The following is a 115,788-nucleotide window of genomic DNA, read 5'->3' on the forward strand; positions in this document are numbered from 1 at the left end:
GGGGAGCCCCCTGAGGTGGGGGAGGGGAGAGAGGGAGCCCCCTGAGGTGGGGGAGGGGAGAGAGGGGACCCCCCTGGGGTGGGGGAGGGGAGAGTGGGGAGCCCCCTGAGGTGGAGGAGGTGAACAGAGGAGACACAGAAGTCAGGAAAGTAGAAAGCCTGGGTGGTGAGAGGAAGGGCTCCACACACAAGCTGTCTCCGCTGCTCAGGAAGCCTTCTCGCCAGGGAGAAGCACGGAGCAGGGCTGAGACTCACTATGAGGGCGGAGGAGCCCCGAGGGCCCTGGTACTGGGCCACCTTGGGCAGGACCATTTGCTGGGAGAGCGCAGGGCATGCGCCGCGTGCTTCCAGGGACCAGGAGGCCCACCTGGCATCTGGATCACAGCTCGGCCGAAGGGGGGGTCCCGGAGCCTTCGCCCGGCAAGGAGGATGCACGTCGCTGCCCCGCCCGCCCCGCCGGCCCCGCCGGACACTGTAACCTGATTTCTGAGGCACAGGCGGAGGAAGTGAGGGCGCTCCCCGAGAGGGGAAATCCTGCCGCACCCTGAGACCCCCTGGATGGCTCTGTTGTTTCCACAGGGGAAAAGAGGGGGCTAGTGGGAAACGGGGTTTTCCCAGGCCCTTCCGGGCTTCCTCGTCAAAAACAAGCCACCAGACCGGCCCAGCTGTGGCCAGACCCCAAATAACCTCACCACAAGGGCTGCCAGGCCTCACAGCTAAAAATAACCTGCAGCCACTTCATCAGGACAGAGCCGGGGCCCCCACCCAGGGAAGGCCTCCCTGCCCCCTGGTGTCTCTAGGAGTCATTGGAAGTCAGTGAGCCAAACAGCTGACACATACAGGGTTCACCGTGCGAGGGGCCACTCTCAGTTACACCCTGCAACAGCCCTGAGGTGGGGGGCCGTTATTATCCTCACTTAACAAAAGAGGCATACACACAGAGAGGTTAATCAACCAGCCCAAGGTGACACAGCAGGGAATGGCAGAGCAGGGACTCAAACTTGGAAAGCCTGGCCAAGCCTCCAGATGTTGCTTTTTCTTCCTTCAGAGCCAGGAAAACAGTGAGGGTTGAACACGGTTCCCCCATCTACTGGGGAAAGTTGTCTCTCAGTCTGGTTCTCCTTACTGGAAAAATCAGGTAAGAGGCCGAGGAGACAGGAGTCTGGCCCCAGAGCTGGCACAATGCCCCTTCTGTTGTGCCCTCCTGGTTAAAACCATCACAGGCCAGTCCCTACTCAAGGGAAGAGAGACAGGCCACCCCTCTCAAGGTCGATGTAATTGTCTCCAACTTATGGATTAACAGATCGAGGCTCAGAGAGGTGAAGTGTCCAGGGATGTAGAATTTGTGAGACGGAACCAAGGTTCACACCTGGGGTGGTGGCCTGTTCTGTGTGGGTCTAAAGTCTGGGCTCCTCCGCCCCACCACCTTGTCAGAGCAACGGGTCAGGACTGACAGCTAACTCCAGCATCTCACCCAGCGGTTCCCAGGCCGGGCTGCAGCCTCACCCGGGCACTTTAAAATCACAGATTCCGGACCCTGCTCCCTGGAGTTCAGCTTTAAATGGTCTGACGTGGAGCCTGGACACTGGGAATGTTTAAAGCACTCAAGTGATTTTCATTGCAGCCAAGGACAGAGGACACTGTTAAAACCAAACAGGCTCCCTCCCTGCCGGTGGCCCGAATGGAGAGCCTTCCCCTGGTCATTCCTTCCCTGACCCTGAGCATCTGGGTCCAGCCCTGCCCCCATCTCACCCTCCAAGTCCTCGGGGAGGAGAGGAGACTGCCACCCGCCGGGCAGCTTCCCCTGCAGAGGGATGGAGAGAGACGTGTCATCCCTGCGCAGGGAGGCGCTGGGCCAAGTGGCCACGACCAGAGCAAGTCCAGGCCCAGGGCTGCTGGGGGGACGGGGGACACAGGTTCAAATCTCAGCTCTGCCACTAACTGGTTGAGGCTTCTTTCGTCTACAAAATGGAGTTAATCATGACCACCAAGCCTACTTCACAGAGGCCTTGCAAGGCTTCCTAGAGGAAATGAATATAAAAACACCGTGTGAAGAAGTCTGAGGCTTTTATGTGGAAATCTACAAAACATCATTTAATGACATTAAAGACCTAAATAAATGAAAAGACATCCCATGTCCATGGATTGGAAGACTAAATACTGTTACGATTGAAAATTATTACTATTGGGGCGCCTGGGTGACTCAGTCGGTTACGCGTCCGACTTAAGCTCAGGTCATGATCTCACAGTTTGTGGGTTCGAGCCCCGCGTTGGGCTCTGTGCTGACTGCCAGCTCAGAGCCTGGAGCCAGTTTCAGTCTGTGACTCCCTCTCTCTCTGACCCTCCCCTGCTCACGCTGTCTCTCTCTCTCTCTCAGAAATAAATAAAACAGTAAAAATTAAAAAAAAATTGTTACTATTGTTAATACCGCGCAAATTGACCTACAGACTCAAGGCGACATTTGGTTTAAATACATTCTCGTGGGCAGAAGGCAGCTGGGTGTGGAATCTACAATGCATATTTTTTCCACATTTAACGTCCCTGAAATCAGTTGTCTTCTCATTGAGCGTGTGTCACAGTTCAGTTGTCACAGGGCCTCTCCAACTGGGGCCCTCCGCACAGGGCTGCGATGAGTCTTCCCAGACCACCCCACCCCCCATTTCCAGGGACTCCATGGGTCTGTCATCCTGGGGCCCACCCATCCCCTGTGCACATGCCAAGGAGAGCTGAGGGGGCACGTGGTGTGGAGGGGCAGGCTGGGCCCCGGCGTGTGTACCTGCATGCGTGCGTCCTCCGGGGGGGTTGCGGTGTGGTGGGGTCTATCTGACCCCACACCATTGTGGGTTTTTTTTTTAATGTTTTTAATTTATTTTTGAGAGAGAGAGCATGAGTGGAGGAGGGGCAGCGAGTGGGGGACAGAAGATCCTAAGAAGACCCCATACTGAGAGCAGTGAGCCCGACACAGGACTCAAACTCAAAAATCATGAGATCATGACCTGAGCTGAAGTTGGCCGCTCAAGGGACTGAGACCCCCAGGTGCCCTCACACCATCGTGTTTTGGAACATGACTCCAAGGAGGCCAAAAATTCTAAATTTGAACCTGAACTTCTAGGTCCCGGTGAAGCTTATTTATCAAGGCAAGAGGCTAGAACATAGTTTATTTAATAGTTTGTGAGTTTGATTTATAACTTTTGAATGTGCAGACATAGAGCTTGTGGGCCTCCAATTGCCCTGGGCCGGGACAGTGTTTGGGTAAAGTCTGCAAAACCCTGTCCTCTGGAAGCCCCAGCTCGGGAATTGGTACAGGCCGTCCCCTTTGCTGGAACACTCTCTTCCCCCACCCGCTGCTCCCAGGTCTGCCTGGCCAACTCCAGTTTTCCCCTTAAGTATCTGCTCAGATTCCTGACTCCTCCTCCCGCCCCCCCCCCCAGGGGGCAGATTTAGGCTCACAGGGGGTTTGGAGCCTTCTTCCATCAGCACTCACTCGCCAGTGTGGCTGTGACCATGCGCAGGCCTGGCTGACGGGAGGAGCCAACACCCCGGAGAGGTCCCAGAGCCGGTGCAGGTGCTGCCCCGGGGGTGAGGGGGGCGGGGGGCGAGCACGTGCATCACCCTGCAGCTCATTATCCACCTTAGTGCAGTTGCTCAGACACGCTCACTCCGCTCACTCCCGCATCTGTAACGCGCACACGAGTCACCCAGGCTCTTGATCCAGGGCGGATTCTGATCCCGTGGGTCTGGGGCAGGGCCCGAGATTCCGCATTTCCAACCCGCTCCCAGGCGATCTCAATGCCGCTGGTTCAAGAACCACACTGAGAGGTGAGGCTTGAGAGCTCGTCCGCTCCTAGAAACACAAGTTGGTAGACGTGGCGCCCAAAGCCGGTGTAAACTGTGGGCAATGAAGGTTCGAAGCCAGACAGCAGCTGCCCTGGGGGGTCCTGTGGGACGCTGAGCAAAGTCCTCACTGAGGGGAGCTGCTGAGGGACCCTCACGGAAGGACTGTGCCCCACGCCGTGGCTCCAGGCTCCACGCGGCCATGGCTCCCACACTGTCCTCAGGTGAGACACCTTCTCTCCCTGGGCCTCTGCCCTCACGGGCACCATCTGCCGTGACAGTGACAGAGGAAACGCTTGCAAAAGAAAGAAGGGCCGGAGTACATGCACGGCACTCGCCACGTGCCAAATGTAGTGCCGCCTGCCTCTCCAGTGCCCACGTCTTTTATCCTCATGTTATGAGTCCTGTTATGGGGCGCCTGGGTGGCTCAGTCGGTTAAGAGTCCAACTTTGGCTCAGGTCATGGGCTCACAGTTCATGGGTTCGAGCCCCACGTTGGGCTCTGTGCTGACAGCTCAGAGACTGGAGCCTGTTTCAGATTCTGTGTCTCCTTCTCTCTCTGACCCTCCCCTGCTCACGCTGTCTCTCTCTCTCTCAGAAATAAATAAAACATTAAAAAAAAAAAAAAAAAAAGCCCGGGGCGCCTGGGTGGCTTAGTTGGTTAAGCGTCTGACTTTCGCTCAGGTCATGATCTCGCGGTTCGTGGGTTCGCGCCCCGCGTCCGGCTCTGTGCTGACTGCCAGCTCGGAGCCTGGAGCCTGTTTCAGAGTCTGTGACTCCCTCTCTCTCTGACCCTCCCCTGCTCACGCTGTCTCTCTCTCTCTCCTAGAAATAAATAAAACATTTAAAAAATTTTAAAAAAAAGCCCTGTTACACCCCAAGCTCCTTCCAGCCACGCCCCTTCCTCACTGTATGGTCAGGGTCTGTTTCTCCTCTTGTCTCTCCCCTAAACCATGTGCTTGCAGAAACAAGGTCACTTTCCGTTTTCTCCGGCCTCCAGCTCAGTGCACAGAAGGTGCTGTGCCGGAGGCCGAGCCGGCTCCGGCAGGTCCAGGGGTCCCTGAAGGATGGACGGTGTCGGTGAAAGAGAGAGTGAGAGAGTGAGAGAGCCCCGAGATTCTTTCTGATCACCAGGCAGGCATCTCTGTCCTGTCGGTTTTTGTATCTTTATTTAAAGGTTCAGCAACAAGATGAAGTCATAGAAAGGAATTTCTTACAATGGGAGGTCTTTTGTGATATCAGTTACAGAATTATTTCGACCAAGGAAATAACAGAATGTTCTTAGTGAAAAACAGCATAACATACAAGTTAAATTGTATATAGATAAGCTAGGAATTATTCTGTATGGCACTCAAGAAGATAAATGTATCTGAATTGGTTTATTTGTGGAAACTAACATGGGGGCCCTAAATGTGTCAGTCTTTGACCTGGGTTTATGCTTTAGCTACTCTTAACTATCCTCATCCCAGCTGCCAGAGTCAGGGAGGGTGTTTGTGGAATGCAGGCCTTGAGGAAGGGACTGCTATGCTTTACCAATTAGCAAAGATATATGTAGTAGCTGTGTTCTGCCCTTAACCCTAAAATAGGCTCTTTGTCTCGGGGCCAGGCTCAGTTGTAACTCTTGTGTTCTTAACCCCCTTTATTATCTAAGCCTTGGGTCTGCAAGGCCCATAGGAAGAGCCTTTTGACAATTGCCCATAGAGCTTTCATCTAAAGTCTCTTTTGTAAAGGCATGAATATGTTTTTCCTTATGAGGTATCTGTGTTCAGAATTTGGGTCTGATATGGAATATTGGGAGGCCTGGTCAATACCAGCGGGCTTATATCCAACATGAGCCAGTAGTAGCAGGAGATACCAGTTTTCATTTCTCATGGCTGGAGCAGTGCAGACGCTACCATTTCCTTGCTGTGACTGCCATCCAGAGAGGCCGGTGCGGCTCCCGGCAGTGCTGAGCTGACCTGCGTCAGGTTTCCAGGACAGGCCAGGGGTGCAGTGGTGACGTTTCCAGATCTTGCCACCAGAGGGCAGGAGTGCCCAGCAGCTGCAGCTCTGGCTGTGCCCCAGGGACAAGGTGGGGCGGGAGGGGTGCCTGGGAGCCCAGGGTCCAGGCCTCAGGCAAAGGGACAGAGGAAGGCCAGGCGGAGCCAGTCTGGGGCGGGAGCGTCTCTGCGCTTCCCCTGCCCATTCCAGCCTGAGCTCCAGAGACCTCCCTGTCTCTTCCTTCCCTCCCCCCTCCCCCTCCTCCCCTCTCCACTCTCTCCAGGTTCCTGGGTCAACCTGGACTTTGCGTGACTTTAGGCCACACACCTTTCTCTCTCGGTCTTAGTTTTCTCATCTGTAAAATGGGCAAATAATCGTAATCCCCAGCTTTTGTGCATTTCTCCCCCTGGGGATTTGGGACGCTCAGTGCAGGGCTGTCCTTCTGTGCCCATCAGGCCTCCTGCCCCTCATGGATGATGCCTCAAGCCCAGGTCTGTGGTGCCGTCTGGGGCTGGATGAAGTGGGACCATCGCTCTTCCTCCAGCCCAGAAGCTGCTGCGGCCACTCCAGGGCATCAGCTGAGTCTGCTCCGCTCACGAACACAGTGAATGGATGGAGAAACGTACAAAGGAGAGAACAGTTCATGAATCATCAGAGCATCCGCAGCAAAGGGATTTTCATACCCACTGCTTGCAGAACCCTAACCCTTTCCTAAGCTTCTTGGAGCCTGGCTTCAAATGGAGCCAACTGAGGGCCTGTGCCCCTTTAGAAGCAGTGACCCCAGGGGACCCCTGGCCATGGTCTAGGCTGTCCTGGGGCGGCTGGGGATAAGGGTCTTGGTAACTGGGAGGGTTTACTCTTTCATCGCTGTTCCGCCGCAGGACCAGCCAGCCAGCTTCAGAGGAAATCAGGGGCCAGAGGGTCAGCCAGAGGGGACCGACCCTAGGATGCTCCAGGCCAAACCCCAGGGAACAGAGGACTAAGTGACGACACCCAGTCAGACTTCCAAGCCGGGTCCAGAACCTGGGTGACTTCCAAGCTCCCATCCTCTCCTTACGCCACGCTGCCTCCTCAGAAAGGGTTTCTGGGCGGGCACGGAAGTGAGATGTGTCATACCAGTGGGTTCTCGGTCCCCAGCTGAGCTCACAGCTGTCCTAGAGCCAAGCCCATCTCTCCAGGCACTGGGGGCCACCTGCAGGGACTTGCCCATTGCTGACCCAGATTTCCAGGCCACACTGTCAACACCCCCAGGGCAGGGCAAAGCATGGCTTCTCAGGGGCCCAAACAGAATCCATGACTGACATCACAGAGACCCAATGCACCATGGGAGGGCACCTGTGTCCCTGAGGGAGTCTGCACGGGGCACAAAGGGCTGTCATGCACTTCCTGGTATCTGCTTGGGGCAGTCCCTCCCCATGAGGCTGTCCCAGGGCAGCGAATGAAGAACCCCGTGTTAGTGCCTCTCCGTAAGTAGGAAGTAGGTAGTTAACCACAGAGCCACTTGGAGGCATGGACATTTTAAGAGCCCGGGATGGAGGGTGCTGTGTGTGTGTGTCGGGGCCAGTTTCTTCTTTGTGACTCTTACAGTCCCAGCCCCCGGCTCCCCTCCTGCCCTGGAAGGACTCAGAGCCTCCCCATTTCTGCTGCACCCCCCGCCCCCAACCTCAGCAGGCCAATTCTCTCAGGATAGCTGATCCTGTTGCCACACAGCCTAGAAAATTCTGCCTCTGGCTTGGGGCTGGAGTAGCTGAGCCAGGATGGGACGTGAGTCATAGGGTTGTGTCAGAGAAGCTACATGCGCAGGAACCCCCAGAGGCTGTCCGGGACCCACAGACCTGGGAGCCTCCAGAGCATCAGCCCTGCCCCCCTCCAGCAGGGCCCCGCCCCTCTCTCCCCCTCCCCGCTGGCCTCCCTTGGGCCATGATGTCATTGGGTCTCTCAGTTCTTCATCAGCCTGCGGTGGTTAGTGTCCTGGAAGCAGGTGGACCCCGACAGTCCACGCAGTCCCCAGTTATAAGAGCCCTGTCGGGATGTTCGAGAACACACACATAGTAATTCTCAGATGTTTCTTGGATTACGAATGCTCTAATTAAGAGTCTTTGTAAAGAACTTTGGGACACCCAAACGGACCCAGGGGGACCTCGCCTGAGAAACATTCAGAGAGCAGAAGTCAGTGCCCGGGAACCAGCCTGGTGTCTGTCCAAGTGCTGACCCTTCTCTGAGCCTCGTCTCCAGGTCGAAGTCGCCTCGAGCTCAGACGCCTCTGCTTCTGCGATTCCTCCGACAGTCCCAGGCCCTGTGGCCCATCAGACACTGGGCTTCAGGCTGTGGCTGAGCCCAGAGCTGCTACATGGCAAGCTGCCCACAGGCACAGTCCTCTCTGAGCAGAGGCTGGGCTGCAGGGGCGGGGGTGGGGGGAGGTCTCTGCCTTACCTCTCAGCCGCACAGTCCTCTCTGTCTCTGGTGAAGTGTGCGTGGTGGTGGGCCGGGTGCAGAAACGCTCTGCATTTCCCCGTCAAAGACCGGACGGGAGTCTGGGCACACAGGGTGCTGGCCTCACAGGAGGAAGGCCTGTGTACCAGGAAGGGATGCCAGCGGGTTCCTCCCAGGTCCTGGCAGAGAAGTGCTGACAGCCAGGTGCATTCGCTGTGCCAGGCCACCCCGAAATACGGCCTCGGCTCCCTCCCCGACGCCAGCTTTTTAGGAGGAGATGAGGGAAGGGGGACTCAGGAGCTAGAGCAACTGCTCAGAAGGCCAAGCCCAGAGCCTTCTCCACACACACCCTGCAAGCGTAGATATTCAGGCCAGAAGGTATTTAGAGCTCACCTGGCCCAAGTGTTTCCTGGAAGAGAAGGCTGGCCCAGACCCAGGGCCTGACCGGAGGACATCCGGCACACCGGGGCCTCCTGGCCCCCGGCCAGGCCTCTGGTCAGCTCAAACCACAGGCATCTCGAATGCCTCCGAGGCTCAGAGACCACGGCTGTAGAACCTCTCTGAGAATCGGGCCATGAAATCAGTACAGACCTCAGCAGAGGGGTGACCGCCCTTTAAAAGAGATCGGGCCGGACATACTTGCCATCTGCCTCCATTTCTTCTTCCCAGCAGCTCCCCAGCTGCAAGATGGGCGGAACTTCTCCTCCCACCGCGCGTCCTGGTGGGGCCACAGCTGGGCTGCCCCCCCCCCCGCCTGGCTAAGGGACAGACGGGTTCGTGACTCAAGCGGGCCAGCCAGCTGCTCCTCCCTAGAATTTGAATGTTGAATGAGGGACAGACAGAGCAAGTGGACATAGGGGCCAGTCCTCTGGGGAAGCGGAGAGGCACCTGCTGGCCCCGACTGCGCAGGCGCCGGGTCAGATCCTGCGATTCCTGCTCCAGAGCCTCTAGGACCAACTTGGCTGTTGGTTGCACCCAAGCCTGGCTCTCTCCTCTCCGCTAAACTTAGTCTCGTCATGGGCTGAACCGTGTTCCCCCAAATTCACGTATTTAAGTCCTAACCCCCAGTACCTCAGAGTGTGACCTTATTTGGAAATGGGGTCCTGGGATGCGACACGGACCCACATATAGGGAGGACACCACGTGACCATGAAGACAGCATCTATTAGCCAAGGAGAGACACCTGGAACATACTCACCGTCCCAGCCCTCTGAAGGAACCAGCCCTGCTGACACCTTGACCTTGAACTTCTGGCCTCCAGAACTGAAAATGCGAGAAGAACCAGATATATTGGAGGAACCCTCCCCAAGATGGCCACACCGGAACCCTGCTGGAGCTTCTGGGCTGCCAGCCTGCCCTGCAAATGTTGAACTTGCCAACCCCCCACAGTCACTGAGGCAATTGCTCCAAATAAATCTCTCTCAGCCTCAGTCTCTGCGTTTCTGGAGAACCCAAATACAGTCTCTCACATTTCCTTCCAATAAATTAACATTTGCTGAAGGTAACCTAAGCTTCACCTCTTGCAATCAAAAACCCTCTCATATGAGAAAAGGAATGATTTTTCTCTTTCGACGCAATTTTTTTTAATGCTATGTTTTTAAAAAATGCTAATCAGTAGGGCTAAGAGCTTGTTCGAGCATGGAAAGAGGAAAAAGAGAAATACGGGCCAATGCTGGTATCATCCCTCAAATACAGTCCAAGGAGCTTAGTTAATGCAACTCGAGGCTATCTGGCTGGCTGGCCACGCCGTCCCGTCAAGGAGGTGGCCGTACGGGCCCTAACAGTCTCATGTCATTAGATACCTAAGTGGTCCAACTACTACACTCTGATGCCATTTTCGCCGAGTGAACTTCTGTTTCCTAGAAACAAAATGCAGTAATCATGCCTATGCAGAAAGTTCGTCCTTACGACATTCGTTTCTCATTAGGAAAGGATATGTTGACATTTTATACACCAGTCATGTGAACTGGGTCAGTATGACTCCTTCTCTGGAAGACGGGTCCATGCTGGCAGGTTGACAAATCTGGTTCTGAGCCTGCGAGACGGGCATCCTGGCCGCTGCAGCAGCCTTTCCGGGAGGGAGCACACCGGTCTCTTCCGGCTGGGCACTGCCCCTCCCCGGCCTGCCCACATGGGCTCTTAGCTGAAGGTCCCTTCACACCACAGGACGGGTTTAAAGATGAGTCTTGTAGAGGGTCGGGGCGTGTGCCACACAGGCTGCTTCTCCCTGCTAGGGTGCAGTCAGAGAGGACCCTTAGTGGAACTTCGAATAAATCGGCTCTCCTCCAGGAGTCCCCCCCAAGGGACAGAGCCCCCTGGTCTCTAGGCTCCCCTAAGGAAAGTCCACCATGTTTTTTAACTCTTTGCCAATGGGTGGCTCCCTCCAGAGTGACACGCCCTCGAGCCCTTGAACTGTCTCCTTTTCTTCCTGCTACGTGACCCTGGGCCCACTGGCCTCTCCTCCCCAACCCAGGACCTTTGCTTAGCCTCCCCTTGGGTTGTCGGGCCAACAGCCCGCCTTGACCAGGAGCCATCATGGAGGGCTGTGGACAAACAGCTTCTGCTCCAAAGCAGAGCTCACCCTCAGCCCCGAGCACGGGAGGTACTGCTTCTGCTGCCTCAGCGCCAGGAAGCTGCCTGCCATGCCCACTGAGTCCCTCCCACCCCTCCATCTCTCCCGTCTTCTCTCCCTTCCTCTGCCCCTGCAGGGCTGCAAGCTTCACTTCTCACCACCTCCCTCCCACTTCCTCAGACCCGCTCATGGAGGATGCGTCCTGACCGGACGGCCTGGCCTCTGAGGGCAGCCCCACCCGCTTACCCTGCCCTCGTCAAAGCCCCAGCGTGTGTGTGCTGTGTCCTGGGCGGCCTGTCATACCTACTTCTCAGCCTGGCCGGGCAGTCCCCTGGAGCTCCGCCCTGCACCCTGACTTCTCACTCAGGCCCTGTCTCTGCTTCATTCAGAGCCTTGGCTCCCAAGCTCAAGGTCAGTCCTGCCTCTGACCCCGGGGTGGGCGTCGGTCCCAGGCAGGCTGACGGGAGCACTGGCTCCCTGGGCAACGACAGATTGGGTGTCTGTGTCACCCATGGCTTCCCTGCCCCTGGAGGATGACGGGCCACAGTGACAAAGAGACAAGAGCAAGTGAGAGTTCACGGACTGTTTGGAAGCGAATGGAGGTAAGATGACTGATTTAGCAACACCGAAGTGTCACACAAGGGCCTGCAGAGGAAGACGGCAGCCAAAAGGTCAAGGGTGCCCTGCAGAGCAGCCGACGGCTCTCGGAAGCACTTGGAGGGGACGGAACCACAGAAGCCTGGTATTGAAAAGAGGGGAGTGGTGGAAAGTCTGTATTCGGGGGGTTGGACCCCCAGTGAGTATCCCCCACCAGGCAGATGGACCGCATCCCCTCCCGTCCACAGGAGGCCACGGAAAGGGTCTCTGGATTTTGTGACTCCCTCTCTCTCTGACCCTCCCCTGCTCATGCTGTCTCTGTCTCAAAAATAAATAAAACATTTTTAAAAATTTAAAAGCACATTCCTAATCACGTGGCTAACTTCTAGAAAGTCAAGGGATGCTACTGAAAAGCTTTGGGGTCAGGCAGGAAGACTTCAGTTTGGGACCAGCGGGGCACCTGGGTGGCTGTCAGTTAACCATCCAACTTAGGCTCAAGTCATGATCTCGCAGTTCGTGGGTTCAAGCCCCGTGTTGGGCTCTGTGCTGACAGCTCAGAGCCTGGAGCCTGCTTCAGATTCTGTGTCTCCCTCTCTCTGCCCCTCCCCTGCTCATGCTCTGTCTCTCTCTGTCTCTATCAAAAATAAATAAACATTAAAAATTTTTTTTGAATTTAGGATCAGTCCCCCGTTCCCCCCCACACACACATTGTGGGGTCTCAGTCAGGTCAGTAACCTCTCTGCCTCTGTCTCAGCCTCAGCAGGGAAATGAGAACACCTGCCTGCAGGGGTGTCTTGCAGATCAGAGATAATCCAAGGGGCGGGGGGGCTAAGTGCTCAGCATGAACTACGCACTGAGGGGCCGTGAGAGTGGCTGGGATTCTTATTCCTGCTGTATTATCCCTCCTGCAGGTGGCATCTTACGGGATGTGACCCCCAGACAACCAGCCGTGGGGCTGGTATGCAGGCAGCGTCTCAATTTTGGACACTCACCAGTGTCCCTGTCATCGTCCCATGTCCAACTCAAACATGAACTCTTTACTTGTGGGGTGACCTGGGGCAACTCGGGATCCCCTCTGGGCCTCAGTTTCCTTCCTGGGAACCTTAGAGTCACGATAGTGATGAGGTCTCAGAGATCCTGGGTCAGGGAAGCTGTTTCTACACAGGACAGGTCCGGACAGCCATGCCAGTTTTCGTACCAGGCTGGTGGCCCGGCGGGAGGGCCCTCCTAGGACACCAGCCTGCAGAGTCCACACTGAGGGAAAGCGGAGACGCCTCAGAAACGCCGACCAGGCAGCTGGGAGAACTCTGGGGGCCCCTGTGGTCTCCTTGCGGGTCCTCTCGCTGACACGCGACACGGCCGCTCCACGAGACCCTCTGCTCTGCATCCCGAGGTCCTCTCCCAGGACGGGACCACGGAGCTGGCGTCACCGAGAGGCCACAGGCTGTGGCAGGGAGCCCTGCCCCACCACTTCCTAGCTGACAGACACTGAGCAAGTTACTCAGCCTCTCTGCAGAATAAAACAGGTAATTCCTGCCTTGCAATTCTTGCTCCGTGGATTAGCAACGCGGTCTGCAGTGGGTGAGCAGGCGCCTTGCCCAAGGACACTCAGAAATAGTAGGTGATGTTTCCTTACCCAACCACACAGGTAACTAAGAAACAAAACCGCCCACGCAGGCCACAGACTCACCCTGATCCACCTAGAATGGGTGTCGCCTTAACTGTCTCCTTCCTCTAGTGAATCCCGCCAGGAGAACCCTTGGGTGAAAACCAGGGGCTTACACAACCCTCCCCCTCCGCCACCCCCCCGGCAAAGATTGCTGGCTTCTAGGAGCCAAGAAAAATGGGCAGAGGCTCCTTGGGCCCAGCTTGGCGACGCTGAGGAAGACAGGACTAGGCTGCCCAACCCCGGGCGAGGGGACACGGTGTCCAGGCGTCCCAGCCTGGATCCCCCGGGGGCTGGCTTGGGAAAGACACAGGCCAACCCAGCAGGTGCTCACGTTGGCAGCAGGTGTCCTGGACGCACCCACCCCAAGGAAGTGGAATATGGGAGTGGCCGGGCATGACCGTGACACTGAGCGGAGGGGCGGGTCTGCGGCTCCTGGGCTTGGGGCGCGGGTGGGGCGCACGCCCACTCCCACGCGCATGCGCTCTCATGCATGCTCGGCCTTCCCCGCACGCTGACTTTGCAGTTGACCGAGTGGCTCGGGGTTCACTGGTGCCCCTTTTCGGGGTTGGAGGACACCTGTTTCTCTGTGTCCGAGCTTCCCGCCGGCAGGGCTGGGTGTCGTTCAGGGGCGCCCCTCCTGGTGAGCCAGGTGCCCAGAGGAGGCTTGCTGCGTGGATGGAGGGGTGGGTGACTGGGTGACCCCGTGGGCCTGGGCTAAGGTGGGGGGGCGCCGCTCTAATGAGAACTTGACTTAGAGACGCTCATGGTAGTGACCGGAAACAAGTCTCCCGAGAGCCCCACTTAATGACCTTTAAAGCAACCTCCAAATGACAAGCAGATCTAGTAACAAGGCTTCCCCATGAAGCCTTGAAGGGCCTCTGCAACATGAATATTTAGGAATACATTTGAATGTGGTGTGAGTGGGTGTTCTTTTCTATCTTAATGAAAGCGTTATGGTTCGTGCACAGTTTGTGCAGAAAACTGTCTTTATGTCTCAGAAATCATGTCATTGATTTTCACAATAGGTGCCAAAATCCCTCTCCCCAAATGGCCGAGGTGCACTCTCTCTCCTTCCCTCGTCTCCCCCTGGTCACGTGGTTATAGTACGAAAGCTAAACCGCAGCCAAAGAATTGAATTCTGGTCCTGGCCCCTGATCTATCAGGATGTGACTTTGGCAGCTCATTAACTACTATGAACCACAGTCCCCTCTTCAGTTAAATATACCTGCCTCCCTGGGTGTTTATGGGAGCTAAGTGATTTTAGGTTGGTTTATACTTTTCCAAGTGGGCTACAAATTCACTTGAGAAAGTCCAGAAATGTGTTGAAGGCTCATGAAGCCATAGGACAGATGTGTCCCCCTTCCAAAGTGTCAAAAGTTCTGAAGACATATTATTTCATATTAAAACAAACATGACTTTATAATAGAGAATAATGTTAAACGTATAATAATTAAAAAAATTTTAATGTTTTATTTATTTCTGAGAGATAGGGAGAGACAGTGTAAGCAGGGGAGGGTCAGAGAGAGGGAGACACAGAATCTGAAGCAGCTCCAGGCTCTGAGCTGTCAGCACAGAGTTCGACGCGGGGCTAAAACCCACAAACTGTGAGATCGTGACCTGAGCGGAAGTCGGACGCTTAACCCACTGAGCCACCCAGGCGCCCCAAATGTATGATAATTTTTAAGATAGAAGCTGAGGCTCCAGAGACTCCACACCTGGATCTCACAGCCCGATCTCACCACGGCTGAGTTTCTTCCCCGTTACGGGTTGAGTTGCGCCCCAGTAGCTCCAGGAAACTAACACCCCCCCTGACCTCAAATAGTATGAGAAGCCCCCAAGTTGGCAAGAGGGAGCAGGCAGACCTATTAGGAAACCAGACATCTGTCCCCACCAGCTGTGTGACCGCGGGCACCACTCCGAGCTGTTTTCTGTCTTGTGTGTCCGGCCTGCTGCGGGCAGGTGCCCTGCCTGTGTCATTATTAACATTTGCTGTTCCTGTCCCGTTGTTAGTGTTTGTAACTGTAACAGCAGCATCCAGATCCAGGCCACCGGGGAGGGGAGGGGGGCCGGGCCTCAGTGTGGCAAGCCCACGTCCCCTTCCCGGTTGTCCTGGGGGCAGGTGGCAGGTCACGCCTCACCCTCAGGTGCCTGGTAGCGCAGCCACAGGGGCTGGTGGCCCAGGAGCTCAGAGGAGAGACTGAGCACACGCACGGGGCCTTTGGCCTCAGCCTCCAGGACTGAAACTAGCGGAAGGGGCTTCAGGCCAGACCCCAGCGAAGTTTCTCGTGCGCCCTGCCCTTGAGGCGGCAGCCAGATGTCCAGCCCGCCTATAGGTGCGACCAGCTGCTGGCTGCCTCCCTGCCCTCAAACCAGCCAACCGCACAGGAGTGGGCGGGGAAGGTGTTCTGTCGTGGTTCGGGCCAAGCTGAGGGGGGTGGCTTCGCGGATAGTCTCCGTTTACTTGTGTGTGTTCTCTGTCGCTACCTCAGCACAGGCCCAGCTGGAGCCGGTGATGGTAAATATTTGTGGAGGTGAAGGAAGCTAGGTGGAAGGGAAGGGAAAGGGAATTCCTCCTGCAGGGATGGCTCCAGGGAGGTCCGAGGGGGAACAATCCAGGCATCAGCAGGAGCGGTGCCTGGGAATGGGGGGCTGAGCAGCTGGGGGGTCGAGGGGCTTGGGGGCCAAAGGACTGGGGGGCAGAGGGGCTGGGGGCCCAAGGGCCTTCCCCGCCCCACCCTGATGGAGGCCCAGAGGCCTCTCAGACCGTGCCCCCTCACTGCCAGACGAGGCCTCGCTCTTGCCCTGTGGAAGGTTCTGGGAATGGTCCCGCAAAAAAGGGTATCTGGGCGGCCTGGGGCTTGGCAAGGCAGCTGGCACACACTGTGGCCGCCCTAGTCCCTTAGCCTGAGGGCGGCGTCCAGGGGGAGGCCGCCATGTGTGGTCCTCCTGGCAGGAAAGACTCCCCCTGCAGACTGCTCTCCCTGCCCTAAGGAAGCGTCTGACGCCACAGCCCAGCAGCCTGTCGAGGCTCCCTGGGAATGTCTGCGCGCCGTGGCAAAGGTCCGGTCCTCACACGCCCGGGCACCCCTTCCTCCCGAGGCCTGGCTCGGCCCAGCCGTCCCAGGGTGCCCTGCGGTAAAACTGCAGGGGGCTTCGGGGCCGGAGGGGTCTGTGGTGCGGCAGGTCCCTGCCCCCCGCCCTGCACTGTCTCCTCTTCCACCTGGACGTAGACGGCTCTTCGGAGAGATGAGGAGACGAGACCAGGAGTGGGTGACTTTTTTTTTTTCCAGATCATTCTGGAACTAATTCCCAGTCCCTTCTTCCCGGAGCTCACACAGACCCGTGAGCCCTTCTGGCCAATCTCCATGGCCTCTAGCTGGAGAACTCCGTGGATGTGGGGGTGTTTCCTGAGTTGTCTTCCAGTGGGGGGGGCACCTCACTGCTGGGACCAGTGGTGCACTTGGCTGCCATCTCAACAGGCAAGTCCTCCTGGGAAACTTGGGGAGTGTGGGGCACCCGCTTCCTCACTCACTGACCATCGCTTAGGAGGCCTTCAGGCCAACTTCTCATCCATTTTGTGCTGGTCTGACAGCTCCCATGGCGGCCGTGCCTCTGACCCGAGACTGGCGCCTGGCGCTGGGGAAGACGACCTCGTACCTGCCGCTGACTACCTCCCGAGCTGGGAGGGGCGGCCCCACGTTAGCGGGGGCACCACCCCTGTGAGGAGGGCGCCCAGGGCCCCCTGAGGGGAGAGGCCCCAGATGGGGCAGGAGAAGCTGCAAGGCTGCCATTCGAGTTCATAACGTTAACAGCTGCCATTTTTAGCACCTATTAGGCGCCCAGAGTTTACGCCCGTATCTCCAGTTCTTAGAGCGTAAATAGTTACCTTCTTTTCTAAAAAAGATGAAAACCTGAGGCCCCAAGAGGTCAAGCGGTGTGCTCGTGATGGCAGAGCTGGTCGCCTCGGGCCTCCGTGCCCCCCAGGCTCACCCTCGTCCCCCACACCACACTCCCCCCAGCAGGCCGGCGTTCTGCCAGCCCCCTTGGTGGCCTCAGAGTTAGTGAGACCCTGTGGGAAGGAGGGGAAAAGACATGACAGTGTGTAAGAACAGGACAAAAGGGACCTTCCCCTTCCAAGGGCTAAAACCACCTTTGCCTGAAAGGAGGCCCTGAGCACCACCCCTCAATGGGCTGTCCTGGCAGGGGTGGGGCATCGGGACAGGCGGGCTGGCAGAGGGGGTCTTCCTACCCACGATCCTGGACCCTTGCCCGCCAAGCCTTGGGATCAGCCTGTTGGTGGGGCAAGGGTCTGCATTTGGTGCAATGAAGGCGTATGGCCACCAGGTGGCGTCCGCGCTCCCCCAGGGCCAATTGAGACCACCCGAATTCTGCGGGGAGCCTGGGGTCCCCTGGAGCCTCCAGAACGCGCAGGGCTCAGTGAACCCTGGGATGGGGAAGGAGCCCTTAAAGCGGAGGGAACCCCGTGAGAACCTGGAGGTGAGAAAATGTGTCAGGCAGACAGTCCCCAGCTCTGCTGGGGCTGAGTCCGGATTTGTGAGATGGTTTTAGTTTTAGATCACGGTTCCCCAGTTGCCACGATCCCTTGCTCTTGTCATTTCGCGCGCCCCAATATTGTTGTTCAGAGACTACAGGCAGGTCTGTGGGCAAAACAGGAAGGACAGGTTTCTGGAGAGTCAAGCCTTAAAAGCCAGGGTGAGGAGTTAGTTCAGGACTCAGAAGACACAGGGAGCCTCGGAGAGGCTACGTGTGAGGGAAGGGTAGATAAAAAGGCAGGCGACTAGTGGAGAGGCCGTGTCCTGAACCGGGGCCCCGGGCAGAGAGGACGTTAGTAGAAACTGTATGTACCACCACTTCTTTTTCCGGAAGCCTCCGGCTGCTTCTGCCGCCCAGTGCCTTCACCGTCTAGTGCCATAGCCTCCCCTGGATGGCCACATCCTCCCAGGCCAATGCCCTGTACCAGCCCTCAGCCCAGCCTCAGTCTTCCCATCAACGTGTGCCCCCCTATATCCCATTCTTTCAAAGCTCTGCCAGGAGAGAGCCGACAAGCCCGCCAGTCAGTCTGTCGACCGCATTAGCAGGTTGTGTGCACGCAGCACTATCTGGTGACGGTACAAGTTTTAACAGGAACCCCCTGGCTTCAGTGTCCTAGGCCCAAGCAGTGACCCATAGTGAAATTTCAGGCAGAATGGCAGGCCCAGGTTTGGGGATGACTCAGTGTGGGAGGTAGAAGCCTTCTGAAGCGCCTCAAATCATATCAGAGAAATGGGCCCATTGTAATGACCAGTAAAATCAGCTTCCTTCAACACTAGGACTAGTCTCTAGTTCTCAAAGCCATTTCCTGCTCAATTCACAGGGACAGCATGTGACCAGCTGGTCTAGTATCAGCATTCAGCTCTGCCCTGTCCCAGATCCCTTTACTGACACTGGAAGGTGGTTACAGTTTGAATCCAGAGCAAGGGGCCGTTTTGTGGCTCAGTGAGGTGAAATCAGTTACTCAAGGTTCTGTGATAAATCTTCATCACAGCCAGCTCAGAGCTGTGTCACTCGAGCTTTAAGACTGATCAGTCTTAGATAAAAAGATATGTATATATATGTATGTATATATCTACCTTTATAAGAGGAAGTCTTACTGTTATTTGCCATAGTAGCTTCAGAAAGAGGAGCAGATTAGCTCAGCCCAGAATTACTGGCATTTGACAAAATCTCATGAAGCCAGTGTTCTATTTGTGAAGGATTTAACTGGGATGCTATTGATGCCTAGCCAGCTAACACTTCAAACATAATCCAGATGTAGTTTTAAAACCTGCTCAATCTGGGGCGCCTGGGTGGCTCAGTTGGTTTGAGCATCTGACTCTCGGTTTTAGCTCAGGTCATGATCCCAGGGTTGTGGGATCCAAACCCCAATTGGTTCAGGGCCGAGCATGGAGCCTGCTTAAGATTCTTTTTCTCCCTCTCTCTCCCTGCCTCCCTCTGCCCCTCTCCCTGGCTCATGCACTCTCTCTTTAAAATAATAAAATAATAAATAAATAAATAACACTAAAAACTGATAAATCCAGCAACATAAAAGTTAAAAAAGAAAGAAAAGAAACTTTTTAATGTCAAAATGACATGCCGAGGGAAAATATTTGTGATATATGTCAAAGATAAGAGACTAATATGATTGATATTTGAAGAACTCTTTAAGATTGGAAAGAAAGACCAAAATTCCAATAGTAACCTGGGCAAAAAGACCACAAACATATAATTCACAAAAAGTGAAATAAAATGGTCCTTCAACATATGAAAAAAATGTTCAATTTCACCCACAGGGAGAGAAGGACACGCTGTAACTGCACTAAAATGCCATCTTCACCCATCAGATTGGCAAAAATTCAAAAGCGTGACAACACACCATATTGGAGAAGCCGTGGAGAAACTGGCATTCTCATATCTTGTGAGTGGAAATCAAAATGGTAAAGCCCTATGGGGATTTGATAGTACCAAACTAAATTAGACATGTATTTAGCCCTTGCTCTGATAATCCCTTTACTAGGAATTTATCCTGAAGATATGGTTCCAACAAAATGCAAATATATATGTACATGGGTATTCATTGCAACATTATATGTAATAGCAAATTATTGGAAACTGCCCCAATGCCTGAGACTCTATGAATTAAATGTGGTTCACCCATGAAATGGAGTGCTAGGCAGCTGTAAAAAATTGAGAAAGAGCTCTAAAAAATGTTAGGGAATGATTTCCAAAATATATTAAGTAATGTGGTATATCCATAAAATGGAGTGCTAGGCAGCTGTAAAAAAAATTGAGAAAGAGCTCTAAAAATTGGTATGAAACGATTTCCAAAATACATTAGGTAGAAAAAAATAAAGTGCATATACAACATGCTATCTTTTGTGTAAGAAAGAGAAGAAGACATACGTAAATCTACTTATTTTTGCAAAAAAGAAACACAGGAAAGGTAAACTAGAAACTTAAAGAAAACAAATAACTTAAAGGAGTCAGTGAGGATGGAGTGAAAGGGAAAGGAGAGAGAATGATATTTCTCTGATTGCATATTTTTTTGCACAGTTTTGACAAACTTTGGAACCTTGTTCATGTGTAACATATTCAGTAAATAAAGCTCAATCAGTATGAATGCAGAGGTCACCCCTAAAATTGAATAAAGCCAAATCGATGAAACTAATCTATGTATCAAATGGATAACTTAGCCACATACGAAAAAGAACTAATTCAAATAACTTTGAACACAGTACTTTATATCTTTAGTCTAAACACAAAAAGAACTGGAAAAAAGAAAATCTTGAACTTTGCTTAATAATTTTGTGGTTGGTAGAGACAGGAGTGTAAATCACGCTGAAACAATTTCTGTGTCTCTTAAGATGGAGAAAATGGGTACAGGCGTTGGTTTTAGGAGCCAGTTTTCACTGTGGGAGAAAAGAGACACAAGGTCAGAAAGGTCAGTGGGTTGTTTCCCAGGCTTGAATGAAGTGACTTAGAAGCTGAGTGACTTAGAATCTTCTACCCACGGAGGGGCTCAAACAACAGACATCTACTCTCTCACGGTTCTGGAGGCTGGAAGTCCAAGATCAAGCTTGGGTTGGTTCCTTCCGAGGGCTGAGAGCAGGAATCTATTCCAGGTCTCTAGCCCCGCTGCCGGTGGTATATTGGCAATTGTGGCATCCGCTGGGTTGTAGAAGCATTTCTGTCTTCACGTGGTGTTCTCTCTGTGTCTGTGTCTAAACCCCCGCCTTTTATAAGGGCATCAGCCATACTGGATTAGGGCCCACCCTAATGCCTTCATACTAACTTGATCATCTGGAAAGATGCTCTTTCTAAATAATGTCACATTCACTACTGGGGTTCAGGACCCCACACATCTTTTGGGGAGAAATAGTTAAACCCATAACTGTGATGAAAAACTTCATGCCATTACATGGGGAGGAGAGGTATTGGAATGAGCTTACACTTAAAAAAATCCATTCAGCACTCAGCTTCTAAGTCACCTCAACGGCACCAAGCACAACAATGTCCAGATTTTGGTTCCTAAATACCATTCTCCACTAAAAGGGGCCAGGATTTCTTGGAGAAGTAGGTAAATTCAGGGCTGAGAAAGGAAAAGGACAAAATGAGATGAGACCTATTGGCTATGCCTGAGAGCAAAGGAAGTGATGTACGAATGGTGGGGACATGTCAAAATCTCAGTGAGCAAGTCCCCTTGGAGAGGATGGCCCTGGCCAAACCTGGGACAATTTGAGCATCAAGAAGGATGACGACAGCAACGGGTTATGACACATCAAATCAACAAGAATGCACGAGTCTAGGCCATTTCTAAAAATGAAACATACAAGTATGTTTTTGGGGGGAGATGGGAGAGCTTTTGACTCTGCAGCAGAAAGACAACAAGCGTAGAAACAGGAGAGCTCGAAAACAAACACTTCACAACCATCACTGAATTACTGATTCGAACAAGAATTCTACAACAGTTGAGTGAAAGAGTGTTGGATAACGAGGTATTTACAGCCCCAAAGTATCACCCCAGAGATTGCTTAGTAATTACAAAGAGAACAAAAACACTGTCTTTGCCATGGAAAAGTCTGGAGGGCACCACCTTTACCAACACTCGAAGTAGCATGAATGTAGCAAGACAGTCTGATGCCACGTGCCTCCTGGTCTACCGCACAGAGAAGGACACAATGTCAGTTCAGTAGCATTCCTGCCAAAGTAACGTGATCTGAATCAGATCTTGAGGAAACAGTCCGACAAATGCAAATTGAGAGACATTCTCAAAATAACAGGTTTGTACCCTTCACTATGCTGGTGTCATGAAACGCAAAGAAAGGCTGAGAAACATTTCCAGGTTAAAAGAACAAGACTTTTTTTTACAGCAGCTTATAAATTTACTTTAAACTTTATATAGAAGTATAAAAGTCCCTTGTATAGGTAAGTCAACTTTTAAAAATGGAAGGAACGAAGATTCACCCTACCAGAAATTAAGGTATACTACAAAGCCATTTTATTTTATTTATTTATTTTTTAATGAAATTTTATTTTATTTTATTTTTAATATTTTATTTATTTCTAGGAGAGAGAGAGAGAGAGAGAGAGACAGCGTGAGCAGGGGAGGGTCAGAGAGAGAGGGAGTCACAGACTGAAACAGGCTCCAGGCTCTGAGCTGGCAGTCAGCACAGAACCCGAAGCGGGGCTCGAACCCACGAACCGCGAGATCATGACCTAAGCGAAAGTCGGACGCTTAACCGACTAAGCCACCCAGGCGCCCCGCTACAAAGCCATTTTAATAAAAACAGTGCTAAAACAGACCAACAGACCAAAGCAAAAGAATGGAGCACTCAGACAGACCCCTGAATATTTAGCAACTTAACAGAAGAATTTGGCATCACTAGCAATTGGGGAAAGATTATCTACCTAGGAAAATGGATTGGGAAAATTGGTTCCTTATACAGAGGGGAAAACACTCGGTTCCTTACCTAATGCCATATAATCTTTTCTAAAGACAGCCTGGCATTTTACAAGAAAGAGCCCTGAAAGGCAAGCAAGCATTCTCTGTTAAATTCATCAGTAATCGGAGAAAAGGAAACCAGAACAACAAAATGTTAGTTTCTCACATCAAAGGGCTGAATAAACCAAGTGCTGGGGAGGAGCGAGAAGTGGGGAAAGGCCACTTATTCTGCGTGGTGGGCGTGTGAATTTGTGCAGCCGTTCTCTGGAGTGATCTGGAAAATTTTAATCGAATTCCTTAACCTAATTCTACAATTTTTTTTAATGTTTATTTATTTTTGAAAGAGTGAGCAGGGGAGGGGCAGAGAGAGAGGGGGACACGGAATCCGAAGCAGGCTCCAGGCTCCGAGCTGTCAGCACAGAGCCTGAAGTAGGGTTCGAACCCACAAACTGTGAGATCATGACCTGAGCTAAAGTTGGACGCTTTACCGACTGAGCCCCCCAGGCGCCCTTCCTTGACCTAATTCTAAATGAGATCAACCCGATATATGACCCAGCGATTCCACCCCTCCATGTGGACAAGGATGTTCTTTGTGGATTTATATGTGGTGCCATCCATGGGGAAGGTCATGATTGATTCCAGGCCTCGGTAGTAGGTCAGACCAGATTCACAAGGAAGCAATTCAAGAAATCAGTCACGTTAAAGGACCGCATCCAACTTGAAGAAGCCTCTATGGACCAAAGATAAGACAATCTGAGCATTAATAAGTTTAATACCTGCGACTAATGGAAACAATCAAATGTGTTTACGTTCATGAGTTTGTACTGATACTGAAAGAACAAAGAAGCAACAACAGTATTTGTTACCCCTTAGACAATGCTAGGAGACTGCTTCCGTATTTTGGAAGTGGATAAATATGGGGAATTAATATTATTCCTGCTTTTCTGATATGAATCATACCTCAGAGTTAAATGAAATAGGCGATGAAGAAATGTTTCTTTTCACATACGTATTCCAACGAATGAACAAACGAGGAGTGATAGAAATTAGAATACCACTGTTGTGGCCTGAATATATTTTAATTTTTTAATTTTTTTTTTTTGTTTATTTATTTTTGAAACAGAGAGACAGAGCATGAACGGGGGAGGGGCAGAGAGAGAGGGAAACACAGAATCTGAAACAGGCTCCAGGCTCTGAGCTGTCAGCACAGAGCCCGATGTGGGGCTTGAACCCCGACAGTGAGATCATGACCTGAGCCAAAGTCGGACACTTAGCTGACTGAGCCCCCCAGGCGCCCCTGTTGTGGCCTGAATTTTGTGCACCCCAAGATTCACATGTTGGAGCGCTATCCCCCTGTGTGGAGATAGGGCCCTTACAGAGGTGATTAAGGTTAGATGAAAATGTCAAGGTGGGACCCGAATCTAATGAGGAGAGAAAGAGACACTGGAGAGGTTTCTCTTTTATCATGCTCCGAGAGGGAAAGCCGCTTGAGGATGCAGTGGGAAAGCCACCATCTATAAGCCAAGGAGAGAAGTCTCACCGGAAACCAGCCTTGCCAGGACCTTGATCTTAGACTTCCAGCCTCCAGAACCATTGCCAAATACATTTTGGTTGTGTAAGCGACCCAGTTTGTGGTATTCTCTCATGGCAGGCCAAGAAGACTAATTAATACTCCCGGCATTTTTGCAAACTCTTATAAACTAACGGATCTAGGCAACAATGATCATGGCTGATAACACCACAAAGAGAAACAGATACGTGTACCTCCAAATAGTCTTCCCCAAACTAACAAAAACAACAAAACAAAGCAAAACAACCCTGAGTCTGCAAAAACTTTTAGATCTAATTGGCAATTTACAGGAAATCCAACAGGAAATCCAGGGGACAGAGGGACACGTTAACCAATACCACAGGAGGCAATTAGCAGAATCCAGGGTGTGGGAAATTGACAAGATCTGATTTCTTCAACAAAACATTAAGAGGAAAATAAAACAGAGGAGACACCAACGGATTAGACGAGACTAAAACAATATAGCAAATAATCACAATGTAGGACTCTTTAACAGCAATTTCACAATGAAAAAACTTTTAAGGCGATCAGGGAATATGTACACTGACTAGGAATTTAATAATATTAAGGGATTGTTTTTTATTTTGTCTCTGTGTCACAATAGTATCGAGTTTATTTGTTTTTTCTAAAATGCAGTTATGTTTTAAAGACACGCACTGAAATATTACGTCCGGGTTGAAGTAGTATGTCTGTGATTTGGTTCAAAATAATCTAGAGGGTTAAGAAGTGGAAAGAAAAAATTTTTTTAAAAATTAAAAAAAAAAAGAAGTGGGAAGAGGTACAGATAGACAGGATTGGTCACGTGCCGGCAATCGCTGAAGCTGGGTGATGGACACGTATGGGGCTATATTATTTTACTTGTAAAAGTCTGAACATTTCTGTAATAAAACAATTTTGTATGCAGAGTATTTTTAAACATAATCAGCAAAACGACATTTTTTTTTTTTTTTTGCTGATCTCATTTAGGTAAATTAAATATCTATACACAAAACAACACATTTAGAAATTTTTTAGATTTTCATTTCTAATCATTTAATGTTTATTTCTTTTTGAGAGAGAGACAGAGACAGAGACAGAACATGAACAGGGGAGGGGCAGAGAAAGAGGGAGACACATAATCCAAAGCAGGCTCCAGGCTCTGAGCTCTCAGGGGATGTGGGGCTCAAGCCCACGAACCGTGAGATCATGACCTGAACCAAAGCCGGATGCTTAACTGACTGAGCCACCCAGGCGCCCCAATGTTTATTTATTTTTGAGAGAGGGAGAGACTGTGAGTGAGGGAGGGGCAGAGAGAGGATCCGAAGCAGGCTCTGTGCTGATAAGCTGAGAGCCCCATGCGGGGTTCGAATCCACAAACTTCGAGACCATGACCTGAGCCAATGTTGGCCGCATCACCGACTGAGTCACCCAGACGCCCCCAAGCTGCTTCCTCTGGTCCAGTGTTAATGTTCTCTTCTGGAAAGCAGGAATCATCAGAACCGGCCTCTTAAGGTTGCGTGATGATGATGTAATTGATAGGAAAAGTGTCTAATATCACTGGGAAGCCAGCACGTACTCAGTAATTGCAGCTGCTTTGCCTCTTAGAGGTGCACTGCCGTGGCTCCCCAGGGCCTCTGCGCCCAGTCGTGCGGACAGAGGCAGGTGGTAAGTGTTGGTCACACTGAAAGGAACAGGATTGTGAGAGAGCCAGACCTCCGTGTTTCATCTCCCAGCATCTCCCTCTTCGGCCAGGACGTCCACACCAATAAAAGGCAGGCTGTCACATGCCCTGCGTCTTTTCCCGTGTTCCATTCTTTCAGTTCCACGTGCAAGGAAAAGAAGCTCACTTATATTGATCCCCCGATCCGTTCACGCGGTGCTGGGGAGGCACCCCAAAAATGTTTTTTTGTCATCTGCAGTGTTTTCCAGGGAAGAGTTCAAAGACGTGGAAAGTAATGGAAATACTGTGGAAAATGTTGGAAAAGACTTCCTGGCTATGGGGAGTGTGGATGGTCATGCTTCAGAACCCAAAGGCTCCCCTCCGGTGTCCTGCCTTCAGAGTCTCTGTTTCCCACAAGCTATCCTGGAAGCCACCACACACGGTACTGGGTCATTTTCCTGACACACTTTGGGTGGCTGAGCACAGAGCTGGGGACAGGCGCCCAAACCAGTCATGACCCTGGTCCTAAGCTGTGCTCACTAAGGGCCAACGGGGGCCTGTGAATGTTCTCAGTTCTAGTGTTTGGCATCTGTCGTTAGGAGAAGTTGTATGCTCTGTTGGCGTTTGTGGATTTGAGACTTTTAGAAGTTTCTAGAACATAGGCCTTGTGGGTCTCAAGGGCTCGCTTGACATCTGGCTCGCATATGACAGCATCGGGTCACAGAGGCAGGGGCGGCACAGGCAGGGCCCCCACAGCAGGGTACAGGTTGGGACCCCAGAAAGCTGAGCTGGTCAGGACTGCTCTTTCCTTCCCTCCCAGCAATCCAGAAATACCACAATGGGCCACGAAAGGAGCTCATTGGCATCTATTGTCTCAGCCCTGTTCAGTTTTTGTTTTTCTTTTAAGTAGGCTCCACACCCGGTGCAGATTCCGACACAGGGCTTGAACTTGTGACCTTGAGATCAAGACCTGAGCTGAGATCGAGTGGGACTCTTAACTGACTGGCACACCCAGGCATCCCAATCCTGTTTCCTTTTTTTTTTTTAATTTTTTTTAAATGTTTTTTATTTATTTCTAGGAGAGAGAGAGAGAGAGACAGCGTGAGCAGGGGAGGGTCAGAGAGAGAGGGAGTCACAGATTGAAACAGGCTCCAGGCTCTGAGCTGGCAGTCAGCACAGAGCCCGACGCGGGGCTCGAACCCACGAACCACGAGATCATGACCTAAGCGAAAGTTGGACGCTTAACCGACTAAGCCACCCAGGCGCCCCCCAATCCTGTTTACTTTTAAATAGGGCTGATGGGGATGTTAAAATCTAAGAACTCTGGACCTGGGAGGAGACTGGTCCAGTATGTCCACACTGTTGATGGAGAAACTGAGGCCCAGAGGGAAGAAGGAACTTACCCAGGGACACGTGGCTCTGGTGGCAACACTGGGGTGGAATTCGGGTTTGCGGTTCTGGATTTTCTCCCACCTCTTGCCGCTGGAATGAATATTCCCAGAGGTGCAGACTGTGATCTAGATGTATCCATTAATGCACTTCAAGGAGTTAATGCCTACGGTTATGTGTCTTCAACTCAGAACCGCGTGATCTCGGTGGCTTAAAGAGATTATATTACATCTTACTATTATTTGTGTATTGACTCTTGGTATGTTGCCTGTTTGCAAAGTACTTTTTCCTGCATGATCTTATTTAATTCTCTCAACAACTCCACGAGGTACATATGCTTTCCATCATCAGGACCTGGAGGCTTAGCCAGATGGACTAGTCACTCAGGCTTGACTTTCTCCCCAACCACGGAGGGCTCGAGAGCCCAGATTCCTTCCCCGTTGGCCAGGCGAACGTCCATCCTGGAAGTGGCGGACATGCTGGCCACCTGTGAGCAAAATTATTTTGTTTGGCCTCAGATTGTCTTAAAACATTTTAAGTCGGCACTGTCAAGTCAGAGATTCTGTAAGAGTTAGAATTTCTGATTTGTTGTTGTTGTTTTTTAATCTGGAAGCTCTGGTAAGATTGGCAACTTCTCTCTGTTTAGCAGGTCTTCGTTCCTTGGTCTGCTTTGCTTGGCTCTCATCATTATGATTTCTTTTTTTTTTTTTTTATATTTTTATTTATTTCTAGGAGAGAGAGAGAGAGAGACAGCACGAGCAGGGGAGGGTCAGAGAGAGAGGGAGACACAGACTCTGAAATAGGCTCCAGGCTCTGAGCCGGCAGTCAGCACAGAGCCTGACGCGGGGCTCGAACCCACGAACCGTGAGATCATGACCTAAGCGAAAGTCGGACGCTTAACCGACTAAGCCACCCAGGTGCCCCACATCATCATTATGATTTCTACGGCGGCTTCTATCTGTAATAGAACCGTGATGGCCAATGTTTGTAAATCGCTCCAGAGCTTAGAGAGCCCTGGTCCTACATGGATGGCTCGGTCTTTCTTAGCCTGGAAAGAATCTCTTCTGAGGGCAGTAGCTGGATCTCAAGGAAAGAGGTGTGCTGACTGGCACGCAGCGTGTTCCCAAACACGCACGGAGGACCAGCTACGGCCGGGCTCTGCTTAGTGCCGAGAGGTATGGAGTAGAGTGGGAATTCCTGCTTCCTTAGAGCAATGTTGGCTGAACCAGATAACACCCATGTAAGCTGTAGTTCCAGAGCTAATTAGCTGTTGCTAACTAGCATGTGCCCCCAGCAAGCCATGCCTCTCTTGGGGCTTCCAGAACCCCAGAGAGGTTCTGGGGAGGTGGTGTTCTAGGTCATCTCACTGAGAGAAGTGGGCAAGGAATGGACTCTGCCCAGAGGTGCAGAGCCATCTTCCGGGTGAGTGTTGCTCAGGCCTGTAATTTCCTGTTTTTAATAACACAGAAGAGCCCCTTGGGCTGTGCCACAGCCCACTGATTGCTAACCCAGTGCTAGATGGCTTATTAAGGCTGCAAGTCCTGGGAACGGCAAAGAAAAATCAAATCTGGATGAAAATCATAGGCTCTCCGGAGCACAGACCTTTATCCAATCCCAGTCTACTGGAAACATTTCAGGATACAAAGAAATTTTTGTTCAAATTTTGGAAGAGGTGGAAGATTGAAATCAATAGCCTTTTGGTGTCACCTCTGGTAGATAGTTTGGGGTGACTGAGCCTCAGCCTCATAGAGGAATCAGATGCAGCATACACTTGAATAGCACTTTACAGTTTACAGAGCATATTCACGTGGTCTCAGTTAATCCTTATGAGAGTCCTGGGAGGAATCAGAAGCTCAGAGAGGTGAGGTGATTCACCACGGACAGGCCAGGAAGGAGAGGCCAATGTCACTGCCGGGTCTTCAACTTCTAGATTCAGGGCTCTTTGGATTGTAACATGCATGTAACACAGATACAGTTAAATTGTTTGGAAACACAGGCTGGAAAGTTTAAGAAATATGCTATTATCTTTTTTTGATTTTTTAAAAAATATTTTATTTATTTTTGAGAGAGACTGAGATAGAGTGCGAGCAGGGGAGGGGCAGAGAGAGAGGGAGACACAGAATCTCAAACAGCCTCCAGGCTCTGAGCTGTCAGCACAGAGCCCAACGCAGGGATCGAACCCATGAACTGTATGATCATGACCTGAGCCGAAGTCGGACGCTTAACCGACTGAGCCACCCAGGCACCCCTGATACAGGTTTTAAAATGGGTATTGGGGCACCTGGTTGGCTCAGTCAGTTAAACGTCCGATCTCATGATTTGTGAGTTCGGGTCCTGCATTGGGCTTTCTGCTGTCAGCACAGAGCCTGCTTCGGATCTCTCTGCTGATGCCTTCTCTCTCGAAAATAAATACCCATTTAAAATGGGTATGAATTTTTTCCCCTGTCTACTATTTGAATAAATCCTTATAGATTTGGAAAGTATAATAAAATGCAAAAAAAAAAAACCCTCAACTATCTAATAAGCAAAAGACCAATAATCCTAAGACATAGGTGCTGTTGCTATAAATCACTTACGTTGCTCCTTCCAATTTTTCCTTTCCATTTTTTCTTTAGTTGAAATCATGCTCTCGATATAGTTTTAAATTGTTTTTCTCTTTACCTTATATGTTATCACATACATTTTGAACTCCAGTAGGAAGTGAGGGTGTGTGACTGTGACTAGGGAATTCTGTGCTAAGAACTTTCCTGAAGAAAAGATGTGGGGCAGGGAAGGCAGGGCATACTGAGGAAACGGGAAGTAATTCTTCGAGGCTAATCTGGTGATTGTACGTCAAGCTGTAGTGTAGCAGGGAGCCTAGAGAGACGTTCAGTGTCAGTTGGTGGAGAGCCTTGAGTGGCACCTTAAAGAATTTGTATTCTCCTTAAAGAATATTATACTATAGGGGCACCTGGGTGGCTCATTTGGTTGAGTGTCTGACTTTGGCTCGGGTCACAATCTCATGGTTTGTGAGTTCGAGCCCCGTGTTGGGCTCTGTGCTGACAGCTCGGAGCCTGGAGCCTGCTTCTGATTCTATGTCTCCCTCTCTCTCTGCTCCTCCCCTGCTCACTCTCTGTCTCTCTCTGTCTCAAAAATAAAAAATTAAAAAAAAATTTTAAAGAAATAATTCGCAATTTGCACAAATAGAATTGCTATTAATTAATGTTTGATACACATGTAACCTTGCTTCGGATTCTCTCTCTCTCCCTCTCTCTCAGCCCCTCCTTGGCTTGTGCCTGAACACACACACACTCTCTCTTTCAAAATACATAAACTTAAAAAAGAAATTAAAAAAAGAAGTTAAAAAAATTCTTTTGCAGGGGCACCTGGGTGGCTCAATTTAGTGTCTGACTCAATTTCAGCTCAGGTCATGATCTCACAGTTTGTGAGATTGAGCCCCAAGTTGGGCTCTGTGCTGAGTGTGGAGCCTTCTTGGGATTCTCTCTCTCTCCCTCTCTCTCTCTCCCTTCTTCTCTTCTGCTTCCCTGGTCACACTTGCTCTCTCTCTCTCAAAATAAATAAACAAACTTGAATTCTTTTTCAATATGGTTTTTAAACATCTTATGTATGGGAAATGTGTTTTTTTAAAAAATCCTCTAAAAAATAAATAAACATTGAAAAATAATAATTAAAAACATTTAAAAAATCTTACCAGGAACCTCAAAATACAAAAGGGATAAAAATACGGCTACTGTGATCAGAACATGAGTGGAGGCTCTGACTCCTAGTTGACCCTATAAGACATCGTGACCCCATTCTGAAAACCACTGTTGCATAATGTCATTTTTATGGTTGCATGGTGAGAATACTGCATCATCTAGTAAATCAGCCTGCTCAGTTGTTTGCAATTTTTCCCTTTGTAAATTGATACTACATTCTTTGAGCACATCCCATAATTATTTCCCAATGAAGGTTTTTGAACATGGGTATGACACAATCAGAGCTATTAGTGTGACTGCAAAATACAGTAAAATCTTACTTAACTGGAATTAAGCTAACCACAATCCTTAATTAACCAATTTTCTTTTGCTCAACTTTGGGAAACATAGAGGAAACTCCTTCCCATTCTCCCTCCCTCCCTCTCTCTCTCTTTCTCTCTCTCAAACACACACATACACATAGAGAGAAAAAAAAATAAAGATAAATTTAACAAATATGTGCAACTACCATACTCTGAAAATTATAAAACATTACTGAGAGAAATTAAAGATGAATATAAATGATGACATATACCATATTCATGGACTGGAAGATCCCATATTGTTAAAATGCCAATTTTCCCCCTCTCCCCACCAATGCCAATTCTCCCACAAATTGGTCTTTAGATTAAACACAGTGACATTCAAAATATTAGCAGGGTTATTTTAAAAGTCAGTGAGAAAAATTTTAAATGTATGTAGAGGGGCACATAGGTGGCTCAGTCGGTTGAGTGTCTGACTTTGGCTCAGGTCAGGATCTCATGATTTGTGAGTCTGAGCCTCAAATGGGGTTCTGCACTGACACTGCAGAGGCTGCTTGGCTCTCTCTCTCTCTGACCTTTCCCCACTTGTGCTTTCCCCACTTGTGCTTTCTCTCTCTCTCTCAAAATAAATAAATAAACTTAAAAAATTTTTAATTGTATGTGAAAATGGGAAGCATATAGAATAGCCAAAACAATACTGAAAAAGAGCAAAGTTAGAGGACTTATACTATCTAGTTTCAGAGCCTGCTGTAAAGCTAACAGTAATCATGATAGTATGGTATTGAAGTAAAGGCTGATGTATAATATAGACTAATGGAACAGAATAGAAAGTCCAGAAATAGGTCCCCACAAAAATATGGTCAACTGATTTTCTAGCAAAAGGACCTAAACTGTCTAAAAAAGACAATTAAATTAGGAGAAAGATCATCTCTACAAGGAAAGGTGCTGGAATAACTGGTTGGCTATATGTACAAAAATGAATTAAAACTAGAGACTTTATTTTGAAAAAATAGCAGAAAGTCTTAATCATCTTAAATTAGGCAAAACATTTTTAAATACGACACATTTAGAAATCAATAACATGGACCATCAAAGTTTAAAATGATTGCTTTTAAAAAAATATTCAGAGAGAGAGTGCATGCATGAGCAGGGGAGAGGGGCAGAGGGAGAGAGAGAGAGAGAGAGAGAGAGAGAGAGAGAGACGGGATCCCAAGCAGGCTCCATACTCAGGGCTTGATTTGACAACCTGAGATCATGACCTGAGCTGAAATCAAGAGTCAGATGTTCTACCGACTGAGCCACCCCGGAGCCCTCAAAATGTGTGTTCTTTGAAGAAAAATGAAAAAGCAAGCCCCAGACTGGGAGACTATGTTTGCAAAACAGACATAAAATAAAGGACTTGTGTTCATAAGATGTAAAGAATTCCCACAACTCAATAATGAGACCGGATCATTAAAAGTAGGCAAAAGATTTGAGTAGACATTTTATTAAAAAAACACAGATGCCAACTAAGCACACGAAAAGATGTTCAACATCATTAATCATTAGGGAAATGTCAATTTAAACCAAAAGGAGATTCCTCTACGTAGCCACTGAAATGGATAAAGCTCAAAAGATTGACAATGAGCTGAGTGTTGGCTGCATTATGAAGCAACAGGTTAGCATTTACTTACAAAGTTAAGCATTCACTTACCATATGACTCAGAAATTCTACTCATGGGTATTTTTCTTTTTTTTTTTTAATTTTTTTTTAATGTTTATTTATCCTTGAGAGAGTGAGAGAGACAGAGAATGAGCAGGGAAGGAGCAGAGCGAGAGAGGGACACAGAATCTGAAACAGGCTCCAGGCTCTGAGCTGTCAGCACAGAGCCCGATGCGGGGCTCGAACCCACGAACCGTGAGATCATGACCTGAGCCGAAGTTGGACGCCCAACCTACTGAGCCACGCAGGCGCCCCCTCATGGGTATTTTTCAAGTGAAATGAAAACATATGTTTGCCACAAAGATTTATACATGAAGACTCATGGCAGCTTCGTTCAGAGTAGCCCCAAACTGGAAACAATCCAAATGTCCATCAATTGAGAAATAAAGAAAAATCTATATGTAAATGGAATACTGCTGAGCAATTAATAGGTATGAACTACTAGTCATGCAACACCATAGGTGAATCACAACAGCCTTACTTAGTGAAAAAAGCCAGAAACAAATGATTACACACTATATGTATTTATATGGAGTTCTAGAAAAGTCCAAGAAAATGCAAGTCTATGGTGATAAGAGCAGATCAATGATTGCTAGAGGTTTGGGACTTGGAGATGGGAAATGACTGCAATGTTCTAAATCATATTTTTTATAGTGGTTGTATATATAATATGTCAAAAGCCATGTATACTTAAAATTGGTGACTTTTATTATAAATAAATTATACCTCTACTGGCATTTGGATTCATCTTTGTTTACTTTTCTTTTTTCATTTGTCATTCTTCTAGCCAACTTAATAGCTTCACATTTAATGGTTCAGAATTGCAGTGTCTTCTCACGTCAAGGCTAGAGTTTGTGTTTCCATTTGTTATTTTCCTTGTTGTTTTGAGGTAATTTTGAGAGAAAAAAAAATGTAGAAAAATCTTTCCCTTGCCATTTTTTTTTTTTTGAGAGAGAGAGCACGTGTGAAGGGGGTAGGATGGGGGAGAGGCAGGAGAGAGACAATCTCAAGCAGGCTCCATGCTCAGTGCAAAGCCCAACTCGGCGCTCCATCCAGCAACCCTGGGATATGACCTGAATTGAAATCAAGAGTCAGATGCTCCATCGACTGAGACACCAAGGTGCCCCTTCACCTCACCATATTAAACTTGGAAGTCCTGGGGCACCTGGGTGGCTCAGTTGGTTAAGCATTCGACTTCAGCCCAGGTCATGATCTCACAGTTCGTGGGTTTGAGCCCTGTGTCGGGCTCTGTGCTGACAGCTAGCTCGGAGCCTGGAGCCTGTTTCAGATTCTGTGTCTCCCTCTCTCTCTGACCCTCCCCTGCTCATGCTGTCTCTCAGAAACAAATAAAACATTAAAAAAAAAAAACTTAGAAGTCTTATAGATGATACTTAAACCCACAGGGTTGGAGCTATCCATATTTCTTAATTTATTACTTAAATTTTGAGACACTATACTGAGTTCCCAAATGATAACTAAGGTCTGAGATCTCCTATACCTCCTTACTTCTTCCCCTACCCTATCCCCCCAACACAACATAGTTATAAAACAGTTTTAGTTATATCAGTAGTCAGTATGTACTTGATTATGACTGCACAAATGGCATTGACTAGAGAACCAAATTCACACTGTATTCATGTCAAATTTCTTATTCAGTCCTTCACTTTTACCGCAGTCACTCATTTCCTCCCTTTCTTCCCGCGTGCCTGATTTTCTACATGTCACTGATTTTTCCTAATGTTCCAGTAAAGTCTACCTCCGTTCTATCAATCATGTTTTCCAGAATCTCCAGTGCATCACATGCATCTGACTCCTTGAGCAAAGCCCCTCCTTCCACATTCTTCAGTTAAGGCTGGACATTGTACAGATGTCATCTGGAAATTTCTATTCACCATCATTGTGGGGATTCATATGGCCTCTTATGCTTTAGATCCTTGCTTCCTATATTCTATGGGTTCCCTTCTCGTTTTTTGGGATCTTACCTCTAGTAGTCTACTAAAGCTACGATGAAAAGGTATGAGGGAATTAAATGATATTAGTTCCTGCATGTCTGAAATATTTTACCCTTAGTTGATGGACAGTTTGGTTGAATAGAGAAATGTAGGGTGTAGATTAGATTACTGAAGGCATGGGTCCATCGTCCATTAGATGTCAGTGTGTTGTTGAGAGGTCCATAGATTCTGATTCTTTTCTTTTTCTCTCTAGAAACCTATAGCATCTTCTCTGTATCCCTGATATTCAGAAAGTTCACAGTGATGTACCTGACTCTGGATCTTTTTCATTCTGTGTTCTAGCCCCTATCAGTTGGAAACTCATGCTTCAGTTCCGAGAAATTTCCTTGTATCATTTCCCTGCAAATTTTATCACCGTGGCTCTCTGGCATTTTTAGCAACTGGTTTTGAATGTTGCAGATGTATCTTCTTGCTTTATCTTTTCTCTGCTATTTTCTTTTTTTGTTTGTTTGGGGTTTTTTTTTTTTTTTTGTCTTTTTGTTTCATCTTCTGGAATGTTCTCTGAATTTGTTTTTAAAATTAAATTTTTACTTTGACTCATATATTTAACTTTACAGAGGTTTTCCTTATTTTCAGCATGTTTTTAAAGCCCTCTGGTGGTTTCATGGATTCAATATCATCCTCACACTTTTCAGGGAGACTGTCAGGTTTGAAGCTGTCTGATTTCTCCCAATACCTTTTTCCACTTCTTTGTTTTCTGTCTTTCACGTTAGAAGCTTTCTTCCACATGTGTAGGTGGTTGGTCATCAGTTCTCAATTAGGAGCTTAGAAAGCTCTTTGGACATAAGCCAGACTTGGGCCTCAGGGCTTCTGCCTGATAGGACAAAGTTCAAACCAGCTCACTATGAAGAATACCAAATGGTAGTCTCTGGAATGTACACGGAGAGAAGACTCTCATCTCCTGCCAGAGGAGATGTAAAACTGGCTCCTGACATTCTGGAAAGGAGGTTAAGGGCGGTATTCAGATTTTCACTCAATTTCCCTGTTCTCAGTCTGTACCTCTTCCTCCTCCCCCCGCCCACTCTCAAATTCTTCTTTAATTACCATTGCCTCCTTTTCCATTTCCTTGCTTCTCTGGACTAAACCCTTTTATGGGGCTGTTATTTTAGTAGGAGGTGGGGAGGAAAGTAAGGAAATAATGCATCATTCAGCCTGCCCTGTACTGTTTCAGTGATAAGGAGACTGGGATTCAGAAAGGGGTTGCCTTCTCTGTGGTAATGACTCCCCAAGTCACTGCTTCTGTCTGTATCTCAGTATCCTCATCTATAAAACGGAAGAGTAGTATTAGATGAATTTCAGAAAACTTTCTATTCTGGAAGTGTATGTTTCAAGAAATCAGAACCTGATCTCCATGGTTATGTTATCTGTCTTATTTTGGGGGCTCCCATGATATCCTACCAATCCCCTTCAAAGATTTCTTCTCCCCTTGTCTTGAATTAATGGCTACAGGCAAGTCTGGCTTCGTGGGGGTGCGGCCTGTGCGGTCACACAGGACCCCCTACCCTGAAGGACCTTGAGCTTGGTTTAATGCTCTGCTGTTGCCGCCTTGACATTCTTATTAATTTTGGAACCAGGGGCGGCGCATTTTCATTCTGTGCGGGGCCCCATGAATCATGTAGGTAGCCTTGGCCACAGGATGGTCACCAGCCAGGACGCTTTCAAGGATTTTACAGAGCACAGCTAGAGCTACAAGTCCTTTGGCTCTGTTGAGGCTGTTTCCTGAAAGGGAGGGAGGGGTGTGGAGGGGAGGGCCCCACGACTAGAAATGGATAAGCCAGCCCCTGACAGGTTCTGCAACTTACCTGAGGTCTTATCACTCAAGAGTCTGGGAAACTCCTGAGTTATTTAAGGCAAACTCAGAGTAGCGCACACAATCTTAGAAGGTTGTTTTGCTTCTGTTTAATTGGAGCTGTGCCTTCTGGCTGTTGATGTCCTTTTGACAAGGCAATTTTGCATCCAGAGGACTTTCTTCATCCATCTACACATTCACTAAAGAAAGCACCCACTCTGGGAGCGGAAAGAGTGGGCTCGGAACAGGCAGGACTGAGTTAGGATTCCCGCTCTTCCTCCTGCTGGCCACATGACCCGATTTGACCTCCCAAGCCTCAGTTTCTCTTCCTGTTTGCTGAGAAGAGAATGACGGCCTCCCAGCTCAGTGATGAGGTGACCCGTATAGTGGGCCTGGTGCAGCGCCCCACATACAACGTGACCAGCAGGTGCTCGCTCCTTCCGCCTTCTTCCCAGCACCAGGCAAACTGCGGAAGATTTCAGCTTCAGTTGTGGACAGACCAGGCCACAAACAGACCTTAGAGCATCCAGAAGGTCTAGGGATGGACTAGATTCTCTCTTCCTTTCAGCAGACATGTCGATGGGACCGAGAGGAGGAAGGCTCCAGCATCTGAGAAGTGCTTGCTTTCAGGAATATCCCTGTGCCTTGTGGTTAACATTTAACAGATTCTAAGAAAGCTTTGAAGTTAATAATATGTCTCCTCCCTTCCCTTTCAACCCACGATCCTCAAGCGATACACTTGGTCTGTAATGAAATTGGGAGGCTCCTATAAGGAGCCACGATTTGCTCTTATCTTAAAAAACAAAATAAAACAACAACGACAACCTTAGAAGTCGAGTTATGAAAATTAAACCCATAGAGAGGCGTGACACAGGAATGTGTCCTTAGCATGTCTCTTCTACAAGCTGTGACTGTTGAGTGGGGTGAATGGGGGGGAATGTTCTAGTAAATGTAGCCTCATGACCATTTCTGGCATTTGTTCTCACTTTCCAATTTCCAAAGCTTTGACAAAGCCTTTGCATGTCCATCATGTCATCTGTACCTTACAATCGCAGTATTATTTAGTATTTTGCTAAAGTTATTAACCCCATACTGCAGGCGAGAAAACTGAACCCCAGAGAAGCGACCTGCCCAGGTCACAACACGACCCAATAAGTATCAGGGCCAGGGTTCAAATGGACCCTCCTTATTGCAGTCTCTGCTCTGTCACCTCCTTGAAATAGTATTTAGCAGGGCGCCTGAGTGGCTCAGTCGGTTAAGCATCCAACTTCAGCTCAGGTCATGATCTCATGGTTCGTGGGTTCAAGCCCCGCGTCAGGGCTCTGACAGCTCAAAGCCTGGAGCCCGCTCCAGATTCTGGGTCTCCCTCTCTCTCTCTGCCCCTCCCCTATTGTGCTCTGTCAAAACTAAATAAACATTAAAAAAAATTAAAAATAAAAGAAATAGTATTTATCTATTTCCACACTTAGTCGAACTTCCTTAGCTGAATTTCAGCTGAGGTGTGTGGGCTTCCAAGCCCTGGGCTGTTGGCAGCATCAGGAAGTTGTGGGGACACATAGCTCTAACGTGGCCCCCAGGGCCCCAGAGCAGGGCCCGTGCCTGGTGGAGTGGGGGTCACATTCCCGGAATTCCCACGGCCTGGTCGGGACAGAATTATGCGGCCCTTCAGGCTGATCGGGGCCTGGATCTGTGCCCCTCACCCACTCACGGACTTCGCTTGGACTTTGCCTGTAAGCTCCCCTCTCTCTCCCACCAGCCAAGATTTCACCTCCATTAGCAGACGGACGTGCTGCAAACGTGCACGTCAGCGCCCTGCATCTCCCTGCTCGGTGCCCGATGCTCTGCTCTCAGCAACACTCCCACGGGCTTTGTCTTTACTGTCTGCTCTTTCCTCTCTGTCCTGCCTCGAACCCACGCCAACCAAACTTCCACCCTTCCCGCTTGACTGAAATCATCTTGTCCATGACGACTCTCTTGCTAGGTCCCTGGCTAGGCTCACCCAACTCTTAAGAGCCTTTGACAGTTCTTCTTTCTGGAAGCCCCCTCTATGTGGCTCTGCTCACCACTCTCCATTGCTCTGCTCCTTCCACCGTCTTGGCTGGATTCTTCCGTTCCACCTGATTTCTACCTGCTGCGGTGCCCTTGTCTCAGCCCGGCCCCTTCCCCTCATCCACTGTCTACACTCCCTCCGTAGGTGTCTGCATTTAGTCCTGGGCTTTAAATCTCATGTGTACACCATGGCTCCCCAAGTTCACGTCTCCAGCCAGAACACCTCCCCTGAGTTCCAGACTCCTCTGTCTGACTTCCTATTCAGTCTCCCTTGTATTTCTCTTTCGTTAAAATTGTTAATATTTATTTATTTATTTTGAGAGGGAGAGAGAGAGAGAGGCAGAGAGAGGCAGAGAGAATCCCAAGCAGGCTCCACGCTCACCTGAGAACCCTACGCGGGGCTCAATCTCATGACCATAAGATCATGACCTGAGTCTAAATCAAGATTCAGACACTTAACCAACGGAGCCACCCCGGTGCCCCAGAGAATTTCTCTTAATAACAGTATTGTTTGTGGTAATGGATTGTCTCTCAGCTGCTATCCAACTAAGAACAATTATATTGAAATGTTTTGGGATTCTTGCAGGGTTACCTGAGATTCTTACATACTCAACATCTCGTTATTGGCCAAGTCATGGAAATCTTTTGGGGAGTGCCACATTTAATGACGTTGCGCCCAGTCCTTCCCCAGAGGCTCAGAGCATGACAGCCAAACCTGCATGCTCCATTAGGCTACTCGGTTTTGACTCCTGGCTCAGACCAGGATAACCTCTCTGTTTTAGTTCTCTGGTCTGTAAAATGGGGCTGATGGTGAGTTAACACGTTTAGAGCGGTGCCTGGTTCAGAAAATGGTAGATTTGCATTAGTTCTCACTTTACTAAGGAAACCATGTTGTGAATGCCCTTGACTAGAAGACGTGTGGTGGGTTTTAGCAAATGGATGCCCTCAAATGAGGGTGAAATTCAGTAAGAATGGTGACAAATGGGAGCTACACCTTGGGGTTCTCAGTCTCTTCCTTCCTCCCCAGCCGCTTCCTACTGAAGGAGTATTGCTATTCCAACAGAGCCCCAAATGCCCAGCTGGTACCCCTACTTTGCTCCCCCGGGCCATCTCCAGCTCTCTCTGAGCAAAAACTCCATGAAGGCCATCATCCCTACAGGCAGGCACAGGTTAAGTGGGACAAGACACCACAGCCTGCTGACAGGCCCCTAGTAGATCCAGAAGGTGTCCCCTCTCCCCTCCCCCTTCCCTGATGGGAGCCAATGGTGATAGCCAGGAGGTGGGACTTACTGGAGACATCTGGTATAATGTGTCAGACAGACTGTGGATGTACTAGCTGATATCAACCTGTGTGTCCAGGAGCCCCGGTGCTCTCACCCAGAGGCCTAAGGCTCTACCTCTCACCCATTATCCTGGCCACACTGGCTTCCTTTTGTTTCTCAAACACACCAAGCTTAGTCCAGCCTCAGGGCCTTTTCACTCTCCCTGGGATATATTTCCCCACATTCCTGCATGGCTCTCTCTGCATTCCCATCTTGGCCCAACCGGCCCCTCTTCAGAGAAGACTTCCCGATGACCCTATAAAAATTCTGCTCATTTCACCCATCCCAGTCACCCTATTGACTTACATGGCTTTAAAGCACGTATCACTCCCTAAAGTTATATTTTGTGTTTCTCTGCTTTCTATCACTGGGCCATGATAGACATGGCTGAAATGGCAGATCACAAATACTGTTGCAAGACAGAGAAATGGCTGAAAACTTAAACAAGAATTAGAATGACACAGGCTTACGATTTGAAGGTTGCCTATGCAGGTGGATAAAATATAGCTATTTCTTTTTATTATTATTATTTTGTTAATGTTTTATTTAGTTGTTGTTGTTGTTGTTTTCTTGAGAGAGAGAGAGAGAGTGTGTGTGCACACGCAAGTAGGGTTGTTGGGGCAGAAAAAGGGAGACCAAAGGATCAGATGGAATGGATGACCCAGTGAGCCCGGCACGGGGCTCGAACTCATGAACTGCGAGATCATGACCTGAGCCAAAGTTGAATGCTCAACCAACTGTGCCACCCAGGCTCCCAAAATCTAGATATTTCTAATAAGTCCTTGCTCACATGGTCCCTGGATTTCATTTCAGTCACGGGACGTGGAAAGGACCACTCTGAGGGGCCGCCCACGGGGAGGTGCATCAGAGAACAGATGTTCTCCACAGTAAATCATGTCTTTTCTTCAAGAGCTACTTGGCCATACCATGGTGTCCATGGGGCCCCTGACGGACCAGCTGCTTTGACCATAATGCCAGAAGAACTCTGGGGTGAGGCCGCAGCCAGGGCCGCGGGAGATCTGCCCACCTCTTCCCCAGCAGCGAAGGTGCAGACAGGCTGGCAAGTGTTGCTGTGGGAAGCCATGGGTGTAGATGATTCTATAAACACGAGACCTCTCAGATGTCATGGGGTCCTTACCGTAGCCTATAAGGAGCTGAATATCCACGCAAGGCCTTTGTTCCACCCAGAAGGCTGTTGTATATCTCGTGGCAAAAATACTTAAAAGACCGGCCAGATTTACAGATTAGTTATCTTTGCTCTTGTTAAACAAAAAGGCAAATATTCCTGCAATGACTTGTGGCTGTCGGGAGTATACTGCCTGGCAGGTGGTTTTTGAAATTGTGAAGACACTTAATTTGTCCCTCCGGGGTAAAGGGGCTGTCTCCACCAAGTGAGCAGTTGAATGGTGTGTTGACTGGCCTTATCTTCATATTTTAATCTCAGCCGTCCAGGGGGGGCCCTAAAGGTGCCTGTGCTCCCCTCCCCCAGGGGTATTGTACCTCTGACCTCTCCTTGGACCTCGGGCAACCCTCCCTGATGTCACGCTCAGCGCATGACCTCCTTCCCATTTCACCAGAGACAGTCAGGAGAGTCCTCTCCCCGCCCCCCCCCCCCCCCCCCCCCCCCCCCCCCCCCCCCCCCCCCCCCACCAGTGCCTGCCATGGGCTTTTCCTTTCTGGTCCTGTCACAGAGGAACTAACCGTCTATGCTAAAGCCAATCCCTCTGCCTGAGCTACGGATCCATCCCCGCCCCCAGCTCAGCCCCAAAATCATTCCCTCTCTTCCAACATCTCAAAGAAGCAGGCAAAGAAACAAAACCAGACAAACAAAACTCTGCCCTGACTTGACACTGCCTACCAGTGACGCCTCCTCTGCTCCTGTCTACCACGGAATCCCCCGCGAGGGTGCTCCACACTCTTCTGCCATTCTTCCTGGACCCGTCCGGTTTCAGCCCCAACACTGAGACCACTCTTGTCAAGAGTGCTGATGGCCCCGTGTCCAAATCTGAGGCTCCGATCTGGGTCTTCGTCTTGCTAGGGTTCTCAGAAGCCTTTGACGAAGCTGATGGCTCCCACCTTTTGGAACCACTTTCTTCGCTTGGCTTCCGGGACACCTCATGCTTCTGACTTTCTTCTACTTGAAGGAAATTTATTCTCAGTCCTCTTTTCTGGATCTTCCTTCTCGCTTCTCACTTCAGTACGTTGGGGTGGTCAGGTCTCCGTCCTTGGACTTTTCTATCTACAAACCCTTGATGACTTTATCCAGGCTTCTGACTCCCGGATTCCTATTTCCAGTTTTTAGCTTTCTCCGGAACATCAGACTCACCTATTCTACAGTATAGCCAGCACCCCCACCCGGATACTGAGTGGCAACACTAACTTAAACATCCTAGCAAACTCCTGGCTTTTTCCTCCACACTCCATCATAAGCCCACATGTGTCTCCCCAGCCTCCAAACATGGCAACTGCGTTCTTTGGTGGGTTCAGATCCAGAACTTTGCAGTCACTCTTTTCTCTCTTACTCCCCACATCTGATCCATCAGGAAGACTGTACCCTTGAAATCTGTTCAGAACTTGACTGTTTCTTCTCAGTGTCTACATCCTTGCCCTGCCCTTAGCCCACATGTGGGCTATTTTAGTGGCCTCCTCAGTGATCTCCCTGCCCCTCCCCCGACCCCTTACAAGCTATTGTCCATACCCCCTTCTAAACTATGAATTAGCCACTGTCACTCTTCTGCTTTCCATCTCACTGAGAATAAAATCTGATGTCCTTCCTATAATCTGCAAGATCTCATCCATGATCTGGCCTGGGCACCTCTCTGACTTCATGGCCTCTGCTACACATCCCTTGCTTACACAAGGCCACCTCACTGTGTCAAGGTCTTTTCCCCTGAAGTGCTGATCTTCCACATATCTGCATGGCTCAGTCTCCCCACTTCTTTTAAACTTTTAAAAAAAAGCTTATTTATTTATTTTGAGAGAGACAGAGAGGGTGAGCCGGGGAGAGGCAGAGAGAGGGAGACAGAGAATCTTAAGCAGGCTCCGCACTGACAGGTGATATGGGGCTTGAACTCATGAAGCGTGAGATCATGACCTGAGCAGAAACCAAGAGTTGGATGCTTAACAGACTAAGCTACCCAGGCACTCCCCCTGCCTCCTCACTCCACTTCTTTTAAACCTTCTCTCAAATGTCACTTTTATTTGAGACGCCTTCCCTGCCACTGTCTACAATAGCAACCCTGGCCTTCAACCTTTTCTGCCTGTCCACTCTATTTTCATATTCTGCTTTCTTTTTCCTCGTGGAAGATTCTTGCCACCTGACATATTTACTTAAGTTATTACGTTTACATAATGATTTTACTTATGTATTTATGACGTGACTTTGCCACCTAGAAGATAAGCTTCATGAGGTAGAGATTCTTTTTGGTCATTGCTTTATTCTCTGTGCCTAAAACAGTGTTTGGCACGTGCTAGTATGAAAAAGTCACCACTTTTTCGAAGACGTGTGCTATGGAGATTGCATTTTGAGAATAAATGTTTGCAAATGTTTCCTTTGGTATAAAAATACTTGGTTTCTGTATCTTTGTGAGGTATCTTTCTGTTATGATCACCATTAAAAAGAAGTATTAAAATAAACCAAGTTTGGGACAGGAACTACAAATCTCTGTATCACATAATGTTCAGCCAAGATTACTCTAACTACAATATTACTAATATTTTCATTGAAAGGAAGGCTATTTACATTAATAAATAATTCATATTTTAGCTTATTTTGATTTTTATTTGTGTCCTATAATGTACATCCCCAGAACAGTCCTGCATATGTCTAATTTATACAAAAATATGTATCTGTATAATGAGGTTGAATGCTCAAAATTCTTTCTTTTTAACGGTGATTTATTTATTTATTTATTTTATTTCTAGGAGAGAGAGAGAGAGAGACAGCGTGAGCAGGGGAGGCTCAGAGAGAGAGGGAGTCACAGACTGAAACAGGCTCCAGGCTCTGAGCTGACAGTCAGCACAGAGCCCAACGCGGGGCCCGAACCCACGAACCGCGAGATCATGACCTGAGCTGAAGTCGGACGCTTAACCAACTAAGCCACCCAGGCACCCCGGTGATTTATTTATTTTGAGAGAGAGTTCAAGCAGGGTGGAGGGGCAGAGGGAGAGGGAGGGAGAGAGAATCCCAAGCAGGCTCTGTGCTGCCAGCAGAGAGCCCAACGTAGGGCTCAATCCCATGAACCGTGAGATCATGGCCTGAGCCAAAATCAAGTCAGATGTTTAACCGACTGAGCCACCCAGGTGCCCCTCAAAATTATTTTCTGATAGGTTGCTGTCTGGAGGAGGAGGCATTTGAAGAGGATTAGATTTGGACATGTGTTTTAGGGTTTTGTTACATAACATTCTATTTCGAGTACCAATTTCTGTAGCTGATCTATTACTGTGTAACAAACTACCTTAGAATTTACTGGCTTAAAAAATTAACCATTTTTGTTGATTCAGGGTTCTATCAGTCAGGAATTTGGGCAGGACTTGGCTGGGTGGTTTTCTGTTCCACCTGGCATGGGGTGGGGCCGGAGGGGCACTGTGTATAGGTAATGACCCCGGCTACCCTGGGAGATCCAAGAAGGCTTCACTCACATGTCTGACACCTCAGTCCTCTGTGCAGATTCTCCACTACACGTGGCTCACTGGGGCTTCCTCACAGCGTGGGTGTCTCAAGTGAGCTGGACTTTTTGCCACAGCCGCTGGCTTTCAGGAAAGCGCATTTGAGGTAAAGCAAAAGCTGCACAGACATGGCTTGGAATTTATACAGCGTCATTGACTCAGTACTCGATTGCTCAGAGCTGGCCAGGAGACCACTGCCGATTCAAGGAGTGGGGAGCTAGACCTCATCTTTAATTGGGAAGAGTGGCAAAGGACTAAAGTCCATCTGAAATCCACCACAGTCTTCTTCTGCACATCATTATTTTGTGAGATTCATCCACGTTGTTGTGGTAGCAAGTATTCATTCTTTCTTATTGCTGTGTAGTATTCCACGGTCCAATGACGTCACAATTTGTTATCGATTCTCCGCTTGGTGGACATTTAGTTGCTTATGATTTGGGGCTATTATAAAGAATGCTTGATGAAAATACTTGTATATATCTTTTGATGAATATATGCATGAATTTCTCATGGTATATATCTAAGAGTGGAATTGCTGAGCCTTTTTTTTTTTTTTAACTTTCTTAACGTTTATTTTTGAGAAAGAAAGAGACAGAGTGAAAGCAGGGTAGGAGCAGAGAGAGAGGGAGACACAGAATCCGAAGCAGGCTCCAGGCTCTGAGCTGTCAGCAGAGCCCGACCGAGATCATGATCTGAGCCCAGGTTGGAAGCTTAACGACCTAGCCACCGAGGTGCCCCTGGAATTGCTAATTGTTCAGCAATTAGCATATATTTAGCATTACTTCCAGCCAATTTCCCAAAATATTGCCGCCAATTTATACTCCCATCAGCAATGGAGAAGAAGCCAGTTTATCCCGGTTTTTGTGAAGCCTCGATACTGTTTCTAACTTTATTCATCTCAGTGGATACAGTAGGTCACTGTGATCCTAATTTGCATTTTTCTAAGGAATCATGATGTTGAGCACTGTTTCACATACTTATTGATCTTTTAACTATCGTGAAATTGTTGTGAAAGTCTTTTGCCTATTTTTTAATTGGGTTATATATTTTTTTTTACTGATTAGTAGTCATTTATTTGTTGTAGATATAAGCCTTTTGTTGAATTCATTCACTGAGAACACCTTTTTTCAGTCTCTGGTGGGCCTTAACAATGTCTTTTGATGAACTGAAATTTTTTTTTTTTTACAATGATGAACTGAATTTTAATTTTAATGAAGTCTAACCTAACAATCTTTTGTTTAATGGATAGTGCTTTTAGGGTCATGCTCTTTAGCAAATCCATCTCAAGTCAGAAAGTTTTCCGATTTTTTCCAAGAAGCTCTATGGATTTAATCATTACACGTGGTGCTATGATCCACTTCAAATTAATTTTTGTATATGGTGTGATGAAGGGGGTCAGTATTTTTCTTATGAATGTCCAACTGATCATAGTTTTTACTGAAAAACTATGCTTTCCACGCTGGATTTCAGTAGCATCTTTCTTGTAAATCAGGTTATCTTACATGTTATCTTTTTGTCAGTTTCTGGGCTTTCTGTTCTGTTCCATTGATCTTTCGGTCTATTCCTGCACTACTGTTTGACTTATGTATTTTCTAATTTAAATCAACTTTACATTCCTAGGAAAAACTCCACTTGGTTTTCATTGATTAACCTATTTATATATATTGCTCAAAATAACAAAGGACTTGCATTCAGTTTGCTAGTATTTTGTTTGGAATTTTTACATCTACGTTTCTGAGAGAGAATGGAGTTTAATTTTTACTTTTTTTCAAATACTCTTGGCATGTTTTGCTGTCAAAGTTATGCTAGCCTCATAAGATGTGCTTTTCCCGTTATTTGGAAGAGTCTGTGTAAGATGAGTCCTGTTTCTTTTTTCTTTAAACCTTATTTATTTAGAGAGAGAGAAAGAGAGAGTGCATGCAGGGGACAGAGAGAGGAAGAGAGAGAGAGAGAGAGAGAGAGAGAGAGAGAGAGAGGGAGAGAGAGGATCTCAAATATGCTCTGCAGCATCAATGAGGAGCCCCGTGTGGGACTCAAACTCACAATCATGACCTGAGCTTAAATCAAGAGTCGGATACTTAACAGATCGAGCCTCCCAGGCACCCCTACTATTTTCTTCTTAAACATTTGGTAGAATTTACTACCTTTAACTCATTTGAGATTGGGATTTTCTTTGTGAGGTTTTTAATTTATACAGTGTATCTATTTCTTGAATAAATATAGAATTGTTCAGATTTTCTATTTCTTTTATATATACTTTGGCGACTTGTATTTTTCTAGGAATTTGTCCATCTCATCAAAATTTCAAATGTCTTGGCTTAGAGTTATTGGCAGAATCGAGTAGTGGCTAGCGTTGGGTTCTGTGGCTGTCACTCATGCGGAATCCGGGTACAGTAGCGGCATCCGCATAATAGCAGAGCTGGGGTCCTGGTGAAGATTTAGATCCACCTTTATCAGGCTAGAAGGGCTAAGTGTATTTCTTTCTGATGTACACATTCTTTCTTTAGATGTGTTTATACCCTCCATCAAGGTGTTCAATCAAATCTTGGCCCAGAGACTTCTCAGTTGCTTTAAAGGTTTATTATGTCTATTCTCATTTCCCTGTTTCCTCTTCTTGGGGTTACATCATTATTGCTCCACAGCATGACGTCCATCTCACTGAGCACTTCTACCACTTGATCATTTCCATTACACAAAAATTATCTGTGCCAATCTAACAGGCCAAAAGGGCTCCTGAACCCGAGTTTTAAGTGCTTCACTCTAAAGCTTCTCTGTTCAAACACTCTGTTAACTCTTACAGTCTAAGAAAACGTCTTCCAAAGGGCTGACTTTGCTCAAAACACTCAATTTCTGTTAAGGAATGGCTGGAAAAATCTGCGACTCATTTCTGTGCAAGCACATGCCCAAAGACTCAAATCAAGATAGGTCATCTGTTTAAACTATTTTGCATATACGTGAAAATCTTACAAAGTCATTCATCCATTCAACAAATATTTATTGATCACATCCTACGAGCTGAGTACTGTGCTAGGCCCTGGATATATGGCAATAAACAAAAAGATTCCTGATCTCATATTTTAGTTCAATACATTAACTATTTAGTTGAGCATCCAGTACTGCCCCTTATTCTACTAGTTCAACATTTGAAATCAGGGCTGATCTAGAAAATAAAAAAGGTTTATGATCTAGCTATGCATACGACAGCCCTTAATGCTGTAATGATAGGTAAGACTTTTCAGAAAGTATCTGAAGTCGCACAGAGCCAAGTCCAGCAAATGACCTGGGTGACACAACCGGACGGAACATTTGTCTAGGGCCATGAGAAAATAACGAGACTGACTGCTCCACTGGACTGGGCGTCCCTTGAAGGCAGGGAGTCTGTCTTGTTTATCTCTCATTTCCCAATTGCTGGCACAGTGCCGGGCAGCGAGTGGGTGTTTAATAACCTTGTGAAATAAGCGAACTGACAAATAAGGAGTGAGTGAATAAAGAGCCACTCGCTTGGTTATCTCATCTGGCCTTATGACTTTAAATACTATCTAGACAGACAGAAGTGCCAAGTGTGTATCTCCAGTCCAGGATTAGCCTGTCAATGCTAGACCCCCAATAGCAAATTGCCTTCTCATCCTACCTGGATATCTTACCAACATCTCTAACTAAATAGGTCTAGAATCAAATTCCGGGTTGCTCTTCTACTGGACTCCTACTGTTCCACCCACAGGCTGCCCCTACTCAGGAGATGATAACTCATCCTTTCAGGGCAGGTCAGACGTCTCGCAGTCGTCCTCGACTCTTTTCTTCCTCTTACCACCCACTTCCTGACCTTCAAGCTATCCTTACGGCTCTGCCTTCAAAATCTGTTAATTCCAGGATTTTTGTACTTCTCACTATCTCCACTGCTTTTACCCGGTTCACGCTACCATTGACTCTTGTCTGGATTATTTTAAGACTCTCCTGACTTGCCTCTCAACTTCTACCTTTGCCCCATCAGTGTCTTCTCCCCACAAGGGTCAGACTGATCTGTCAAACAGAAGTTAGATTCCCTCCTCCAATAGCTTCTAAATAAAATCCTTGCTTAATACTAATACTTAATAGGGGTGCTTGGGTGGCTCCGTCGGTTAAGCATCCGACTTCGGCTCAGGTCATGATCTCGCGGTTCGTGGGTTCGAGCCCCGCGTCGGGCTCTGTGCTGACAGCTCAGAGCCTGGAGCTGCTTCGGATTCTGTGTCTCCTTCTCTCTCTGCCCCTCCCCTGCTCGTGCTCTCTCTCTCTCTCTCTCAAAAATAAATAAAACATTAAAAAAAAAATACTAACGCTTAGAAGGAACGCTTATAGAGGAGGAAACTGAGGCACAGGAAACAGAAAACGGTGATTAAACCCAGGACTTCCCTCCAGAACCCCTGGCCTCTCCGGTGCCAGTAAAAGGCCAGGGCGGAGCGGAGAACCGGGAGGCTCGCAGTCCGCGCTGGGGACAGGGGCCCGCCGCCCACCGCCTCGCTCGCAGCGCGCAGCAGGAAGACGGTTCTGCAACGAGCGGGGCGGCACTCAGTCCGCCCAGTTTCTGCCAGGTCGGCTCCGGTTCCGCCGACGAGGAAAGGGCTGCAGCCCGGGAGGGGGCTGCGGGGCTCGCGGGGCCTCCGTCCCCGCAGCCCCGGGCGCCCGGAATCCAAAGCCGCGGTCTGGGTTTCCGCCCGGCCGGCTCCGCCCGGCGCTCCCGGAAGTTGCCCTCACTGCCCGGGTAACGGGCCCCGCGGCGCCGTCGTGATGGACCTGGAGGAGGCGGTGAGGGAGCCCGGCGCCCTCGGGGCGCGACGGCAGGGCGGGAGGGGAGTGAGGCGGAGAGAAGCGGCTGGAGGACGCCAAGCGGCCGTGGAGGTGGCCGCTGGCCGGGGGAGGGCGGCCGCACGGCTGCGGGGCGGGGAGAGGGAGGGGGCCGGCGGGCCGGGGGCGCGGCTGGCGTGTCTGGCCCCCGGAGGTTGCGGGTGACGGGAGGGCGGGGCGTTAGCCGCAGGGGTGTGTTTCCAGAGGAGGCTGAACTTGGGGGGGCTTATGAGGGTGGCCACCCACGTGGCGCATCCCGCGTCGGCAGCGCCACCCGCGGGTTCCCTTTGACGGCGGGGCGGGCGTGGGAGGGTCGGGGTTGGGACCCGCCGGCTCCCCGGTAGCCCCCGCCTGGCTCTCTGGGAATCCTGGCCGCCGTCTCGGTTGGGGGATGCCAAATTCGGGGTCGGGCCGCCCCGAGGTAACGCTGCTTCTCAATACGGGGTCATTGCAAACTTTACCAACCTGTGGAGATAAACCCGGCGTTCATTTCTAACACACTACATAAAATGCTGCATTCTTTGACCCTTTTGAAGGAGTATTCGGTAACTAGATCAACGACAAGGTCAAAGACCTAAACGTTGCGGATCGGTAATGTAGTGCCAGCGTATGCATGGACGGAAGCGCCACGGCGATAGAGGGGCTTCGTCGTTATATGCTCAGTTAATGGTTCTGGGATGATGGATGGTTAACGTCTGTAAGTGCCAGGTTAATGGAATTAAGAATTATAACTCACCATTAACCTGTATTTGCTGTGAGTAGGAATCCTGTGTTATTGCTCCTTATATTGCTGAATGAATACATCGAAACGTGAAACCGCCACAATAAAAATCTGGTTCTCTTGTTGTCTGTTTCTAGTATCACGAAGGACATTGCAAATGGTCTGCTGTTTCCGTTTTTAAAGTCTTTTCTTAAATCTTGTCATCTTTATTCCTCACAGCACTTTCAAGGAGTTCTGTTTGCTCATCTTTTTTTTTTTTTCCATTTTACCCCATCGCCTTTTCTTCTTTTTTCCTCCCTCACCCACTGCACATTTTAGAAACTTTTAAAAATAATGTGATTTCAATAATTCTCAAGCTAATCAAAAGAAATTTTTAGAATTTTAGAAACTTTTAGAAATAAATTAATTCTAGTAATTTTCAAACTATTCAAAAGACTGAACTGCTCCTTATAGACAATCTCTCTGATATATTGTTTATTTTCTATGATATTTAAAAAATATAGGGTAAAATCCAGGGAACCATCTTTTTTTTTTTAATGTTTATTTTATTTTTGAGAGAGGGAGACAGAGCCTGAGTTGGGAAGGGCCAGAGAAAGAGGGAGACACAGAATCCAAAGCAGGCTCCAGGCTTAGCTGTCAGCACAGAGCCTGACACAGGGCTCAAACCCACAAACGGTGAGATCATGACCTGAGCCAAAATCATAACTGAGCCAAAGTCGGATGTTAACCGACTGAGCCACCCAGGTGCCCTGACTGAGCCCCAGGGAACTTTCTTATAGAAATGTAATGTGGTGAATATGATTTGATAGTAACCCCTTTTCTATCTGCTCCTATAGAAAGAGTTCAAAGAAAGATGCACTCAGTGTGCCGCTGTCTCTTGGGGTCTTACGGATGAAGGCAAATATTACTGCACTTCTTGCCACAGCGTCACAGAAGTAAGTAACAAGCATCTTTTATTGCATTTGCCAGTGTTTTGAAAGTGCAGCTTTAGCCTGTTACGTGATGTAGTTCCCGAGTAATTGATTTATCTTTGTCCCTCCTGCAGCGTGTAGATTCCAAGAGTGAAAGCAGACTTCACGCGCTTCCACATGAGTTAAGGAACGTGCAGATCAGATTTAGGATGGGTTTTTGAAACGATGTTGGGCCGCATTTACAAATGATGCCATGATTCAGACTGTGTCGTGTAAGGGAAAAGCATTAACATTGTACTTACAAGGTGATGCATTTCGTCTTATGAGTTAATACCTCTGTAAGAGTTTTTAATGTGTTGTAGTTTAGAGGTTTGGATGATGGAATGTCAGAGTGAGAATATTGGGAATATTGAAAATATGCTTCATTATCATTTTGTCTTTGTACAGTACCTTCCAGATTTACAAAGTGCTTTTCATATCCATTATTTCATTTTCTCCTAATGTCCACCTGTGAGGTATACCATGCTGCCTGCCCACTGATGGGGTGAGGAGCGCTCATGAGTTGAGTGAATGTGCCAAAGTTACACAGGCCTAAGGTGTTGAGCCAGGACGTGAACCTGAGTGTTCTGACTCCCGTGTTCCTTTTACCCATCGCACCTGCCTCTTACACTAGAGATTGTCATACTGTCTTGTGTAACGTTGGTCGGTGAGGCCTCTTCACACTGTGAGTGCTATGTCCTGTTCTAGTTACAGGGCATCGTGACACAAGTATCGAAGGTGTGGGCGGTCTGCTACTGGACAGGCTAAATACGGCAGGACTCCTCTCTGGAAAAGCATTTGCTCCAAGTCCCCAGAGCCAGGAAGGAGCAAATATTACCTTCACCATATAGACTTAAGGAAGGCAAATTTGAGACAAAGAAAAGTAACTGTGTAGACTTCTGCTTTTGGCCAAGATGGAGTAACAGGGACTGGATTTATCTTCCTACATTAAACAACTAAAAACTTGGGCAAAATATATAAAACAACTAAAAGCATTTTTTCTTTTCTCTTGAGGAAAGCGGCTAATTTACCTTGTAGCTCACCCAAGAGCTTTCCTGGAAGCAATCATTGTTTTCAGTGTGCAGCTGAAGTTCTGATGCCTGCTTCCCATTTGAGTCACACAGAATATTAAAGAAAATGCCAGCTTGGTGAAACTTGGGAGGGGTGGATGTGTGCTATTATCTTGGTTGTGGTGGTGGTTTCGTGAAGGTGTTTGCATGTGTGTCTCTACGTGTAGTTACACATATGTGCATACGCGTATGTACATGCATCAGCTCTCACTTTAGATGCAGTGTGATACTCTGCTTGGGTGCGTGTAAGGCGCTGGCAGTTTTACTCACTGTTGTTTTTGCAGTGGCCGTGCAAATGTCAACTCGGCGAAGGAAGATTGCGTCTAATTGGACAGTTCGTCATTAGCAGATGAAGTCAGCATATTATTTTTGTAGAAATTAAACTACATTAACTAATTGCCTCTTTTATTTCTGCCTTTAATAACATTCCTATTTGATTCTGTCTGATAAAACCTACTGTAATCACTTTAACCTGAAAGATCCCAATACCACCACACCGCCTGGTTCCACATTTGAAAGGCAACCTGTGTAGAGTAATTCGTCAAGAATGTAGCATTCTTTAAAAAAAAATTGTTTTTTTTAATGTTTAATTTTGAGAGAGAGATAGAGCATGAGTGGGGAAGAGCAGAGAGGGAGGGAGACACAGAATCCAAAGCAGGCTCCAGGCTCTGAGGTGTCAGCACGGCCGCCCCAGGAACGTAGCATTCTTGAAGATGGGCAACATCTGCGTATAGGCTGAGAACCTAACTCAGTGCCTTCCATATGATAGGCAGAGCCGTGTGTCACACAGCGTCAGTGCTTATTCTTGGCTTTGTGACACTGCAGACATGTTCTTCACATAGAATGGGACATGACCAGTGCTGTCTGGAGTGTGGTGTGGAAGAGTGGCAATGTTGATATCTAGTTGATATATCAAGTGGATGGAGAATGGCCGATGAGACATCATCACACCAATGCAGAGTAGAGGTCATGGTGCAACTTTTCCTGTTTTTCTCCACCTTCATTGCCCTCCAGCTTACCCTGCTTATAATTCTCAAGCTCTAGATACTCTCTATAATCTGGGGGAAAAAAGCCTTCGGAATTGGTAAAGGAATGAGAATGTCACCTTGGTGTATTTTAGGTCTTAACTCTGGCCAGTTTAGGCCACAGATACTCTTGCAGGTGTTTCATGGGTATTTAATAAAGGTGTAGGCTAGAATCGTGTGAGCTTAACAGATTTTTATGATTATAACATCAGATTTATTGTAGAACATTTAGAAATTATGAAGATGAAAGCTAAAATCACCAGTAATCTCAGTCTACAACATTTTAATCACTTCCATTTAGATTCTTTTTTTCTACGTGTGGAAGGGAAAGGGGATATGGGCGAGCTCTTTTGAATCTTCTGTCTTAAATGTTTTCCCATGTTATTCTAAACACTTTGTGGACATGTTTATTGCCTGCAAAAATATCCCACAATATAACCGTTTAATAATCTAAATAATTACCGATCTGGCTTTAGATATTTAGCTTTTTCTCCAGATTTTAAGCCTTCCCTCTCCCCCCTCCGCCTACTCCTTTTGTTTTTTTAATTTTTTTAATGTTTGTTTATTTTTAAGAGGAGGGGAGGGGCAGAGAGAGAGGTCAACACAAATCCGAAGGAGCTCCAGGTTCTGAGCTGTCAGCACAGAGCCTGACGTGGGGCTCAGCTCAAACACACCAACCCATGAGACCCTGACCTGAGCGGAAGTCAGACGCTTACCTTTAACTGACTTAGTGACCCAGGCACTCCTCCCTGCCTACTCCTTACAAGTTGTACCTGTGTTTGTAGGGTAACTGCTTTGGGATGTATTCTGATGGATCGTTGTTTTTAGTGTGGCCAACCCAGTCCACTAAAATTGCTTTGAATGTGGTTTCTCTGACTACAGGAAATGCATTTCCCAAATCCTATTGTTAAGGGTGTTTCTATTACTCTTAGTGAAGGCTGCCGATAAATTTCATTCCAATCTCTAAGTTTAGAGAAATATATAAATGTTGCCTGTTGGTTAAAAATCTTCACCTTTCTTCCATCATTAAGACTTAATTCTTGGGGCGCCTGGGTGGCTCAGTCCGTTAAGCATCCAACTTCAGCTCATGTCATGATCTCACAGTTCTTGGGTTTGAGCCCCACATCAGGCTCTGTGCTGACAGCTCAGAGCCTGGAGGCTGCTTCATTCAGATCCTGTGTCTCCTTCTCTCTCTGCCCTTCCCCTGCTCTTTCTCTCTCTCTGTCCCTCTCTCTCAAAAATAGAAAGAAAAAAAAAAGACTTACTTCTTTTATATTTTGATTATGAGAAAGGCAGAATCTTAGGTACCAGCCCGTGAGAGCACTTCGAGTTGAAGACTGTGGGATGAGTTAAAATCACCATTTAGTCATGCTAAAATTCTGTATGTTTGATTAAAAATAAAAAGTAGTACTTTTATAGTTTCAGAAGTGAAAGCTGTATTATTCAAATACATAGAAAAGCAGGATGAAACGAATCTGTGTGTAGTTTAGGCTTTGCTGGTTACAATAAATACAGCTCTCTTAATTCCAGAGTATGCTTGGATGGAAAAAAAGGGAACAAGTTTGACTTTAACTTTAGGTTTTGTTTGAAAAAAATTAGAAAGTGATTTAAAATAAAAGGTTATTAATTTGACAGACTTTTATTTATTGTTTATTGTGTTCCAGGTACTGTTTTAAGTAGTAAAAAATCTTGAATGAAAAACCAACATGAAGGTTAACCAGAATGTTACAGTTGATATAATTTTCCCCAAATGTTACTGTCCTTGGTCCTGGCACTCACAGTTTGATTCATTATGCTTCCCAGGGATGCTTGGAAATACATTTAGGGAGATCTAAAACCATCTTTCTTTTTCATATTCTGTCTGTTTCCTGCAGAAATCAAAGGAAGTCATCAACACTGGGGCTATTCCTAATACTAAAATACAAGCCATCAGCCGGGGACTTAAAAGAAAAAGAAAACTTGGTAAGCCTTTTCTTCATGTGTGCTTAGAGATGTGGGGTGGAATTTTAAATGGATTCTAGACAAGTTGCCAGAGTTGTAAATAGGTCTTCCAAGGTGGAATTAAAGGTGGGTAATTGTTGATGGTAAAATTGGAAGTAAATGTCTTAAAGCATATCCTGTTTTTATCCTGCTTATTGTCATGAGTTGTCTTTCCAGTGGAGCAACTATCATGCAAAAAGTAATAATGGAGTATATTTCTTCTTCTTATGTTCGTGCCTATATGAATATGATATTCTGTGCTTTTATTTTTTTTTTATTTTTTTTTTAATTTTTTTAAATGTTTTATTTATTTCTAGGAGAGAGAGAGAGACAGTGTGAGCAGGGGAGGGTCAGAGAGAAAGGGAGTCACAGACTGAAACAGGCTCCAGGCTCTGAGCTGTCAGTCAGCACAGAGCCTGACGCGGGGCTCGAACCCACAAACCGCGAGATCATGACCTAAGCAAAAGTCGGACGCTTAACCGACTAAGCCACCCAGGCGCCCCGATATTCTGTGCTTTTAAAGAAAAATGCTTATTTTCTGAAATGACTCAACTATGAAATTGTCAGGATAGGTGAGTTAAACATGATGTTCATCTTTTGGAAATCCATTTCTCACCCTGAATTTTGAACATACCCCTTTAAAATAGGAAAATTATTTTCCTTAAAATAATCTCAGCATGGGCGTGCTTTGAAAGGTAATCTACGGGGTGCCTGGGTGGCTCAGTCGGTTAAACGTCCGACTTTGGCTCAGGTCCTGATCTCACGGTTCGCGGGTTCGAGCCCTGCGTCGGGCTCTGTGCTGACAGCCAGTCTAGAGCCTGGACCCTGTTTCGGATTCTGTGTCTCCCTCTCTCTCTGACCCTCCTCTGCTTATACTGTCTCTCTCTCTGTCTCTCTTTCTCTCTCTCTCAGAAATAAATAAAACATTTAAAAAAAAAAAAGAAAGGTAATTTATTTCATTAATCCAATGAGTATATTACTGAGAAGAATCTGAGGTAAAATCTGATGTTTTTATTTTTCAAAATGTATTTATTTATTTTGAGACCATGAGAGTGTGAGTGTGTGCACTTGCGAGCAGGGGAGGTGCAGAGAGAGGGAGAGAGAGAATCCCAAGCAGGCTCCACACTGTCAGAGCAGAGCCTGATAGGTGGCTAAATCCCATGAACTGTGAGATCATGACCTGAGCCGAAATCAACAGTCAAGACCCTTGACCGACTGAGCCACCCGGGGTCCCCAAGTCTGCTGCTTTTTATTTCTGTGACTACCCGGGGCCACATCCTCCAGTTTGAAACCAGGCTAGTTATAACTGGAGTCTTGCACGTGAGGTAGCTTTAAGGATATACACGCATGAAATATAGATATACAAACGTAGTGCAATAGCTATATGAAATACATTGATATTCTTAGATGGATAACAGAGAGAATGCCTAAATGCTGACTTGTGTTTCTGTTTTACCCTTAATGGTGACTTTTTATTAGGCTAAAAGCTGATTAATTTTAATTAAATTTTATTAGAGTAAAACTTGATTAATTTGGATTTTACTTAAGTAGATAAAATGTATAGTTTAGGGGTGTCTGGGTGGCTCAGTAGGTTAAGGGTCCGACTCTGGATCTCAGTCAGGGCTTGATCTCAGGGTCGTGAATTCAAGCCCCACAGTGAGCTCTACGCTGGGCATGAAGCCTGCTTTAAAAAAGTATGTATAGTTTAAACTTAAGTTGCTGAAAGAGATTTAGATGCTTCAAATTAGATGTCACGTGTCTTATATTCAACTTTTTTGACCCTACATAGTTTCTTCATCCATACAGTGAGAATGGTAACACTATTTGTTATATAAAATAGGAACTCAGAAAAAATTTAAATATGACTTTACCATTTTGTAAGAATGGCATTCTGCAAGGAGAGTGCACACGTATTCAGCTTAAAGAGCTTAAACTCCCTCAGCTTCAGAACGCATCAAAATTAGAGGCTTTCTTTCTTACTCATATACAACCCAGGACCGTTTCCAGAAATTGGGTTAGTCAGCAGGACGCGGAGTAGGAGTGCTGTGACACTCTGCGAGGAGGGGGGCTTGGAGTCCTAGCAACAGATTTCATAAGCCACGTGTCCGAGGTGCCGATACCATGTTTCCCAGAGAGTTGTAACATTGTGCAGCAGGAAGGAGCAAAACGTTGGGGTCTTAACAGATTTTAATATTTTCTCTAACTGGTAGTTCTATTTAAACATGTTGCTCTGTCTGCAGTGGAGGCAGATTTCTTCGCAATCTCTTTGGGTTATTTTGAGGATTAAAGAAAATAATGTATTTTAATTTTTTTTTTTTTTTAATTTATTTCTGAGAGACAGAGACAGAGCGAGGGGGAGGGGCGGGGCAGAGAGAGAGAGGGAGACCCAGAATCTGAAGCAGCTCCAGGCTCTGAGCTGTCAGCACAGAGCCCGATGCGGGGCTCCAACGCACGAACTATGAGGTGATTACCTGAGCCGAAGTTGGACGCTTAACCGACTGAGCCACCCGGGTGCCCCAAAAATAATGTATTTTAAATACTCAGCACACACCTGGTGCCGAGGCACGGCCCAGTAAGTATTTGTTTCCTTGCCTCCCATTTCTCCCCGTAGTCCGGAACTGTCTCCAGAAAACAGAACGGCATCGAGCACTTTATTTTCTCTGAATGTGCTTAGTGCCCGGTCCTGCCCTCCTGAACCTTCACGTCTTGGCTTTTGTTCACTCATTCTCCAAAGACTCATTGTCCCCTTTCTTTGTGACTGGGACAGAGGGCCGGAGAAGCTGAGGCTGAGTGTGGAACATTCTTTCCTTTCAGATTCTGCCGGGTATTGTCCAGTACAGTACATTTTGGAGTTCGGTACATACTTTTAAAGGTTATTTCATTTTTTAACATGGCGACTCTCCATTTCTCTGCCCTTTCCATTAGTACTTCAAAAAATTGTAGATAATTTAACATATTAAAATCTGATGAATTATAAAAATGGGGTTTAGCTTTATTTAGCATTTAGTACATATTTGCCAGATTGGAAACAAGAGAACGTAAGAATGGAAACCCTACCCAGGAATACAACAGAATTGCGGCTGTGATGTGTAAAACCAAGTCGTAACTATGTGGCAGCACATAGTAGATAGGAACGTACGTGTCTGAAGCGTGTTATTTGTTCTTTAGAGAAAGGCTGGGATTGGTATGTGTGCGAAGGTTTTCAGCACATCCTTTATCAACAAGCGGAAGCCTTAAAGACCCTCGGAATAGGCCCCGAACTAAAGGTAAGTCCATTTGCGTCTAGAGGCTAGCTTTGTGTTTTGTTTGAAGAACAGTAAGATTTGGAGTGAAACCAAGGAGAAAAGTAGGATTATCAGTAACGACCCTAGGGCTACTGGACAAATCATTTTTTCTGATGTTTTTTTTCTTTTTAATACTTTATTAGACCAATAACTTCTGAAGTGTGCTCTACCGAATATGAATAAGCAATACATCCAAAAAGAAAAGAAAAAAGGTTTCAGTCTTCAGGGGCGCCTGGGTGGCTCAGTCAGTTAAGCATCTGACTCTTCATTTCACTCAGGTCATGATCTGCGGTTTCATGAGTTCAAGGCGATTCTCTCTCTCTCCCTTTCTCTCTGCCCCTTCCGCACTCACACTCTCTCTGTCTCAAATTAACTTAAAAAAATGTTTTAGTCTTCAATATTAAATATTAAATACTAATATAAGTATATTTAATTTCAATATTTAGGAAACATTGGGTTAAATGAAGTAAAACAAATAACTTTGCAGACTTTTTGGTGCCTTCTGTGTGTTAACGTGATTGTTTAATTGCCAAGGGGAAGTAGTAGGCAGTTTTCACAACTTGAGAAAATCCTTTAGTGCACGTGTGTGTGTGGCAACCACCAGGACTTGAGTTTCAGAACGCACTTTGGGGAGTGGTACGTGACACCAGTGGGTCTCAAATGTGTCCCAGTATCGCCAGGAAGGCTGGTTAAGACACAGACTGCTGAGCCTCATTCTAGTGTTTCCGATTCAGTAGATCTGGAGGAAGGCCCTGAAATTTGCATTTCTTTTTTTTTTTTCTTTTTAATGTTTGTTTATTTTTGAGAGAGAGAGAACGAGTGTGTGTAGCAGGGGAAGGGCAGAGAGAGGGGGAGAGAGAGAATCCCAAGCACGGAACCCCATGAGGTGCCCCAAGAATTTGCATTTCTAACAAGTTCCCAGGTGGCACACTTGGACTTTGCTGTTCCTCTGGAGTCCCGCAGTCCCTGCTCTTATGTGAATTTTGTGTTTTTTCATCTGATTGAAGCCATTTCAGGAATTCTTTAAAAAGCCAGTTATTGAGCCACAGGTAGTAATTATACACTTGCTTCGTGCCCATTATTGGAAACCAGGTGCTAAGAGACCCAGCCTAGTTATAGAGAGCGTTTTACACATATGTGGAATGAGTAAACACGAAATGCTAGAGGGGCGCCTGGGTGGCTTAGTTGATTGAGCATCCAACTCTTGATTTCATCTTGGGTCATGATCTGATGGTTTGGTTTGTGAGATCAAGCCTCGCATCGGGCTCTGAGCCTGCTTGGGATTCTTCCCCGGCCCCGATCTCTGCCCTTCCCCTGGTTGCTCTCTCTTTCTCTCTCAAAATAAACTTAAAAAAAAGATACTTTCTTAAAAAAATGAACTGATAGAATGATGTGCCCATAAATGACATTAAGGGTAAAAAGAGAAGGGAGAAAGATCAATGTGGACTGAAGTCACCCAGGAAAGATTTGTAGAGGAGCCTTTGCTGTTCAAACCAGCATTTGGGTCAAGCCAAAAAGAGTGCCCTCGAGATCAGTTTATAGCCTAAAAGGAGGCTGGCCCTACCCCGAAAAGTATGATAGGAATTAAAAATTCAAAAACATGAGAGACCAGATGGCATCCATGGTGGTCATCGACTTGGGGAAGATTGCTGGTAGTCTAGGGGTTTGGGCATCTGGTTTCTTCCCAGTCATCCTATGTACAAATGCTTTTTAATTTATAGTTTCATGTAGTTGTACCAAATAGCTGCAGCAGGGTTTACTCCTGTGTAGTCTCTGCCCACTTCATCGAGGTTGATCCTGAAAACGGTTTGTCTGAAATTAGCCAACGAACATAATCCGTTAGACCTGACCATTTAAATGGCACAGGAACAGCATGATTCTAAGAACCCAGGCTCTGGAACCAAAACTGACTCCAAATCCTATTCTTGGTTTATCTACTTAGTGGCTGGGTGACCAATTCACTCGGTTTCCGAGGTGGTAGAATGGGGATAACGGCCGCCCTGCAGCGCTGTGTTAGAGCTAACGGGTGCCCCGTGCCAAGTAGCTGATGAATAACAGAGCAGTTGTTCTGTTTGTTCTGTTTTATTTTACTTCCACTTGGACCCAGCAGCAGCTCTGCCTCCAACCAGAAGTGTAGTCCTGTAGAAGTTGATTGCTTTCTCTCTTAATTTACTTAACTTGCAAAAGGAAGGGCTTCAACTAGGTGACCTTTACAGAATTAGTCTCTGCTTTCTCTAAAATCAGAGATGTATGAAGAATTTATTCAGTGTTTGCCATACACCTGATTCTGTGATGATAATTTTTCAGGCGAGTAAGAAAGGAAGGTAAGAATACGTGTGGATGGAGGGCAGCATGTGAAGTACAAGTGGTAGAGATGCACCAGTGTGTTTGTTGTCACCTGAATGACACTCACTTCCCTTCTACTTTAGAATGAAGTTTTACATAATTTTTGGAAGCGCTACCTTCAGAAGAGCAAGCAGGCCTATTGTAAAAACCCAATTTATACCAGCAGAAGAAAGGCTACGGTAAGTCACAAGTCTGAAACGCAGGATGAAAAGACCTTTCTAGAGTGAGGCAGAGCTGAAAACAGGTTCAGCCTCATCTGGATATATGATGCTTGTCAGAGAAGCATCAGTGAAGAGGTTTCTGTCATGGTCCAGAAGGACGGGGTCGCTGATCTAGACATGGGAATCAATTTTCATTTCTTATTTGACCAGTTGAAAGAAAGAAATTTGCAGTTAAGTTCTCAATAGAAGTTTAAGCAATTTCTATTAATTTTGGTATTAAAATGTGTTTTTTGGCATGTTATTCTTTGTGCTTGGAAAACCCACTTATCCAACCTGGTATTTCAAGATTCAGCTCAGTTATCTCTACTTAGCAGTCTTTTATTATTATTATTATCATTATTATTATTATTAATGTTTATTTATTTTTGAGTGACAGAGCACGAGCAGGGGAGGGTCAGAGAGAGAGGGAGACACAGAATCCAAAGCAGGCCCCAGGCTCTGAGCTGTCAGCACAGAGCCCGATGCGGGGCTCAAACTTGGGAATGGCGAGATCATGACCTGAGCCAAAGTTGGACGCTTAACCCACTGAGCCACCCAGGCGACCCTCTACTCAGCAGTCTTTATGTGAAGAAAAATAAGTCTGGGTGCCTCACCACCCCCTCCCCCATCCCCCAAAACATTTATGTTTATATATTTTAGTTTGCTTTTAACTGTTTTACGAACATGCCAAGGGACATTTTATTTGGGGTCGGGGAGGATTCCACTGCTGAGAAAGGCAAGTCTGATAAACTTCGATGTTTGGTGTGAGGTACTTACTCTCCAGGGCCAAGAAGAGATTCTGAATCAAAATCAAATCAAATGTATTTGACACACATTTGTTAAGAGCTTAGAAACTTGGCTCAGCGTTTTCTTGTTGGTTTGGGGTCTCCTGGGTTCCACATGCAGAACTGTGTGGCCCAGGACTAAGGAGCCTGGGTCTGAGGGAAGGGAATAGGCCCTGAGAACGAGAAGGTTAGAGGAGGTAAGCTGCGCAATAGACAATCATGAAAGAGGGACTCACCTAAGCAATTAGGGCGGAAACATCCTTTCTATTTTTATTTTATTTTTAAATGTTTATTTTTGAGAGAGAGAGAGACAGAGCACAACTGGGAGAGGGGCAGAGAGAGAGGGAGACACAGAATCGGAAGCAGGCTCCAGGCTCTGAGCTGTCAGCACAGAGCTGATGTGGGGCTCGAACTCACAGACCATGAGATCATGACCTGAGCCAAAGTCAGATGCTTAACTGACTGAGCCACCCAGGCGCCCCAGGAAACATCCTTTTTGAATCTGGGTCAGTGAATTTAAATAAACTCAAGAGAAATATCTTGAATGTACTGGGACAGACAATATTTTTTTTAATTAATTTTTTTTAATTTGCACGTTGGTTAATATACAGTGTGGTCTTGGCTTCAGGAGTAGAATCCGGTGATTCATCACTTGCATACAACACCCAGTGCTCATCCCAACAAGTGCCCTCCTCCTTAATGCCCATCACCCATTTTCCCCACCCCCATCAGCCCTCAATTTTTTCTCTGTGTTTGTCTCTTACAGTTTGCCTCCCTCTCTGTTTTTATCTTATTTTTCCTTCTCTTCCCCTATGATCATCTGTTAAGTTTCTCAAATTCCACATATGGGTGAAATCATGTGATATCTTTCTCTGACTGACTTATTTCGCGTAGCATAATACCCTCTAGTTAGATCCACATTGTTGCAAATGGCAAGATTTCATTCTTCTTCATCACCGAGTAATATTCCATTGTATACATATACACCACATGTTCTTAATTCATTTGTCAGTTGATGGACATTGGGGTTTTTCCCATAACTTGACTATTGTTGTTAGCACTGCGATAACATTGGGGTGCATGTGCCCTTTGAATCAGCATTTTTGTATCCTTTGGATAAATTCCTAGTAGTGCAGTTGCTGGGTCGTAGGATTGTTCTATTTTTAATTTTTTGAGGAAGCTCCATACTGTTTTCCAGAGCAGCTGCATCTGTTTGCATTCCCACCAGCAGTGCAAGAAGGTCCTCTTTTCAGCACAACCTCACCAATATCTGTTGTTTCCTAAGTTGTTGATTTTAGCCATTCTGACAGGTGTGAGGTGGTATGTCATTGTGGTTTTGATTTGTATTTCCTTGATGATGAGTGATATTGAGCATTTTTTCATATATTGGGGGGCCATCTTAAGCCTACTTAAGATTCTCTCTTTCCCTCTTCCCTCTGTCCTTCCTCCCTTCAAAAAAAAAATAAAATCTTATAACAAGAATGAGGTATAAGGTAGACTGGGAAGAAATTGGAGACAGAGAGTCTGGATCACTCTTCCAAGACATTTTGTTGCAAAATATAAAGAATTTATGTTGTAGACGGAATCCAGGAAGGTTTTTTAAGTGGGATAAATGATGGCATATCTGTGTAGTGATGGGAATGATATAGAAGAGAAGAAGTTCTCAATGGAGAGATAGAGACAGTAGAAGTGAGGGATAATCTTTGAGTAGATGGGGTAGAATTGGGTGCACAGAGGGAGAAGCTGGCCTTTTAGATGAGAGCTTGGATAGTCCACCAGAAGAAACAGACAGGGAGTAGAGTACACGATCAAGTTCCTGGCAGATGGTCGCCTGCATAAGCTTGTGGACATTTTCTTCTGATTGCTTCAGTTTTCTCAGTAAGTCCATGCTCATCTGCCAGTTTTATGGGGTACCTTGTCTCATGCTTACCTGTAGAGAGGGAGCATGCTTAACAGTAACAGAGGACACAAGCATCTCGTCCCTGAATTAAAAAAAAATTTTTTTTTAATTTATTTATTTGCTTTATTCTCTTGTGAGTTTCCTTCACATGAGTCTTGCCTCCTCTCCATAAGATTGAGTCTCTTGGGAAAAAAGAAAAAAGATTGAGTCTCTTGGTCTGCACAACTAACAGTGTGGCTTTTTGACTGCGATCAGTTTCCTCAAGATAATGTCAGCCAATGAGACCTTTAGGTAACCAGCCGCATTTCAGCAATACGTGTGTGAAACATTAGACAATGGTATGAGACAGTACATCCTTATCAGTTAAGTGTTATAAATGGTAAAGTGCCCCAGGAATTCAGGGAATCAAGAACTCATAGGAAGAAGAGTTGATTGAGAGACAGCATAATAGAGTAAGCAACGTATTGGAGAGCGAGAGAAGGAAGGGTAGTGCAGGCGGGAGAAATGGAATCAACGTAGATACAAAGTGAAGACAAGCCGGCAGTGCGCATGGCGTCCTTGCCGATGTGTGCGTTGCTGTAGCTCCTAGAGCTACAAGGGAGATGTTGGCTCCGGGGAGAAGGAAGCAGCCGGCCTGTAGCCCTTCTCCAGGAGCATTGCCAGGAGCTGCCGGGGGGCACTCTGTCGCGGGTAAGGTCTTTGGTCTTAGGAACTTGGCAGACGGTCACAGTTCTCTAGGATACTTTACCTTATGGTGCTTCCGACAGGCAGGACTTGGTTAGGCTTCTGGGGATTAACTGTGATTTCAATTCCTGTGTAATAATTTTGTGTATATTATTTTGCAAATAGGTATTAGAAGACAACCCGAGTCATTCAGACTGGGATAGTGAGCCCGAGGGGCTGAGTGACTTCAGCTGCCTTTCTTTTGTTGAAAGTGGAACAGATTCTCAGCCTGATGGCCGTACTCAGAAGCCTTTCCCCATCAGCAAAGCATCACAATCAGGTAAAAATGAGAATCAGACTACCTAGAATTTTAAAGCTGATAATGTACCTTAAAAGTAATTTAGTTCAAGGGTGCCTGGGTGGGCTCAGTTGGTTAAGCTTCCGACTCCAACTCAAGTCATGATCTCACGGTTCGGGAGTTCAAGCCCTGAATCGAGCTCTGTGCTGACAGTGCGGACCCTGCTTGGGAGTCTCTCTCTGTCACTCCCCTACTCTTTCTCTCAGTCTCTCTCAAAATAAATAAAAATAAAACTTAAAAAAATAATAATTTAGTCCAGTCTTTTCATATTTCAAGGGAAGGAACTTGGCCTAGCAAGAAAGAATGACTTGCTAAATCATATGGCTAGGAGAAAGGTAAATTAAATCTTAGTGCAGTTTTTAAAAAGGTACATTTTTCCACGAGTACTTCTGTGTGATTTTTATTTATTAAAAATTTTTTTAGGTTTATTTATTTATTTTGAGAGAAAGAGAGCGTGAGCCGGGGAGGGGCAGAGGGAGAAGGAAAATCTTAAGCAGGCTCCACTGTGTCAGTGCAGAGCTTAGGCAGGGCTCGATCTCAAAAAACTATGAGATCATGACCTGAGCTGAAATTAAGAGTAGGATGCTTAACCAACTAAGCCATGCAGGCACCCTTTTTGTGTGATTTTTAAAGGGTGTTAAACAATAAGTAGATCCAGAAAGAACAAAGCTAGCTCAATAAAGATCATATATTTGTGGGCTCAGAATTTTCAAAGAAAAGTTCCAGCAGAGAAATGAGAGATCTTAGCCACGTGGTAAGATAGGTAAGAGTCAAAGATGATATGCCCGATTTCTAATCATTGACTGAAGCAAAATTTGTCATATCGTGTGTGAGTTTTACTTTCTGATTTAATTCCATAATTTAAAATAGATAAAGAGTATATTTAAGGTAATAGGCATAGACCTTCTCAATGCATTTATTCATGATTCTAGTTGTTTCTACACTACATTTAAAAAAAAAATGGTGGAGGGGCGCCTGGGTGGCTTAGTCGGTTAAGCGTCCGACTTTCGCTTGGGTCATGATCTCGCGGTTCGTGGGTTCGAGCCCCGCGTCGGGCTCTGTGCTGACTGCCAGCTCAGAGCCTGGAGCATGATTCAGTCTGTGACTCCCTCTCTCTCTGACCCTCCCCTGTTCATGCTGTCTCTCTCTCTCTCTCTCCTAGAAATAAATAAAACATTTAAAAAAAAAAAATGGTGGAAAACAGACCTCAGAGAACAGACCAGGCTCGTATTATAGATTACTAGAATCTTGATGTGTGCTGACAGAGTTCTTTGGGAGGTTGCTAGTGTTAGGGACTGTGGAAACCTGGGTTGTGTGATTATATAAAATTTGTAACAGAACATTTCTTGTGTGGACTGTTTCTTTGCAAGTCTCTTCCCTCTAAAGAGTGAAAATTCCTTTTATCAGCATCTCCACATTACTTGCTGGACTGCACAGTGACACAGATCTCAGACAAGTTATTTTTTGTGTCCAAAGAGGTAAAGAAGTTAGAATCCTAGAACAGCTGGGCCCAGTGAATCTTCGGAGTTTCCTTTCCATGTTGTCAGGCAGGCCTGAACTCCAGCTGTCCTCTGGACTAGGACTCTCAAGTCTTCCAAGTCTTTTAGAGTACCATGATTGTTTCCCTATGTTTTGTGTCTTTAAACAATTTTTTTTAATGTTTATTATTTATTTTTGAGAGAGAGACAGTATGAGAGCAGGGGAGGGGAAGAGTCTGGAGGCACAGAATCTGAAGCAGGTTGCAGGCTCCGAGCTGTCAGCACAGAGCCCAACGCGGGGCTCTAACTGGTGAACTGAGAGACCATGACCTGAGCTGAATTCAGGTGCTTAATTGACTGAGCCACCCAGGCGCCCCAGATTATTTCCCTATGTGAAGAGTTTTTGTTTTGGTGTTTGCTTTTAGTAAATGATGATCCTTAGAGCTTTATTTTCATTTTTACGTGTAAAGTGAGTACTGATACAACTCTTACTTCACAACTATAAAATACAGTCACAAGGAAAATCACCAGTTATTGTACCATCCCGAAACAAACCACTTCGCTGTAGTAGATCATTCCAGAAAGTTTTTTATTCATGTATATAGAGAGAGAAAGGGAAAGAGTTTTATTATTTCATTTTTACAAAAATGTAAACTACTTCATTCTTTAAATTTTTTAATCAAAATTTTATATGCACGTAAATCAGATAGATTTATGATGTTTGATATGAAAAAATTATAGTCTATTATTCCCCTAAATGTGTTGTTCCCAAGAGACGTTCTTTTTCAGCTCTTCTGCAACCTCCATATCTCCAAAAAAAATTTTTTTAATGTTTGTTTATTTTTGAGAGAAAGAGAGAGAGAGCATGGGAGCAGGGGAGGGTCAGAGAGAAAGGGAGTCACAGAATCTGAAGCAGGCTCCAGGCTCTGAGCTGTCATCACAGAGCCCAACGCAGGGCTCCAACTGACGAACTGTGAGATCATGACCTGAGCCGAAGTCGGATGCTTAACTGACTGAGCCACCCAGGCGCCCCTGTAGCCCCCATACCTCCATAGCATATGCTTATAGTACGACATCTTGATTTCTGCTTTTGGACATTAGCTGTTAAGTTCCGACTATAGAAGATGAACGTTGGCTCCCTCATACCTTACTCACTGCGCCTTCCCCATGCAGTCACCAGCACACGATTGTGCATTTCTTTATCTCTGTCTTCCCAGTACGATTATAATTTTTTGCTAGCCCACTGTGAGCCACATAACTTGCTATGATTACACTTACTGTAGATCCTTTGGTTTTTCTCAGAGTTGAGAATTGTCTTCTCACTCACTTAGTTTTCAGTTTATTTATTACTAATCTACAATTTATTGCTAGTGTGTCTCCACACTTCCTCCCAGTCCTGAAAATCTCTCAATTTCTTAGATATTCTACCAATTTCATCTTCTGGGAGAAGTCTTTGTGGAGCTTCTGACCTACCCTAATCCACAATGAAGTGTCTCTAAACCTGTGACGTGACTGTCTTTGTATCTCTTTACTGCAATCCTGAAGACTCTCTCACCCCTCTTTTGTTAAATTCCTTGTTTCCTTGACCTTATTTCATCCTTCCTGGTTTACTCCCTTGTTTTTGTGGAGGATCTTTTCTTATTTTCCTGAGGATATTGATATGATGTTGATAATATTTTCCCTTGAATTGATTATGTTGTTTTCTGCTTTTTGTATTAGAGGTTTTCTTCAAATATTTATGAGCCTAATATGGCTGGTCTTCTTAAGAATGGAGACTGAAAGAGCGCCTGGGTGGCTCAGTCAGTCAAGTGACTTTGTCTCAGGTCATGATCTCACAGTTCATGAGTTCAAGCCCTGCATCAGGCTCTGTGCTGACAGCTCAGAGCCTGGAGCCTGCTTCAGATTCTGTGTCTCCCTCTCTCTCTGCCTCTCCCCTGCTTGCGTTCTCTCTCTCTCTCTCTCTCTCAAAATAAATAAAAATATTAAAAAAATTTTTTTTAAAAAGAGACTCAAAAACTGAGTGAAAGCCTTGTGTCCATAGTGAGTTTTGCTAGTTGCACTGTGCATGATCTAGCTGGGTTATTTTCTTAGCAGGCCTCTAGCATTATCATCTTTAAATCTTCTCCCCCTGAGCTGATAGGATTTTCAAGAGAAATCTCTGAGTCCTGTTTGGAGGGTGTAATCCTGGCTGTTCTGGGAAGGAGGCCTGAGAGGAATGTGGGGGTGGGGGTCCTCTCAGTACTCAACACTACACTTGCACTTGCTGTTTTCCATGATCCACCCTACTCTCAACTGTGTGTATGACTGACATACCCTATTCCAGAGACCCTTCGTTTTACTCTCGCCAGAGAAGAAACTTCCAGTTTTCTACCCACATTGGGAAAGGGCAGGCATTTGCCGGATGGGGTTGGGGTACGAGTCTGAGTGTCTAACTGCTTCTCAATCAGACTTTCAAGTAATCTTTCTGGTGTTAGACCTACCTTCACCCACTTTCCAGGATTTAACCAATTCTGGAGCTTTCTTTAGAGGTTCGCAGGGGAAAGTTACATTGGTTTATGGTTTTCTCTACTGCTAGCTTTGAATCCACCTTTCTCAACACTGCTGAGGCAGTAATCACCTGTCTGTATGCTTTCTAACTTTTAAAATTTTATTGCTGGGGCACCCAGGTGGCTCAGTCAGTTAAGCGTCCAACTCTTGAGTTTAGCTCAGGTCATGATCTCACGGGTTCGTGGATTGGAGTCCCATGTCAGGCTCCATGCTGACAGTGCAGAGTCTGCTTGGGATTCTCTCTACCTCTCCTCTGCTCATGAGCTCTCTCTCTCTCTCTCTCAAAAAGAAATAAATTTTATTTTATTTATTTAAACATATTTTTTAAATCTTGTTTACTTATTTTGAGAGAGCAAGTGAGCAATGGGGTAGGGCAGAGAGAGAGAGGGGGAGAGAGAGAATCCCAAGCAGATACTGTCAGTGTGGAGTCTGAGACAGGGCTCGAACTCACGAACCGTGAGATATGACCTGGGCTGAAATCAAGAGTCGGACACTTAGGGGGCGCCTGGGTGGCTTAGTCGGTTAAGGGTCCGACTTTCACTTAGGTCATGATCTCGCGGTTCGTGGGTTCGAGCCCCGCGTCAGGCTCTGTGCTGACTGCCAGCTCGGAGCCTGGAGCCTGTTTCAGTCTGTGACTCTCGCTCTCTCTGACCCTCCCCTGTTCACGCTGTCTCTCTGTCTCCTAGAAATAAATAAAACATTAAAAAAAAAAAAAAAGAGTCGGACACTTAATCAACTGAGCCACCCAGGCGCCCCCAAATAAATAAACTTTAAAAAAATAAAATTTTATTGTTATTGCCTCCTTTCCCGTGTTATTTGTTCTTTAGTTTATGTCTTTTAAAAAATTCCTCTGTAATTCTAAGCAGTGGGACAGAGCAAAGACCGCTGTGTGTTTTCATTCTGCCGTCTTCACTGGAAACCTCTATGTGCTGTTATATATATGTATTTTTTTAATAGAAGACTTTATAGAAATCTGTGTCCTTCTAAATTCTTTTAAAACAGTCATCCTCAAACTTTAACATCCCTCAGAATCACCTGGAAGCCTTGTTAGACCGCAGATTGGTAGGTACGGTCCTTTCCATCTCTGGGAAGTTCTCAGGTGGCTCTGACACAGCGGGTGTAGGGACTCCACTTTGAGAAGCATTGACAGAAGCAGCAAGTGAATGGCACACAGTGTTCCTTCGCGTGGAGTTATTTAATTAAGTTTCTCTTCCTGTCACTTAGGTTGTTTTTAATCTGTTTCACATCCTCCGCAGCACTGCTGCAACGTGCCTCCACCTTGCGTCTTTGCGTGTTTTAAGGATCATTTCACCGGGATGAGAGTCTTGAACTGCCAGCCTGTTTGCCACCAAATGGTTACTGGGTTCCTCCTTCATGCTAGGGCCTGCTTGGGGCTCCGGGGACCCGGTGGTGAGCGAGGTCGTCCGCCTTCCAGGTGCTTAGATTGTAGTGGGAGGAGTTGGAAAATAAACGCACACATTCATTAAAAAGTTCCGTTATCGATAAATGCTACGAGGAAAGGATTTATAGGATTTGGGAAAAGAAGGATTTTGAGGAATAGTTTGGAGAGTTTTGTCCAAGAAAATGTGGAGTTTGGGGGGACGGGTCGTTCTTAGCCCTGCTTTCTACTAACCCTACTTCTAGCTTTAAACAGCAGCTGCATCGTGACGGCTCAGAAATTTCTATCTCGAGGTTTTCCTCCAAACTACATATTTTTATATACAACTGTCTATTTGTATATAAATAGGGTGCAGTTTCTATTTGTGCAGTTAGTAGGGTCTTCACTTAACACGTGTAATTCTGAAACTTTTCTTTCATCAAACCTGCCCTTTTGCCGTCTTCCTTGTCTCAATAGATGGCGTTTTCATTCTGCTTGTAGCTCAGGCTCAGACTCACACTCATCCTTGCCTTCCGTTTTTCTCTCATACTTTATGTTCAGTCCATCAGCAAATTCTTTTTTCTTTTTTAATTTTTTGATGTTTATTTATTCTTGAGAGAGAGAGAGAGTGGGAGCAGGCAAGGGGCAGAGAGAGAGGGAGACAGAATCCGAAGCAGGCTCCAGGCTCCGAGCTGTCAGCACAGACCCTGATGTGGGGCTCAAACCCATGAAGCGGGAGATCATGACCTGAGCCCATGTTGACGCTTAACCGACTGAGCCACCCAGGTGCCCCCATCAGCAAATTCTTCTGACTCTGCCTTCAAAATATGTCCAGATTCCGACCACTTCTCCCCACCTGCAGTGCTGCTGTCCCAGCCCAAGTGCCTGTCATCTCTGTCTGGGACGGCGTGTTCTGGGCACTCTCGCCCTCTGAAGGCTCCATTCTTCATACAGTAGCTGGAGAGAGCTTTTTAAAAACACAGATGGTATCAAGTGGTTTTTCTGTTTAAAACTCTCCAGAAACTGGGGCGCCTGGGTGGCTTAGTCGGTTAAGCGTCTGACTTTTGCTTAGGTCATGATCTCACGGTTCGTGGGTTCGAGCCCTGCGTCGGGCTCTGTGCTGACTGCCAGCTCAGAGCCTGGAGCCTGTTTCAGTCTGTGACTCCCTCTCTCTCTGACCCTCCCCTGCTCACGCTGTCTCTCTCTCTCCTAGAAATTAAAAAAAAAAAAAAAAAACTCTCCAGAAACTCCTCATAATACTCAGAATAAAATCCAAAACACAAAACATTACCTATAAAGCCTTGTGAAATATGGTTTCTGGCTCTCTTTTTTTTTTTAATTTTTTAAATGTTTGTTTATTTTGAGAGAGAGAAGTAATAGAGAGCAAATAGGGAAGGGACAGAGAGAGAGGGAGACAGAGAATCCCAGGGAGGCTTCACTGCTGACAGTGTGGAACCCCATGTGGGGCTCGAACTTACGAACCACGAAATCATCATGACCTGAGTCAAAATCAAGAGTCAGGCACTTAACCAACCGAGCCAGCCAGGCACCCCCGTTTCTTTTTTTCTTATCATTTCCTACCGCCTCCCCTCCCCCCTTGGTGCTCCTCCGTGTTCATCCTGCTGATGAATGCCGTGTTCTTCCTGAGCTCCTCAGGGCTTCCTGTCTGAGTGTATTCACGTCTCTGCTCAGGTGCCACCTTCCAAAGAAGCTTCTTTGACCATCTGTATCAGGTAGCTCCTGTCTCTTCTCTTCCCATCACTTTGTATCCCCTGCATACACTTACCACCGTCTGTCAGTTATTGTTTTTTTTTTCTCTTTCATGACCATCTCCCCGTTGCTAGAATGTTACGTTCCAAGGGAGGTGCAACACCGTTCACTGTCCTTTCCCCTGACCTAGAACAGGGGCACAGAGCATGCGATGAGTGAGTGTTGAAGGAAGGAGCAAGGACACGTAATGTCCTGTGGTGAAGGGCGCCTGGAGGCTGGGAGTGGGCTGAGACGCTGTCCTAGCCGGTGTTTCTGAAACACTGTGTGTCTGTCCCCTCACACAAAGGGACGCGTAGGTTGGGGCCTGGACCGAAGCAGCTCCACACTGTTTGCTTTGCTTTGTAATTGTTTATCTTACTTGTATTTGTAATTGTTTTACTTATTTGGAAAATGGCTCCTGTCTACTATGAAAACATTCAAGCAGGTCAAGTCCCTCTTTAGAGTCTCAGCCCATCCCACTCCCATAAAGAACCTGCATTATCTTTCTAGCTAATTTCCTCTAAACCATCATTGCTCTTTATTGCCAGATTGCTCTTTGTAAAGATTGTATCAGTGATAGCTTGATTTTAAGATATTGAAAATGCCTCTTTGGATTTTTTTTGTTGTTTTTCTTCTCATGTTGTCCAAATAGTTATTTGCACTTAAAAAAAAATCTCCATTTATTCCCTAAGAAACGGCATCCATCTGTTCTGGCTCTCTGGATGGAGTGGAATATTCGTTACGGAAGGAGAAGGGGATCATAAAGATGACGGTACCAAGGACACTTGCCTTCTGCTACCTGTCACTGCTGTGGCAGAGAGAGACTCTTACCCTCTCAGATCTCTTGAGGTAAGCTGGGCCTCTCCTAGGATGACCTCTTTGCTGGTGCTCTGTGTGAACTGGGGGACAGCCTTTGGAGATCTTGACTATGACAAGGAAGCTTTACTTGAGGAAGAGAACGGAAAGATTGAGTAGAAATGTAATCCTTCCCTGGCTGGTGGTTCGTCTCCTTGGTTTCCTTATTTATATATGTGAAATAATGGTGTTTACCTTACACGGTGGTTGGAAAACTAATTATCTGATGTGAATAAAATGCTCTGAAGATGAAAAGTAACACTCCAGTACCTGAGTAGTGGTATTAAGTATTTTGCATTTCTAAGAGAGAAGATCAACAGATGACCCTTACGTTGGCAAATGGTTACTAGTAGTTACTCAAAAGCATATGCTGGTGTTGTCAAGAGCTGCAGTATGGGTTGTCTGTGTTTATAAGGTAAATTGAAAACAAAACTACTAGAAAAACCTGTTAGTAGATGGTCAGTATTTACATTATTGCAGCTAATTTACAGTGTTTTATAGTTAATGAGTAAATTAGGGCATTGTCTATAATACTTTCTCATTAAATAGAAGATGTGCCAAAATCGTTAGTGTGTTAATATTTCCCTTGCTTTGTATGTATTCTAAATAATGGCATTAGGTTTAATCAGTGTGTAGAGTGATTCTAAGAGCATAGATTTAGAACGAGACTCCAGGGTTTGAATCCTGTGACCTTGAGTAAATTATTAAATTTTCTTTGCCTCTGTTTCATCCCTGATGAAATGGAGCGAATAATAACATCTACCTCAGAGAGCTGTAACCCCATCCAGTCATGAGTAGTACACGGAGGGTACTCACAGCAGTGCCTGGTGCGTAGTAAGAACGCAGTGCTGGTTACTGCTGTTTCGTTGTCTTCATCACCATCATCGGTACTAGGCCCTTTGATTAAATAAAATGCCTCCAGTAAATGATGATAGTGCCTTTGAGTTTGGCCACATCAACCAAATAACAAGGCTTTTCTCAGGGGTGATTAGCTCTGCATGCAGATAGTCCATGATTCAATGAATTTTACTGTTAGGTTAAAACCTCACCTTGCTCCCTCTGCCTTCGCTGGGTGATCTCATCTTCTCCCAGGGCTTTAATTACCATCTACACGATGGTGACGCCGCCCAAATTTATAACTGCAGCCCGGACTTGTCTAGTGAGGGTCAGACCGTCTGTTCATACATACGGCTGCCTGTTGGGCACTACTGGGGTGTCTTTACGGTATCTCAGAATCAGCGTGGCAGAAGGAGGTTTCGTCTTTCATTCAGCGCCTTTTCGTGTTTTCTTTCTTCGTAAATACCATGCACTCTGTTTCCCCCTATTCAGAAACCTAAGAATCCTTGACTCTTTCCTTTCTTCACGTCTGCAGTCAGTCATTACATCCTGTCAGCCATGCTTGAGACCGTATTTCTCCCCATTCCCTCCGGAACCCACCCGGATTACTTAGCAACCGCCCAGGGCCCCGTGTCTGCAGGCTGGTGCCGCCCCCACCCATTTTCCTTTCCATAAGCCAGCGGCCTCATGGAAACAACCATCAAATCCTGTCGCTAGAGCAAAGGGGCTGTCCAGCTACCCAGGGCCATCTGTAAGGGGGGACAAGACTCCTGGAGATCTAACAGATGGAGAGAATAGTACTCACCAGTAATTCTTCTCAGGGAGACTCATACACGATTGGAAGGATGGGGGCAAGACCCTCCACACTTGTCTCCCTCCCTCCTCCACCCTCCTTTCCCCCCTCCCTTAAAGGAGAATTCTGAAGTGCCTTCAAGGAGATTGGATCTAGTTAGCTGGAGGGCTTTTATTTTGCTCTGTGAGACATATAAATTTGCAAACCCCGAGTCTAATTACTTCGCGCAACAGGAAAGGGGACTGTTACCACTGACCCTCTTCCTCTTTTTCTCAGAGAAGGAGCTCTCAGTCACAGGTTCTCAAAGTGTGGTCCCTTGACCAGCAGCATCAGTATCACCTGAGAACTTATTAGGGCTGCAGACTCTCACCAAACTCTAACCCATTCCAACCTCCTGAGTCAGAAACTCTGGGGGTAAGGCCTGGTAACCTCTGGTTTAATAAGTCATCCTGAGGATTCTTAGGGATGCTAAAGTTTGACAACTACTGCCAAACTTGGAAAAGTATTTAAAGAACATTGATTTGAAGGAAATACAATACCTGCCTGGCCCCAGTACCCATCTGTCTTAGACTCATCCTATGTGTTGGTTTAATCCTTTAGCAACATCCATAGTCCTTAGAATAAATTCATAAATCTGAAAGCAGCCTTTAAAGAACCCTGCCTACCTAGCGACAACAACAATAAATAAAAATACCCAGCATGCATTCATTCCACAAATATTGATTTATTAAAATTTTTTTTAATGTTTATTTTTTGAGAGAGAGACAGAGCACGAGTGGGGGAGGGGCAGAGCGAGAGGGAGGCAGAATCTGAAACAGACTCCACGCTCTTAGCTGTCAGCACAGAGCCTGACACGGGACTCGAACCCACAAACCATGGGGTCATGACCTGCGCTGAAGTCAGACGCCCAACCTACGGATCCACCCAGGGGCCCCAACAAAGCACTAATTTTACATAATACTTAATTCTCAACTATTAGTAGACTAAAAAGTTAAATCACATTTTTAATCTGAAATTAAAGTTGAATCAATATAATTCTTTAACACATAGACAGCTAAAAACTAGGTGTCAGGTTAGCTCTAGCAACAACAAAAGCTTTGATGCAGAACATTTGTACAACTTATTCCCTTATTCTTGTCTTTATCTTATTTTCCTTAACCGTTTCGTGTTTTAAACGTCTAACAGATGCGAACATACATATGGCCCAGGTTGCAAGCCCCCTCCTCACTCTGCGTTCTTTCCTGCTTCATTTTTCTCCTTCCCATCTTTTCCTACTTAACATGCTATAGATTTCATCTGTTTGTTTTGTTTGTCATCTCTTTTCACTGGAACATAAACTCCTCAGAAACAAGCGTATTTTCCTATTTTGTTCATTGCTATGTGGCCACAGCCTCAAATAGTGCTAGGTTTTAGTTCCCAATAAATTTGTCGAATTAATGAATGAATTGTAAGTAGATATGTATGTGCATTTATTTATATATATATGCAGTTTTCTTCAACTCCATAATTTACTCAAAATCTTTGATCAGCTGCCAGGAACCGGACATTGGGATGGAGTGGTCAGCAAATGGGCAAGGTCCCTTCCCTTAATTATTTCCAGTGGCAAGCATCTGCTATGCGATGTCATCGGTGCTGAGGACAGGAGGGTAGACAAAGGGAGGTGTTCTAACAAGGAACACAGGTCAAGGAAGGTCTCCCTGGGGAAGTGATTTAAAACAAGAGCAGATGCTAATCATGTGAGGGGGTCGAGGGGTAGAAGGACGCCGTGTCTGCAAGCCTGGTGGGGAATTGACAAGTAGGACACATGCTTCTTAGAAAGATTTCATCTCTTTAGAAACTTAAGATACCATTAGATAATTGGCTAAATGTTTTCTCCACACGTGGGCACGGAGAAGAGTTGATATTTTCAGATTTATCATCTTTGAGAATACGTGGCAGAAACAACATTCTCAACTGATTCTTACCTTGTCTTTGAAAGCCGATATTTTGTCTACTTTTGTCTACTTTGCAAAATCAGCACATACTTATTGAAGCTTTCTTTCCAAAAATACAGATTTGTTGAAGAGGGACATATTCCTTACATAAATGCTTTTCAGCATTTTCCAGAAGAGATGAAATTATATGGGCGCGACAAAGGAATCTTTGCTATAGAGGCAAGTTATTTTCTTTTTTTACTTTGTGGTCACTAATAAGACACAAAAACACTATGGTGACTTGTACTTCTTTCCTGAATTATTATTTGGTGTTGGGAGTTTAAAAAAAAAAAAATGGCATCTAGTTTTTGTTCTGCCCATATATAGAACATTAGTTATAATTTAATGCAGAATGGAACTATTTTTTACGTTCATCATGTGGTTTCTTCTAATCCTTTAGAATCTCCTGAAAAGACGGCTGTACTATGAGGTGTGCACATTGTCAATAGGTATATTGTTAAGACTAAGAAGTTTTATGTAGAGACCTTTAGGTAATTTCAAATTAAAAAAAAATTTTTTTTGTTATTTGCATACTACGTTGCTGCTGAGAAAAAGAAGAAGGTTATTATCTTGTTTCAAGAGGTACAATTTTGAGGCCTTTGTTTATTAGTCTTTTTCTAGATCTGTCTGTAGATGTCTCCAGTGGAAGGGCTTCTGTCCCTTTAATTATGAGTCTTTATCACTATTTATAGTGCTCAGATGATCTTCTCTTTGTTCTTCATTAGAAGGTTTCAGTATACTAAATACAAATATTAAATATTATCTTCGGTTTAGTCACTTAAGGGGTTGTTGTCATAGTCTTCCTAACCTTCACAACCTTACATTGTGGTATCATTCAAGAGACATTTGTGATCCTTGCTAAGCCCCTAAGTAAGCCTGGTTCACTACCATCCCAAGTTTACATCTGAGCAAACCGCTCGGGAGACATACAGTGGGCAGCGTCAGGCTTGGAGCTCTCATACCCGCAGCCCCTTCCTCGGGTGTCATCTTTGCCTCTGTTTGCCTGCCGCTCTGCCCTCCTTTTTACACTAGTTCCTCAGAACGCTTAAGTAGGTGCTATGAAAACATGATCATATAAAGTACTGATTTTGAAGCATTGAGCCAGAAGTACGTGGAAGACTGGAAGCGCAGACAAACGGGCTCGCGCGACATCGTAACATTTCACATCCGCTTGAATTTAGAATATTGGTCAGTCCGAGTGAGTTGTAGGGAACGTTAGATTTTTAACCCGGAAATGGCCCCGCCTTCAGAACAAGTCGTGCAGGAGCAGTTCCTGTAGATTTCAAGAGAGGAAGCCACTTGGAGGTGGGTCCCGTGCTGCCTCTGTGTCGTGGCTATTTACTCCGTCTCCAGGAGAGAGGGGACGGGTCCCTTGTGCAGCACAAGGGAGGAGGGGATGGCTGCAGCTACCACTGAACCTGGAAAAGACAAAGAAGGAATACTAGTAGTGGTCGTACTTGTTACGCACCAGGCCCTGCTTTATGTATTTTATAAACTCCTTTATTATTCATGCCAATCCTAGGAAGCACGTTATTATTACCCTTATTTTACAGATGAAGAAACTGAGGCACAGAGCTAGTAGGCAGCTTGCCTGGCACTGGCTCTGACGCAGTCCAGCATGGCCAGGCAGCCTTAGCTTGGAGCCAGACCAAAAAAAGTGTGGGAGCACACGGTGCAGCGAGGTTGGGGGGGAGGGGGACAGGGCGGGGAGCAGCAGGGGCAGGAAGTGGGAGTAGGGTGCCAAGGCCGCCAGGGAGCTCCGAGCTGGTTACCAAACCCAGGAGGTGGCCCCGGCACCGGAAGGCAGGGCACAGAGGCTCCGACGGGAGGACTGTCCGGGCCGGAAGTGGCCGTGAGGGCCATGGTCCTGGCCTGAAGCGCGGGCGGCCGGCCCGGGGAGCCTTCTGGGAGATGGGTCTTTATGAAAAGGCCCTCAGTCTGTTTCTCAGCCTGGGCCCGGTTGTGATCATTTATTATTTTTAATTAAAAAAAGATTTAACGTGAGTGTAGTTGACACCCAGTGTTACATTAGTTTCAGGTGTAGGGCGTAGTGATCGGGCGCGTCTGTACCTTTCGCCGTGCTCGCCGCGCCGCGCTGTCACAGAGCCGCTGGCTCTAGGCCTGTGCTGTGCGCTTTCGTCCTGTGACTTACGCATTCCGTGACTGGAGCGTGGCGATAGTTCGCCTAGAGGACCGGGGACACAGAGGACAGGCCCTGCGCTTCCAGTCAGCCCCCAGACCCCGGCGAATTCGCCCGGGCTGCGCTGGGCAGCTGGGCTTGAGTAGAGGCAGGGAGGCCTTTACAAAGCGTAAGGCGTGCCTTCCACCTCAGGAGCCCTGTTTGCCTCAAGTTTTTAGTTTCAGAAGTGGCCTGCACTCAAGCTTGATCAGTTTTTCATCTTTTTAAAAAAAATTTTTTAATGTTTATTTTTGAAAGAGTGAGAGAGCAAGCACAAGCAGGGGAGGGGCAGAGAAAGAGAGGGAGACAGAATCCGAGGTAGACTCCAAGCTGTCAGCACAGAGCCCAGCATGGGACTCGAACCCATGAACCTCAGGTCATGATCTCCTAGTTCTTGGGTTCGAACCCTGTGTCAGAGCCTGCTTTGGATTGTGTCTCTCTGCCCCTCCCCTGCTTGTTCTCTCTCTCTCACTCAAGAATAAATAAATAAACATTTTAAAAAAATAATTGATTTGAAGATCTGTATAATTCATTGATTAGTGATTTCAAATTTAGCTTCTAAAAAATTGTTCATGGTTAGTTATCTGAGCCTTGTTTAAGTGATCCACTGAAAGGAAAAGACATTTAGCTTAATAATTCTCAGTCTGCATCTTTACATGTGTTTGGTTTTTCTAGAGGGATCACTGGGACTCAGCATTTTTGCATTAATCACCCCAATGTAGTCTTGGCTAATAAAAAAATTCTCTCTTTCCTCTCTTTCTCTCTCTTCTTTCCACCCTTTCCTCCCTTCCCCCACTTCTCCCTTCCTTCCTTCCTTTTCCTTTCTCTCTACTCTCCCTGAATCTCCAGTATGTTCTGTGTCTTACATTCTAACTGACTAAATCAGGCTTTAACCTGATTCCTCAGAACCATTCACCACTCAAGTTATAGTGACAGTTTTGCTTGGTTAAGGTTATTTGTACTTTTTGCTAGTGCCTAAAATTACTTACTTGTATTTAACTCCCTAACCATATTCTAAGCTTCTTAGAAATAGACACTAGAATTTTTTATATGGATCATGAAATATTAAAGCTGGAGGGAAATTTAGAGATCACTTAGTCTACTTTTCTTATTTTCAATAAGGAAACTGGCCTAAGAGAAGATGTGATTTGGGAATAAGTAAACATCTACTTCATTAGGGTTTTCATGAGGATTATTTCAGATAATATATTCAAAACGCAGGTGAATCATAGACATTGAAACGGACAGTCCTTGTAGTTCTCAGGATGGAAAAGCTTTTCCTCCAAGGAGAAGATGAATAGGGGCGCCTGGGTGGCTCAGTCGGTTAAGTGTCTGACTTTGGCTCAGGTCATGATCTCACAGTTTGTGGGTTCGAGCCCTGCGTCGTGCTCTGTGCTGACAGCTCAGAGCCTGGAGCCTGCTTCAGATTCTGTGTCTCCCTCTCTCCCCCTGTCTCTCTCTCAAAATAAATAAACATTAAAAAATTTTTTTAAAAAGAAGCAAAATGATTTAATGTTTACTTACAGGTTTAATTTTACTCTAATATTAATTTTTACGCATTTTATCAGTTACCAAGAGAGGTATTTAAATCTCCAACTCTGAAGACTTTTTCTTTCATGTTCTGTTGGTTTTTGCTTCAAGTATTTTGGAGCTTAGGTACTGGGTACATAACAACTAGGATATTTTGTCTTCTTGATGAATTGACTCTTTTCACTCTGTAATGTTCTTTTCTCCCCTCCCATCCCCAATAATACTTGTTTTCATATCTATCTTGTTCAATGTTAATATAGCCAGTTCAGCTTTTTAAAAAAATTATTTGCCTAACATTTTTAAAAATTAAATTAATTTAATTTTTAAATTAATTTAATTTTTAATATAATTATTTAAAATTTAATGAATTTTTAAAAATTAAAAAAAATTTAACTTCCCTATGTCTATATTTAAAGTGGCTTCCTGGGGGCGGGGGGGGGGGCGGTGCCTGGATGGCTCAGCTGGCTGGGCATCCGGCTCTTGATTCAGGCTCAGGTCATGATCGCACAGTTGTGGGATTGACCCCTGCACCTGGCTCTGCGCTGAGCTTGGAGCCTGCTTAGGATTCTCTTCCCGCTGCCTCTCCCACTGCTCTGCCCCTGCTTGTGCTCTCGCTCACTCGCTCTCATTGCTCTCACGCACACATGCATGTGCACATTCTAAAAAAAATAAATAAACGGACTTCCTGGTAGACAGTATGTAGTGGTCTTAAGTTTTTTTTATGTAGTCTGATATTCTCTGCCTTATAAGTACATTTTTTAAGATAATTACATGTTTAGACCATTGACATTAATGTAATTATAAATATGATTAGATTTAAATCTACCATCTTGCTGTTATTTGTCCCATCTAGTTTTTATTGTTTTTTCTTGTTTTCCTGCCTTCGTTGAATTGATTTTTTTTTTTATGACTCTATTTTATCTACACTACCGATGTATTAACTATACCTCTGTGGGGTTTGTATGTATGAGATCGCTCTAGAACTCCTAATATTCATCTGTGACTTCTCACAGGCCACCCCAAGTACTAGTGCACCTCTACCTGTGTAGTATTTCCCTGCTCCCAGCCTCTGGTGTCCAGCATAGTTTTTTGTTTTTTTTTAAGTTCATTTATTTTGAGAGAGAGAGAAAGAGAGAGAGTTGGAGGCGCAGAGAGGGAGGAAGAGAGAAAACCCCAAGTAGCCTCTGCATTGTCAGCACAGAGCCCGATGCAGGGCTTGATCCCATGAACCATAAGATCATGACCTGAGCCAAAACCAAGGATTGGATGCTTAGCCAGCTGAGACTCCCAGGCTCCCCATGTTTTCATTTCCTTTGGGTGTTTTTACCCAGAAATGGGATTGATGGATCATATGGTAGTTATAGCTTCAGTTTGTAGGAACCCCCATACTATCATAGTGGCTGCACCAGATTACGTTCCCACCAACAGTGCACAGGTGTTCCCTTTGCCTCCACAATGTCGCCAACACTTGTTCTCTTGTCTTTTTGATAGTAACCAATTTCGCAGGTGTGAGGTGACCTCCCGTTGTGGTTTTGATTTGTATTTGCTTGATGATGAGTGATGGTGAGCACCTGTTCACGTACCTGGTGTTCATTGGTCTGTCGTCATTGGGAAAAGGTCCGTTCAATTCCTCTGCTCCTTTTTTAATTCGATTGCCTATGGTATGAAGGGATGTCAGTACTTTATATTTCTTGGATATTAACCCCTTGTCAGATACAGGATTTGCAGATATTTTTCCCATCCCATAGGCTGCCTTTTCATTTTGTTGCTGGTTACTTTGGCTGTGTAGAAGCTTCTTAGTTTGATGTAGTCCTGCTTGCTTGTCTTTGCTTTTTAAAATTTTTGGGTTTCAAACCCCAAAAATCATTGCCAAGACTGAAGTCAAAGAGCTTACCCCCTATGTTTTCTTCTAGGAGTTTCATGATTTCAGGTCTTAAATTTAAGCCTTTCATCCATTTGGAGTTGGTTTTTGTGTATGGTGTTTGCAGTGGTCCCGTTTCATTCTTTTGCATGTGGCTGTCCAGTTTTCCCTGCACCATTTAGTGAAGACACTATCCTTTCCCCATGTATCTTCTTGGCTCCTTTGTCGTAACTGAATTGACTGTATATGCACGTTTCTTTCTGGGCCCTCTATTCTGTTCCTTTGATCTATGTGTCTCCTTTTATGCCAATACCATACTGTTTTGATTACTATCGTTTTGTTACATAGTTTGAAATCAGAAAGCGTGATGCCTTCAGCTTTGTTCTTATTTCTAAAGATGGTTTTTGCCTATTTGGGATCTTGTGTGGTTCCACACAAATCTTAGGATTTTTTTTTTCTATGTCCATGAAAAATGACATTGGAGTTTTGATAGGAATTGCAATAAATCTGTAGATTGCTTTGGGTAATGCGGACATTTTGACGGTAATAATCCTTCTACCCCATTTGCACAGAATGTCTCTTCATGTGCTTGTGTCTTCAGTTTCTTTCATCAGTGTCTTACAGTTTTCAGTGTACAGCGCTTAGTTCTCTTTCTGATAGCTTTCTGTTAGTGTATAGAAACACAACTATTTTTTGTGTATTGATTTTGTATCCTGCAATTTACTGAATTTCTTTACTCATTCTAATAGTTTTTTGGTGGAATCTTTAGGGTTTTCTACATATAATACCATGTCATCTGCAAATAGAGACAGCTTTACTTCTTCCTTTCTGATTTGATGCATTTTCTTTCTTTTTCCTGCCTAACTGTTCTAGCTGGGACTTCTAATACAATGTGAAATAAAAGTGGTGAGAGTGGGCATCCTTGTCTCGTTCCTGATCTTAGAGGAAACGTTTTCAGCTTTTCGTCATTGAGCACGCTGTGAACTGTGGGCTTGTCATACATAGGCCTGCCTGATTTCTGATTCTTGTCTTTTTTCTATGCTTTCCTTTCTATTCTTGTGTATTTTTTCCTCTAGCTGCTTTTTAAGATTTTCTTATTATCACTTTTTTTCATCAGTTGGATTACGAGGTGCCTTGGCATAGTTTTCTTTATGTTTCTTATGCTTGCAGTTTATTGACCTTCAATTTGCGGGTATATAGTTTGCATCAAATTTGGAATTTTTCATTCATTATTTCTTCACATATTTTGTTCTGTCCTCTCCTTGATTTTTTTCTTGGATACCAATTACATGCTAGACCACTTGATACTGTCCACAGCTCACTAAGGCTTCTGGGTTGTCTGTTTGTTTTTTATATCTTCTTTCCCAGCGTGTTTGTCTTGGATATGGTTGTGTCTTCATTTCCCTGATCTTTACTTCTTGAAGGTCTAATCTGCAGTTAAACCTAATGAGTGTGGCTCTGATTTCAGAACCTTTTTATTTTTGTTTCTAGAAGTTTCACTTTAGTTTTATTTTTTCCATTTCCCTTATTATGTTTGTTTTCTTTTATATCCTTGAGTATATTGACAATATTTATGATACTTTAAGGTTCGTATCTACTTATTCCATTGTCTCTGTTATTCCTGGGTCTGTTTCTATTGATTGGTTTGTCTCTTGATTGTATGTCATTTTCCTTCTTTTCTTGCCTGGTAAACTTTTAATTGGATGCAGACATTGTGAATTTTATGTTGTTGAATACTGGATTTTTGTTCTGATGTATAATTAGGTAATTTGGAGATCAGTTTGATCCTGTAGAAGCTCGTTTTTAAGCTTTTTCATTGCTGGTTCAAGACCTTTATTCTGGGACTGACTTAGCCCTGCTACTCTGTATTTCCTCGGAAAGTTCTATCCGGTGCCCCAGTGTTATGAAGTCTGTCTACTGCAGCTGGTGCCTTGTACGAGCTCTGGGAATTATTTGGATTCATTGGAAAAATCCAGTGATTCCCCCACTCCCTGCTCCCGGCCTTGGGTTTTTCCTCACACGTGCATAAATCAGTGCTCTGCCAGAGATTTGAAAAGACCCCTTTGCAGATCTCCAGAGTTCTCTGTGTGTGGTTTTATCCGTGCTGGTGCTCTGCCTGCAAATTATAGCCACCGTAGCTTTCAGGAGCTCTAGTCTCTGTTTCCTCAACTCAGCAAGACCACCACAGGGCTCGGTTTCACTCCCCACGCCCTGCGCTGCAGTTTGGAAACCGCCTTCAGGCAGTAAACTGGGCCTTTTATTTCTCTTCTTTCAGGGATTATAATCCTGTGCTTCCTGTGTCCATTGCCTGAAACTGTTATTTCATGGATTTTTCTACTTCTGTGTTTACAATGGAAAGTCAATTCCCATTGTATTTAATCCTTGATGAGTGGAAATGGAAGTTTGCCAAATACTCATTTGTAGACATTTAAAAGTAGACTCAATAGTCAAATGTTTTCTGGATGAGCGTTACCTAAAAAAATTCTTTCTTGAATGCCTCAAGTATTTCACCGCTCATTCATTCTTGGATTTAAAAAAATATATATAATTTCTATTCATGAATGTTATGACTAGCATGGTCTTTGCTTAAAAACTTTCCCCCAGCTGGACCATGTTATTTGGAAGGTCATGGTTATAGGCTTCTGTTTACACAAAATACATGCCCTAGAGATAATCTCTTTTGTTGACTGTTTTTAAGTTAATCTTGTATGAGGGGACAGCGATAAGATAGGGGAGTGATTTCTTAGAGATTTTGTTAGAAAGTGTAAACATATAAATAATATGAGATTATGTCTTGGTAGCACTATCCAGTGCCTTTTTCACTTATATCGAGAATATTTTTTTGAAATAAACTTTTTATTTTGGAATAATTTTAGATTTACAGAAAAGTTGCAAAAATAAAAATAGTACAAAGAACACCCATATATCCTCAACTGCTGTTAACATTTTATCCCACTTTTTAAATCATTTGTGCTGTTCTCACTGTCTGTCTGTCTGTTTATCTATCTATGCAATTTTATGTCTGAATCGTTGAGGCTAAGTTACATCTATCATGGCCCATTACCTCTAAATATTTTAGTGTACGTTTTCTGAGAATAGATATATTCTCTTATATAACTATAATTTAGTTAACTCTTCATTTTTCTAAGAGTTGTTCCAGACAATATGCCACAGTTTAATTAACTAGTTCTTTATATTTATATTTTATTTATTTTTAATTTTTTAAAATGTTTATTTATATTAGAGAGAGAGAGAGCAGGAGCAGGGGAGGGGCAGAGAGACAGAGACAGAATCTGAAGCAGACTCCAGGCTCCAAGCTGTCTGCACAGAGCCCGATGTGAGGCTCGAACTCACAAGCAGTTGAGATCATGACCCAAGCCGAAGTCAGACGCTTAACTGACTGAGCCTCCCACTAGTTCTTTATTTAAAAAAAAATTTTTAATGTTCATTATTATCTTTTTTTTTTTTTTTTTGAGTGAGAGAGCAAGCACAGGAAGGGGAGGGGCAGAGAGAGAGGTTGAGAGAGAGAATCCCAAGCAGGCTCCATGCTGTCAGCACAGAACCTAATGTGGAACTCGATCCCACGAATGGTGCAGTCATGACCTGAGCCAAAATCAAGAGACCCTTAATCAACTAAGCCACCCAGGCACCCTGTACTTAGCAAGTTCTTTGTTGATGGAGTTTTGTATTTGGTGATAAAAGGCTAAAGAAAGCAGCTAGTAATGAAAACAAAGCAAACAAAACTAGAAACAGTCTAAATGTCAACAGGAACATGGATAAAAAGTGACAGTCATACGCTGGTATATTAAACAGCTACAGCCACAAGCACCATGATGGATGTAAAAAACATTCTATTGATTATAAAAGGCAAGATTCAGAAAACTACACATAGTATGATGCCATTTGTACTAAGTTCAAAAAGAAGGTATAATAAATATATTTAAGTATGTTTGTGTGTATTATTTTTTTAAAAAGTAAGTTTGTGATGAGCAGACTTCAGAATAGTAGTTAGGCCTCCAGAGGGAGGGGAGGCAGCGGAAGGAGAGTGAAGGAATATGCTGGTAGATAAGATGGTATTGGTGATGTTCTAGTTCTTAAGTCAGGTAGTGGATTCATGGGTGTTCTTTCTGTTATCAGGCTTCAAGATTACAAATGCGTTACATGTATTCTTCGGTGTTTTTCAAATTTTAAAGGCAGGTAGAGGATTGTCCAAATAGAATTTCTGACATAGGAAGAATAGGCACTATGTGACACATGGGTGTGTTTGTATGTGTTCTGCATCCCGGGCCACTCTTTGAACGATATTTAATGCTTCTATTTTTTTTAATCCATAAGACCTAATATAATTCTGTATACATGATAAGGACCCAGTCTTTGTTTATTGATTAACTGACTTGAAATAGCTAAAAACAGAATAAGTTTAAATACTTTATTTTCAGGAGATTTCAAATTAATCTGTTGGGGAGTTTTTTTCCACCGAAGTAAGAAACTTTCAGACGTATTTATTATATAAAATATGAGGAGGCCATTAAATAGTGGCATTTGATGAAAAAAATAAAAAAACATTCTACTGTTTTATTTTTTTCATATAATTTATTGACAAATTGGCTTACATACAACACCCAGGGCTCATCCCAACAAGTGCCCTCCTCAGTGCCCATCATGCATTTTCCCTTTCCCCCTCTCCCCCGTCCACCCTCAGTTTGTTCTCTTATTTAAGAGTCTCTTGTGGTTTGCCTGCCTCCCTCTCTGTTTGTAACTACTTTTTCCCCCTTCCCTTTACCCATGGTCTTCTGTTAATTTTCTTAAGTTCCACATATGAGTGAAAACATATGCTAACTGTCCTCCGACTGACTTATTTTCCTCAGCATAATACCTTCCAGCTCCATCCACGTTGCTGCAAATGGCCAGATTTCATTCTTTCTCATTGCCAAGTAGTATCCCATTGTATATATAAACCACATCTTCTTTATCCATTCATCAGTTGATGGATATTAATTTAGGCTCTTTCCATGATTTGGCTATTGTTGAGAGTGCTGCCGTGAACATTGGGGTACATGTGCCCCTATGCATCAGCACTCCTGTATCCCTCGGGTAAATTCTTAGCAGTGCTATTGCTGGGTCATAGGGTAGTTCTAGTTTTAATTTTTTGAGGAACCTCCCCACTGTTTTCCAGAGCAGCTGCACCGGTTTGCATTCCCACCAACAGTGTAGGAGGGTGCCCGCTTCTTCATATCCTCGCCAGCATCTGTAGTTTCCTGATCTGTATTTCCCTGATGATGAGTGACGTTGAGCATCTTTCCATGTGTCTGTTGGCCATCTGGATGTCTTTGGAAAAGTGTCTATTCATGTTTTCTGCACATTTCTTTACTGGATTATTTATTTTTCAGGTGTTGAGTCTAGTAAGCTCTTTATAGATTTTGGATACTAACCCTTTATCTGATATGTCTATCTTTTCCCATTCTGTCGGTTGCCTTTTAGTTTTGTTGATTGTTTCCTTTGCAGTGCAGAAGCTTTTAATCTTAATGAGGTCCCAATAGTTCATTTTTGCTTTTAGTTCCCTCACCTTTGTAGATGTGTCGAGCAATAAATTGCTGTGGCTGAGGCCGAAGAGGTTGTTGCCTGCTTTGTCCTCTGGGGTTTTGATGGTTTCCCGTTTCACATTTAGGTCTTTCATCCATTTTGAGTTTATTTTTGTGTGTGGTGTGAGAAAGTGGTCCAGTTTCATTCTTCTGCATGTTGCAATCAAGTTCACCCAGCAACATTTGATAAAGAGACTGTATTTTTTCCAATGGATAAACTTTACTGCTATGTAAAAGATAAGTTGGCCATACATTTGTGGGTCCAATTCTGGGTTCTCTATTCTGTTCCATTGGTCTATGTGTCTGTTTTTGTGCCAGTACCAGACCTTCTTGATGATTACAGCTTTGTGGTAGAGGCTAAAGTCTGGTATTGTGATGCCTCTTGCTTGGGTTTTCTTCTTTAATATTACTTTGGCTATTCAGGGTCTTTTGTGGTTCCATACAAATTTTAGGATAGTCTGTTCTAGCTTTGAGAAGATTGCCAGTGCAATTTTGACTGGGATTGCATTGAATGTGTAGATTGCTTTGGGTAGTATTAACATTTTAGCAATATTTATTTTTCCAATCCACGAGCATGGAATGTTTTTCCATTTCTTTGTGTCTTCTTCAATTTCCTTCATAAGCTTTCTATAACTTTCAGCATACAAATCTTTTAAACTAAGGTTTTAATAATAAGTGTATGATTGATGTATAAGCAAGGACATTGAAAATACCAGTTATGGGTGTGTCGGTATCACTCATGAAAACCAGTGTGTGAGATAAATAATCTTATCAGTTAATTTATGCTGTTCACCAGTATACTGAAGCCAGTGATGAATTACTTTGGTCGGAAAATACATGTGTGAGGCTTCACTGAGGACACTTCTTTTTGGAAAATCATCCTTCCTATTTGCTGTCTGAAACTGGTGATTTCACGTGAATTATCTGTGATTTAGTTTGACCCTGGGCCAGTACCCCCAGTACCCAGCATGCGTGGCCGAGGTGGCCCCTCATCTCTGCTTGCCAGGAGAAGAGAAATGGGACCCAGGTTTTACACGTTGGGTATAAGGTCAGTCTGCTGTACAAATAATCACATAACCCTTCCAAAATCAAACCAAAATAATTTTGGGATCCTCTACTTTTCAGGATACTGGCTTTTAAACTTCTTTAGTACAGATATGTGAAATTTGAACATTAGCTGCTATGCAACAATCAGGAGAATATTTGGAGAACAGGCACATCTTAAGAAAGAAGACTCCAACCAGTTTTTCCCAGCTCTCATCCCAGGCCCAAAACAAATTGCTGTTTCCCATTTACTTGGCATGTCCCCATCGGTTATCAGTTCATAAATTTGTATTTGTTCGTTAAGGTTTGTCTTTGTGCAAGTTGACAACATATTTCTAAAATAGTCTCATCCCCCAGACCAAGACTATATTTCACATAAAGTAATGTGTTCTGCAAACCTCTAGACTAGACTTCGAACATAAAAAAGTGCTTTATGTTACTACATGGCAGATTTACAACCAGTAAGAGAATTCTAGCAGACTAAAAATGCGAAGCGAACTGTTTTGTGAATCATGGTACATGTGGAAATCATTTTATCCTTTCTCCTGCTATGAAAAATTACTGTTTGTCATTACTCTTACATTTTATATATTATAAATATATGTATATATTTATTTCTTGTTAATTTTCTTCTGTAATAGAAAGTCTTGCTTCAAGTTTGGCTTAACAGGTGCATGTAGCATTAGCTTTTTCTTGGCTGAATCTTTGCTTCAAAACAACCCTAGTAAGTAAGGGTGAGGCACTGCACTCTTTTTTTTCTAAATAGCTGAGCAGGAAGTTCCGCTCTGGCAGGCGCCATAATCGGGTTTATCAGCAGGGCCTGCTGTTGCGTAACAGACTCTCTAGCTTGTCCTTACCTGTCTTGAGGCATCGCTTCATGAAGGAAAATAAACTCACTGGGATATTTGTGAAATTCAATAAAATGCTTTCCCAAGCACTTTGTTTTTGATGCACACTAGAAGAATTTCTAATAGCTTTGTGGCCTTTTAAAAAACATATGAACCTTGCGATTTCTTATCGTAATTAAATGAATTTGTATCGCTCTGGAAGCCCTGTGTATCACATTTGCTATATACCTTCCAGATGCATCTTCAGCCACGTCTGGTAATACTTCCCATTCCCTCTCCCCTATCCCCTCCTTTTTCAAGAAAAAGGGGGAAGGTTGGGGATGTCTTCAAATGACTGTTTATTTAATTGACAGACAGCTTTTCTTCATTGTGTGCTTTGCCTTTGCTCACAAAAGTGCATTCACTGTTCCATAGTATGTTGAAACTTTTCAATGGAAATGGCTTTTTGTTAACAAAGGAAGCATTTTCTCCCCTCCTTCCAGGCCTTAGCTTTCTCCAGTAAGTCTTGGCTTCTTCAGCAGCTGCACCTCCACCAGCGATGACAAAAGGTGCGATTGTTCTAGGAGATGGCGATGGAGATAATGCCAGTGGAGTGTTTTGTGTGTGGGCTGCTGGGGACTGTTTTTTCTCCTGTGTCTGGCTTTGTTTTGTTTTTGTTATTCTAGAAAGTTGAGCACACCTTGAAAACAAACCACCCCTCCCAAAAAGAGCGTTAGAGATCCTTAAGCCTTTATCCTAAGTGACCTCTTTTTTCCATTAAGCTTTTCTGGTGGTAGTTAAGTGGGTCCCTCTGTCCCAATAATGACAAATCTGACAGAACTCACTTAAACTGGGGGGAACGGAATCCAGAATCCAGAGAGTATTGATGTGGTTTGTTTTCTTTCTCCAAGCGGGCCCCGAGCACTTGAGTCTTCCTTGCCATTACCCTCCCTGAAGAGCAAAGCTTAGACGAGGTTAAGGTTGTGCAAGTTAAGTGTTAGTGTTTCACACCGTCTCCTTTTTCTGAGCCGTGATTCTCGGCTCCAGGCAGATAGGCTCTTCCTCTTGTTTCCTTAATTAATTTAGAGATAACGTCTTCCTCCTGTGTCTGCTGCTGCCTCTTCTGCTGCTTTACGTTTGACTTACGTTTCTGGCACATGGCGCTGATTCAAAGCTTCGTTTACTTCTGGCTACAAATGTAGGCTCGTTCAGGGACCCCTCTGTATGCAGAGTCCCAAGTAACCAGGTCGCCGCTCGAACCGAAGCTGGGCCTAGACAGACACGCTTGTCTGTATTATACTGTTTATTGTGCCAAGGACTTGTAGACGCTAGGGTATTCTAGGTTTTCTGTACTGGTTTTCTTTATTTTTCTAGCTGCTGAACCCCCAGACCGGTCTCTACCCAGAGACTATGTCTTACACACGTTACTGTGCTGTGCTCCTTGACGGTGTTTCTAAATCCTCTCACGAATTAGGCGTTTCGTCATCCCTCGCTAGACTCAGCAAGAAGGGATGAGGGGGAAGCTGGGACTTCGTTCTGAAGCACTTCTGCAGCTTTCCGACCTTCTCTCCGAATGAGTAGGAAGATGTAAGGCTGGTTCAGCCAAACCCACTGAGTGGCACTTGGCCAAGATGATTCATCCTGCCTCGGAGCCGTCTCACACCCTTTGTGAAACTAGGTCCCTGCCGTGGGCGGAGGAGAAGGACCGCCGCGAGCCGTCGGGCTCTCCTGGAGCGCCCGGCCCGGGTGCAGGCGTTCGGTCCCGCAGCTGCCCGGGCCGCGTGCGCCCCGTGCGCCCCAGGCAGCTCTGGGGGGTGTCCGCGCGGCCTTTGTTAGAGGAATAATCCAGCGGGTTTCAGGCTCCCCGAGCGGCCCCGGGGAGCGTAGGAAGAGCAGGTGTTCTCAGTTTCCCTCACTCCCACCCCCTCCAGAGTCCCGGCTGCCACGCAGCCCGGACAGAGACCAGCGAGGCCTGCGTTTGCCCCGCACTTGTGGGCGCAGCGCTCCCTCCGGGCCTGGGGAGGGCGGCCGGGAAGCCGCCGCAGTGGGATTCGTTATTTTGGGGGGCGCGTGCGTGTGAATACCCTGCAGAGCTGGTTCATAGCGCAGATGCTGCGGGGCGCCGGGCTGGCTCCGGCGGTGGAGCCTTGCGACTCTCGATCTCGGGGTTGTAGGTCCGAGCCCACGTTGGGTGTTGGTTACTGAACCAGAGAATCTTGACCAAAAGTAATAAAATAAAGTACAGCTTCTTTGACTGGATGTCAGAGGTTGATCCATTAAGTCTTCCGTGGGCCGAGGACAGTGGGACAGGAACAGCAAGGTTGCGCTGCGCTCATTCTCCGCCACGGCGCAGTGGCCCGCGCTCCCGGCCGTGCGGGAGAGCGGGAGCGGGCCGGGCAGGCCCTGCGCGCCGGCCCGGGTGCGGGGGAGCCACGGCCCTGTAGGGAGGCTGGTCCCCGGCCAGGCCCTGCAGGGGCGCCACGCGCCCTCCGAGGCAAAGGGTGGCGTGTGATCCTTTTGATGGTGTCCTCCGGGACAGGAATGGCGGGCCGTGGCCACGTTCAGTTCTGCTCCTCCATCGTTTCCGTCCCTTTCCGTGTTCTTCTAGAACCATTAAGTGAGTGTTTCTGGACGAGAGTCTGCAGACACAGTGTTTTCTTTTTGCTCTGTGTGTTTTGTCTTCAGGGAAAGGCAGACCCACAGCTAATAATTAGTTTCATAAATTCCATCTCGCCCACGTAGGGTTCTGTGGTTAAGGTATTTTATATAAAATAAAGGTTAAAAGATAGGAAGTAGTATTAGATTTTGAACGTTTGTAGATTTTATATATGTTGATTTTTTAAAAATCTTCAACTATTGAATTACTTCTAATTATGACCTGTCTAATCTGTTGTGGGTTTTTTCCCTTTAGACAGATGTTATTTAGGTTCCTTTCTTAGACTTCTTAAAAATTGTAGGGGCACCTAGGTGGCCAAGTTGGCTAAGCATCTGACTTTGGCTCAAGTCATGAACTCACAGTTTGGGAGATTGAGCCCTGTGTTGGGCTCTGTGCTAATAGCATGAAGCCTGAGATTCTCTTTCTCTTTCTCTTTCTCTCTTTCTCTCTCCGCTGCTCCCCCACTTGTGCTTGCTCTCTCGCCCTCAAAATAAATAAACATTTTAAAAATACTTCAAAAATTGTCGGGGCACCTGGGTGGCTCAGTTGGTTAAGTGTCCGACTTCGGCTCAGGTCATGATCTCACGTTTCGTGGGTTCGAGCCCCGTGTTGGGCTCTGTGCTGACAGCTAGCTTAGAGCCTGGAGCCTGTTTCAGATTCTGTGTCTCCCTCTCTCTGACCCTCCCCTGCTCATGCTGTCTCTCTCTCTCTCTCAAAAAGAAATAAAACATTTAAAAAAATTTTTTTTAAATAAAAATACTTCAAAAATTGTGAAAAAAATACAGTTGTGGCAACATATACAGCTTACCATTTAAACCATCTTGAAGTATGCAGTTCAGAATTAAGTACATTCACATTGTGGTACAACCACCACCACCACCATCTCCAGAACTTTTCCGACTTTACAAACTGAAACTGCCCCCATTAAGCTTCAGTTCCCCCCTGTGCCCTGTCCCCCAGCCCCTGGTAGGGTAGGTAGAGAGCCACCATTCTACTTTCTGTCTCTGTGGATTGGACTATTCTAGTACTGCATGGAAGTGAAGTCATACAGTAGTTGTCTTTTTTATCTGACTTACTTCACATGAGAGAATGTCTTTCAGGTATATCCAAATTGTAGCATGTGTCAGAAATGAAAAAAAAATTCCTTTTTAATTTTTTTAACGTTTATTCACTTTTGAGAGAGACAGAGCATGAGCAGGGGAGGGACATACAGACAGGGAGACACAGAATCCGAAGCAGGCTCCAGGCTCTGAGCTGTCAGCACAGAGCCCGACACGGGGCTTGAACTCACGGACGGCGAGATCATGACCTGAGCTCAAGTCGGACGCGTAACCTTGACTGAGCCACCCAGGTGCCCTGCTTTTGAAGGCTAAATACTATTATATTTGTTTATCCATTCATCCTTGGACATTTGACTTGTTTTCACCTTTGGCTGTAGTGACTAAGGCTGCTTGTTAGTGTACAAATATCTGTTAGAGTTCCTGCTTTCAGTTCTTTTGGGCATCTGCACAGAAACAGCAATCAAAGAAAGATTGTTGTTACCATATGGTGATTCTATGTGTAATTTTTTTAGACCAGTGTAGTATGTTTTTGAATATTTTTTCTTATTCTGAAAGAAATATATTCAGAGTGATTAAAAGAAATGTAGAAAACAGGGGCGCCTGGGTGGTTCAGTTGGTTGGGCTTCAGGCTTTGGCTCAGGTCATGATCTCACAGTTTGTGGGTTCGAGCCCCACATTGGGCTCTGCGCTGACACTTAGCTCAGAGCCTGGAGGCTGCTTCAGATTCTGTGTCTTCCTCTCTCTCTGACCCTCCCCTGCTCACACTGTCTCTCTGTCTCTCTCTCTCAGAAATAAATAAAACATTAAAAAATAAAAAAAAAAGAAATATAGAAAACACTGCAATGTATAAAGAAGAAAATAAAAATCACCCACAATCCAATTTCTCATGGATGTCATTAACATTTGATATTTTAGTTGTCTTATTTAATGTGCATTAACATATTTGCAAAATCAGGATTGAAGACTACATACAAATTTCTTTCTTGCTTTTTTAAACTCAGTATTGCACCATGAATATTTTCCTAAGTCATGGAACAGCCTATTAAAACGCTTTTTAATAGTTGCTTAATATGTATGCATGTAATGTGTATCTGACGTAGATGTCTAAAGATAAGGAAATGTTGAATTCATAGAGGGGAATATTTTCCAATCACTTAAAATGATGTTTTCAAAGGCTCTCTCATGACATTAGAAAATACACACAAAATATAATGTTAGGCTAAGATTTAGGAGACAGAGCATATAGAGCTAATTCAGTTTGTACAAAGGTTCTCAGACAGATGGGAGCTTAGCCTAAGAGCAAAGTAAACTATTAGATTTTAGTAGTGGAGTGCCATATCAGATTTCATTTTGAAATGTGACTCTTGCTGCTAGTTTCAGTGAGACCACAGCAGATAGGGAGATACCGTTTGGTTGGGAGCCCAGGCCTGGGGTGATGGAGGATCAGAGTAGGTAGTGGTTATGGAAGTGACGAGGCATCGTGGCCTTCCAGACCCAACCTTGAGGTAGACAGCCTGGGTGCGTGTGCTGTGTAAGGAAATGGAGCCATCAAGGCTGATATCCAAATGTTTGGTTTTGGAGACCGGGTAAGGAATACCGATGGGGGAATAAAACATAGGGGTTTGGAAGATAAGAACTTGGTTTGGAACATGCACATTTGACAGAGTGGGAAGATATTCAAGTGGAGGTGTTGAAGAGGCTGTCGCATTGAAATCCCAGTGTTGTAAATGTGACTATGCCCCAAAGGGCTGAGAGAAAAGTCCTCCAACATCCTAAGTGGCTTTCTCTAAGTTATGAGCATTTTTCATTGTCTTTATATGTTCTTATTGTCTTTCATAAATTTTATGTAATGAGGATGTATTATTTTTATAAGAAATTTAAGTTACTAGAATATATTCATGGCATTATCTATAGTAATATAAAAATTGGAAACGACCTATGTGTATAACAGTTGTAGAAGATTGGTAAACATTAAGTGGAATGATACTGAAAACTGTCGAGCCACCTTTTAAAAAAAGGTTTTCAGTGTTAATCAAAAAGGAAAAGTTGTTTAAAAATAAATGAAAATTTGAAAGTGAAGTCCACCATACTGAATTGAGATGAGGAGAATCTAGACTTAGTTGTAAACTATAATATAAATCTGTAGATTTGCATTATTCATAATGATTTTATCCGAAGTTCATATGTGAAAGAATACCTGTTTGTCACCAGCTTTTAGTTTGACGTATCAGCTTTTAGTGCGGACATTTGAAAACACAGTAAACCTTCTTAGCTCACCAGATTCCTTTTCGTTAAGGACCTTACAGTTACTAGTCATGAATTTATCATACATCAAATTGGCTTTTTGAGATGATTTTTTTTTCTAAAGGGAACATTCAGTGCTCTAGTGTTTGTTTGCAGATAAAAATGCTTAATTACACATCCTGCCTGCATTATTTAAAAGGATTAGAGTTGCCATAAATCTTGTCAGTAATGTTAAAATTGTCTTAACTTGAAAAGATACTTCAAGTCTTGAGCAAAATGAAGCAACTGTTCTAAATGAATTAATTTTATAAAGAAAAAAGAAGGCCAGTTCATCAATGAGAATTTGTTTTCCTTTTTTCTCTCTTAAATTCACAGATTAGAATACTGTTTATAATATTTCAGTGTACAAGTAGAAGTGCTCTAGCTTGAAAAAAACTTCAAAGGCAACAGTGCTACTTTGGGTTGACTGAGATTCAATGTGTACTCTTACGCCACAGATCACTCATATGTTGATATGCCAAAGGCCTTTTTTTCCCAATAAAATTCAAAAGTTTAGATATTGAAATAGTGGTATCAAAATAAATGTAGTACAGAGGAGATTGTAGCTTTAGGTAAAGTAGAATCAAGCATCGTTAACACATTCTAGAAATTAACAGTATGATTGTTTTCTATAAGCAACCCCCTGTACCATTATAAAGCATTTCCTTGTGCTTTATAATTGCATATGAGCTGACTTTACCAAAGTAAAATTTAACAGAGAAATCTTCATTCCTCTGCTTGGCTCCCAGACACATTCCCACAGATGGGCAAGACATGATTTAACAGCAGTACTTTCACGGGCAAGTTAGGGGGGAGGAGTGGTAGTTGACTCTTTTATTGACAGATTGGGGAAAGTTTTGCTTCGAACAGGGAAGAACTTTCTCATGGTAAACCCATTAAAAATGGAATAGACTGCCTTTGGGGAAGGTATAGTTCCCGTCCCTGGAGGTTTGCAGGAGGGGCCAGATATCTGCCTGGTAGGGGTCTTGTGAAGTTGAACCATACACTTCTAAGGGTGTTTCCAAGTCTGAATGTACCAGTTAGATTGTTTCTCCTAGGAAGTTATGTATGAAGAGGTTCTATTACACCAGGTAGTTTATATAGATGGTATTATCTTTGCTTTCTTGCCACTTTTTGAGGTAAGCATATAGAAGATATCACACATGTACATAAGCTTCATGAATCTTCCCAGCCTGAACTAGCCGCCTTGAGGGAGAAACAGCATCACCAGCACCTCTGAAACAACCCCCTCGTGCTCACTGTAGTCATTACCTCCCCGCTCCAGGGTGACCACCATCCTGACTCCTCACCCTTGCGGAAGCTTGGCGCCGAGTTGCTGAGTGCCTTACTTCATGTGCGTGGGTCATCCTCTCGTGCGTCTGGCTTCTTTCTATTAACACGATGTTTTGAAGATTCATCCAGGGATCCTGCAATCCATGTTGCAGGCAGAGCGTTTGTTTCCTTGCTGCAAAGTGTTCCATTATGAGACTATATCAAAATTTACTTTTCGTCAGTGGCCTTGGGGTAGTTTCCAGCTTGGGGCTTTTGAAAATAGTGTTGTTAAGAATGTTCTGGCACATGTCTTTTTGTGGACATCACGGACATTTCTGTTGGGGATATGTAGCTAGGAGAATTGCTTTGCCGAAGAACGTGCACACGCTCAACTCGAATACTGCCAAACAGGTTGCCAAAATGTTTGTCTTTAGGCCCAGTTTCAGTAGGGTCCAACCATATCAGAAATGTTAGTTTCTGTGAAATTCCATAAGCCTTTTAAAAACAAATCTTACTTGAGTTACTTGATAGCTTTCTCTTTTATACTGTAGTTATTCTCACCCACCTTCTCTCCCTTTCTGGATTATAAACTCCTTGAAGGCATTGTGTTATTCATCTTTACATTTCCCAAAGTACCTTGCATAGAGTAGACTCTAGGTTTAACATTTTTTTACGTGAATGGATGAGTAAATGAGGGAAAATTATATGTAGTATTAATTTCAAGGACATTTATAAATGGCAACAATAAAAATCGCATACCAGATAAACTACAGGGGTGATCTTAAAGTGAACAGAATACATTTCTTAATATTAGCTCATAGATGTTCCTGAATTCTGTAAGAGTCTTACACGTAGTTACATGGGAGAGTATGAAGTTGAATTGTGCATTTTTACCTATTACACTTAAGCCCTGGCGTTATCGCCCACTTAGAAGCACATGACCATGATGAAGCAATAAGCTAACCTTGTTAGCCGTGAATTTGAAGGTGAATGAGAGGGTGTGGTAAGGAAGTATGGGAGGGAGGTCGTGCCACGCCATAGAGCGGTCGTGACAGCTCTGTAACTCCAGTCTGGGGTCACAACGTTGTCCCTTCCCCCGGGCTCTTCGGTGACTGGCAAGAAGTAACGATTTCACTCTGTCGTGGGGAAGGCCAGTAAGAGTTTTATGAGCCAAATGGAATTTTAGTGGCTTTTTTATTTAGCGTTATTACTGTTTTAAACTGCTAAGTTAGGATAGTAGGGATTTAAGGGTGTTTTCCCCTTCATGCTTTTCTCACCATTCCGAATTTTATTCAGTGAATACATATTGCTTTTAAAATCAGAAAATATTTTATAAAAACAACTTATGTTGCAAAAGTTGCTACCTCGATTATCTTTTATTTCAGTCTTGGCCTACCTATGAGGATATCTATAAAAAGACGATTGAAATCGCCAAATTCTTAGATTTGCCACGTTTTCCAGACATAACTGAAGACTGCTATCTTCATCCAAACATCCTGTGTATGAAATACCTGATGGAAGTCAATCTCCCTGGTAAGTGTGTGGTGTGTGTGGTGAGGAAGTTGTTACAGATCTGTAGAATTATAATGAACAAAATACAGAGTCCTCTCAAATCACTGACTGGTAGGGTCACCCGACAGGGTCTGTGGCAACATGAAGCTTAATTTCACAATTAATCCTTTCTTAAAATATTTCGGGCCATTTAACAAGGTTAAGAGGACATTGTTCAGCAATTAAAGAGTTCTGTCCTGATATGAGGGATTTGCTTGGTTTTACAGTAAGTTTGCTGAGTGCAATTAAAGTAACCAATGTTTCATTATGTGTTATTAATGACCGAGGCACCCTCCTTCCAAGAAAAAAAAAAAAAAAGGCCGTGCCTTGTCAATTGACATGAAGCATGATTATTACACAATGAATTCTAATAAAAAACATCCCAGAAGCTCACCTCTGGTGATGTTTTCATTGTTTGGCAACATAATGCTATTTCCAGCCCCTGAAACAAATGGCGCTCAAAGTCTGGTCGGAGCCCAGTGAACCCTCGGAGGCAATGGGACACAAGGCGTGAAGACGGCCTCGCTAGACCTTGTTCCCAATGTTCCGAGACACGGGCAGCCCGATGGAACCTGCCAATGGGACCCATTCCTGAATTTCTTGCTAGACTAGAAATGTGAGAAATTCAGGACTCGTATTCTTAAGAGAAAATACAAACATGGTGTGGCTCTCCTGTTGCTTGAAGAATAGAAAAAATGTGATTGAACATACTTTTTCACAGGGAAGGAAAATGCTTATGTTAAGAAAGCAATATTCAAAATTGTGTAGTGTAATTTTAACAATACAAATAAATATAACTAACTATGTAGTAACATATAGGTGCACAAATGCAACACGAGGGTTACCAAAACGGGACTGACAGAGCCTGGCTCGTGGCAGAGCATTGCTGTTGGATAGACAGGGAAATAAAGTCAACAGGACATGGCACCTGAGTGCACGCACCGAATTGCAATTTAATTCACTACAACTCATTATGCTCTTATAAATAATAACTATTCTACTTAAAATTAAAGTAGGATGTTGTATACCTTATGTACTTAGTGAGGAAAGAAATTTGTTTAGTGTTTTCAAAGTGCGGCCACTGGTACTGTCTTATTTCACTCAGTTTACCCTCCTGTAACCCATTTTACAAATAAAGAAGTGACTAATCCAGAGTCACAAAGCTAATGATTGGAAAGCCTAAATTTATAGGCCGGAGGTAGGCTTTCCGGTTCCAAGTGCCACTTTATTCAGCCTCGAATAATAGATGGAGGCCAAACTGAACATATCATTTCTTTGGGAAAGCAGCATGTCAAGTTCAGTACTCATCGAGCCTTCTAGTGAGCCAGCCAGGGCGTGAGCAGCGAGTGAGCATACACTCTTAGAGAAACTCTTGGTCTTACACGGGAGTTAGTTTCAAGTAAGTGGCAAATTGCTATAGAAACACAGACAAGAAGCTTGTACGAAACGATAGAAAACTAGTGTATGGCTGTGAGTTCGGTACCACAACGGGTCCTATCCATAGTGGATGTTTTAGGAAATCCAAATAGGAAAAGTTGTGCCTTGCCAGGATTCTACCGTTTTTGTTTCTATACAGATATCTTTTTTTTGTTGTTTTGGTTTATTTTATTCGCAAAATGTGTGTCCCTGAGTTCTAGCATAGTACCATGTATTAGGATGATACGACTTGCCCTACAGAGGTGCCTGTTAGCGGGGTCTCGTTAGGGAAAGAATTTATTTCACATTTCACTATTTTGTTCTTCAACAGATGAAATGAATGATTTAACCTGCCAAGTGGTAAAAATGACTGGAATCGGAGAAGTGGATTTTCTGACATTTGATCCCATAGCTAAAATGGCCAAAACTGTTAAATATGATGTACAGGCTATAGCTGTTATTGTAGTAGTACTGAAACTGCTCTTTTTATTGGATGACAATTTAGAATGGTAAGTGTATATCAATTTTATGAGGAAAAAATTATACTGTTTTTACCTAATTATTCGAGGTAAAGGAATCCATATATTGTCTCCACAGAAAACAGAGCCTCTCAGTCATTGTAGAACACAGACTAGTAGCAACAATTACTTCTACATGAATTTTGACTCAGCTAGTTGTCAGAGATTTAATTCTACCTTAGTAAGTTGTTTGCCTTGTGTTTTATTGCCGTTTTTAGGTAGATACACATGTTCTCATTGCTTCACTGATTCTGGAGTTTAAATCATCCTCGACAGAGCCTAAAGGATCTTGTAACACTTTATCTGTATGCCTTTAGGCTCCTGGCACTGTGTGTCTTCAAAGATTATTTTGGAAAGTAAAGGAATCTTAAAGTGTCACCCCACCCCACCCCCGAATGCCAGTAAACAATGGCAGGATGTATAAGGATTGCCTCTCCATTAAAAGTTGGCATCGGTTCCAAGTCCTGTTCTACACTTTTCTTTCAGAAGAAGAAGTCAAAATGTAACTGTCATTGAAGAAGTGATTTCTAAATAAATTGACTTGCTTATTGGTATTTCCAGGTCTTTGTCTAATATTGCTGAGAAATACAATGAAAACAACAAAGAAGGTACTTAACTTTTTAACTTTCAACTTCAAAATGATTGTAACTGATGGATTAAAAGAAGCAATAAATGTAAAGAAGAAACTTTGAAAAATATACAAGGGCACGTATACACACACATGTATACAAATAGTACCTTATGCCAGAATTGTTTCTTCATATAATTATCTAATTATACATCTAGGCTACTGAACTTCAGTGATTTCCCGCTGTGTGGAATCCAGCCTGCTTTTTTAGTCCCGGCTTCTCCTCACAGGACCGTGACGGCACCGGCAGTTCTGGGACTGTATCATCTGTTCTCATGCCTCAGCCTTTGCTCACACTGTCCTTCAACCTGAGATGCTTTCCTTCTTACCCCCCAATTCCCTCAACCCCTGGCAAATCCACCTTTATTCTTCAAAACTCTGCCTTCTCTTCACATTCACTTGTGACCTCACTGCTCCCCAAATCAGAACTTACCACTCCTGCCAAACCGCACCTGACCAGACTGCTGTTGGATGCCCAGCACAGGGAATTAGAGCTGGTGGGCGAGGTGTGTCTCACCCTGGTAGGTGGGCCAGGATCTAGAAAGCGCTAGGAACAGCTGGCAGAGAGTAAGGACAACATAAGTGATAGAAAGATAGAGAGGTAGATTGTGAGCTTCTAGAGGGAGGGACCATATGTTTTCTTTCTTTCTTTCTTTCTTTTTTCTTTCTTTCTTTCTCTCTCTCTCTCTCTCTCTCTCTCTCTCTCTCTCTCTCTCTCTTTCTCTCTCTCTCTCCCTCTCTCTCCCTCCCTCCCTCCCTCCCTTTCTTCTTTTTTTAATGTTTCTTTAGTGCCTAACATAGTATCTGGCCTAGGAGCAATTCAGTGAGGTTTGGAAAATATATGAATTCTTAAATTCAATTCTAGTTTCTTAGTTCCCTCACTGGGATTTATGTTCATTGGTTTTTTTAAAAATTTCAGCTTTATTGGGTTATAATTAACATATAAAATTGTAAGATATTTAAAGTGTGTATCGTGGTTATTTGATATATGTTTGCACTGTGAAAGGATTCTCTCATCTGCTAAATTAACACATGTATCATGTCACATTTGTGTGTGTGTGTGTGTGTGTGTGTGTGAAAGAACATGTAAGTCCTATTCCCTTAGCAGATTTCCATGATATAATACAGTGTTATCAACCACGGTCACCATGTTTTACATTAGATTTTCAGATCTTATTTATCTTAGAGCCAAAACTTTGTACCCTTTTACCAACCTGTTGCTATCCCACCCCAGCCCCTGGAAACTACTCTTCTACTCTATGTTTCTAAGAGTTTGACTTTTTTTTTTTTTCCCAAGATTGCACATACATTGGTTTTAGGAGCTTGGATTTAATGGTAGGAGTCAGTTTGTGAGTTCTTTCGAGAATATGTGCAGAATACTTCTGTCTGTACATTGCTTCATGTCAGCTTCAACCCAGAGTGGAAGGTTGAACAAAATGTCTTCTAATGTCCCTGTCGTGCTAAAGGGCCATCATCAACTATGTAGACATTTAGTGTAAACAGAGCGCTTTGACAGGTCATCTCCCCTGCGATGCTCAAGATGAATCCATGTTGTCAGCAGGGCGAGTGTCGTGGTCCCCACTCTCTCTGCTCCCCCGCTGTCCACCGTCCCCTGCCTCCCCACGTTATTGATGAGGAACTTGAGGTTTAAAGAAGTTGTGACTTACTTAAGTTCACAGAACTTTGTGTTGTATTAATCACTATAGTTTTTCCCCTGTCCTTATAGCTATTTTGGTAGTTCCTGTCCACCTGTATGGTCTATGAGGCCATATTGAATTCAGTGATGATATTGACCATCTGGAAAGATTCTTAGGTACAATCGAAGGAGACTGTATTTATTAGAAAATATGTAAAAAGTTCAGCCTTGGGGCACCTGGGATGGCTCAGTCAGAAGAGCATCCAACTCTTGATCTCAAAGTCGTGAGTTCAAGCTCCATGTTGGGTATAGAGATTACTTAAGATAAATAAATAAACTAATAAACTAACTTTAAAAAAAAATCAATCTTTCACTCGGCCATTTTCCTTTTGCCAGACTTCCTTTCTTCTGACTCCCTCACTCTGTAATCCTCTTTTCTGATTTACCTTTGATTTTATTTTTTTTTCCTCCGAAATCATTGCATCTCCCCATGTGGATTGAGTAAAAGAGTGAGGAGTGAATCTTCATCTTTGACTACATTCAATTCTGTGGTCTCTCTCACCTTGACATCTTGAGCACACACCCACCCCAGCTCTCCAATACAATCCCCTTTCTTACTTATCTCTAGATTCTCTGGATTTGGATTCAGATTGGGAAGAACAGGATTAAGAACTGATGAAACGGGAAGTCTGGATTCAACTAATACAGTTTATCAATCATTTGTCCTAATTCAAAAGTATTCTCAGGCATGTGGGAGCATCCCCACATGCCAGACACTGTGCTGTGTGTTGGGTCGGGAGGAAGGGGTGTGATTGTGTAGTGACAACCAAAACATGTCCTCTCCATCTCAAGGAGGTGACAGTCAAATCAAGGAGAAATAAACAAATAAAAAGATGGTTTTAGTGTAATCTAGTTAGGGCCACAATATAGGTAGGAACTAAGCGAAGGGTCGATTGCTCAGGAATCACATTGGAGTACCGAGATAGTGACTCCTTAATTCCCAAAATGTTGACTCCATGATGTTTATTTGTGTTAATGAATGAAGACTCAAATGGACAAGGTGTGTGGTTATAATGTGACTCATTTGGTTACTAATCATGGATTTCATTTTTTTTCAGATAAGCCATGGTTTGATTTCAGAAAATGGTACCAAGTTATGAAGAAATCTATTGATGAGAAAAAACAAAAATGGGACGAAGCCAGGGCAAAGTATGTTATCTTTTCTAGTTTTAGATTTACCTACTTGATTTCCAAATCTGTTGCCTTATGTTTGAAAGCTGAAGTTTCAACAGTTAGACTCCTCAGCACTATGACATTTTTTCTAGAAATACTAGCCCCTATATTCTAATCAACTATGTTTTTTTGTGTTACTATTCACTAAACTCCAGATTTTATTTGGATTTCCCCAGTGTTTCCATTAATGTCCTATTTCTAACCCGGGACCCAATCCAGAGCACCACAGCGTACTTAATTACTAATTTTTTATAATTTGTGTGAGTCTCAACTCCATTCCTAATATTCCTCCTTCTTCCCCTTTCTCAAAGTTGAACATTTTTCATCTCCTTTCCAATATTACAAAGATTACAAATATCAGCCTGACACAAGCAATGAGAATGTTCCCCCCAAATAAAGATCCCTATAAAAAGCAAAACAGAAGAAAGCTGAAAGAGAAGATATTTAATTCAGTCAGACTCACCATTTGACTTTGAACTCTCTTTCTGATGTCGGTTCATTGTGATAGAGTGGAAAGAGCATAGCTGTAGAGACAGACAGTGCTGGGTTTGAATCCTGATTGCATACAGACTAGTTGTGCGGCCAGGGGCAAGTTACTTAAGATTTTAGCCTCAGTGCACTGAAATTTAGTTCACTTGTAAATTTTCATAGACATTATATTTTATATAACATAGAGTACATTTCTATTGATCTCTAGTTTGAAGAGTTTTATATCGATTCTTAGAACTTTCAGTCTTTACAAGACTTTGAATAAAAAAATTAATGTCTGTATTTTATGTAAATTTATAATAACCCTATTTGATGAACTAATTTTATATACTTTGAGAAAAATCAAGGCTCCTCAATTTAGGTGACATGAGAATTCATTCAGCTCCAGGTTCCTCATCAGTGAAATACAGATAATAATGCCTGCTGTGTGCTTCAAGAACTGAATTTCAGTTTTCCCAGGTAGAATTGGATTATTTTTCCTCTGTATTTAAGAGAGCTTTTAAATAGAGAAACACACTCACGGAGATGAATAAAGCACCATGGGGAAGAGGATCCTTGCCAAAAAGGGGGGAGGCAGAGCCGTGCCTCACTCTTCAGGTTTGACACACAGTGATGGAAGAGAAGAGGTGGGGCATGAACTCCTTCTGACAGCCTGTGGGGACCCAGGAGCCTGGTCCTTCCTCTTCCTTGTCAGAGAAGGAAGGTCTCCCCAGTCGCTGGGGCTCCGTGGGCACAAGAGTAACAGCAGGAACAGAAGTTGGCCCCGTTGTCTCAGGTTATCTTGGAGAACCAGACGTTGGGCCTTCCTGTTTATGGTGCCAGCAGGGGTTGTCCTGACTGACCCTGAGAGGCTAGGTGTTCAGGGGCCATGCCACGCAGGCGGCTCAGTGGTAACTAGGCATTTATTAGCTCAAACCAGGCACCAGCTTACACTTCGGACGGAGCTGTTAGAGCCCAAATTGATACTTCAGTGTTCAATTGCACATCAAAGACTTACTGGCTTTTAGCTACTTTAGGGGAGAATTTAATGACCAAAGAGAAAATGCCTATTTTCAGAATGGCATCTTCCAGGGAGAACAGGGCCCAGGAAAGAGATTGTCCAGTGGATCCATTACCAAAATCCTTCATCGAGTGGGTGCTTTGAGCTAAGTGAGATACCACCTGTAAATCCCTACTGACGAGTGCTTGGGCGCACAGCCCGTGTGTGCAGTCTGTGACCTGTGTGTCTCACCCCACCCCACCCCTGTTGTTGACACAGATTTGTAATTTTTTCTCCCGTTATTGTGAACATCATCTTCCATGTTGTCAGATGAACGTTATTAAAGTATCTGCTGTACCTGAGTATAGGTCACTGTGTATGACATTATGAAAAACACTGGTAACAGTAGTTGAAAACCTAATAACAGCTTAAGTTAAGGCTGTTTTGACTTCCAGTTGTTATGAAGATTTAAAAGCATGTGCAGAAAATCTTTGCAGCCTTTTGGGTGAGGCAAAATTTCGTAGATATGATACCAGAAGGATGATCCACAAAAGGAAAAAATTATAAATTGGGCTTCATCAGAAGAAAGAATAACTGCTCCTCAAAAGACACTGTTAAGAGAACAAGAGGCCCATACAGTGGGAGAAAATATGTGCATGTCATGCATCTGATAAAAGATTTGTATCTAGAATATATAAAGCATTCTCATACAATAAGAAACAGAAAACCACAGTTTTTTAAATGGACAAAAGATCTGAACTTCACCAGATACTTCACTAACGAATATGTATGGGGCTGCTGGGTGGCTCAATCACTTAAGCATCCAGTTCTTGATTTTTGGCTCAGGTCATGATCTCATGGTTTGTGAATTTGAGCTCTGTGTTGGGCTCTGCCCTGAGAGCAAAGAGCCTGCTAGGGATTCTCTGTCTCCCTCTCTCCCCCTTTCCCCTGTGCGCGCACACGAGGTCTCTCACATGCACACGCGCTCAAAAGTAAATAAACATTTTTTAAAAAGGAAGCAACTTAACTTCTTTTAAAAATTTTTAAAAAGATGTATGAAATGATGCTCAGTATCATTACTTAATAGGGAAATGCAAATTAAAACCACAACAAGATATCATTACACTAGTTAGAACGGCCAAAAACAAAGTGAAATGAACAAAAAACTGACCATACCAAATGTGGGAATTCAAAATAGTACAGCCATTTTGGAAGTTTGACAGTTTCTTATAAAGTTAAACATACATTTAAGCATTAGTTACACTATGTAGTAGTTTTCACTTTTACATGTTTACCCGAGTGAGATGACGACTTCACGTAAAAATCACCACTCGAATGTTTGTACCAGCTCCATTCACAATGGCCAAAAAGTGGCAATAACCCAGATGCCCTTCAACTGGTAAATGGATAAACCAAGTGGAGTATGTCTGTACAATAAGATACTGTTCAGAAGTGAAAGGAACAAACTTCAGATGCATCCACAATATGAATGACTGAAATGCATTATGCTGAATGAGAGTCTCAAGAGGTTACGTGTGGTATGAGTCCCTTTATAGGGCATTCTGGGAATTCTGGGAAAGGCTAAACTTGAGAGATGGAAAAGCATCAGCAGTGGCCTGAGATCAGGGACGTGGGAGCATGGAGAGGGATTGTCAGTGAAGAGGCATGAGGAACTTTGGATTGACGGGCCTGCTCTGTGTACATGGCGGTCGTTACACAACTGTGTGTGTTTGAGCCAGCAGAACTGTACGCGGAGCAGTGGGAGGTTGTTTGTAAATTGTACCTTAGTTTTTAATAGTTGGGAAATAAAATGGGAAGATTGGAGGGAAGCCTACAGATCCCCGTAGAAAACATTAGGACTTCGTGACATGCCTCTGTTTTTTTGTAGCTTTTATAGCTTGGGGAAGAGGGAGGCAAAGTAAAGTACAAATTTCAAGGAGTGTCTAGACAGTTAAAATGTTATTTTAGAAGGCTTTCCATTTTCTAGGCGCATGACCCCAAGGAAGTAATGCCTCTTGATGATAGCATAATTGCCGCCTGTATAGACGTTTATTATAAATGCATAAGGAAATCTATCTAGATTAGGTATTCACAAGGAACTTTTTATTTTTTTGATGTTTGTTTATTTTTGAAAGAGAGAGAACACGCATGTGGGAGAGGGGTAGAGAGAGAGAGCGAGACACAGAATCTGAAGCAGAAAGCAGGCTTCAGGCTCTGAGCTGTCAGCACAGAGCCTGATGTGGGGCTTGACCTCACGAGCTGTGAGATCATGACCTGAGCTGAAGTTGGACGCTTAACTGGCTGAGCCACCCAGGCATCCCCACAAAGAATTTTTAATAGCCGGTTTATCCACTGATTGGGATTAAAACATTTAGGGAACTTCTTTATTATTTTTCCCCCGAGGACATTGTTACACGTATTATTTAAGAAAATAAACAATAAAAAAGATACTTGAAAGAATCACAGATTTATTTACCGTAAGGTTCAATGACAAGCACTCTGATCTATTTTAAGTGTGGTGTGGTTCACTAAAATTGAGTTCATGCATAATTTTCAGGAAAAGCGTCACTTATTAACATCGATTGCATCCCTACATCAGAAGCCTGGTGTTGACTCTTCACTTTGTGTGATTGCCAGAGTCAGGAGTGCCTCCGATTTAATCCTCAGCAAAAGGGTGGCCGGGCAAAGGCAGGAGGAACCGTCGTTTCTCAGGTGGTTTCACTCTGTGAGAACCGACAGCAAGAGAATTTTATGGTGAAGGAAACCATTTCTACATTTTTGTGTAACAGCTGTTTCAGAACCTTCTGACACCCGGGAGACTTTGGGGATGAGACCGTCATTCTGTTGGCTTGCTGTCACCTTCAGTGCTACATGCTTACGTCGGTGACGTAAGCTCCACAGACCCGTGTCAGTAGGTCATTCCAAGGCAGAGCTATGACGCTGACCAGCAGGGATTTCAGTCAGTGCTTCAGAGAAACGTCTCTGAACCGTGTTTAGGTCCATTTCTCCTCTGTCGTGCCCCACGCATTCTTCTGTGCTGTACAGGTACCTGTGGAAAAGCGAGAAGCCACTCTACCACTCCTCCAGCGACAGAGCGGTGGTGTATAAAAGAAGAGGTGAGTTGCAGCTTCTCTTACTGCCCCGTAGCACCGTCCTTGTAGAAAAGCTGAGTATCTTCACTTGGAAAGGGAGTGCCGAGGGGTGCCCGGCTGACTCAGTCAGAAGAGTGTGCTACTCTTGATTTCAGGGTCATGAGTTTGAGCCCCACTTTGGGTGTAGAGATTGCATAAATAAATAAACTTTAAAAAACTTAAAAAAAAAAAAGTAAGTGCATAGGAATTTTTTTTTACTTCTTCAACAAGCGTTTTGATGCACATCTAAAGAAACATCGTCTGCAAGAAATCTCCATGGGAATCTATTTCAGGAACATTGCATTTTTTAAAACAGAACTTAAGTTCCCACCAGAATCTGAAATCCCATCCTTCTGTGATGTTCACAACTCTTGGTTTGGAGAATTGCCTTTAGGTTTTCTTGTTCACTCTTTTTTTTTTTCTAATTGTGGTAAAACTACATAACATAAAATTTACCATTTTAATCTTTTTTAAGTAGTTCCCCAATGTCCCTCACCCAGTCTCAGTTTCTCTTACTGTTTTCCCCTTTCAATATCATGGTGTGTTTATCAAAACTCAGAAACTGACATTAGTACATTACTAACAAGTAAACTACAGGCGTCACCTATGATTTAACGTTAAGTTTTCGTTTTATTTCTTTTCTTTTTTCCTCCATTTCCAGAAATGGTGGTGGATCTACAAAAACAGTTTAGCACATTGGTTGATTCAAAACCAACTGTTGAGAGAAAAAGGCCTTCAAGTTTTCAGTTCAACTGGGCTGAAGAAGACACTGCTGGAACCTGTTTCCATGGGCATAGCCTCCAGGGGGTCCTGAAGAAGAAAGGCCCTTCATTGACCACCAAGAACTCACTCTACTGGCTGAGCACACAGAAATTCTGTAGAAGGTGGGTGATGCTTTTAGAAATCAAAGCATTAAAGAAAAAATCATGCAATCTCTGGTTTGGCGTGAAGTAGTATTCTTTGCTAATTAAAAAAAAAAAAAGTCACATAAAATTAGAGCTGTCGTGAGGACCAGATTGGTTATTTGTTGGAATTAGAAGATGTTGGGCTTACAATCACGAAAATTGGCCTGAATGCGTTGGGTCTTGTTTCAGAGTTTTAGGGATGGCGGTGTTTGCTCCCCTTACTGCGATCATCCTTTCACGATGCACACGTTGCATGCTTTAAACTTAACAGAAGTCATGTCGATCATATCTCAGTAAAGCTGAGAAGAGTTTTAGAAGATAAAGACTTTTTTCATGGTGACTTTATATATGTTTACACCAAGTTCATCTTCTACTGATCTCAGTCTTTATACCCAGACGCCGTCTGTCAGGCAGCCTCCCAGGCGCCACGAGGCTGTGCTCATGCCGCTGGCTGGCTGTCCCCCGCTGGGCTGCCGGCTCGCCCCTCCACGGCCCTGTGTCCCAGGGGTCAAAGCAGCATTTGCATGGGTTAGGGATGGGCTCATAACTTTGTTTTCCCCAGGGCACAGACAGTGTGTAATACTGATCTCCTTCATCTTCTCAAAACCTCCAGGGCTCCTGTCTCATTCAGAGTAAAGTCCGAAGACCCGGCAGAGCCCTCTGGCCCTCCCCCTCCCTCCCTTTCCCCGAGTTCACTGCCCTGCCCGCGCTAGCCTCCTCGCCGCTTGTGGCGCTTGCCAAGCACACGCCTCACACAGGCCTTTGCACCTGTTGTGCCTCCAGCCTGGATTGTTCTCCCTCCACGTACCCTCAAGGGCTCACTTCTGTCACGTTTTTGCTCTAATTTCACTTCGCCATCCTGTCTAAACTAGCACCAACTCTCCCCCCCCCCCACACACACACGCGCATGCGCACACACACCTCACCACCCTCAGTTCCCCTTGCCCATTTTTTATTTCTTATAGTTTTTGTCACTATTGAATAAACTATTATATGTTCATTTTGCATATTTGTCTGCCTCCTCACACCATAATAGAATAGAAGATCCTTGAGTGCAGGGACTCTGTCTTAATGAATTACTGGAAACTCCCAGAGGCTAGAATGGGGCCTAGCAGGTGGTAGGTGCTCACCAATTATTTGTTGAATGAATGAGTGGAAAATAGAGATGAGGATTAAATGAGATGTTTGGCGTCCGTCACCTAGTAAATCTCAATAAATGATAACTATGGTCATTGTTTTCCATAAAACTAATTTTCTGTTCAAGAGTTTCTCTTCCTACGTTGAGTATCAAAGGTAAGTAAGCTGTAGAAAATACAATAGCAAATAACAAAATGAAGTCATCTGTATTAAAATTGACTACTTAAGAAAAGCCGAGCGGAGTCCAGAATGACTGAGGGGTGGCACTAAGCAGCAACAGGGAAACGCTGGAATCCAGCCCCCGGGGTCACAGCTCCGTGTCTGAGGGGATACATTCCTTTGCAGTGGTCAGTGCAATGACTTTTTCAGATTTCATCAAAAGGAAGAGAAAAGGTCATAGTCCTGGCCAGTGAGCAGCACCCGCGTGAGACCAGTAAGTTAGGAAGTGGTCACCTGGCGCCCTTCTGTCTCGTCCGCCTGCAGTCAGTCCTGAGGGAGGGACGGAGGCGCTCCTTATACCTTCACGCTTCTCCCTTGGCACAGCCAGTGTATTTCTAGATGTTCTTCACAGATGTCACACTGCGATAGAAGACGGTTACAAAGAGACCTTGGTGTCGTCAGAGTTGAAACAGCTGATAACCTGTAGACGAAGCATCCGTGATATCATGACTCTATGCGCCAAAATTCTGTCCACCTTGCCTATTTGGACCATAGCCTAGAACCAGAGAGTACGCAGAAAAGGCGTCAGCGAACCAGTACAAACGCCGCGGGGTCCACTGCAGCAGATGCTCTTTTCTCAGGAAGCCCCGCAGCCCCTCACCCACAGCCTGCTCGCTCTGCTTTCAGGTGCGTTGCCGTCAGGCCGACTTGTCTGATTCCAAACTCATCATCATCAAAAGAAACAAAATAGGAGGGAGCCTGGGAGGTGCTCTGCTGATAATCATCTTGACAACAAACAGAAATGACATCCAGTTGACAAACGGCAGAGGAGCCGGCATCAGAGTCCGCAGCAGACAGAACTCAAGTTACAGCAGCCGGAGTTCATTCACGACACAAGTCCAGTCGCTCCCCGCAGCCAAAGAGGCCTGATGGGGTCTCGGTTTGAACACAGAGCGTGACCCACACGCTGCGCACATTCTCGTTGGGTGTGTTTTTCTTGGCTGTGTTTTCTAGTATTTGCACGGTAAAAATGGACAACTGGTAATAATATAATTGTACAGGCTAAAACACATCGTGCTGCACGTGCTCTGTTCAAGAAAACAAATGATGTATCCTTCAGTTTTAAAAGATGTCCGCACCAGATGGTTAAGATGAAGAGAGCAGATCTTCAGCCGCATAGAGAGCTGTGTCGCACGGGAGGACGCCTGTCTGAGACCGACGCACGTGTTGTACGGAAGATGCCCGTGCCCACTCTCAGGCCTCGAGGACTACGCGGCGGAGGGCGAGAGGGCGCTTCTCGACGAGAGGCTGTTCATCCTTCTGATCTGAGGCAGAACCAACAGTCTAAGGAGCCGAAATGCCCTTCGTACTCCTCCCGTTTCCGCGAGGGCCCGTCGGGAAGTAGGCCCGTTGCTGACCGTCAGCGCGGCCTGAAGACGTGCGGCAGGCGCTGGCTGAGCAGGTGTCTGCTCTTGACCTCCCGGAGCGGAGCAGGTGGTTCCTCCCGCTTCCACCGGAGGAGGAACAGCCGTGGCAGTTCAGGTCGCCACCCCCAGGAAGCGGAGGGGCTTTGGATGTCCACGCACACACGTACACACACACACACAATTTTTTTTTCGGTCCCACAAAATTTTAGTTGAATTTAAAAGTTTTTATTTTAACTAGTATTTTAAACTATGGTAAAAAAAAAAACACAATAAACAATACTCAAACATGTCATATACCAAATTTGAACCTATTGCAGACCACCAAAACATTAACTTGTATTCTCGGGTTTATTTTTGTACATATGCAGACTTGAGAAACTATTTTTTTGGGGCACACGTTTGAACTTCTCATGAGGAAGTTCAAATGTACCTTTATGCTGCCCCCTCTTTTAAATGTAAACCTCTGCTTATCCCTTGACATAAAATTGTTTGTGTAAACATATTCTTATAGCATCCATCTGGCACACTCATTTCTCTTCCACGTGAGAGCTCAGGAGCATCAGCTGGCCCATGTTCTACTCACAGCAGAATACTTGCCAATAACAAACCGTTTATGTTATACTCGGTTTTATGGCTTACAACTCCAGGATAGCTTTCTGAGTTTGTGATAAAGAATATAATCCTTATAAGGTATTACTAGTGATTCAAGTTAAAAATAAAAGCCCTTAAGGGAGCAAATAATTTGTGTACCTTTCCTTTCTGGTGTAGAGTTAGAGCCTCCCTGGGTAAGAGAAACCATATTTTTACCCGTTTGGTTGTAACTGTTTGTCTGAAAGAATCTCTCTCACAATAGCTGAAATTTAAAAGCAAAGCAAGAGGCCACCATTTTGTGAGAATTCGTGTAGCTGGCTTATATTTGATTTCTGTTAAACCAATCAATGAACGCTTGAGGCTTCTAAATGTCCTATTAGTGAACATGGTAGGGGTTTGCCTTTGTTGTACATCACTAAAGTAGTCTTAACATTTTAAGTGAAAACAAAAATCAATTTTAAAGGAGTATAGTGGAAGTGAACATTTTTGAGCCCTTCTTACATGTCGGCCATAGGGTTAAGTGCTTAGGGTATGTTCTCATTCAATACTTTGGTCCACTCTTAGTTTTTCCTATTTTACAGGTCAGAGAACCAAGTAGCGTTATCCATTGTCATAACTGACGGGGGCAGACTATTGTGGTGCAAACATTAACTCTCAGGAACCTAGGACCATATATGTTACATAAATCATAAAAGTTCATACCTTGTACATGTTGTTTACTTGTTTTGTAAGCTTTTTGTTATGGAAATGTTCACGTATATTAAAAAATAGATTATTATAATGAATGCCCCTCCCTGTACCTGTCATTCAGCTTTAACTGTTGTTAACATGACTGGACTTGCTTCACCCACGCCGACTCACTCTCACCCCCACCCCCAGATTATCTGGAAGCATATCTCAAATGTCATAATACTTCTAAAAACAAAACCATAATAACATTAATCAGACATTTAAAAACTAATAGTAATTCCTATTAACGCTATCCAACATGCAGTCAGTGTTTAGATTGTCCCAATTGCTATGAAATTTTTAATGTAATTCAGTCCATATATAAGGCCTATACACACTGCAAGTGGCTAAGGTATAGTTCGTAAATTCCTTTATGTCCTTTTTTTTTTTTTTTAATCCCTTGCAGGGCAAAAATGACTTGTTGAAGAATCCAGGTCTTTTGTCCTGTATAATTTCCCGTAGTCTGCATTTTGCTGATTATAGCCCGTGATACTAATTCGTCTGTACCTGGGTTGCCTCCACCTTGGTATAGTCAGAGATGGAGTTAGAGGCAGTTAGAGATCCGTAATTAGAGATTTGGTGGCAGCTGGAGATTTGCTCAGATTCAGGTTCTACTACTTTTAAGATAAGCAAAATTGCTTTGTAAACTCTTGTTTCTATAATAGGCACAAGATTGCAGGCTGTATTATCAAGTCTGGTGTCTTATTTTGGGTGGGGATTAGGGATTATTTATTTTACTTTAAAAAAACTCTGCCCAGAATCCCTTCCTGTGGGCTGTAGTTTGCCTTGAGCATGGCCAGAAGAGCAGTCCCCCTGGGCCCTGGGGCAGCGGGTCCCCCCCCAACCCTCGTGGTAGCTGGGGGTGATGCCAACACGCTGTGCTCTAACGATAAGGAGCTTTGCCAGTGTCTAGGTTTCCTTCCAACTCAGAGTGCTGTCTGAAGCCTAACCGTATGTATTTGCTTGGTTATGGGGGGTGGAGGTGAGGGGTCAGGGGTAGATGCATACATTTCCAAGTGGCCATTTTAAGGTAACTTCTTCCTTTTTCTTCCCTTTCTAGCTATTGTAAACATGTGACGACCTATGAAGAATCAAATTTTTCTCTGAGTTATCAGTTTATAATAAACCTCTTCTCCTTCCTGCTAAGAATAAAGACCTCTTCTCTCCATGAAGAAGTGAGCTTAATTGAAAAGAGACTTTTTAAAACAAAATACAGTAAAACGAAAAAGAAATCTTCAAGATCCAGGAAAGGGAGAAAATGCTGAGAAAAAAGAAATAGAAAGTCTCTTGGGAAAACATTTTAATAGTGATAATAATGTCCAATTATAATAGCCCAGAGAATCATGGAAAATAGAATTTTATTACATACACATGCTTACATAGATGCACGTGTAGCAAATGCGCTTATAAAAATGTGTGTTGGAAAACAAGTGAACTCTGTTTGAATGTATTTTTTAAATTATGAAGTTCCTTGAGAAAATTAAAATAAATTTTATATATAATACCCAGAAATTTGTATTCATTATATTTTAAAGCTAAATTTGTTTTTCAAACGAGATCACTTCCTTATTCATTATGCTCCAGAGGAAATCCCAGATGGATCAAAGATCTAACCATCATAATCTTTCACATATACATTTATTACGGTGTTGGAGCGAAACGAGTATCGTTGGCCTGATGATCTCGGGATGTACAGGCACTTTCTGAGCATGCCTGAAAACCAGAAGCCAAAAGGGAAAGACTACAAAGTCACAGGCAAACGGCGCACTAGGAAAATATATTTGCGGCACATGATGGACACAGGACTAATTTCTTTGATGTATCAATAGCTCTTGCAAAGCAACAGGAAAAAGACAAACTGAGCACGGGATATGAAAAGATAGCTTTGTGGAAAGAAGAAACACAAAGGCCAAGCCAAACAATGATAGGATACTCAACCTCACTCCTAGTAAAGAAATACAAAGGTGCTACTTCCCACATGTCAGCTTGCCAAAGAGGTATAAGGTTTCAAATTTTTGGTGGGGATATTGGAAAACCAGGCATTCTTGTCCACAGGCTACTGAGCACCTTCTGCGATCCAGGCACGTTCCAGGCACCAGAGATGCAGCCTTAAACAAGGTCCCTGCCTTCAAGGATCTTCTACTCTAATTGGGTGGGGGCAGGAGGTAACCAGATATATTCTAGTCGGGCTAAGGAGGTACGATGAAGAAAAAGCAAGGTAAGGGTGATAGGCTGGGCCTTTTTATAAAAGGAGACTGAGGGAGGCCCCTGGGAGGTGACCTTGAGCAGAGATCAACTGGTATGAGGTACAATCAATGGCATAAGCCATGTAGCTCTCCAGGGCACGGTTATTCCAGGCAGAAGAAACGTGCAAAGGCTCTGAGGCAGGGGTATGCTTGATGGATTCAAGGAATACCAAGTTGTTCAGGGCAGCTGGAGTGTTACGGTTGGAAGGGAGGTGATTCGTACATGAAATGGAAGGGCTTGCACTCAAGGCCCTGGTAAGGGCTTTGGCTTTTATCCCAGGGGTGTCACGGGAAGCCGTTAGAA

At 44.8% G+C, this 115,788-nt stretch overlaps 1 protein-coding gene across 1 annotated transcript; it reads left to right on the top strand.

Moving 5' to 3' along the window:
* The first annotated feature begins 49,408 nt into the window (after positions 1-49,408).
* Positions 49,409-114,731, top strand: TAF1B (TATA-box binding protein associated factor, RNA polymerase I subunit B). Its single transcript, XM_039231080.1, has 15 exons — positions 49,409-49,483; positions 51,080-51,178; positions 55,163-55,250; positions 58,437-58,534; positions 60,982-61,077; positions 64,633-64,786; positions 72,649-72,805; positions 76,495-76,594; positions 98,095-98,242; positions 100,008-100,185; positions 100,756-100,802; positions 103,577-103,667; positions 108,205-108,275; positions 108,952-109,174; positions 114,299-114,731. Exons 1-15 carry the CDS (start codon positions 49,466-49,468, stop codon positions 114,501-114,503), a joined length of 1,773 nt encoding a protein of 590 aa, XP_039087011.1. The 5' UTR covers positions 49,409-49,465; the 3' UTR covers positions 114,504-114,731.
* The last annotated feature ends 1,057 nt before the right edge of the window (positions 114,732-115,788 follow it).

Source organism: Hyaena hyaena, unplaced genomic scaffold, assembly GCF_003009895.1.
Source record: "Hyaena hyaena isolate Hyena2069 unplaced genomic scaffold, ASM300989v1 scaffold_53, whole genome shotgun sequence".
Lineage (NCBI taxonomy): Eukaryota > Metazoa > Chordata > Mammalia > Carnivora > Hyaenidae > Hyaena > Hyaena hyaena.

What these genes read in the sequence shown, in the direction of transcription:
- TAF1B (XM_039231080.1), top strand. An exon ending in GAATAGGCCCCGAACTAAAG is followed by an intron (nt 58,535 to 60,981) that starts GTAAGTCCATTT and finishes CTTCTACTTTAG; the next exon opens with AATGAAGTTTTACATAATTT. An exon ending in CAGCAAAGCATCACAATCAG is followed by an intron (nt 64,787 to 72,648) that starts GTAAAAATGAGA and finishes TTATTCCCTAAG; the next exon opens with AAACGGCATCCATCTGTTCT.